Source organism: Squalius cephalus (assembly GCF_949319135.1).
Source record: "Squalius cephalus genome assembly, chromosome: 12".
NCBI classification, from domain to species: domain Eukaryota; kingdom Metazoa; phylum Chordata; class Actinopteri; order Cypriniformes; family Leuciscidae; genus Squalius; species Squalius cephalus.
In genome coordinates this window covers 8854667-8993837 of record NC_137133.1, presented here as the reverse complement: position 1 = coordinate 8993837, position 139171 = coordinate 8854667, and the positions used below count along the sequence as shown (strand labels likewise).

Sequence of the window (139171 nt, the reverse complement as noted above, 5' to 3'; positions counted from 1 at the left end):
AAAACAGAAAACTTTTAATGCGTTCTGGTCGTTCATGTACACATCAACAGCGTTTTGGTGGCATGAGAACGCAAACTTTGAAATAGGTTTCAAAGTGCAAGTTTTTGAAAATGAGTTTTGAAAACGATACCGTTATCATTTCCGTGTAAATTTCAAAAACGTGAATCTATGAAAACGGTGACGGCATGCACATAGGCATACGTGTTTGAATACTTATGTGTACGGGCATGTAGTCTTTCTTTACAAAGTGACATTGCCAATTACTTGTCTGGCATGCATAATACGGCGGTTTTAGTCGTTTCCGCAGATCCGTATGAACGGGAATCATTTTAATAACGTTTTCATCTGTACAGAGGAAAAACCTTTTTTCAAGAAAAAAATGTTTGTCGTGTCGATCAGGCCTTCGCAGGGGATAGTCGAGTTAATAAAACGTTTCCTTTAGTATTCTCTAGTATTTAGTATTTAGTATTCATTTTAGTAGTCTTTAGTAATGCCAGTATTTTTGTTGTTATTGTTAATCAGAAAGGAATGTATTTAATTTTGAGACTCACAGGGTGTTATAATTAAAGCAGCTCCTGCCAAGCAGGGCAGTGTTGTGCATTCCTCATCCAGCTGTCTTACAATGTGTGTCCATAAAACCATGATTCTTTTGCACACTCATCTGCCCTAGAAATGCATGGAATATTTAATAGACATCGGTATTCCAAGCCATTCACCCACAGCAGAGTCTGAGCCCAGGAACATCCTATCCAAATCCAGCTATCAAAATCCCAAATCATATGAGTTGTGTCCACACCAAGAGTAGTAAGTCGGGGTGTTTTGCCATTCAGACTGTGTACATATAGAAGTGTTTACCCTGTCTGATGTAAGCCGTGTGAATGTTTAAGTCGAACAGACATTCTTTACTGTTCGTACTGTAACAATATTCTCCTAAAAGTAGGTCTGCACGATACTGAAGCAAAAATGCGATAACTTGTTAAATAATGTGATGCGATTCATTCTTAAAGTGTGTCAAATCAATTCATATTATATTTAAATATATTTAAAAACTGAAAATGATAGCCAACATACATGTTTCGCATTCTTTCTGGGAAAAGAAAGCATCACTACAGCTTCTGAAAGATGATCGCCTCGCATATGTCCACCCCAAGTAACAGTCGCATGCTCAGTTTATTCCCTGCTAGCTGTGCTGTCCTAAAACTTTCGCTTTTGTATCAAAGTATTAAAATCATTCAGTTATAGCAAGGTGTTGCTATATGGATGTCATCATTTTTACATTTGCGATATTTCAGTTATTTCAATATATCATGCGGCCTTACAAGGACATAACAATGTTTTTCAAGATGTCTTTTTTTAAGACGAATGTAAGGTTTGAAATGACATGAGGTGAGTAAATTATGTCAGAATTTTCATCTTGGCATGAACTATCCGTTTAAATTAATTTCTTATTGCTGTTATTTTATGTCTCATACCGAGTTTTATATCCACTTAGCATTCTGACACCTCGGCCTCTCTCTGCAGTGCCGGGGCTTCAGCCTACTGAGGAATTCCTCTGAACTAAAGTGCCACTGAGAGTGGTAATTGTGGGAAAAGTGGGAAAAAAAGGATAAGAAAAACAATGTCTGCTTCCCTCATGTTTGCCAAGAGTCTCCTGCTCCCCTCCACGCACTCCTGTCCAGAAAAGTAGGATTACGTCTCCACCGAGGCCAGTAAATCTCTAAACCCCAATTACTGTGCTATTCTGTGATTTATGGGTTTATTTTAATGACACATTAAAATGCAATTAGTATTAGTATCCAGAACAAACTGTGTGCATCCAATGAAATTCCAGCACTGTAAATGACAGCATCTCTTTCTTTACACATCACTGAGTGGCTGCTTGGCAGGGTGGATGGTGCTGTGTTTTGCCCGTTGGCTGCAATCAAACAGCACTTAATGGCTGATCTTTTAATCCTACTGGGTAGTACTTCCATGGTGTTCCTTGTAGGAAAATATTGGTCTCTCTCTTCCTTTTTTTTTTAGTAACTATTATTATTATCGTCATCATCATCATTATAATTATCATCATTATCATCATTATTATTATAATAATTATTATTAATCTTAGATATAAGAAGAATGAATTCCCCCCAAAATTATAATTCTGTCTTGATTTACTACTCTCATGTTGTTCCAAACCTGTATAACATGTTTTCTTCTATGGAACACAAAAGGGAATATTTAAAAAAAAAAAATAGTTACACCCATCAAAAAGGACAAAAACGCACCATAAAAGTATCATACGTCTTCTGTGGTTCTTTTTTTATTTTTATTTTTTTATCTTTTTTATTTATGAAACAGACTGAAATGTTTAGTCGGTATGCCCTAACTGTCTCTTGGCACATAGATTTTTTATTTATTGATTTTTTTATAATTATAAATTGTATCATTCAGTTTACAAGACTAATTCTGATTTAGTTCTTTAGTTCAATTCACTGACTCGTTCTGGTTGCTGTGGTTAACAGCTCACTGGATAGGAACATTTTCAGTGAATAACAACATCTGGGCCATTTTTGTAATACTTTTACGATGCTTTTATGTCCTTTTTGAAGCTTAACAGCTTGTGTGTTCCATGAAATGAAAAACTCATACAGGTTTGTAACAACATGAAGGTGAATAAATCATGACAGGACTTTTGGGGTGTACTATTCCTTTATATGGGAAAACTGGATAACTCAAAAGAAAACCCATTTCAAATGACACATTACTATTTGGTAGCAATGCGCAGAGACGTCCTCCAGCATTGACCTCTGAAATGAAGGAATTAGCTCTGGTTATGTGTGAGGAAACATTTTCTGAAAATATCTCCTGTGACCTACAGATGCCAAACCAAAGGCTGTCTCCCCGCAGAATGATAGTCATCTTTACATGCAGCAACATACAGAAATAGCTCAGAGATCAGCCGATTGCATTGTGAGATGCCCCACAGCATACTGATTGCTATTCCCAAGCTCCTCTCTGAGAAATGAGTTCCCTCAGTGTAAACACAAGGCTGCAAAATTAAAGCACTGTATGTCATGCAGAATGGCTGCTATAATATCTTTTCATCTCAGTCATCTCACAATGCGAGACACGCGCACACAAAAAGCATGTAAAAGGAGGCTGGAGGGACTCATGAACGTCACAATAAAATACTTCACTGTGATGCAACAATTGGTAAATACAAATTTAATCTAAAACACAGTGCACTTTCCTGTCTTTTAGTGTACTTCTCTTATGCATTACAGGCAGTTCATGCTTTACACTCATCAGCCAGTGTGTGTAGAAATGTTCTTTTTTTTTTTTTTTATAAAATTTTATATTATTTATAACAACATTATAATAATATGTATTTTATTATAGATATATATATCTTTTCTTTTTTATTATTATTTATTTATTTATTTATTTTCATTTTATTTGCACATGATCAATGTAGGAACAGTGCAGAATGTGAAATATTCATTATTCTTTTCACATTGGAAGGTTTTTTTTTTTTTTTTTACTGACACCAAACATTTGAATGATAGGCCTATATATATATACACTGTAGGTGTCAGTATTATTATTTTAAAGAAATGTATACTTTCCTTCATCAAGGATGTTTCTTGAGCATCAAATCAGCATATTCCAATGCTTTCTGAAGGATCATGTGACACTGAATTGCAGAGAAATGGCTTTTCATAATTTTGATCTTGCTTCAAAATGTTTGTACTTTCTTCAGTCCTTTCAGGGCTGCATTTCCCAAAAGCATCGTAAGCCTAAGTTGATCGTAGAACAATTGCCACTAACGGTCTCTACGATCAAATTAGGCTTACGATGCTTTTGGGAATCGCAGCCCTGGTCAGTCATGCAATATGCCATTTGGCACAGCAATCAGTGTGCCAGCCTGATTTGCAATGCTGCTTAACCGAAGGTTAAACCTGTGGTTAAAAAAGACATTAACACAGACTTAAGCATGTAGTGTGGAATGAATGCTAGTTCACACTGCCCTAACAGACACCAACACACACCAGCAGTTGTTGGGTCAAATTGTGTCGACAATGTTTGCATTTGTCGGGGCAGTGTGAAAATCACAGTTGCGTTCAAAAATTCAGTGAGTATGCCAAATATCACTGGCTAGAGAAACAAAACCTTCTTCGAAACTGGTTATGGAAATGGCATACTAAATGCAGTCACGTCAAGGGTTTCTTATGGAGGAAAGGTGAAATCAGAACAGATAAATGAAAGAGGACAACAGAGAGTCAACTACTCAGGGTGAAGGAAGCATCAGACACTGAGCACAAAGGTTCAGCTGAACTACAATGACAGTCTGGATGTGAGAAATAACCAGCAGCCAACAGCCCTGTCAGCACAACTGACCAGTCCAGGGATAGGGTCTGAAAAAGGGCCTCAATTCCAATTATAAAACCCCACACCTGCATGTTTATGTCAGGGTGGCTTCCTGGACAGCAAATGGCTCCCTTGTAGCGATTCTCTCCCGCTGTCTCTCTCTCTCATAAACTAATTAACGCACCTAGAACATATGGCTGCAAGCACAGGGAAGTAATCATATGCAAATCTCAGAGATGTATTTTAGGGTTTTCATTTTGCCTGGGACACATGCCATGAAGCCTGTCAGGACAATGCGACGAGGAAATATCCGATTCTGCGGTATTTGTGTCCATGGAGACTGCAAAAAATATCAAATTATGCTTCTCTCTTACACGGACGGTAAGCCTAGGCCGTATTCTTTATTTATTGAGAATAGGACACTATTCCAACAGCCACTGCACTTCAGCATCATTATATATAGTCTTGTGGAAACAAAAAAAGTGCTTGGTTTATTTCAGAGTATAATGAATGTGACAGTAAGCGCGATGTTCGCGACTGTTCAATGATCTCACTGGTTTCTTTGATAGATGTGTGAGTTCTTGATAAATCTCTGCTATAAGTGCTGTGGATATGTCAAACTGACATTCCTCCCTTAAGAGCCGTCACTAAACCATTTGCATCATTTTCCAGAACATTCTTCCTTGCCATAACTCCGATGCACTTACCCAGCCTCGACAGATGTACAACACAGCTGACAGCTGCATTACTCACCAGAACAGAATTAACAGTCATAACCCAAATCAGGATTTCTCCTGAACAATTACTTCTGAATAGAGGCCAAGAGGTTAATTTACTAATCATGAAATCCGCATAAATGGGAGCTGTAATGAATTATGTTAACTGTTGCAGTTGCTCGCCACTCTGAGGGAAAAAACCCTGAATGTGTTTCGAGAGGGAATATTTATAGTTGTTTGCCCATAGGCATATACAGGCATAAATATGTCACCAAAAAACATTACACGAGTTAGAGTTGAGTTCCTTTAAACAGCGCCTATTATGCTTTGTTTGATTTGACTTTTTCTTTGGTGTGATTTAGCTTTTTGTGCATGTAAATGTCTGTAAAATTACAATGCACAAAGTCCACACCAAAGCGAGTTCATTTCTTCAACAGAAAATGCTTTCCTGAAACGCCTCGTTTGTAGTTCTGCCATTATTTCTGTGACATGATCATTATTTCTGGCACAATCTAACCACACCAAGAATGATAACTATTGTAAGTGTGCTTTGCAGTTATGTCGTCTAGCACTTTAACTTTTTCCCCGCCTGCGTTTTTTTAAAAAAAAAAGTTGCCAGCCACCGCCAGTGTTTTTGATAATTTTCACAAAAATGTATTGGCCCCCAGAATATTTTGTTTTATGGATATCTGAACATGGAATATCTCAAAATAAAGAACAGAGCCTCTGCTTTTAAACAAAACAAACATAAAAACATTTTATTCTAGCTCCATGATTTATTTTTTAATCAACACTTGAATGTGGGTGTTTCATGAAAAAAGCAACATTTTGGAGCAAAACTGGAAAAACATGTTTTTTTTCAAAAACTGCAATGTGCATAAACAATGCTTTTATCACTTGTTTCTGCTCCTTTCTTGTCTTTGTTTTGATTTTTGCGTAATGGCCCTCTATCATATAACAGTGAAAACAAAGAAAGACGAAACATTCTGTCAATAGCGGGGAAGTGTTGTCTTATAAATCACAGAGAATTCTGTCAATGGTAGGGAAAGAGTTAAATGCTTGAGCTCTTTAAAGTCAAGTGGATTCTGATTAGCTGACAATGTTTTTGTGTGTGTGTGTGTGTGTTCAACAGCTGGATAAAAACATTCTGAAAGTGATTCCAACGACTTTATTGTTATCACTCTACTGTAGTTATTGTCCTTGGTGTGAACGGGCCTTGCGAGTTTGAGAGTGTGAACTGCATTGCTTGAGAATTTATTATCTCGCATAGGTACGAGTAGTTGGTGTACTCTCTGATCTGTTGTAACTGTATTGCAGGTTTTAATGCCAGACCCAGAACATCATAAGATCTGGTCAAGGGGGACGTGGTTTCCCATGATCCTTATCACGATGCACAATGCTCCACAGGTAAAGGTGGCAGTAAGCTAACCCAGTTTACAATAAACACACTACATGAGGTGAGGAGGAGACATGTACCCCATTTATCATCAAGGCAGTTTTTCAAACGAGGACAATACACCTGAGGTCGACTGAGCACAATAGAGGAATACAAGCTTTCTATGTTGTTGTGGAAGTGTATAAACATTTCAAGGCAGAAGGATGATGTTTTAATTCAATTCAATTCAATTCACATTTATTTGTATAGTGCTTTTCATATTGTTTCAAAGCTGCTTTACAGAAAATGCATGTCTGCATTACAATTTAGAGTGATCTGTTAGTGATCTGTTTGAGATCTGCTGTTTTAGTTTTCTCAGGCTATGACATTTCTTGGGTTTGTTTTCAAAAGGATGCTGCAAATTATCAGACTAACTACAATGCTTGCAGTAACAGAAATAATGCACACTCACATTGTCATTAGTTTGGATTTCAATCATTGAGCATAAAATGATTTATATTGCACCTACTGCTGCTGCTTATCAATTAGCCGAAGCGCTTACATACTGTATCTATTAATCATGAAAACATTCATCATTGATAACAATGAGAGCTGCATTTGTAGAATGACACGCCATGTGAGAGTCATAATAGTCCTCCTTGATCTTGAAGATAGCTCAATTTAGAAGAATTTTCTGGCAAATTCCCTCGTGCTGTGGTGGGATTACACTGCCTCATACCCCTGGGAGTAATCAATACTGAATGTCTGTTGTTGTCTCTCAGAGCTCCGCTTCCCTTCTTAAAGTTCAGCTGTGTTCCCATTTAAACACATCAGTAACACACTGGGACACAATCAATGGCGTCAGTATCACCACCCCCTACAGAGGCATCAGGGCATCGACCCACTCCGCTCACCATGGTGCACAGCTCCAGTCGCATGTTCTTTTTTCTTTTCTTTTTACTTTCCTTTCCTTTCCTTTTGTTTTCTTTTATTGGATGGATGGATGGATGGATGGATGGATGGATGGATGGATGGATGGATGGATGGATGGATGGATGGAAGGAAGGAAGGAAGGAAGGAAGGAAGGAAGGAAGGAAGGAAGGAAGGAAGGAAGGAAGGAAGGAAGGAAGGAAGGAAGGAAGGAAGGAAGGAAGGAAGGTCCTTTACCATAATCATGAGCTTCAGCATCCAAGGCTTCTAAAGGAATTGTAAACACACAGTTAATTATGTCATTGTTATTATCATATCAATTCCAGCCAAAGTCAGATTCTGAATATACAGATGATCAAGCCAATCAATCGGAACCAATTTCGTAACTCTACAATTAACTGAAGCCTTGTCTTCTTTCTTTGCGTATACCTTTAGGTGGCCATTTTGCTAATGTCACACTGTGACGTAGATGTGTGATGAAGTAATATCTGGACTTCGATCAAGGTGTTTTAGCCAGGTCTAGATCAGTGTTCTCTGTTAGACAGAATAAATCGCTTTGTGGGAGACCATGAGCTTTGCAACTTTGCAGATATTATACATGTACAAACAGATACATTACACACTAAAAAAAAGGAAAACATTAAAAAGCATCATAAGACTCCTTTAAATGTGTTTTTGAATAAATCAATAGATTTATTAATTTATAAGACAAACATAATTCTTCCTTTCTGTCTAAGCACTTTCCAATCATACCGTTTTAATGCGTAGCTCTTCTTCATATGAGTGGGTGACTGTAATGTTCAGCTGTGATTATTTGCTGCAGTTGAGTTGTTATCAGCTGGGTTTTATCCGAACCTGCCATCCTACCAGAGCATCAGCCAAACATCTGTTACCACCTCTGCTATGCTACCGCCGTGCATATAAATCATTACACATTCACGACTTCCAACTTATGTCTGTCTTATTTCCTCCATGTTACTCACACAGGCTGATTGTGGTGTGGTTTTTCAGGCAATGTGTAATTACTGAGATGAATTAAACAAGGCAAATTGCATAGGGATAGGAATAGCAATATGAAATTGTCAAACAGTTCAGCGGCGGTGTACCAGATGTCTTTCTCATCGCTATTCAGAGAATTGAAGCTCATCAATTTGGGCTTTTGTCCATAGCTGAACTTGGTGAAATTCAAGAGGAAAGTTTGCCAAGCCAACTATTAGATCAAAGAATTTATTCCAAGAAAATGTGCTTTGTGCATAATTGGCATCGTGACTCGTGATTTTGTCAAGTTGTTGGGGTCAAGTACTGAATATGTTAACCATTACAGCCTTACTGCATCAGAATGCAGAATTACTTGACAGTTATGTTTTTTGTTTATAGTATTTTTTTTTTTTTTTATTGTTTGTTTTTCTGTCTTAATTTCTCGGTCTGTCTGTCTACCTTCATCAAGGTATCAACTGCATCCTGCAGTCATTTATTTCAATGGTGTTCTTCTGTGATCAGATTGGCGGATATTCTTTATTCATCTAGTATCCCAGACCATCAAAGCCTCTGGGATTCTCTGTTCTACCCATTATTATGAGTAATATCCCACATCTTTTGCAAGATGAACTGATAATGGTGTCACAATGCTGTCACACATCTCTCCCCGAGCTTCATCCACAATGGGCTATTCTCCCATCTGTTGAGTATTTCGTGCTTTGCATGTCTGGTGTCGTCTGAGTCTGAGCAGACACTCTCGTGGCCTCCATCTCTGACCCTAATTATACATTTATTACAGTGTAATAAAACATTTTTCACAGTGTAATAATATGTTTGTTACAGTTTAATCATACATTATTACAGTGTAATATACATTTGTCACAGATTAATTATTTTTTTGTGATTATAAAATTGTATTGTAATTAGTGGTGGGCATAGAATAATTTTTTAAATCTAGATTAATCTCATTGTAATCTTGGAATTAATCTAGATTAATCTAGATTAAAATGGCTCATTTGAATTCTGCGGAAGGCATTCAGAATATGTGTGTGCTACCCAAATAATGACTAAAGGGCACGTGTTTCTTAAGTACAAAGTGACATTTAAAAGAACTTGTGAAGAAATGCCAGAGATTTTTTTTTTTTTTTTTTTTAAACTAACATAATAAAATATGATTTCTTTTTTTTTTTTACTTTGAGCATATAAAACAAAACAGCTCCTTGGAAAAAATTAAATGTAGCCTAATATTGTAGTAGTTATAAACAAAGGTCTATTTTTAGTTCAGATTAACATTTGAGGGCAGCAATTTAAATAAAACCAACGTAATGTTACTTGAAAGCATTATAGCCTACTATTCCTGCCAAACTTCCATGGTTACAGTTAGTTTTACTACAGTAAATCCATGGTAAATGTTGCAGATCTGTGGACACTGGATAGTTCATTCATGGCACAATGTTTCTTCCTGGCTTACGCACTGTTTGATCCGTTAATAATGGAGAAATGTGAATGTTTCTCACTAGATCTCGCAGCGATGTTATTACTTAAGTAGCGAATTCAAATGATTTATTTACTGGATCTCTTGATCAAGATCGGCTCGCGCTGCTTTGGTCCAAACTGATAAACAACGGTCCGTCAACCACACAATAACGAGTAGCTCAGTTTTGTTCCGCTTGCATTACGTTTGCCATTTGATGTCAGACAATGTTGTGGTTGCGCCAGCGTCTCTTACATTATGAGCGCGCTTGCCACGCGCGACCCGCCTACATTTGAAATAACGAAATTTTGGTCGGCAGGAAAAATGAACCGTTCGGTTTGAAAATGTGTACCAAACACCGAACCGAATCCGCGCTAAAATATCAAGGTGAAAGTCATCATAGCTTGCTTAGTATAGACCCAGCTCCCAACCCAACTTTGAGAATAGATTAACGGCGATATTTTTTTTATTGCCCGATAAGAGTCTCACGTTAACGCAGCACATTAATGCCGATAACGGCCCACCACTAATTGTAATACATTTGTTACAGTGTAATACATTTGTTGCACTGTAATTATACATTTATGGTGTAATTATACATTTGAATATAATTATACATTTGTTACCGTGTAAAAAAAATGTTTATTACAGTGTAATAATACATTTGTTACATTGTAATAATATGTTTGTTGCAGTGTAATTATACATGTATTACAGTTTAATAATACATTTGTTACAGTGTTATTTTACATTTAATTGTAATTATACATTTGTTAGTGTCATTATGTGTTTATTAAAATATAAAAATACAGTTGTTAGTGTAATTATATGCTTATTACACATAATAAAACATTTTATTGTAATTATGCATTTTATTGTAATAATAAATTTGTTATAGTGTAATTATACATTTATAACAGTGTAATAGTACATTTGTCACAGTGTTTATTCATACGTTTATTACAGTGTAATATGTTAATTAGAGTGCAATACATTTGTTACAGCGTAATTATACGTTTATTACAGTGTAATAATACATTTGTTACAGTGTAATAATACATTTGTTGCAGTGTAATATTTTATGAAAGTGTATTATAACATTTATTATAGTGTAATTATACATTTATTACAGTTTAATAATACAATTGTCACAATGTAAATATACATTTGTTACAGTGTAATTATATATATATATATACAGAGCCCCTAAAGGGAAGTGGTGGTGGAAAAAAATTTAGGATGGGATACATTTTTTTTTTTCAAATCTTTTGCGCTCCCTCGCAAAACTTTTGCGTTCCCCCAAGAAACTTTGCGTTCCCTCGCAAAACTTTTGCGTTCCCCCGAGAAACTTTGCTTTCCCTCGCAAAACTTTGGCGTTCCCTCGCAAAACTTTGGCGTTCCCTCGCAAAGTTATTTCGATATTCCGGCTATTCGAACTTCCCTATTCTTGAGCTAAAAGTTGTTAAAACACAAACGACACCTTTACAATCACAGTAACCTAGACAACGAGCTACAACCCAATTCTCCTAAAAAACGAGCTTTATAGTATAAATAGATCCATAAGAAATTAGTCCTACATACAAGAGCGTTTTAATGACAAAAACTTGACAAACGTCTTGAAATACATCATGTGAACAATATTTTGAGATGTGGTAACTGTAGTATAAGCGGAATAATTGACTCCGGGCCATTGAATTAATAGGAAAATAATGCATTTATTTTTCTAATAATTCAACGGCCTGTCGTCAATTATTCCTTACATATATCTGCGTTCCAAATTATTATGCAAATTGGAATTAAGTGTCGTAAACATTAAATATCTAGTTTTTCAATCAAACTCATGGATGGTATTGTGTCTCTGGGCTCTTTGGATCACTGAAATCACAGACACCTGTGATAATTAGTTTAGCAGGTGAGCCCAATTAAAGGAAAACTACTTAAGAAGGATGTTCCATTTTATTAAGTAGGCCACAGGTTTCAAGCAATATGGGAAAGAAAAAAGAACTCTCTGCTGCGGAAAAGCATCAAATAGTGCAATGCCTTGGAAAAGGTATGAAAACATTAAATATTTCATGAAAACTTAAGCTTTATCATCGTACTGTGAAGAGATTTGTGGCTGATTCAGAGCACAGACGGGTTCGTGCAGATAAAGGCATAATGAGGAAGGTTGCTGTCAGACAAATTCATCGGATTAAGAGAGCAACTGCTAAAATGCCATTACAAAGCAGCAAACAGGTATTTGAAGCTGCTGCTTCCTCTGGAGTCCCGCAAACCTCAAGGTGTAGGATCCTCCAGAGGCTTGCAGTTGTGCATACTATTTGTCCACCCCTAACCAATGCTCACAAGCAGAAATGGTTGCAGTGGGCCCAGAAATACATGAAGACTTATTTTCAAACAGTCTTGTTTACTGATGAGTGCCGTGCAACCCTGGATGGTCCAGATGGATGGAGTAGTGGATGGTTGGTGGATGTCCCTACAAGGCTGCGACATCAGCAAGGAGATGGCGGAGTCATGTTTTGGGCTGGGTTCTTAGGGAGGGAGCTGGTAGGCCGCTTTAGGGTCCCTGAAGGTGTGAAAATGACCTCGGCAAAGTATATCGAGTTTCTGACTGACCAATATCTTCCATGGTACAGAAAGAAGAACCGTGCCTTCCGTAGCAAAATCATCTTCATGCATGACAATGCACCATCTCATGCTGCAAAGAATACCTCTGTGTCATTGGTTGCTATGGGCATAAAAATAGAGAAACTCATGGTGTGGCCCCCATCTTCCCCTGACCTCAACCCTACTGAGAACCTTTGGAGCATCCTCAAGCAAAAGATCTATGAGGGTGGGAGGCAGTTTGCATCAAAACAGCAGTTCTGGAAGGCTATTCTGACATCCTGCAAAGAAATTCAAGCAGAAACTCTTTATAAACTCAAAAGTTCAATGGATGCAAGAATTTTGAAGGTGATATCAAAGAAAGGTTCCTATGTTAACATGTAGCTTGCCCTGTTAAGATGTGTTTGATTGAAATAGCTTTTGATTTCAGTGTGCAAGACCTAATTCTGTAAATTCAACAAATGACCCTTTTCAGTTCTTTACAACCTATAAAATGTTTTCAAACTCTGTTGTGCATTATAATTTGGAAGTTTTTTTATTTTTGAAAAAAAAAAAACTGTTTTCATTGGGTGGTTTGGTCAATCAAATTCAACTTATACCCTAACGGTTGGTGACTTGAAAATTATACTGACTGTCAACTTGTTTGCATCGACTATTTAGGAAAATCAGTGTAAAATATTATTTTCATAATAATTTGGAACGCGGTGTGTATATATACAAATATATTACACAATTTGGATTTCATACATTCATTTCTTATTCAAACAAAATCCTGTCCTCCAGCAATCTCCTCCCTTCCTCTTTCATCCTCATCCTTTTCACCAAAAATGAGTGTTAGATGGACAGATTAATACAGTAAAAATAGCATAAAAAAATTGAGGATGTTGGAAAACAAAGTTTTTTCTGTTAACCAAATACTTCACTATTGCTTCAATGCAAATGAACAAGCACGCGCCGTTATTTGTTGTGCAGTGACGGGCATGCATGTTAAAGTAAGTCAGAAATGCGCAAATTCTGCGCAATATGCTGTATTTATTATATCATGATGCCCCACGATTTGAGTATTTGCACTAAATCTGCGCAGATTGGGCTTACACGAACTTCCCCAGCAAAGTGAGTAAACATAATAACACGGTAAATTGGATAGTGATTGACAACGTTACCTGTAACAGTTCATTTTTAGCCGCATTTGGTGGGTTGGCGGGTGTTAATTTCAAACCCTGAATGTAATTATAAATTTTTATTCAAATTATACATTTTTATTGAAATACATTTGTTACAGTGTAATTATGTTTATTACCATGTAATAATACATTTGTCATAGTGTAATAATACATTTGTCATAGTGTAATAGTGTTTGTTACAGTGTAATATGTTTATTACAGTGTAATACATTTGTTACAGTGTAATTATACATTTATTACATAGTAATAAAACATTTTGTTAAGTGTAATTATACATTTGTTACAGTGTGATTATGTTTATTACAGTGTAATAATATGATTATAATAGTGTAATTATATGTTTATTACAGTGCAATTTAACATTTATTAGTGTTATTATACATTTATTACAGTGTTATAAAACATTACAGTGTTATTATACATTTTATCGTATTTTTTATTTGTTAGTGTAAATACGTTTTGTGCAGTGTAAAATTACATTTTAATTGTATTTAATCGTTTTTATTGTAGTAATATGCTTGTTACAATGTATTTATATGTTTTATCATAATACATTTGTTGCAGTGTGTAATATGTTTATTACTGTGTAATTATAAATTGTAATTTTTAATCTACATTTGTTACAGTGTAATATAACATTTGTTAGTGTAATTATACGTTTATTACAGTGTAGTAATGCGTTTGTTACAGTGTAATATTATGTTTTTTATGGTGTATTATAACATACATTTCAGTGTAATAATACATATTGTACAGTATAATAATACTTTTGGAACAGTTTAATAATACATTTGTTACATTTGTTTTTCACTGCGTCCAGAAAAGCCCACACAGATCCAGCCACTTGACCTGTGTCATATTGTCGAGGTCAGATCCACTAGATTCCTTTTTCTCTTGAACCAATGCCATGTTGTTTAAAAATAAATAAATGAAACAAACTAACAAACTTAATTTAATGTGATATTTAATATATATATATATATATTGTATTTATCCAAATTTCATCTTTTAAATGTCTACAAGTGTTGTTATGCTATATGTCTCAAACTTGATATACAATTCACATATTTAGGGGCCTTTTACACAACAGTTTTCAACCTAAAACGGAAAACGTTTTATGCGAGTGTGGTGTGTGGTGCCTACTGTATATGATTTTCACAGCAGCTCATTTCCAATTGCTTAAACTGATGGAGTGACTGCCTCCCTTACTCTAGTTTTCTATCACAATGTGGTACAATTTGGAAGGTGAAAGGAGAGGGTGAAAATAATGCAATATTTTCAAATTAAAAGCAGTCTAAAATTCATAAGGGTCTGTTTTGTTCGCCGGTTCTGGAAATACAATGCTAATCCATTTATCTTGCTGACCTTTGAAATCTCTTCAGGCCTCAGATGCTGTAAGCGCCGTGGCAGCTCCATCCACACCTGCAGTCATTTCACCATCATAAATGAAATCTCTGTCCTTCCAAAAATGAGCTGTCCGTGCCACAGGCCGGCTAATGGCGGCACCCCTATTACTCATCCCAGTCCTGTGTGCCTTTGAGGAAACCATCATATCTGCCAGATCCATCAGAGGAGGCATCAGCCAGCCTGTGAAATTGATCATCTGCTCAGGAGATGGGAGAGGATGGAAGAGAGGGGACACATATTTTACTGGCTCCTTTAAATACTTAATGCCATAAGGTGCCATGAGCCCGGCCGTAAAAAAAAAAAAAAAAAAAAAGGGAAATGTGCAGCTCCATGGCTGTGAAAGCGCTCGGACTGAAATTGCCTTTAGGTGTAGCAGCGATATGATAAGAGCATCTAAAAGGCTTTTAATAAACAATACAATATCCCTGAGTCCAGTCACGCTATCTCTCTCCATTCACCACTAAACGTGATATATAAAAGAGCAAAAGCCATAATATTGACTTTGAATTCCACAACACATTTGCATCGGAAATGGAGATGCCGGTGATCTTGAGCCATGTGGCAACGGTCAGCGAGTGACCGAGGGGAAAAGACGTCTCCTTTTCACCATGTTGATGTGAATGGCTGATTATTAATGTTATTATAACAGGCACGCTGGATCCCCTGGCAAAGAAAGCACTCGGCTATCATTATTGCATCACAGTGCATGGGGATCGTAATTACTACCCAGAAACTTTTCTGCACCTTTCCAATTATACGGTACATCACGTTCTCATGGGTATTGTATAACCAGCAAGGAATGAGTATATTAAAAAGGAAAAAAATAATAAAGGAAGAACAGACAAAACACACACACATGTGCACAATACATACACACATATATCAGACTGTATGAGTGTACAGTAGCTGGATGTGGTTACACCAGCATTGAATTAAAATAATATTCTAAGCTCAATTGAAAGCATTATAATATTGATTATAATATTCATTGATTTTGTGGCTCAAATCAATTCATTTGACACAAAAGTTTGTGTGTGTATATATACAAACTTTTGTAAAATGAATGGATTTGACAGCACTATTTAAAATACTGTCCATGTGATTATTATGTTTCTAGCATGTTACAGTCGAACCACAATTTATTCAGGCACCGTCAACATGTATCACATTATCACAGTTTATTCACTTTAGAAAATGTAATAAAATATGATAAGAACTCTGAATTATCAAATCAGTTGATATTTCACTGCTATCCTTCTGTTAGACTGTCTCACAAATGAATTAGGTTGAATAGCTGTCAGCTGTCAGTTGTTAAATTTAAGTACACAATTAGATAATACCAATTTAGGTCAACCAATTACCAAGCAATGCTTAATTTTGTTCAGTCTGTGGTGTAAAAAGTTCGCATTAGCAATTAAAGAAAAAACACTTAAGCACAACATGGTCAAAGTCTCTGAATAATTTTTGGTCCCATATTTATTTATTTTTTTATCAATTTTACTGGTAGTCCACTGTATGAAGAATTTGTGGGTATAAAATGTCACAGTATACTTTATTTTGCTATCCTCGCTTATATAAATGAACTATAGTATCCTGCACCCACTAGTAAAAATATATAAAAAATGATATCTGGTGTCTGAATAATTTTTAGTTTGACTGTATATGTTTTACAACTGTTCTTCTAACCCTATTTGACTCCATCAAGCTTTTCATTTCCTAAACAACCATGTAGGAAGAAGTATCATGGCCATATTCCAGGATGACAATGTCAAGATTCATCCGGCTCAAATTATGAAAGAATGGTTGGGAGGGAGTCCAGACCTTAAATTCATTGAAAATCTTTGGGATGTGCTGGAGGACACTTTACAGAGTGTTTGACTCTTGAATTGTAAATTCAAAATCTTGACCAAAAAGTTATGCACCTCTTGATGGAAATAACATCACAGAAATTTCTATCAAGAGGTGCATTACTGTTAATCAGCTGCCTTGAGTACAGTATATTCTAACTTTCAATGTCTTAGTGTAGTGTTGTAGAGAGCGTTGGATTGAATCTCTTGGGAACCTTTGAGCAGGTTTCACGCTGAGGTGTTTTCATTAGTGAAAGCTGACACCTGAATGCGTTCAAGTCATGTTGCGCTTGTACACCTGACAGAATGAACGCTTTACGACAGCTCCTTCGTTCATTAATGTCAAACACACAAATGTCTGCGCTCCAACACAGTAAGCAGTGTCTAATGTTTCTCCTCTCTCTCTCACCTTTAGATGGCTGGCCACTAAAATATTGCATATAGCCAGAAACCCACAGAACAATCTGTGGAAGACACAGACTGTGGTGTTTGATGTTTGTGAGGGAATATAGCATGGATGAGTCTTCGGTCTCTGGTAAATTGCATCAGTTAGGCACCTGGCAAATCCAAATGGAAAAATAATGGTAGGAGCAAAAGAATACAGGAATGTAACTCATAGGGCCAGATTTACTAATAGCTTGGTCCTCTTTTGGCGTTAAAAAACTACTGTCAGGATTTATTAAAGACGCAGTGAAAAATTAGCACTGAAAAGGAGTGGATAGACCTTATTGCATATGCAGAGTTTCCCTTTCAGACGCAAAATTTATGGGAAGAGAGTATTTCAATGAATCATGCAAGGTGTTTTACTAGGGTTCGCGCTAGTTAATTTACTAGCACCAGAGCCATTGTTTACTGCACCCAAAAAAAGCATGTCTTAAACCACTCTAATTTGCACTCCTCTTGGTACATTGCATTGGTCATTATGGAAATGATCCGAAATGATCTCTTACGCTAATTTGCCCTGTTTAGTCAATCTGGCCCTAAAAGGTATTAAGGAAAAAGACATTTTCAATTATGCAGTTAACTTATGCATTTAGAAGTCAAATCTAATTCAACATTTTTATATTTATATCATCAGGCCCGGGGTGGGTAATCGGGAGAATCGGGAGAATTCCCGGTGGGCCGCTTCACTTTTGGGCCAATTTTTTTTGCACATTTGTCACGTTAGTTACATTAGGCTACACACGTTCCGCATTCTGACACCGCAGCGCGCAGCCTCTGCATGTGTTGTACTATGTGAGGGAGTTCTCCCCTCCCCTCCCCTCCTATAGAGTTGGTTGGGTCCATAGTTTTCTCAGGTAGGCTACCGCGGCACCACCTACCGATACCTGGGCCGGCCCTACCGTAACGGTACGCGTCAGGGAGGATGGATGGGAGGAAGAGGCCAGGAGGTATGGAAGCTTGTTTCCGCCACAGAATAAAACATTTTAAAAGATAATTGCAACTTTTTATCTCACAATTGCGAGTTTACATCTCGCAATTCTGACTTTATTTCTCAGAATTGCGAGATATAAAGTCAGAATTGCGTGAAATAAAGTCGCAATTGCGTGTTATAATGTCAGAATTGCAAGATATAAAGTCAGAATTGCGTGAAATAAAGTCGCAATTGCTTCTTATAAAGTCTAAGTGAATTATTATTTAACCTTTGCTTTATTTGTTGAACCATGGTATTAATACAAACTACACAATAGTAAGAGCTGAACTGTTGCTTCATTTATCCAATTTGGATAAAGTGCTAATTTGGAATTCCACCATGGAAAAAGTGGCCCCACTCCGGCGCTGTATATCATTATATATAATTTATTATATTATTATATCAAAAATAATTGTAAATTGTCCAATTTTGAATACACAATAAAAACTATACTACCGTTCGAAAGTTTTGAGTTGGTAAGATTTTTTTGATAGAAGTCTATTATGCTCGCCAGAGCTGCATTTAATTGATCACAAAGACAGAAAAAAACTGTAATATTGTGGAATTTTTTATTACAATTTAAAATAAATGTTTTCTATTTGAATATATTTTAAAATGTAATTTATTCTTGTGATGGAACAGCTGAATTTTCAGCAGCCATTAAAAACAGTGGTGCTACTTAATGTTTTTTTTTTTTTTTTTAGATTCTTTGATGAATAAAAAGTTTGAAAGAACAGCATTAACTTGAAATAAAAATATTTTGTAACATAATAAATGTCTTTACAGTCAATCTTTGCTGAATAAAAGTATTAAATTCTTTAAAAAAAAAAATTTGTTTTCAAATTCCTCAAATTCATTGTTATTTAAACCTCTGGCTGACTTTAAAGAGCTTCATTAAAATAAAATAAAAACTGTTCAAGCATAGTCTATTAGTGCACAGGACAAAGAAACTTGAGACAAACTAGTGCACTTTGGAGAATGTGAAATTAGACAGAACACACAAACAACATCCGGCTTAAAACAACAGCTGGGCAGCATCTTGATTTGGCTCTCACTCAACTTGCTATCAAAAATATTCTATCAAGTCTCTTTCTTGCGGCAAATGTGTTTTTTCATTATGTGCAGATTTATAGTTTCTGGAATAACCTAATAAACAGAGCGATGTCTACATTAGTTACCTAAACGAGCCGGTCAGAAAGAGAAAAGAATGGATCAATTATTTACCAGGCTATTTTATCTTGTGGAATTATGATTATCAAGGGTTTTAATGTAAATTGCAGGATAAGGAATTGATTATTGAAGCTTGAGCTTATCGTGCAACTGTTTTCCCAATTTTCCAATGGTGTTCTACTGTGTTACTTAAGAAAAAGCTTGTCGTTTGCTGAATCTTGATCCCTTTCATTTTGTTCTTTGCAAGTAGAATCTCAAATGAACTCTAAACTGGAAATGTCATGGAATCAGATGCACTGTTGTGTTTACATCAAAAGAGCAAAACAGCCTTGTAATTCTTGATGGAAGCAAGATTAGCAGGGATTAGGAATGTGTTGTCATCAGAGAAACAGCTCCGCTCGTCCTCCCTCTGCTGAGAGCCTATGAACTTCTGCCAGAGTCTTTTAGTAACCATATATACAGCTTTGGAGACACGATGAGGTTAAGATCCCCCCTGAGTTTATAAAATAAATATCAGAGTATATGCAGAGATATAATCTTTATAAATCCATTAGGGCCTCTTTGTTTAACTCCCAAAGGGGCTGTGGCTTAATTTTCCCATGTCGGAGGCTTTGGGTAATGTCTTTTTAATGACACTATCCAGGATCCTGTCATGAGCAGGGTCATCAAACAAATCTCCCACCCTCTCTTCCTCTCGCTCTCTGTCTTGTCAATACATAATGTTAATATTCAAGTCAAAGAGCTTTAGCAGGGAAACGTATAACTCCCAAGGGTCATATTAGCTCATGTACTTCCAGTGTGTACGCTGAATCGCACAAGTAACCGTTTGGAGAACAAAAGTTACAGAATCACCAGGGCTGAGCAAAAATCTCCCTTTCAAGTGTGAATTTGAATTGGCCACGTCCCACAGGAAGCACAATTGGAATAACAGGAAGATAATTTTATCTTCATCAGAGTTCAAATTTGAGGTATTTATTTTTCAAAGTCTACAACTTCACATTCAAATTCAAATTGCAATTAGGTATCTGGTTTGCTACTTTAATCAAAGATTGTATGTACAGTATACCAAGATGGTTTAATCATAATACTATGAATGGGAGAAAGTGCAACGTGCATTACGGAGGAATAAGTCCCACCTTCCAATTATAAGAGCCAATCGGCAATTGGTAAAGTCTTCACATCATTGCAGCTGCTGTTAAAAGCTCCGGTTCTCATATAAACATTAAGTGTCCTGAGATGCTTGGAACTACACATGTAAGAAATGTATGTGTCATTTCATGCTGATTTGAAATATGTTTATATGTTATTCAAATGTGTTAGTAATAATGTGGAAATATGTTAAATAAACGTGAGTTTGGCATTTCCCCATTCAAGTAGATAGGAGCAGGTCTTGCATGCCTGAAATAGTTGCCAAATACGGTCGCTGAGTGAACGGATTTTCCTTGAAAGGTACTTTGCTTCAATTCAAGCTGAATTCCTGTATTTGAAAGGCAAAGGCATTCTCAATTCAATTCAGAATGGCGCATGAACCCATAAACTATAGAGTCAAGGCTCATAATTGAGAAAAACAGAAATCGAAGGCACAGACACCACTATAGAGATTGCATTATATTTCCAAAAATATATGTACAGTCTATTACAAAGGTTACAAAGCAACAAAAAAAAAAAAAAAAAAAGGGACAAAAATGGTCTATGTAACAAGAAATTGTCTAGGTAAATGACAATAGTTTTTCAGCTAGGGAAAATACTTCTTTTTTTGACCAATGAATACTCCATACTCTTGTCACAAAAAATAAATAATAAATCAACAATTCGTTTGTACTGTACATTTTTTCCAACCTAGAAGAGAAAAGAAAAAAAAAATCATCTTTTAAAATGGAAACCTATTAGCTCTCTTTGGTCCTAAATGAGAAATTATGTACAACTAAAAGAGTGAGGGTGAAGATAATCAGCTGCATGTGAGATAGAAAAATATAGTGCATTTTCAATGAGCTAACTACAGACTACTTAAGTGAAAAATAAAGAAAAAAGAAAAACAATCATAAATAAAATATACAAGTTTTACAGCTGGAACATATACAAATTGCCATCTGGCTTGTGATTACTCTGACACAATCAACAGTGCTGAACTCTTTGGAATATTCCACTTCACTTTTGTCTAGGTGGGCTCTTGACCGTCTTTCAAGAAGTCTTTAATACCCTGCTGCACCGTGAACTCAATCAATCCACAGCACAAACTGTCTTGAACGGAAAAACTCCGCTACTATCAAACCAGAAAAGTTAGAAATGGCACAAAGCAGAAAAATCGACAGATTTGTCATTGACCCGTACGGTGGCCTCAATGTGGGATTGATTGAATCCAGGCGTTAATCTCAAATTGGCTCAAATTGCTGTCTCTACAGGGGCCCCGGATCCGAACGGAGAGGGTAAGGGACTGCGAGGGGCCCCCGGGAGGCCGGAGTGTGAGATCAGAGTGCTCGGGGAGGCTGATCTGAGTGACTGCAGCTACTGCTGAAGCTCAGGAGGTTTGTGCTGACCGAGAGCCTTTCCGCTTGCATTCAATTCAAAGGCCTGGCGTGGGCTCAATGCTGAGGTTAGCGAGATGGAAGGATAGCGGATCGGAGTTGGGCCTCAAACCAGGGCACAATATGATCCATGAGAGACGCACACACAAACCATCTGGGTTCACAATGGAGACGGCACAGTCGATGGCTTTTTTGAAGCGCCAAACGTTAGGCTAAATCCTCCAGTGATGCTTCGCTCCAACAGCTCCGTCTTCGCTTTCTTTCTAATCAAGAAAAATGCCACATGTTGGCACGGCTTTTGTGGTGAAAATGGCATTGGCTCCCGAAAATGCTGAAAAAAATGTTTTGTATGTTTGAAATGTGTCACATTAAGGTTTTACAGTAAAAAAAAAAAAAAAAACATACTTCAGCCCAAAAATGGTAGAATTTTATGGCAGCCCAACAAATCAAGCCTAAAAATGTACACAGTACTCCTTAAAGTATTTAACACTATTACGCATAACATTTAATTGTCAACGAAACATTCAGTTGAGAGTGGAAGGCTGTTATGGCACTAAAACTTTAGCGTAAGCATCAACTTTGAGCTCAGCATAACAAAAGAGCGGAAGAAACAAACCGAAACGTTGCAGTCTAGGTGATGAGATCCTAGTATATAAATTCAACAACTCTCTTTGATCAAATTTGACAGAACTGCTGCTGATTTCCAAGCAGTATATGAGTAAAAGTCTATACAGCACCTCAAATTATTGCTCATATTTGTCAGTCTCTCCCCAAAACAGCTGTGATCTCACCAATAATCTGAAAACCTAAAATTAAGAGCAATAGTTGACTTGTTTTAAGGCAGTATTACTCCTTTACACCACAACATTGTATGATTTTAAAGTCAGTCACCTGCTAGGAAACTGATACTAAACACAAATGAAACTGTTGCTGAAACTTGCTGAAATTTGTTTCTAAATTAAAAAAGCCTAACTTTTTTTTTTTTTTTTTCATTTTTGTGTTTCTTTATGGAAACATGTATTTATGGTAAATAATATCAATATTAAAAAGGACACATTCAACAACAGCACTGATAAATCCATTCATGTGGTAAATATAAACTTATAAAGAATATTGCCACCGAAGTAGTTGTTCTTACATTAAAAAAACTCCATCACCAATTCTCTTTGTACTAATTCACATCTGAATTGTCATGTAGGATCATAAAATATACCTAACTGTCTGTTCGGGCTGGTATAAAACACAACCAGCCGTCCTCAGGAGCTTCATGTATCCAAGCGATGGGATATTTCTGCTTGATATAAAAGGGCAGGTCGGCCCAACTCTCTGCCAATGCTTCAGTCTGCTGAGAGCTTCATGTAATAGTGCTGGCTGGAGAAGACAAACCTCCTCTTGTCTATTTTCAGCCTCTGAATCTGTCTCTTTCCCTCCAGATGAGACGTTTTACCCTGTTGTCAGTTCCGTAACACAATCCGAGAAAACAAACAAGCTAACACAAATCAATCGAGAAGAAGAGTAACGTACCACATTGTCTTAATGTGGATATTACAAACCAAAGGAAAAGAAATCTCTCCAAATTCACTCCTTATGAGCTGGATTTGCTTATTTTTATATTCACCCATGATTTAAAAAAAAGAAACCAGTGAAATCTATAGCAACTATGAGCAAATCAACCTTTTGTGACGATAAAGTCCGTACAAAGCATAAAAAGCCTCTCAAACGCTCCAACTCAATGACGTGAGGAGTTCTTTAGAGCATCCAGAGGAGCGTCCATGTAGGATTCTCTCTCTCTCTCTCGCATGTTTGCTTTTTCATTGTCTCTCCGTCTCTTGGTTTCCAGCACCTGTGCCAAAATCCTTCGCCAATAACAAAGGAATGATTCTGTTCTGCCAGTTCTGGAAGGTTAATCTCACCGGAAGGGTGTGGAACGTTTTTTTTTTCTTTGTTGTTGATTTATTTTTTCATATTTTTTGCCGTGTCACACACTTTACGGTGTTTCCTGGAGAGTTCTGGTTCATCCGACCGGGAAGGGCTTTGGACCTCCATCACACTTGAATACCCGTCCCGTGAAGATGCAGCATCTGGGCTCTCATAGTCTGTATACTGCTCATGATCTTCTTCTGATGGCCCACCAAGGAGATTCCCAAACTCATTACATCCCTAAAGCAGAAACACAACGTTCATAAATCACAGCAATGGAGCATGAAGTGCCTGAGAGGTATTTCATTACCAAAGCAAAAGGAAACTGAGAAAAGGCCATATTAACTACAACACGATGAGTCAGAGTATGAGTCAAAGAGGTCTGATTAAAATTCAGTGCAATGTCAGGATCGTATTGTGAATGAGAGCTGAGGGCTGAAATTACTCCTAGAAAGATCATGCATTTCTATAGAGCGTGACAGTGTGTAGGAAAGATCACAGCAAAGCGCTCTTACTCGATAGTCATTCTAGCGACAGATTCGAGCGTGCTGTAGCCGGCAGCTGTGAAGTTGTCCACGTATCTCTCCATCTTGATAGCTTCCAACCACTCACTGACCAATCGGAAAGAGGTGAAATCTGGAGTGTTCTGGTCAAGCAGTGGGCTTATGGGTCTGAGGAAAAGGAAGAGATATAGATGAGTGTTATAATGGCACAGTAACATTATTTCTTAGTACTGGTATACTCTACTGAGGAGAGATGGGGGGTAACTTGACTGTACGTGAAGTTTCCCACTATTTGTAAATTTTTTAATCTAACATCCGCAACATGAAAATGATTGTAAGTAGTCAATTTTTTTTATTGTATTGGTATTGAGAATAATGAAATCTCAATGATATTCAGCCATCAGCTCTTAATCACAGTACAATATTGTGCCAATCCTAACTAACATGGATTTTTGTATTCACATTGTACTATTGTTTTGCATTACTTTGTAACAGGCATGATAAAGGACGGTTACATGGGTATCTTCCCAAAGTTTTAAAGGTCATATCTTCAATGTGAGATGCAGATCCTGTTGTGATTGTAAACACACTTCCTCTGACTAATACCACACTGGAGGCTGGAGTTCCCACAAGGCTTTAAAGTTTCAAACACTCATTATGACAATTGATTTAAAGTCCTTGTTATCGAACATAAAAGCATGGAGGCTGTTTTGCTTTATTGATTCCCTGGGATTTATCTTTCATCAGTAAGCCCTAGCAGATAAATCAAATGCTGGACAGATGGAATTGTTCGCAAATTTACTTGCGAACCTATAAAAGGGCTGAAAGAAATTGCAGTGAGGTGCAGGAGTATAAAACATAACAACCAACTTCCACGCATCGTAAAAACAAAGCTGGTCTGTGAATGGCATCACTTTCTTTGAGCAGAAATAGATAAAGCTGGGCAGTAAAAAAAAAAAAAAAAATTGAATGGGTGTCCTCACCGCGTACACGTTCCCATCGGCGTTTTTAAGGTGTTAGGGTTGCGGATCATTTTGTCCAAGATGCCGACGATCTGGTCAAATTTGGGTCGGTCTGCTCGGTCTTTCTGCCAGCAGTCCAACATGAGCTGATGGAGGCCAGGAGGGCAGTCCATGGGGGCGGGAAGACGATAACCCTCCTCTATAGCCTTTATGACCTGCAAGATCAAAATGAGAGATGGAAAATTAGAAAAGGTGCAAAAGAAAACCAAGTGGTTGAGAGACAGAGGTCAAAACGAGTAGCTTAGCTATTAGCATCCAGAACAGAAAGTACACAAAGCCCTGCCTGCACCTCCAGCTCCCTATTTGTATCCCTCTTTCCACTTGCTCATCCTTTAATCAGGACTCTGTAAACAGCCGCTTTGCTGGATAAATCTGTTGTGGTTTACCTCCAGCATTACAAACTACAACAGAGGAAAAGCAGGCTAACCAGATGTGATTATTCTTGCACTGGTTATTGGAGGGTGCCTGAGCGCATGGAAAGAGTACCACATGAACTGGATGTGAATGAAGCAAGCGCACTGAAAGCTGTTTGTTCAACAGCTGCTTGTGACAGTCATACTATCATACTATCACAAGGTTACAGTTTAAACCAAGGATGAACACATTGTTGCCTAGGTGTCTGTGCACGTCATGGTTTATGAATTGAACAATAGAGCAATAAAACCACCTGTTGTCCTACTCACTCGGCATGCTAAGAAATGATAATAATAAGAAATGTTTCTTGAGCACCAAATCAGCATCTTAGAATGATTTCAGTCAGATCAAGTGATATTGAAGTTTAACTTTGCCATCACGGGAATAAATGGCATTTTAAAACATATTATTACAATTTAAAATAACTGAATATATCACAATATTACTGTTTTTACTTTTCGCTGTAAATGAGGCTTCTTTCAAAAACATGTAAATAATTGCACCAACCCAACACTTTTGAACATTAGTGTGTCTGTGTCTGTATGTATTCGTCAGTAAAAAATGTGGAAATACGATTATCGTACAAAACATGGGCTCACAACTAGCACCTAAATTGATCAAATTATTTAAATCTGAGTCGACTAAACTAAACATAGATTTGGCTTGTCCAGAACTATGTTTTTCCCCCTCGTCTACTCCCAAGGAACAGTAAAAGCAGACTGTATATTTTCCCCAAATCCTCATCTGCTATTCTCGTCGTGTCTCTCCAAACCAGGCTTGAGCTACGGAAAGAAAAGTGTCAAAACAGAAAGAGTTGAAGAAATGTAAATATTTCTTTCTTTTTTTAGCAGCCCTCAAGGAGTTGTTCGCCTCCTTCTCAAAAGGGTATAAAAACATCTGACGTTGAGGCCTGACAAGTATCAAGACTCCACTGAGGCAAATGTTCGAACGCAAAAAATAATAACATTAAAGACTGATACTAGCTATTCACTTCCATGGAGAGCTAACGTTTGCTAGGGAGCAGAGAATTATAAGTCATCATTAGTTTCACTGATAAGGGTTGTTTACCTTCTCTCAAGCTTGTGTAATTTTGACAAAGAATCTGCCTAACAGAGCATTGTACACAAGACAAGTGCCTACATACAGTGGCGGATTAACAACACTTTCCCTCATACATATCATTAGCCGTGACCATATCTGAATTTCCATCCGGTTCAACTTGAAAACCCTGCACGCATGTGATCAGAATGATGAACGGCACTTTGCTGTCCCAATTTCTTTGAGACAAAAGCTCAGCGCGCAGATCGTTCCGGAGGTTTTGCATGGCTAAGCAGATATCTTTGAATTGATTGAACTCTGCTAATGATGAATTTGGCACGCATTATCATTTCTCATTATAAAGGTTGAAAGTGTAGCAGAATACAAAAAGGAATTCTACAAGCAAAACACTCCATTCCTTTCCGCAGATCCATTAAACCTTTTTATCCTCAAAATGTATCATTAAAACAAGGTCACTCCTGACACCTGTGTTGATATCCAGCTAGAAAATTCAAAGTGTCAGGCGTGCTTAACTGTCCTGATGCTTGAATACCTACAGATTATGTTCACGTTGTAACTAAGGACTTTTAATGCGAGCCGTGGTTTTACAAGACTATAAAGTAAGCTGAACTAATACGAGACTTCTATTTTCTGCTAAAAGTGCCTTGATGAAGTACAAAGGACATTGAAAAACTTTTAGTTTTCCAACAGCATGAAAGATGCTTGAAGGTTATCAAATATGTATAATGTTGGCATTTATCATCATTTTCTCACCAGTGTGACAACACCTGTAATACCGGTATCAACGGTATCACGTTTACGTTCACCTTCGAATTGGCGCCAATTCGGAGGCAGCATTTGCTTGAATGGTGGGTTCATTATTTTTCTTGAAAATAATTCTAAATGACAACTAACCCTATGCAGGGTCCCTATTAGCATTGGTTTAAATCCAAAATATAGCCAACCTTTTACATTTTGCTTTGAAACCAAATCTTCCACCATTGTCAGTCAGCTCGCCTCACTCTCGTCACGTGATAAATGAATTCTGACTCCTGCTGCTGATCTGTGCTGTGACTCTCATTTGGCTCATTTTATCTGTAGTGTCTATTCTCTAACTGAACTAAAAGATTTTTATTAATATAAAAAATCAAAACGACGGTGGGGTACAGTGCCGCGGTGGGCGAGTGAGGTATCCGGAGTGTGGTTGAACACTGTGTAACACTGGTAAAACTGACTGTTGCAGCAAGCCTAGCGGCATTAATAAATACAAATTATTGTAGAAGGAATTTAAATCACGATGATCACAGAACCTACATATGCCTTCAGTGCAGTGATGACTGGTGAATTGATATTGTGATGATGACTGGCTGATTGACTGATGATCTGTTCAACTTATATAGGCATGATTTGAATGAATAAAACTAAAAAGTTTACTGATTGCTAAACTGCATGAATAAGTAAACTTTTGTACACTACAATACTGTGCAAAAGTCTTAGGCATGTTAATATCCCCACCCCAAAAATGTCCCCAAAAATGGTTTTAAGTCAGTTATTTATATCTTTTGCTGTAGTGTGTCAGTAGGAAATATCAGTTTACATTTCCAAACATTCTTTTTGCCATTAATTGTAATAATCCAGTGAGATTTGTGTATGCACAAGGAGTCTGACAACAGCCGGTATGATCTGATCTCACCATCATCGAGTCCATCTGTGATTACATGAAGAAACAGAAGAAACTGAGACAGACTAAATCCAGAAGAACTGAGGGAACGTCTCCGAGATGCCTGAAGAAACCTTCCTGCAAAGCTACAGTACTGTGAAAAGTACTGGCACTTGTGTTAAAATGCTGTAAAGTGAGAATGCTTTCAAAAATAAAATCACAAATTGAATTTCTTTATGATTTAACTTCTATTAACTTATTCAAATCAATATATGGTGTAACAACACTTTGCGTTTAAAACGGCTTTTGTCCAGGTAAACTTGCGCATAGTTTTTCAGGTAGCTTTGCAGGAAGGTTTCTTCAAGCATCTTGGAGACGGTCCCTCAGTTCTTCTGGATTTAGTCTGTCTCAGTTTCTTCTGTTTCTTCATGTAATCACAGACTGACTCGATGATGGTGAGATCAGATCATACCGGCTGCTGTCAGACTCCTTGTGCATACACAAATCTCACTGGATTATTACAATTAATGGCAAAAAGAATGTTTGGAAATGTAAACTGATATTTCCTACTGACACACTACAGCAAAAGATATAAATAACTGACTTCCAACCATTTTTGGGGTGGGGATATTAACATGCCTAAGACTTTTGCACAGTACTGTATATAATACAGTTTATTACTGTAGTATATTGTTAAATAAAATATAATACAAATTGTAAGTAATTGTAGAAATTTCATATAATACTATAATATAATTTGTACATTTATCATTTTTATTTTTTATAATTTTATGTGTAATAATTGTATAAGTATTTTTTATTATATTATATTATATTATATTATATTATATTATATTATATTATATTATATTATATTATATTATATTATATTATATTATACTGTAATATGTTACATTATATTCCCATTTCCAGAACCATTTGGTTAAATGTGTCTGTACAAAAACAGTAACTTACATCTTGATTGGACATGTCCCAGTAAGGTCGTTCACCGTAGGACATGACCTCCCACATGACAATCCCGTAGCTCCACACATCACTAGCTGATGTGAATTTACGGTACTGGATGGCTTCCATTGCTGTCCACCGAACTGGGATCTTGCCACCCTGTTTAATAATGTGTAGTACATTCAGTAATGTGTAGTACATTCAGTTTCATGCTGTTAGTACATTCAGTACACTCTGCATCAACCAGAGAAGAGTTAGAAAATATTGTATTGATGTTCTGTAAGATTCTTCCATCACAATGCACCACAAACAGTATCTATATTTGTACAGCATGGATTGATTTGTTTATTCTGAGAGAGCCGTGGGCTTCCAAGGCAGGTACAATGAGACAGCAGCTTAATTGACTCACCGTTGTTGTGTAGACAGCTTCGGGATCGTCGTCAATCACTCTGGACAGGCCAAAGTCGGACACTTTACATACTAGATTGCTGTTGACAAGAATGTTTCGCGCCGCCAGATCGCGATGGACGTAGCCCATGTCTGAGAGGTATCTCATCCCGGCTGCGATGCCACGCAGCATTCCCACCAACTGAATCACAGTGAACTGCCCATCATGTTTCTGTGCAAACGAAAACAGAAAAACGTTGTCTATCCATCACCACCGCACAACAGACACATGCTCCATCCACCACGTGGGGGGGATGCTGACAGTAACACGGCCCAAGAATGAGCAATGGAATGGTAAATCGCAGTGGGTGTAATGAACAGAACAGAAAAGATATTGTATTCACTGACCAGATTGTCTAGGGTGGTTTATACGTACCCTGAGGAATGCATCTAATGAGCCATTTTCCATGTATTCAATTACTATCATGACTGGTTTTCCTGAAAGAGCAAAGAACAGACTCCATTAAAGTGAAGTGCGGCCAACGCACACTGTACGAAAGCAGTAATGAGAAACAATTTGCAGACAATTCTACAACACTGGATTCACTTTAGACTGACGACAGGGCTTTTCATAAACACTTTTGGAATGTACACCCGCCAAAAAAAATAATAAACGACCCTGAGCCACAAATAATTTTATCCAAAATTACAAGATCAAATCATAACAATATGACTTCACAACTGAGCTTACGGTAAGTCATAACTCTTCAGAATTTAGAAGATTAATAGTGCACCATTAAAGTTCAATTTCTGCCAAACTAAGCAATACTTTGTCTTGTTTAAATGTCACGTAACTGCTTTAGTCTAACTGATTTTGCAAAGTCGGACTAACAGACCTACATAATAGGATTGTAGCTTTGCTTCATCGGACTACAATTGGCCTTGTCATTTTGTTTGATGTGTATTTAAGATTTAAAAATATATAAAATGTCAAACATATCGAATAACATGCACTACAGTTCAAATTATGATCAAATACTTTGCATGCACTTTAGTATGTTAGTCAGCACGTCAAAATAAGGGCTTCTTTAAAAAAACATTTAATAATCTTGTCATGCTTTAAAGTAAAACTTTTAATTGACATTACTACAAAGTGCACTTCTTAAAAGTGTATTTAAGGATATTTAGAAACAGTCATGAAAGAGTACTCTCTTTAAGTACACTTCTTTTTTACAAGGTAAGGACGTCTTGCTAGTTAAGAAGCCACATCCAGTATTCAAAGCATATATGCACGTGATGAACTTCCCACCTCTTGTGACGACACCCTCCAGATGGACCACATTCGGGTGATCAAACTGGCCCATTATGCTGGCCTCGCACAGGAAGTCCCGCCTTTGTTTTTCAGTGTAGCCTACTTTCAGCGTTTTTATGGCCACCGACACGTCCCTCTTTCCCGGCAGCTTCAGTCGTCCACTGCACACCTCTCCAAACTCTCCTGTGAAACACGCAACCACCCGCAAGCTGAGTTCGAGAGATCCGGGTCAAGTTTAACACCGTAACCTGTTCCGATGGTGCTTAATACATATCAGTCATGCAGGAAGCAGGATTCAGCATTACAGTATATGATGCTATGCATCGGTACACAGGGGAGTGCAACCAAGAGAGCAGATAATTGGATATGCTATATAGAGGACACGCTTACACACTTATTTGGTTTGTAACTAAAAGGGATGTGGCAGCAATTCATCAATGGCGATGCATTTATGTGCATCCTGGCCTTAAGAGAAGACATATTAATTATAAACCAATCCTACAGCAGCGCTATCAATAACAGGAGGCCAGAGAGATGCTCTGGCCGCTATCGAGAGTGTAAATATTTGGTTGTCATTGTGATAAATGAGAGAGGTGTGTGACTAAAGCGAGGCAGTGGAGAAGACAAGAGAAGAGCTCACCTGCGCCGATAACCCTCTCAATCTTAATGCAAGAGGCATCCAGCTCCTTCGCGAACTGATGGACAGCCCTGTTCGGGTCCTCGTAGGTTTCAGGGTCAATGTACGTTTTGGTGCCTGGAAATTTAACTGTAGAAGGGTAAGAGGATTACTGTTACGATTAAATATGCATGCCGCACACACACAGAGCCCTTGATGGACGGATGCGATTACTGGAGGGTAGAGACACGGGGCTGTGGGCTAAACAGCACACTGTGATGGAAGATAGCATGTCAAAAGGTCTCTTTCATCAAATAATAAAACCTATGCTTTTATTTTTCCACACATATTTCATAAAAAACGCTATTACATTTTCTTGTTAACCTTCTCACAATGGAGCCGAAAGGGTATTAGCCATACAGCATGGCAGCAGCATACATAGCTGTCACTCATTGGATAATGGCTTTCATAAAACTGAGCTATTGTTTGAATGCCGAGAAAGAATGTTCCACTGCATTGAGAAACAAACATGAGAGATTTATTATTACTATTAATAAATATTTAAATATATAAAAGACAATATCTAAAAAACAACATACAGTATATGAATTATTTGTAATAATATTAATAATAAAACAATATTAGTATTAATTATTTTATTAATACCATGGATGGAATTGATTATTCATTGTAACAATTATTAAAACATTATTATGTTAATAATAATTTGTATTAATCATATTAATAAAACACTAATTATATTAATAAATTATAATGCCCAATTGGCAATTTTTGACTTTATTTTATCTATACACAACACTTTTTATTTAAAGGCCAATTAATGTGTTCGCCCAGTCTTACTATCTAATCAAATCCTATAATTACATTGCTACCTGTCAACTTCAACATTAAGCTCCACTTAATGAGATGCAAAAAGTAATAGGCTACATCATGCTGAGATGAAAACGACTAAAATGGACTGTTGCTAACGAGTAATTAAATTACTAATTTGCAACAAAAGCAATGCCGAGCAACAGGGAGAGAGCTTTTTCCTGATAGCACCCAGTTCCTTCAAGGCAGTGTCGGCCTACACGATGGCATGAGCAAACGGGCATTGTGCTCCAGTCATATGCAACGGCAGCAGATATTTCCCTTCTTCTTGCCTGCTATAATTGCTTCGTCCATCTAAGTTGTCAGTAAATCTGATAGAACGTGTTTATCACTGCTGCCCGCACAACACGAGCAACAAATTGGGCGTACGAGTACGATGCACGCCTTATCTGCCTTTTGTCAAACCAGCTAGCATCTTGTGGTTTTGCGTAGCTGAGCAGGTTCTCTTTAAAAGCAGATGTTGTCTGTAGTGTCTGGTGCTGTTTTTGGCAGGGTTGCATGACGGCGAGAATATGGCAAGCTGTAAGCCTCAGCGTGTGGGCAAGAACGCTAGTGAGATTGAGCTGCCCCTGAACAAGCAAGCTGTGCCACCTTGAACCTTTGTTTCCAAATCAGCAGTTTGCCTACAGCACTGATCATTAGCAGAGCAAGTCTAGGGAGGCCGTTGCCAGTGCTATCTCCAGGGGCTTCATTAGGGACTGCTGAGAGAAAACATCTTACTGGCCGAGAGGCCTGGGCGCAGGGGTTCAGAATGCAGAAGTCAAACACCTAGAGGAACATCTTAACGCTAAGAGGTCTGTAAGCTCTTTTTAGATGAAGATCTGTTGATGAGGGCATGTTTCTGTAGGGTTATGGCCTAGCTTTACACCATAGGCAATGCTAGACATGTAATCTGTGATCATAGAGCATTGAATGTAGCTCTATACAGTTATTGGCAGAATTTGCACACATTTAAATTCTGTGGAATAGATTTAAATATGGCAATGTGCACAATATATCTGATCATATCTGGATGTTAAACTGTTTAAACATCTCCAAAGCCCATGATATTTTCTCTCCTTCTGATTGATGAAACTTGTTCAAGCATTTTTTTTTTTACATCTGGACTTGACTACTGCAATAGTGTTTTTTGCTGGGCTACCAAAGAGCTCTTTTAAACATTTACAAAGAGTTCAGAATGCAGTTTCAACACTCAGATCCCTTCCTTGCCTGTATCATTCAGAACTGAATTCAAGATCCTCTCATTAGTTTGTTAAATGTCTTCCTGGTACTGCCTCAATATACCTTTCTAATTGGTTGAATAAAAATACTCCTGTAAGATTGCTCTGAACATCCAATGGTAAGTAGCAGGTTGTACTAAAACACAGCTAAACATTGGTGAGTCAGGCTTTAGTCATTTTGGTCCCAAGCTATGAAACTAACTTCCTGACAACCTACGAGCAATTGACTCACTATGCCCTTTTTAAAAGTATCTCAAAACACATTTGTTCACTAGGGCCTTTCCTTGATTTTTCTGCAATACTTTTTTGTTGCAGTTTTATTATCTTATTTCTATTATGTGAGTACATGTGTTTTTCTCTTCCGTGAATGCACACATGCATTTATCTTCTGTAAAGCACTTTGTAAACACTGTTTTTAAAAAGTGCTATAAATAAAGCTTTACTTACATTTAGTTGTTTAGATCATCATCTAGCATTAATTTAAAGAGATGGCCACAGATTAGTATTACAAAGTAGTACTACAAAGTAGCATAGATCAGAGTTATTATCACTAAAGGAGTAATTCATCACTGTATAATTGGGCTTACAATAAAACCTCTTCAATAAAAAGTCATTAATCAGTAAATGACTAGAGAAAACAGAGAAAAGGGGCTGTGACGTGCCCGATTGCCAAAAACTTAACACAAAATGCACTTTTGATTTTGGCACTGATCTCGCTGTCCGTGGGGGCAGATACAAAAATGTGAAAGTTTGATCTGTAGTTTAAACGAAAGCCCTAGAGCTGTCAAAATTTAGCCGTATGACACAAAACGTGTTATTTTGTGCCATCCAGCAAACTTTTGACAACTCTAAGTTTTTTTCTGACTGGGTGTAGGTAACATGGAGAAAGAGTACAGATTGTTCATTTACACATAATCATTGAAAACTGGTGAACTTATCCTTTAACCAAAACTAATAAAAATAAAATATAAATATTCGATAAAAAACTTGATAAAAAAAATGCTGCCTTGGCAACTAATTGAAATAAGTTTAAGTTGAAGCACTAAAATCACTAACTGGAAATTATATAAAAACTAAAACAGGAAATTACTCTAAAAACTAAAACTGAAAAAAAGTTCTAAAAAAAACAACATTAAAATAGCACATAATAACATTACAAAAAAAAAAAAAAAAATTATAAAATAGTATAAAACTATAAAAATGGTTTACCATCATTTTAATATCTCTTTTTGCTAGCTAAACGCATTAAACTAAAATGATCTCTGTATTTGAGTATTTAAAGGAAAGGTTCTAGATATTTCATAAAAACTGGAACATATGAGAGGGTGCAGCTGTTATGGTTGACCAGAACGTGATCAATGATGTACAGCATGGTTCTTGCTCCTCTCCTCCTGCAAAGTTTAGTTCCCATCCTGCTTTAACACACCTGCCTGTAATTTTCAAGCATGAGCCCAAAGACCTTGATTAGCTGGTTCAGGTGTTTGATGAGAGTTGGAACGAAACTCAGCAGGATGGTTCTCCAGGAGCGTGGCTGAGCACCACTGATGAGCATGTGTATAATGAGCTGGTGAAAGCTGCCACTCACATTGAAAGTAGAGCTCCTCGTCCCCTTCCTGATCGGCCTTACTGTAGCCACAGTGTCTACACAGGGGAAAAAAGATACTAATTAATGGCCTGCAGTCTCCAGACATATCATTTCAAACATAACAGGGCTATGGAATGTTAATCGAAATGTTTTTCTGGACACGGAATAGAAATGCCATGTATTCCTGTTCCGTGCTATGAGCTTCGACATAAACTAATTGATTTAGATTTTTTTTTGTCTTTCAGAATGATTGGAATTTAAAAAAATATGTATACAAATAAATTATCTGCAATTTCTGGAAATTATATTTCCAGTTGATGATTGAGAATAACTCCATAAAGAATTGAATACCAAAGCATTCAGAGCATTCAGTGTCGATGGACATGCAGGAGAGCAATACGTGTTTGTGAAGGGACATGGGAATCAGTGACTAACATCATGAGTGAAGTTTTCAGATGGAAAAACACTGGCATTCTTGGTTCAACAATGACAAACAGGTACAAAAGTAAGAAGGAAGGATTCGCAGTTGTGAATCCCATCCTGGGTGTATGCTAACAGCAAGAGCTAGTGAGGGGAAAATGCATCAGAGGTCACATTCCCACAGTGTACAACATGATGGTGGGTGGGTGAGTGTGATCACACGCAAGTGGGCGAGGGTGTGAACTCCACAGCTATGGTGGCCTTTGAGGGACAGAAAGGCAAACTGAGAGAGCGTATGAGACTCACAGTAGCGGAGAGTCAATGGGGGCCGCGAGAGCGTACCTTCTCCCTATGATGAAACCAAACACCATGAAAACCAGGATGATGGTACCGGCTACCGCCACCACCGCAATGATGATGACTGGATTCTGCTCACTCGATATGACTGTAGCTGCAATTAAAACACAAATGAATAATAAAAGTAATGCTATAAGCTTAGTTTATCAAATATAGGGATTAAAAATAAATCTGTACCATACTGGATTTTTTTTAAGTTGATTTTATCGAATTAATTGTTTATGCTCATTTCTCCTATTTTTACACTCAGGTTACATTTTCTGTCATCTAACTCTAATAACACTGTTAAATGTAATCTTTATCAAATCTCAAAATAAGTATCCATTTTCATACTGTACATTATTATGTTATAATGCCTACATTTACTTGCAGCATTTAAAATGACTGGTTTTAGTGTTTTATTTTAAATTTATTTAAAGAAAATAGTTTAGAATTTTAATATCAGTGATTTACAGCTTATTGGAATTGGCTAGAATTTTACTATTGGTGCATCGCTAATAAACTATTTGGCAAAAGGAGAAAGCAGGATAGCTTAAAGCAAAGCTCCATTGAAAAATCATGGGACGGTTGTAACCCCCTTTTCATCCTCTCTCTGCTGCAGGGAGGGGCTGGCTCTATTTTAGGGTCTCGCTGAGTGCACGGTTCTACTGTTTCTGAAAGTGGGCTTAATAGTCCCAGATGGTAATACAGTGGCCTGCATTTGAAACAATGACACATTCAGGTTGGATTGTTCACGTTAGGTTTGTTTCTCCGAATCAAAAACACTGCGCTCATTGACAAACTGCTGAGGGAACCGAAACATCTTATCTAAAATACACAATGTCTTAGGAACAGTCTGGGTCAGAGATTTTATCTGGAAGAAGCTGGACCTTGCCTTCGGGTATAATCGGATGGATCATAATGCAAAGCCTTGCTAAACTAGAGCTAAACTAGCAGGCCAATTAGCATAACAATAGCTCAAGATAGCGGTTTCACATCTTGTTTTGCTCACCAGATCCAGTGGATTCTTCCTTGGTGGTGACCTCTAGTCTTGGTCCGAAGGTGCCATATCCCGCAGCGGTGAATGCTCGAATCTGAAAGACGTATGCTGTGCTTGGCTTCAGATTATTGACTGTGGCTGAAGTGGACTTCGACTTCACGGTGGAGTAAATGCGATCCTTCTGGTCCTTCAGGTTCAAAAGAAGAAAACAAAATAACAATCTTGTCACAGGGTATCAAAAGCACAAAATTGTACAAATTCTTTATAGAGAGGGGGGTTACACTGAAGTGTTTGGCATCGAATACTGGAGCATTTGGCCCTTTTCACACGTAAAGAGTTCAAGCAGAGGCAATATCACAGTTTTTCATCCGTAACCTAGGTAACCAGAAGCAAGCTGTTTGCGAGGAGCTGGTGCTTCATTTACAATTGGAATGTCAAAGAGAGATTTAGGAAACACAAACACATGCACACCCACACAGAGTGTACTATATCCCAATTTGCATGCTATCTGTCCTATGTAGTAGGCGAGATTAAGACTAGTGTGTCACAGTGTGTTGACACTGGTATGCAAAAGATGTCTGAAGATGTTCTATTTTTAAGTAAAATAAATTTCCACGTTTCTTCTTCTTTTTTTCTTTTTTTTGGTTAATATTGCCCACTTGTACAACAAAAAGGAAGCAGTTCGTACTTGTTCTACTACCACAGTAATATTCAAATGTTTGAAATGAATTTAACCGAAACAAATTCAGAGATATTCGAACATAATATCCATCTACCATAATACGTCCATTTCAACTTCATAATAAATCAGATAAGGTAATTGTCAGATAACATTAAAAAATAGTAATACATTTAGAGGTAAATAAAGTTGCAATTGTGGCAATTATGGGTAAAGTGACAATAGTGATATGTACATTATGAGAAGTAGCCTAATTACAATACAAAAGAAAGAAACATGTATTTTAAATTGTAATATAATATTATTACACAATATGTGACCCTGGACCACAAAACCAGTCATATGGGTACATTTTCTGAAATTGAGAGTTATACATCACCTGAAAGCTGAATAAATAAGCTTTCCATTGATGCATGGTTTGTTAGGATAGGACAATATTTGGTCGAGATACAACAGTTTGAAAATCTGGAATCTGAGGGTGCAGAAAAATGTAAACATTGAGAAAATCGCCTTTAAAGTTGACCATTTATGTTCGTGATTGTGCTGCATTCACTCACAAAAATAAATGTTTTATATATTTACGGTAGGAAATTTACAAAATATCTTCATGGAACGCGATCTTTACTTAATATTCTTGATTTTTGGCATAAAAAAAAATCCATGATTTTGACCCATACAATGTATTTTTGGCTATTGCCACAAATATACCCGTGCGACATGTGACTGGTTTTGTGATCCAGGGTCACATATTATGTTTTTACTGAATTTTTGATCAAATAAATGTAGCATTGGTGAGCATAATATACATGTAGACATATTCACCTGTGTGAATGCCATAGCTGCAACATATGAAAAGCATGCTATTGCTATACATAGTATTTTTCTGCTGATCTTTAAACTCTCTCCTGGACTCCTGGACAAAAAAAAAAAAAAAAAAAAAACATACAAAAAAAACTTGATTGGAATGCCACAGGCTGTTAGGAGTGAAGTCAAGCTTGCTTCTAATTTTCAAACAGGACGGACAACAGCCAGGGAGCGCTGCTCAGGAGGCTAGCTCTGCTTTCACATTGCCTAAGAGACCGGAAACCCTACAGGCTGAGCACCGAGCGAACGCGCTAGAACTTTCTGCTCATGCTTGACTAGCTTACATATGAGTTTGATGGTAGACACTATAAAGCTGTGCTTTATAATGGATGGGAGGAGGGATTGAGCAGGAGAGTGAGCTGAGGTGAAAGAAATTAAGTGTGGTATGTGTTTGTGTTCATGTTTTTTGGGACTACGGTACTGATTAATGTTTTAGTGGCAGCGTGAGCAAACCTGCAAGGAGTTGTGGGTTGTTTTTCATCGAACAGATGCTCAGGTACAATTCCAGACATTACGAGGTATGTGTGCTGCTCTTGTGTGTGCATTTCTGAAGTGGTCTTAGACGTGCACGAGTGTGGCGGTGGTAAACTGAGACGGTCTTGTGTATGTTTGTGTGGGATTGGTGAAGGACCTCAGTCTAATTAAAATCTTATGAGTGTCTCATTCATTATAGCAATTAGATGGGAAGGATCCACTCAGACCGAAGCATTTGACTACGAGCTATGTGCACAGAGAATGCAAAACATGAAAAAGATGAAAACACGCAGGATAGGGCAGGTTGCATGGGAATAGGGATGCTGACGGACAGGTAGACACTGTCTCTCTCTGTCTGTTATTTTCTGAAACAAATACATATATTCATTAATAGCTTGTGCTCTGGAGCAGGTGGTGTGGACTCACTTTCTCATAGTACTTGATCTCATATTCGGTGATGACGCCATTGGGCTGCTCTGGTTCCTGCCAGGAGAGCTGAACGCTGTGCTGCTGAACTCGCTCCTTTATCACCTCACTCACCTGAGATGGGGCTGAAAGAAAGAAAAAAAGAAGGAAAGATTTTTGAGTTTTAGTAATTCAGTACATGTTAAAATGGTACAATAAAAAATATACATGCCTTATTACAAAATGAACAAAACACAGTAGTTTAATCGTATCTGTAAAACTGAAAGTTGCTTGATTGTCATATCACACAATTGATGTTTGTGTATCTCTGTAAAGCTTTACAATTAATTGCACAATTTTTTATTTTAATGTAACGCACAGAAACAATTCCAAGATATAAAGTACAGACAGACAGACTGGGAAAAATATGACTTATCATTTGAGATCTGTTTGCATGAAAGAACATACTGAGCCAACAGCACCTTAATATATTCACATACGCATGAAAAAACGATTCCCTTGCTTTAATGCAAATTCAGTACTTGGTTGGCACAAATACACACAGACAGAATCTTGTGTCACTACTGCTGCTCTGATGAATATTCACTTGGTGGCTGCTAAATGTTTACACCTCATAATGGAAATTTCAATTACTGAGCAAACAGCAGAAGACAGCCTTATCCCTGTCAGAGTAAAACTGCAACGTTTGGCTTATGAATGTCAATTAAGTCAAATTAATTCTGCCGACACATGCGGAAGTGCTTTTAAGAGAAATGCACCCAACCCCGTTGGGCGTCTCATTTATTCCCTCCCTTTAGCGCCACTTCCAGATCTGTGTGCGCCTTCCATACTCTTTCTTCGCCAGAGTGCTATAATTGTCTTTAAATTACAAAGTTATTGCACACTTTGTACGTTGACTTGGATTACTATTTCCAAATGCTGTGTGAATTTAAAACGAGAAAGCTTGTGGGTAACCCAAATGAAATTCCTTGTTTTTAATAACCTCAGAAATAAGATCCATTCAAATCTCAAAAGGTAACCTTCGGATGAGGACATTCTGGAAGAAGTGCATGGAAAAGTAGCGCTCATGCACACAGCATTAATGAGTGTCCACTCTCAACGGACGTCTGTTAAAGTAAGAAAATACAGAATTACCTCAAGTAGAGGGGAAGGAAAAAGAGAATTAGGCTTCGAGAGGAATTTAACTGATCTGTGTGTGCAGTGAGACAGAGTGAGAGAAGTAGTGACATCTCCGTATCGGTGCTCGGTGATCCGTTGAGGGCAAGAATCCAGGGTCACGACCTCATTTGACCCGGGATTTTTTTTTCTCGCTGATCTTGTGATAATGAGCGATTCAGGATTAAAACCTCATTACGGGCTATCTGGTACCACGGATGGCAGCGCAGATCTAAAACCGCAGCAGTCAGATTGTGTTTTGACATATGTATTATAATCCAACTAAAACAATCTAATTTCCCATCCAGATCTGAAGGTTGGCCAGACCAACTCACACAGACAGACACTCACACTACACTGTGCCAGCCTGCATGGTAGTTCGTAAACCAGCCAAATTCCTTGTTCTCCTTAAGAGGCTATTCAGTCTAAACCACACTAGCTTTAATTTAACACCACAGCAATCGTACTGATGCATTTACGGATGTTGTTACATACTCAAGGTGTTTTTAACTCCCTCAGCTGGAAACTGTGCTGATGAAGAGGACTTAAACAAGACTGATTTCCTACTTTTTTTTAGCTTAGTCAAAGCAGTCCGAGCGTCTCAGAATCTGTGTTTGTTTTTCGCCTATGTCCACATTCATTGTATGCAGAGAGTGTCAATTACCCATGAGGAGTGGGGCGATGGCAGGCAGGACACGCCAATTTAAAGAGCACACTTGTACAGCACAGAACCAGTTGTACTGGAGTAATTGGATCTTTTGACTGCTCCTTCTGTAGTGTTTCGTATGAGGTGCTCGACTGTCTTTCGGAGTAATAGCCTCGGTCCTTTTAACCTGATCTGGGAAATAAAAGTTGTTACTGTTTCTCTGGAGCTACTTCTCCCACATGAAGTGCTTTCTTTTTATTCTTGTATATGAATTTCCATATCCAGCACACCCTCTGACTTCTGAATCTAGTTACACTATACAAACATGTGTACGCTGCTTTTTCCATTGACAGGTCAATCTGTTAGAGACTTGTATTTACTTGTAAAAGCACTAAACTTTGGCCCTAAGGCAACAGATGTTTGCTAGTTTTGACAAGCCACTTATCAAGATAGTAATAAAACCAAATAATATTAAGTAAATGTAACCTAAAATGTGTTAAAGTGTAAACGGATGTCTTTAGAGAGAGACTTGAACAGAAATAAGTTCAATAAAAAAAATTCAAAAGGAGTTTTAAGGCTTTTAGTTCAAGTCTGTTAGATTCGAGATTATCGATGTGCTTTATAGGGATGCACTGATATAAAAATCTGGCCAATAATGATAATTATATTAATGTTATGTCTGATAACCGCCCTCATCAAGCCATTTAACTGGGTCTGAGACATCTAGAACTTCCATAAGAACAACCTTACCACTACCTTCAAAAACTTAAATGTGGAAAAACCTAGATATACCCACAGATATACTTATTTGCTCCACAACTTTCACTACATCATGAAAGCTAAAACACAACTATCTAACTCCTGTTCAAACTTTTTATATATATATATATATATATATATATATATATATATATATATATATATATATATATTAGAGGTGGGCATAGATTAATTTTTTTAATCTAGATTAATCTAGATTAATTTTGAAATTAATCTAGATTAATCTAGATTAAAATGGCTCATTTGAATTCTGCCGAAGGCATTCAGAATATGTGTGCTACCCAAATAATGACTATAAAAGTAAGTCTTTGTGAACGGGTTTCTCAAGCCAGGTGGCGCATTAGACCAGGGGCTCATCTCCTGTTTCCAAAATGCATCACAGACTGCTTGAGAAAGCTGTTCTACTCATAGACTGTAAAGGTTACTACTGTACTGTTACCGTCCATAGGCAACATTAGGTAGGCCTATGTTATTATCAACTACTAGGCTATCAATTAGGGATGGGCGATATGGCCTAAAATCCATATTGTGATATACATTGCAGCCTCTTGCGATAACGATATACAGTATATTATAATAAAACCATTTCAGAACAGGTTACACAGACCCTGCTAAACAACTGCTAAATGTATTTTTTTTAAAGGGTATATGTAGTTTTGAGAACATATATTGTGCAAAACTGTAAGTATACAACATAATTTTGCAGATAAATAAAATTTAAGTACACTAGCTGCAGAGACTTACGTAGGTCTAATGTTTATTATAGCTTTGAGCATATGAAACCCCAAATTTAAAGTGATAATATTGTCTAACTGATGTCTTTTCAGTTAAAAAGAAACACAACAACGAATCTTAAAATCGGGCATAGACAGAGATTATGTGTTAACGTTACACCACTAAGATATATTGGAATGAGAATAATACGCGCGCGCTGGTATTCAGTGATATCATGTTTCGTTTTGAATTTGAGTTGGTAGAACGGATTAGTCGTGTGTTAACTTACCGAACCGTTACCCCACACACTCTGTCTATAGTTTGCTGCTGTTTGTCGGACGGCTTAAATCCGAACCAAGTCCAAATAATGGATGTTGCAGCTTTCACTTTCAGCCGTGTTTACTTAAGATGACGACGAATATGCGTTGCAGCCGGGTTTACCTCGCGGCCGCGGGTAGATTGCGTCATCATCTCCCAACCCAATTTGGGGAATAGATTAACGGCGATATTTTTTTTATCGCGCGATAAGAGTCTCGCGTTAACGCGCGATAACGGCCCACCACTAATATATATATATATATATATATATATATATATATATATATATATATATATATATATATATATATATATATATATAATTATATTTATATTTGTATAAATATATATATATTTTTGACATAATTTAAGGCAGGGCCCAAACTTTCATCATAAACAGCAGCCTCCTGTTCCAGCAATGCAGGACAGGCCGCCATCCCCTCTCCGCTGAGAACCAGCCGAGTAATTGAGAATCGAGCGTGATGACAGCCCTCATATCGACTCGAATCTGCGAGCTGGAAGAGAGACCCTGAGTTCAGTGTTAATATGGAGGAAATGTGTCCCTCACTCCCTCTCCGTGGCACTTTCCCCATGGTATGTTTAACCACTGCCCTATAACAACCATTAATGACATGCTTACCTCAGAGCGAGTCAACCCACTCCCACTTTTATCGCACGTAAGGGGCCTAGCGCAGCAGAAAATCGGATAATTGTTCCGTCTGTCCTAAAGAGGCAGTGTGAGGGGGGGACGTTTTGTGTGCAGTGGCTGGGTGACATAAAAGCAGATATTAGTGACCTTCTCAAGCCTCCTAATGCATAAGTTAATTCAAGCAGAAGCAAGCGTCTATCATGCTCTGCATTAGAATACATTAGGGATACATTATGCATGGATGTTTTTATATACTCTCAGCTTCTTTCTCTCTCTCCCTCTGTTGGCTGGCTGTGGCGTTCAGTATCTGAAAGTGCAGAAGCACTAGAATGCCATTATTTTACAGAAATAATTTTCTCTTTCTGCTTTGCTTGTGCAGTATTAACTTTGAAGTATTTTAATTATCCAGCCACTTAAGTCAAGACTGACACTCTCACGTCCATGAATTCTTTTCATCCACCTAAAAACTATTGAATAACTCTGAGCGCTTACCAAGAGATGCCAAATGAAACGGCTCCACAAACACATTCTTAAGTGCTGCATTGCAGCTCCTATTCTTTGACAAAGGCCAGGAGACGGAAGAATAGAGGTTTTGCTTTAACCAAGGGCATAGGAATGATCTGAGAAGCATGTTAAAAAACCTTATCAGCCTGGCTCATGAATATTAATGAGGCGATGTTAATGTCCGCCCAGTAGTTCTAACTGGTTTGCTGAAAAGCAGGTGGGTTTGTTTGATCGACCGCTGATACTATCATCCGGCAGAGGCTTCTTCTTGGTTGTAAGCTGTCGTTTTATGCGGCCAACTAAATGTTTTTCTGTAAAAACACTAAATACAATTACTACTGCAAAAAGCAAAAAAAAACAAAAACAAACAAAAAAAACATTACAATAGTCAATACAGCTTTAAGTGTGGGGCAGTTTGACGCATCACTAGTGGGGGGGTTAGGCAGGTATGTGGGACGTCCTATCTACAGATTTCTGTCATTTGCTGGATATTTTTTATATTTATGGTCGTCCCTCGGCTGGAGCACAGGACTTTAATAGAGCTGGGCCTCCCACAGACGGCTTTTCCAGAGCCCTATGAAAACATCGAGATCGGTGACAGAGCTCTCGTCGGACAGACACTAACGAGGGTTGGCGCAATCAACATTACTTAGCTTGACATTTTGACTCTACGCAGGAAAAGAAAAAAGGCCTGCGAAAGAGACGGAGCAGCATAAAAAAAAAAAACCCTCAAGGAGAGGCTGCACCGGTGTGTGAGAGTGTGTAAATGAATATGAGAACGGAGAAAGCGTGGGTGTTAGATCTGCCTCATTATTGCCCCTGGCTACCACAAAATGTGTGTGAGTGTGTGAAGGAGCATGTCCTCTTGTTTCTCCAGTCTGCCACTACTTCACAAGCCCAGGGAGATGGTGTGTGTATGTGTGAGTGTGTGAATACTTATTTAGACTAACCTGCATAATGAGTTGAGACATGAGATTTTGTATTTGTGAATAATGGTGCTTCATGACCCAAAAATGATGGACAGCAAAGGAAAAAAACAATGCTTAATGTAAATAATAAAATGCTACAGATAAATGTATAAATTAAATAGGACCAACAACTTTTTTAAATGTTTCCCATTCAGAATATTGTTGGGCCTATGCATTTTATAGTCATAATCAAATCAAGTTTATTTATTTAGCTCATTTTAAAGTCACAGAAGTTGACCCAAAGTGCAGCACAATTTTAAATAAATAAATTGAGCAAAAATATGATGTTTACTATTATAAAAATATGAAATTATATTATATTATAATAAATCATAACAAATAATAAATTATAATACTTTTGTAAAGTCAAAATGTACATCATCATTCACTCGTGGCTGTGTATGCTTGGACCGGCCTCACGCCGAAGGTTATTCACTCAGGCAGTTGATAGTGCACATAGTTGAGTGCAAACATTAGAAAGACTGAGTGGGAAAAAAGAAAGAGAGGACAAAATCCAGAGAAATAAAGAGACAGAAGCCAGAAAGGGAGAGAAAGTAAGGAGAGGAGAATTCACTCCGTCAGTAGAGGCTCAGTGATTCAGAAAATAAAGTAGGTAGAAGATGATGGCCCCCCGTTTTGATGAATGTTGAGGGAACCGGCAGAATTGCAGTGACAAGGTTTTCTCTTTTGCTGTCTTGTGCTGTCTCTCCCTTTCTCGCTTGCTGTCTGTCCCTCGACCCCCAGCCCCGGCGTCCTCCCGCTGCACACTACCAAACAGAAATGTGCTTTCCCAACCACCGTTACCAAGAGCTTTGTCACTTTCAGTTAGAGCGGGGCCAGGGGGACGCTCCGATTTGGTGCTGCACACAGGAACCGCTCAAGCTGCTAAGTAACGCTTTCATTTCTCTCAGGGATCAAAGCTCGAGCTTTTCGGCAAACCGTGAGATGCTTTAGAAGTGAAAAGGCCATTGAAACTCACACTTGCAGCTGAATCTGAAAGTAAAAAGTACAGTTCTGGGTCTAGTCACGTCTAGTTTGCTTGGTGTTTTCTATAAATGATGTAAATGTAAGTAAGCGAAACGAAACATATCACAACCTGTAATATTTTGCCTTAATATTTGAGAAGCTAAAAGCTTTTTTCCACGTCTCCATCCTCACTATCAGTCTTTCTTGAATAGTAATGGTAAGAATTCCATATGAGAGTTCTTGATGACACACCCTGTGCTTTAGAGGGGTGCTATTACGATAGCTGTCTCTCACAATTCGGAACCATCCTATTAGGCTGTAGAGAGAAGTGGAATCCAATTCAAAAGCAGATCCAGGCAGCAAAGGCTGTTCATTCCGGAGTCTGTCATTGGCAGAGCTGATTAATAAAGATTACAATTTGAAAACACAGATTTGGAAAAACTCTAAAACATACAAATTACAGCTAGGGCTGTGGCGGTGAAGGATTTTCCCTTGCGGTAATTATGAGTGGCTCAATAGCGCGATATGCGGTTTTACCGCATTTATTAATTTATTTTGATTTATTTGTTGCTATATAAATAAGTGATACGATGTGGTCAGCATGCACAAAAACGAGTACATTTTCAGTAACCAATAAACCGAAACTAAACAGTGTATCTGCGCATTGAAAGCCTGTCACTCAGCGCGCAGTTGTTACGGCAACGGACTGTCTTTGAGTGAGTCATAAACCATTCATTCAACAACACTTTCAAAAACGCTGATTGATTCATTAAAAGATAGTAATGAAACAAGGTTAATTATTTTTAACTTTGAGCTCCACTTTTCAAGGCTCAGCTGACCAGCAATGCGTTGCATAGGTAATGCTGAAGCTTCACTTAATAGAGACAAATGGCATTGATTCAATGCGTGACTCACTGAGTTTTGTTTCCCGCGACCGCGAGTTCCTCGCGCTGTGGATGCTGACCAGCGCTGTCGCTGATGCCATTCATGGTAAATACCCTTTATTTTAAACGTTAAAAGGATGACAGGACAAATATTTAACTTTCCTTGTACACGGCAACCTTTTCACGAATATGACTTGACCTCAAAGACAGATGCAGTTAATCGCACTCGCTCAGTCGATCTCTCTCATTCACTGTCTGTTTAGGCTTACGTGCAAATCCACGAAGCCTCTGTACAAATCACCATGATAAAACCACGATCACCACGTCTTATTATCATTAACTTATTTAACATTCAATACACATGCACGAAGTTCAAAACAAGAAGGGTATAGCCTTATGAAAAAAGAAAACACGCGAATATCGCGGTTGCTGCGGTTACTTGAATTCCTCTGCGGTTGGCTTGTCAGTAGCGCGGTACTGCGATATTGCGGTTATCGCGACAGCCCTAATTACAGCTTCACACTGTGAAAAATAATGTTTATCCAGAACAAAAAAATAAATTATTGGAAGTTGTTTCTGCCTCAGAGCAAAAAGGAAGGAAGGAAGGAAGGAAGGAAGGAAGGAAGGAAGGAAGGAAGGAAGGAAGGAAGGAAGGAAGGAAGGAAGGAAGGAAGGAAGGAAGGAAGGAAGGAAGTCAAAACAAAACGGCAACAAAACGGCAACAAATCAGAGCCACTAATATCTCTGAAGGATGTTTGATCTGAAAATCTAGCTTCCTTCAATATTGTGAGCCCCTTGATCACACGTCATGGATTCTTACTCTAAACAACCCAGCTGTCCTATGCGACGAGCATGCCATGAGTTTGGAATGGCATTTAATCGTGTAGTAGACGCCAGAATGCCTGATACCTAAAGCGGAGCTGGTGTTCATCCCCACACTTCCTCTCACAAATTAGAGTCCAGCGGTGGCAGCCTATTATCAGCCATCACTGTTCCCACTGCACCATCTGACCCCCAGACACCTGACCTGCATTAGAAACATTCATTTACAGACGTATAATCATAGAGTAATCATGTAGTCTCACTGACCCAAGGTTGCCACTGTCCACATACTGTGAGGTTCAAATGTCAAAGGACACTAATGAAAATGCTTCTATCATGCATTATATTATGAGCATAGCAATTTGACTGAAGATTTTAATTGAAAAATGAAAATACATTTCAAAATACCCTAGTATTAAGTTAGTCCTTCTTCTGTTTTAATTACAGCAGCACATAATTTGTGTCGAATCTGATCACCATATCCATCATGATTTGAGATGATCCAAAGAGCATCTTGTGCCTCAGTGGAAACAAGAACATCTGACAGTCCTTACAAATTATCACATGATAAATGTCCCAAATTATTTACTTGATTAGTCACCTAGAAATAGAGCAGAATCTGAAATATTTCTTATTCATTTTAAATGATAATGTTTTGTTTCCAAAATGTTGAATGTCAGATTTTCAGAGTATCCTAAGATTTTTGGGCCTAAATGTATCATTCAATTGGATTCGTACAGCACAGCAAAAAAAAAAAAAAAAAAAAAAAAAAAAAATTCTCATCTAGATTAACATTTTTGGTCTTTGTGATGCATTGCTGTTATTTCTTATTTCCATAACACCCAAATATCTGGCCAATAAGACATAATAAGAAAGCAAAAAAGATTTGAAAGGTAACATGCATAAACACAATGAGAAATCTTTATCAACACAGCACAGAGACGTTACAAAACAAGCAATAGCGGAATTATGTTGTCATTTCCAAAGATGAGTAATAGTTAAGGGAGAGAGAATGAGAGACATCCGTGTATATCTCTGAGTCTCTGCTGTGGGTGAAGAGAGAAGAAATAGAAATCATGTGATTATGACTTTACTCCCATGTGCTAGAAAAGACAGCACTCTGGATTTTATCAGGCTACCCAGCATCCCCTCCACTCAAGCGTGATGGCCTCAGCCATAAGCACCTCATCATCTCCACAATACACACATCAGCGCTCCACGTTCAATTCCCAACTCCACCACAGTTTCCGTAGGAGAAACCCTCAGACCGCTCCTGACATTACACACCCCATCTGCTGCCACGAGCCGCCCATGTGAATTAGCACCAAATCAAAATCAAACGGCTGAGGCTGCATAAATTGCTCTAGATTTGATCTTGAATTCTCTGGAAATGACAACTTTGAAAATATGCTATTGAGTTTGGGAGAATTTTTTTTCTTTTTCATATGTACTTCTTTTTGCCTTATTTCACTGGAAGTTCACTCATGCTGAGACTGGCCTCTGGTTTAAGCACACACACACACACACACACACACACACACACACACACACACACACACACACACACACACACACACACACACACACACACACACACACAACCAAACAAACAAACAAACAATCATGCTTCACTCTAATTATAGACTTTTCAGGAACACAGACTGCAGTGTTGGGGTGAAAGGTTGCTATGTAATCATAAAAATATGCCACAGACCCTTCTCTCACTGGGCGTTTCAAACAGTGATCCTGACCGCACAGACCATCGGAGCAAATACCCGACCCTGAAAGCGACGCAATTCAAATGAGGGATGAACGTCCTGGGACAGAGGCCAATTTTGGCCCACTCTTCCAGTTTATCTGCTGCCAGCCTGACCTTTGGCTATACAAGCAGCTACATGACTACAAGACACGCGTCATGCTTTTTATAGTTTGTCTTAATAAAACAGAGGTTGCATGACGATTCGCATTTGAAGGGCTCACTAAACAGGCAGAAGGACCTCAACCCTCTCATCTCAGCGAAATGTCAAAGTAATGCCTCAGGCTTGCGCAACACATTCACACACGCACGCCATGCTGATTGCATATCTGAGCTCCGGCGGAACCGAAAAGCTAAGATTATTCACCCAAACAAGCTGTGCTTTAAACTGATGGGCTTTTCAGGGTCAGAGGCACATAGCAAAAACTATTATTTTAGATTTTACATGCATTCAAGGCCACTTATCTTAGTTTTACCATCAATTCCGTTCCTCTGACAATCTTTTAAAGGAACAGTTCACCCATAAATGAAAATCCTTTCATTTACTCACTCTTGTGTCATTTCAAACCTGTATGAATTTCTTTCTTCACATATGGAGGCTTTGGATGAGAAACAGACCACTTTTATGAGACTTTTATCGTGCACATTTTAGAGTGGCCTTTTATTGTGGCCAGCCTAAGGCACACCTGTGCAATAATCATGCTGTCTAATCAGCATCTTGATATGCCACACCTGTGAGGTGGGTGGATTATCTCGGCAAAGGAGAAGTGCTCACTAACACAGATTTAGACAGATTTGTGAACAATATTTGAGAGAAATAGGCCTTTTGTGTACATAGAAAAAGTCTTAGATCTTTGAGTTCAGCTCATGAAAAATGGGGGCAAAGTGTTGCGTTTATAATTTTGTTCAGTGTATTTATTGGTAAACTATTGGTTATTGTTCACTGGTAAATTAACCAAAGGATTAATCAACTATTCGTAAAATAATCAAAAGATTAACAGGGAGGAAAAAATAATCATTAGGATTATTCAATTAATCGAAAAAATGAATAAATAATAATAACCGATAGATTAACCGGGAGGAAAATCATGATTGTTCGAGTAATCGAAAAATAAAATAATCTATAGATTAATCGATTGCAAAAATAATAGTTATTTCCAGCTCAAGACACAAGTAAATGATTTTTAGTTGAACTCTTCTTTTTTTTTCTTTACTGAATAAATCTTTCATTTACCACCTGATTGATGAATTTTAAAATCTCAAATTAAATTTAAAAATTGCACGAGCGCTTTGAAAAATGATGGCATCATAAATAGCCATTTATTATCCCAAAGCCTCTGTCATCAGCAATATGATTGTATTAATCAGACCTCATATGCTCTTTAATCACAGGTTTGGATGCTGTCCACATGGGTGGAACCAAATCCAGTACCGCTCCGTTTTTTCCTATTTTCACTGGTTAAATGCATGGCTCTGATTAAAGCTTGTGTGAGCGCCAAAAGGGTTAGTCATTCACCAAGAGCTGGCTAAACTGAAAATCAGAGTCATTGATCTTTCTTAAAAAGAACATAAAGAAAGACTTGGGTCACATGAGAAAAAAAAAAATCACACTCACCCATATGATCATGTTAGACCCACATACAGAGATGCTCAAACCCCATATCTATATATATATATATATATATATATATATATATATAAATAATCCGATTCTGATGATGCGCATTCTTTTTTGCATGCCTGCTTTCTAAGATGGTGAGTGACGAGGAGAAAGAGAAGAAAGGCACAGAGAGAGAGAGAGAGAGAGAGAGAGAGAGAGAGAGAGAGAGAGAGAGAGAGAGAGGCATGTATGTGATGTTTTATTTGGCCTGAACGCTGCAATCAGAGGCAGGGAGAGGGACACATCTGCAAAAGCCTGGACATGCTCCGCTCCAGCCAAATTGGCATCAAAGCGAGAGAGAGAGGTAGAGAAAATGAGAGAGAGACAGATGAGAGATTGAAGGGTAAGAGAGAACTGCTCTTGTTCAACAAACACTCCAATTCCGCTTGTAGCCAGAGAAAATATGAAATGAAAAACAGAGGAGGCTGCCTGGGCCTAAAAACCAAACAAAGAAAATATTTTTTCCTTTTACAAAGAAGCCAAATTTATTTTCCAGCCTACAGTGTCGACCCACACTTGCCCCTCTCTCTCTTTTTAATGACCTCTTGTTATCCTGCAAGTGATGGAGAGAACATTTGCTCAGGTTGTTGTCACCGTTACTCCACACAGATATGCGGTGACATATCTGCACACTGACATGCCATTTAGGCACTCGTTCAGCCAAACACACCTGGCAACAAACAGATACATACCATACAATGTGTACGCACATGTGCGTGTTTCCGCTTAGTGTGTGTGTGTGGGTGTGTGCTCAGCTGGATTCGAACAAATCTGCAATAGCCATAAATAAACCTTGTTAATATTATATCCGTTTAACCCTTTAAACAGAGGGTTACATCTTCAACAAAGTCCACCTGGTGGTTTTTTTTTTTCTTTGTCAAAGAAACATATTAATATTCAAATTACAGAAACATATTAAAAGAATCTGATAGTAAAATAGGATCTTTATATACTATTTTAAACGGATGGCATGAAGAAAAAGACAGAGATAACAAATCCATCAAATTCCACAGGGAAAGCCATAAAAAGCATCCCGTCTGGTGTGTGTTCTTCAGTTGTGTGAGACAGATCAAACAGACAGAAGAGAACTGTTCTGATCGGCTATGTTTTGTGATTGACGGTGTAGTGGCACGCCCCACTTTCATGTTCGGTGTGAACAGACAAATTGCTTGCGACTGCAATCCTTGTTATTACAGTCGGACAAAACGAATGACTCAACGTTACAATTGGCTTGTTTTGAGATGCGTCTGGTTTTGTTCATCTGCGCTGCAGTGAACAGACTTTAATGGAGGTCATCTTAACTAACACTAAACTAATTCCAGACACGCTCGCACACCAGCACCAGCTGTTCGTCTGCCACTGCGGCGAACGTTGCGCAAGACTTCTGAGTCATGCCATTACGGATCGTGTTTGTTTGCATGTATCTGTCATCGCAGGTGAGCAGCCCTATCATTTGTATGTCTCATCTGGTCTTGACGTCTTCTTTACAGACGCACAGAACCCAGCGTGAAGGAATCCCTTCTACGGCACGCAGCTGCGTATGAATAGCCGCCACATCTTTCTTTTTTAGCGTGTTTAGACAAAGTCCTTGTCGGTACTTACAGATGTATTGCCTCACGAAATTTATTCCAAGTGGTCTTGCTTCTGTTGGCCTGCGATATTACTGTGCGGTGACGTCCATCGGATTACAAATAATGAGGCCCAGAAAGAACCACTGCTCTGTTCTGCTAGCGAACAGAAACTTGTGTTGATTGTGATTAATGTCGAGTTGAAATGGAACCAGAAACAAACAGATTTGTTAATGAGAATTTTGTATTTAAAAAAAAAAAGACTGAATTTTCAGTGGTTGGGCAGTAGATCTGTTTTGATCACACCTGTAATGATGATTTGTTATCAATTACCAGGATGTTTACATTAGTCTCAATGAGATGATTCATGCCCCAATTAACTCTGGCTCTGGGAAACAGACGTTTCAGGGAACCGGACTATGCAACGAGGGCTGAAAGTTCAAGCTGATTTCAGTGCTTTTATTCTTCTCTTTGGTTTTGTTCTCTCGGGCCTGAGAATAGGGTGATCAGAGTGAGAAAGAGCTGATTATTCTCCCTGTCTGAAGAGAAGAGGATTCTAGTATCCATCTGGCTCGCTTTAGTGTGAGAACCTGAGCGCTGCTGACGGATCCTCTACAAGCTACAACAAAGCTCTCTCTTACTCAGCCGTGGTTTACCAAAGCTCTCCTCTTACACCCTTTCCCACTAAATGAGTCAAATCGAAAACACGAGAGGCAAGCGTTTTTGTTTTTAACTCATAGGCAACCTTGAGAATACAACAGAGTAAAAAAGTCTAAGATCACTAGTGGATATTATTTTTTTAAATAAATACACAAATATTTTCATGATATATGTTTAACATTGAAATCATTTATATGCATATGTTACAATATTATAATAATAGACAATGTTAGTACAGTAAAGTTTATTTATATAAAAAAAAAAAAAAAAAAAAAATTATATATATATATATATATATATATATATATATATATATATATATATATATATATATATATATATATATATATATATTGCTATAAATATATTCAATTTAAACAACTATTCATTTAAAAAACAGGCAACCTTGAATGTAAAAATGTAAATAAACAAGATTGGTGAATGCAGTCCAAAAGTCTAAGACTATTAGTGAAAATGATTTTACTTTTTTATTTGATTCTACTCTTATTTAATAAAGAATCTTATATATTACAAAATATTTTACTTAATCAGTATAAATAAATAGCACACACACACACACACACACACACACACACATATATATATATATATATATATATATATATATATATATATATATATATATATATATATATATATAATTAAATAATGAATACTTGATCAATATAATATTCTAATTATAATTTTGATCTAATTTAATTAATAACAAAAAAATTGCGTACAAAAGTTTATATATTTCTTATTTAATCTCCAAATATTGTTTTAAAATAGCCTACATTTTGAATGCCATCTTTTCAATGTATTCTCAGACATTTTCGACCCCGTTATATAAACCTAGGTCTTTTATCCTTCTGTCTTTTTACGCCTCTTTATTCTTGGCTTTCTAGGCCAAAACGTTATGCTAGGAAACTCAAACATGGCTTTTAGATGACAGACGGCAAAGCATATTCCCCTGTCTCTTCCCTGCGTCCCTTCATATCTCCATATCTCGCTCTGTACATTGCAGAATCAGCCGACTTAATCGCTCCAATTGAAAGTGCCTGTGAGCAGTCCAAGCGCCCAACGCACAGTGCAGAGATAAAAGAGAGGGCCAGTTGACTCTCATCCCCCAGGATAGCTGGCCCCTAATCCTATTTTCTGTACTTTTATGAAATGAGAATAACAATATTCTGATGGAAAAAGCGGTGGCGACATTCATCTTGTTGCTGGAAGGGTTCTCTTTTAAGCCGGGCTCGTCCGGGTGGCTTGAACTCTGACCTGTGTGTGGAAGAAAGCTATTCCTGAGGAAAACATGTCTGCTATCACTGCTATAAATTAGTATACATTGTGTGCATGCTATCGCTATCGTTTCACCCATCTTCAACTCGCAAAACTGTATTTTCCCCATGCTGCTGTTTTTAGCACAGTCGTCGTACCAGTTTTTCGTAAAGCAGTGCCGTTTTTAATAGGTCTAGGACGTGAAAGCCTTTAGTGTCAAATTTCACTAGCGTCATTACTCCATAATACCTCAGCATCATATTAACATAGTAGTCAGAGTCAGTGAAGACAATAAAAGTGAGCTTTTAAGGCCCGTCACCCCTAATGGACTAGATACTGACTCCACGTTTTAAGTACATTAATGTAATTCATTATTTTTAGTAGTGGTATTTTTTTATGAGAAACACAGCAATAAGCTTCTATTAAACAGATTTCACAAGACACATACAATAACGTATGATCAATTGCAATATAAACAACAACAAAAAATGTAGGCCTACATTTTAAGATTTTTGTATTTGAACTACATATACAATTTTCTTACATTTAGATTACACAGTTTTAACATAAACTAATAAACTTATTGTGATGCATATTTGTTAATCATACATACATGAAATAGTTAAGAAACAGGTTAATATTCTGTAATAGTGCTAATAAACTGAAATCCCATTTCTTTCAGTCTCATACGTTTGAATTAACTGAATATTAGCCTACTTGTTCCACAGCTAGCCATATATGTACATATATGTATGGCTTGTAAATGTATCTGTTTTATAAATAAACAGATTTATGCAGATTCGAAGCAATTTCATTAAAAAATGCATTTAAATACAATCAAATACATGGAAATATTATCATTATTATTTAGTGTACTGTGAAACTGTAGAAAACCGTTAAAAAGTTAGCATTATCACATCAGGAAACGACTGTCTATCTGAAGCACAAAGTGCAGCTCAGGTCGGCTTAGAGCTACTTCACTTGAAGAACTCCACAAATAGTCCTATAAATATGGTGGTCTCTAGATAACATACCTTTTGTCATTGAGTAATTATTGAGGGTACTTGCTGAAATTGCTCCATTAAATGGATAATGTTTTCTAATTTAGGATCAAAGCCAGACTCTTTCGCCAGCCGACGGAGGACGTTATTGCGGGTTCCTTAAAATGACAAAACCATAGAAGATTCAAATAAAATGCTGCTCTGCGTGCAAGATAAAACATCACCCCTCTCGCTCTCTTTGTTTCCCTCTGTAGATCTATAAGTTGGAAAGAACAGCAAGTGGAAAGTATTGAGAATGTGAGGGGGGGAATAGAGAGGTCTTGTGGATCCTTTGAAGTCTGATTAAAGTTTGGAGAAGAGCCAGATTCAAAAACTCCAGCTTAGATTAAAAATGCACCCTTTTCCCCTGGAAAAGATGGACAATACATAAAAACGCAGAAGTGCAGAACAACACACACATAACAAAGATGTCTCCACATTTCCGGTCAACTGAACTTTCCATCCATATGGAACTAATCAGTATCCAATGCAGTGAATCACTCTTAATGGCACTGTCTCTAAAAGTGGTCCGCCTAACACAAGCATCATTAATCAAAGTACACATCTTTAAAAAAGAAGCTGCTCTTGTCTAGTCTTTGTTTATTGGCTTAAATTACTGTAATCCCTCACTATTAAACTAGACCAATAGCCTTTCAAATCTATAATCCCTCCCCCTGTGTCAGACTGGGCCAATCAGGACACGAAGACCACCATAACTGTAGCTCCTGTGGCTTTTGAACATACAGGATCCTCGTGACAATGAACACAGCCTAGATAAAGGACCAAGAGAAAAATAGACCTGACAAGCCATAGATCAGGCCACTCTACTGGGTAACAACTTAACAGGTGCTACTATTTTCTCTGCGACTATGTGGGGACTGAATAGCTTTACTGTAATTGGTGATTTTGCATGAGCCTGGTTATAAGTGGGAGACCAGGACCAGAGTTTGCTGAATAAATTGTGACCAAGCCTGTCCCCAACTTTTCAGAGCACAATGATGGCTTTGGCCTTTCTTTGTGCTCTCGACTTGTTTTCTTAAGGGAATTAAATGCACTTTGTCAGCAGTTAATTGGAGGATTCTGCTTTTCTATTATGCAAATGGAAAAGTTTTCACTTCATTTAAACAAGAGCCACCTCTTCTGTTATTTAGGGGTAAAAGAGTAAGAAAAGCCCTTCAATACCCCTTCTCTGTTCCCACACCTGCACAAAGAGGCAATGTGGTAGACATTACTAACAATGTTATTCAGACTGGGTGGTCATAATGTGCTGTCAGGTTCATGAAAACATGGAATCAGATTAATGAGAGGTTGATAAGTTGTATGAAAACTGTATCTCCCCATACTATCCATTTTCAATGGAACGGAGGATGTTTATGACATTTTGGGAGCCTGAGAGACAATTCCCAGATTGTAGTCCTGCTTTTGGAGTGCCATTTAAAGGTTGTATCAGTGATTTCAGGCCCAAAAAAAAATCATCACATTCATCTAATCTTTCCTAACGATCCGGTAGCTGCCCGCCCCATAAGCATGCCATCAAAAAAACGCGTCTCTGTAGGCAGCCTAGGCTCTGAAATCTGCACACAAAAACAGTTGGTTTCACCAACCACTCAAAACCAAAACAAATAGTGTTCCAACCAATCACTGACAGAGGGAGGGTGTTGTGAGGTTTTGTGCTCGTGCACGGCTGCATGCGAAGTCGGAGCTGAAGAAGAAGCTGGCTCAAAACCTCACAACACCCTCCCCCTGTCGGTGATTGGTTGGAACCAAACCGGGATTTGGTTTTGAGTGGTTGGTGAAACCAATTGTTTTTGTGTGCAGATCTCAGAGCCTAGGCTGCCTACAGAGACGCGTTTTTTGACGGCATACTTATGGGGCGGGCAGCTAGCGGATCGTTAGGAAAGATTAGATGAATGTGATACATTTTTTGGGGGGCCTGAAATCACTGATACAACCTTTAAATAAATATTTTGAAATAATTATAGTTAAATTATTGTATGCAAAACTTCAATTAAATGTATAATTGATGATTAAATAAACATTAATGAAAATATTTGTTCATTAACTAGTTAATACATCTTATATTCATGTCTGTCACTGATGATTGGGGTAAGGGGCTTAACCTGTTTACAGTCTGTGATCTTTCTGAAAGAGGAAACACACCTGTCTAGACCACACCGAATCCCCCGTTCTTTCTTTATGGAGAGGAAAGGTCAGCAAAAACAGACAAAGCAACACAAAGGCGGTGGTTTGTGTTTTGTTTTGTTTTAACAGCACGTGAAAGTGGGCACCCATTCTTCTCTAAAGCAGGGAGGGGGATGCTCTACATTTTCGCAATTTCTGGTTTTTCCTCTGTTCTGTCAGAGAAGAAAAATCACATTCCTCTCCGCAAAGGAAAGTATAAAAGGAAAGAGTTCTATAAATAAATCAGAAGAAAACGTAGGAAAGCAACAAAAGAGCAAACAACTGAGCATTCCCTCGAGTCTGAAATCTGCACAGGTACATTCCACATGGTTGTTAGCACAATATGGTTATGTCAAATGTCCTTGTTTGGTACCATTTACAAATTCAAGCATGAGGCTAAATATTTAACTACATGAAAACCCGAGTTCAACATTAAGGGATTTTATATCTGTCGTAGTTCAGATTGTACTTGCCCTGGCAATATTTTCACAGGTCTCACTGCATTAATAAATAAATAAATATTTTTGTTCTATATTAAATTCTTTTTGTTTTTGGTATTTTTAAAATAAAGGTTTAAATTCTTTCTATATCAAAAAGTAATGAATGAATGAATGAATAAATAAATAATGTTTAATAAAGAGTTACAATTCTATATCAAAACATTAAATAAATAATTAAATTCATATTAATTTGCTTGTTTATGTAGAATATTTTAATATATAAGCAATAAATAAATAAACAAAATGCATACATATTTGGATGGGTGCGTGACAATTTCATCAACTGGCCCGAAACAGTCTGACACTGGCTCCGGGCTATCAGGCCTTCCTTTCTGCTGACCCATGATAACTAATCCAAAAGGACGCAAATGGACACAAAAAGATAAAGAAAAGCCTTCTGGCCCATATCATATGTGACAGAGATGGTTTTAATTGTGGCAAAACAAAGCTCGTCCTAAACAAAAAGCAGCAAGCCGTTCCTGTCCTCTGCAATGACAGTACACCTGCTGTTGGATAAGACAGAAATACATTTTTCAAAGCTGATGGTCACTATCTGCCATCCCAGCATCCTCTCTGCCTCCTGTTACCCTTTTTTATGGTGTCCAGTCCAGCTGTGTTCCCCATCTGTCTGCTGAATAGATTCCTCTCACTCAGTCTATGGATGCTGTAATCTTTTTATTGTTGTTTTATACTATAAACATTAAATGCCCGGAGAGCAGATGGCCCTCATATCGTCCTGCAGCTTTGATGAAAAGGCACCAGAGCAATATGACCGAGAAGCAGAGTGTGTGTGTCTGTGTGTGTTAGCGTCACATATAGCTTACAGAAACCAGCAGGTGTGAGAGATGAATAAAATCAAGTTACACTTAGACAACAGCTAAAAGTTGTCAAAGAGTTGACAATTCTGTGCAGGTGCCATTGTGGAACAAATGTTTTGTTTTTTTTTCTTTCATTCTATTGAACGTTAACTCTCATGCACTTATTCCGATGCCAAAAGTATTAAGACTAAAACTCATTAGAATTTCTTTGGCTAATGGAGAGAATAGGAGGAGGTGTGAACAGGAAGGGATGAAGACATAATTAGTTTCCTTCTCCACAGGAGATGGTGCGTTGATGAGACAATGAACAACAGAATAATGAGGAAAAGGAGAACTTTTCCATCATCTTCTGGCCTTTAATCATGTAAAAAAAAGACCAGTCCCTAAAAAAAGAGATGTTACGATGTTTCATAACATTATGATGAGTCTGCTTTAAATCAATTTGCAAAAAACAGCTCGGCTACATAAAAATGGAACATTTTCATAATGTATCATCTAAATATCATTGACTTTTCATTTATTTAGACAGAATTTTACCAAATCGCCGTAACATGAAAATAATTATCAGCTTTTCGGTACAAGACAGATTTTTAATATTGGTGTATCCCTACCATAAGTAAAGAAATTTGTATAAAATAGTGATTTAAGCTGAATTTAATTTGTTTGAACAAAGAAACGCAGAGTGATTCAAGAGACGTGAAACTAGCACACTCAATGTTGCCAGTGGTCAAAAACGGTACAAAAAAAAAAAAGTACACTTTCTTCCGAATGCTGTAGAATTTACAGACAACATAATAATTTAAGGATCTTTTTCTTACTTTACCACCAACATGTGTGTATATGTCTGATTCCTTTACTTTGAGTGTTTGACAAGCTTGACAAGGCTGCTATGAAGTAGTTGAATCAGATGTGCCAGTCCCCTGTTCATTTTGGCACATAGATTTGTTCTTGTCACACAGGTAACAGACAGGGTAAAAGGATTTGGCGCTTACAGCTGTATTTCACATCCAAACACACACACAAACTTTAACTGCACATGCACGCCATTTCTCTCTCACACATTTTAAGTGTGAGTTGTTAAGGCGATGAGTTCGCTCTGGAGTGTGGTAGGTTGTGGCAGCTGGTCTCGGGCACCGCTGACACGCATCTCAATTCAGTCGCACACTACCACAGTACCTCCCCTCTGTTTCAGCCCTTCTGCAGCAGGAAATGAAACACTCTAACCCCAGAACAGCATGTAGGAACACATGTTGCATGTAAACAGTAGGACAGAGGGCCACAGGTGCATTTGTTTGCATGACTTTGTGTGTGTGTGTGAACATTTTCAGAAATGTTTGGCTAGATAATGTCTCAGGCTGGAGCTGTGTCTGCATTTGAACAAAAAAAAAAAAAAAAAAAAAAATTATATATACATACATGCTCTGAAATGTTGGGTTGTGTCCAAAAGCATAATAACTAAATGAAAAAAGTAGAAATGGAGTCACAAGTAAGAAAAAGCATATGTGCTGCTGTGGACCCTATACAAGTGCCTGATGCAATTAACTAGGTTTAAAATATCCTCATAACCTCTATTTCAGACTCATTGTGAGCTGAAACAGTTTCCTCAAAACCTCTATGAATTATCCAGTCAGAGTGTTCAATTAACGCCTGTCAGTTAGACCTGCCAGTTAAGAAGCGCCCGCAGTGATGGCCACCAGCATTATGTGACGCTTCCATTTTTGTTCCAATTTATATTTCTCTGCTGACTGCAAATCTGAGGACATTCAGGTGAAAAGCCTCAGAGAATTCAGAAGGTGGTGACAATTACAAGGAGACTAAAGCATCCGACTTTAATGCGTGGTAGGCACCTGGAGCTCGAAAAAGATTGATGGTAATTTGGAAAGCATCTAATACTCGTTTGCTAAGAGAGAGACGATGCATTTGATGGCAAAAGCAGGGGAGAGACGAGGTGAAGGGGGGGAGAACTTTGTCTGAAAACTTTGTTGCTGCCTCACAGGAATCTAAATAATTGAGCGAGTTGGTATCAGCTTTTCTGACAGAGAGAAAAGAGGGGGGGTTGAATAAGAGACAGAATGGAATGAACCTGAATACATACAAGTGAGACTTTTCATATCTGTTGAGTTTGATATCATTATTACAACAGTTACTCCTTTCTGCAATAAATCTGACAGCAAAATACCATATTACAGTATTTTCCTAATGTACATTACAGTCTAAAAATGGCTGGGAAAAACTAATCCTTAAATATGTAATGTACCACAAAAATAAACATTTTCTGTGCAATTATTTAATACTTAACTATAAAAGTGGTACAGCAAAAATATATTTACCACATTTTTTAAATATCGAATTATTTCTTCTGACCCCAGAATGTAATTTGAGGCAATAATAATAAAATATGTGATTAAAAAACAATATAATTGATCAAATTCATCAAAATAATGAATTTAATTAAAAAAAAAGAATACAATTATTTATTTAAATTGAATTGAAATGGCTTTAAAGCCCTAACTAAAGATGATGCGACAGTAGAAGTACTTCAGAAGGTTCATCTGGCAAATCTCTGAACACCCAACTGTGCTCGATTCCACTTGCTGGAGACTGAAAGTCCGGCTCACTCTCAATCCAACAGGTCCCTTTAAGGTGGTTGGCAAACTTCCTCTCCATCCCCTCGCTCATGCTGAGAGACGAGTGTAGATCTCTCTTTCTTTTTCTGTCTGTCTCTCTCGCTTCCGTGACACAACGGCCAGTTCAGAAGGACACACTGGAGCGGTGGCTGCTGGGAGTCTGCAGTCAGTCAAGCAGAGAAGATTCTGGGGGATTTGGGGGGCTTCGTTTGCCAGCAATAAAAGGCTTGCAACAGGATCCTCACTAAGATTAATGACCTAGATAGGCCACCGCAATGCCATTTAAATGGGAAAGTAATTAAAGTGCACCTTCCATGAAAATTATGCATTGCTGACGGATTGGGTGACGGACGAATCGCGAGGCATTCCGCACAATGCCACAGGTTAAGTGCCCAGAGTAAGGCCGTCGAGGCCAGTGTGAGCCAGACCACCAGCGATTTAACCACAGCTGTTGAATTGTAGCGACTGGTCCAGCTCTTATCAAATTACCACAGATGGAATTACCAAAAGAGGGAAGACAGAAAGAGAGAGAGAGGCAAGGGAGAGAGAGGGAGAGAGAGAAAGGCCTCTCAGGTAACATAAAACGGCATACAAATGCTACAAAAGAGGCTTGAGGGATCCGCTTAACTAGAAAATTACACCACCTAGCACTGGCCAACTGGGAATCCCGGGAATCAATCAATCCATTCTGTTTAACGTCCCTGCCACAGATTAGGATTTTGCAGAGATCAATCAATGGCCTTATTGTTCCCCAAAGTGTGATTCTTCTCAGGGGTATTGAACGGGATCCATTTTGAGGTGATAACATGTCGAAAAAGTGGCCCTATTAATTACAGGAGAAATGCCGCGAGGATTGTCTTTCGGTCTGGGGCATGAGAATGCTTTCTCGCACTTTATAATGCTTGGTGCAACACATTTAGACATTGCTTGAAACATTTTGCAGAACAAAAGAGGAGCATTAGGATCCTCTGAGCTCAGCTTCATTTGAAGTCACCATGAAATTTGATGGAATATTGCAGTGTTATTATTTATCTGTGCGCATCGTTATTTGCAATTTCCATTTCATGCCACCTTAAAAAAACACAAAGGATGACAAAACAGCTCCAGCTAATGCGACCAGACTGCCCTGAACACGAGAGCACATCTTTTGTCTCGCAGCTCAAAACAAAGGCTCTTTAGATCAAAGTACGCCGCTCATTCTACAGAGCGATTCTCCTCGAGAGATGAGAAGAAATAGCACAAGTAGAATCTCGATGCATTGGAAAAACTAGGCTATGTATGGAATCCATGCGCCTCAAAGAAAACAATTTCTTATTTAAGCCATTTCCTCTCGAAAGCAGAAGATAAGAGCAGTGTGGCGGAGTACAGGGTTAATGTGCTTCCCTATCAAACACTTAAACAACTTTGCAACATCCTAGACAGAGTGGGCCGCAGTCAGAGGCAGCTATCAGCGGGCAACATGCACATCATGCTCCTCTGACATGTAACCTAAGCATTAAAAATCCATTTCCACAGCTTCTCGCCCTCCCTCGCTTTGATTCTGTTTACCGCACATGCTGTTTGCATCTAAAATGTGCGTCTCACATCTGGTTGCTGAATTCTACGGCGTGGAAAGGGCTGTTTGGTGCCTGATTCCACACTGTTCTCCTCAGAAGGACTCTCCTGAATAAATATTAATGGTTATTCTTTGAGCTATTAACGCTCAAGAGCATTGGGAAGAACAATGGGTGTTGTTTAGACAGACACAGAGAGAGATGGAGCGAAAGAGGGAAAGAGCAAGAGAGAGAGAGAGACGCATCCGAGGGCATCTCGTCTGAGATGTTAAGTGACAATAGAATGCTGATTGAAATGCTCTTCACCAAATTTCCCATGCAGTCCTCTAGGAAGAGGGAAAAAAAGAATTGCCATTAAAGAGAGAGAAAATTCACAATTGTCTGCAGGGGGGATGGCAAGAGGCATCAATGGAGGAAAAAAAGAAAGAAAAAAAGAGAAATGATGATGATGAACCTGCCGATACAGAAGCAATCGCTATTTAAATCCATTTCATGGAGAGCAGGGAAGTAATTAGGCTTTGGAGGAACAATGAGTACTTTGAGTAGCCCCTCTCTCATCCGGACACATCCCTTCTTTTGCTCTCTTTTTGTTGCTTATTGTGTCACTCAGTAGTGGAAGGATAATTAAAGAGAGGATTCCTGAATTCCTCATCAGATGTGTAGCCATCTGGATTTGGGATCCGCACCTTTGCTTTCTGCTCTCTTTACAGTTTCTACTCCTACGCTTGGTGCCTGAAGCGCCAACTTATTCTCGTGCAGATGGAGACCAGCAGTGAGAGTGTCTAATTCCCCCTCACCCGAAAATGAAAGTGCTGTCATCATTTACTCACCCTGATGTTGTTACAAACTCGTATGACTTTCTTGAAAACAGTTAGATGGTGACTAGGGTCTGTAAAGCTAAAACATTAGTTGACATTAATGTAAATATGACATGACATGACATGATATATGACATGATGTATGTACTAATAAAAAGTTCAGGGTCTTTAAAAAAATGTGTAATTACTTTGAAAGATGTCTGTACACTCACCAAGGCTGCATTTATTTGATCAAAATACTGTAAAAACAGTAATTATTAATACAATTAAAAACAGTAAAATTATTGCAATTTAAAATAACTTTTGTAATTTAATGTGTTTAAAATGCAATTTATACCTGTGATATTCCTGTTATTAAAACTGTTTGCAGCTAAACTTTTTTTTTTTTTTGGAAACTGTGATACATTTTTTCATGATTCGTTGATGAATAGAGAGTTAAAAAAGAAAAGCATTTATAAGAAATAGAAATATTTTGTAAAATTACAAATACTACAAATACTTATATCAATTTAATGTGTCCTTGTTGAATAGAAAAGTATTCATTTCTTTAGAAAAACTGTACGGACCCCAAACTTTTGAACAGAGTGTAATATATTTTTTATGTATTTTTATTATATTCATCAAAAAAATAAGAAGTCATTTCAGAGGTGGGGAGGCTGATTATATTTTGATGGTTCTTGCACAAAGACATTTATTTAAATTTAGGTTACATTAGATCCATTTTAATTCTTGCTCTCTTCTTATACTCTTGCAGGTATCCCCAAGCAGGTTAACAAGTCTTGAACAGAGCTTTAAAAAAATGGCATTTTTTTCTACTCTAAATTCCTAGATAAAGTCATCAGTGTTAATGAGTGTACTGCTCTGTCTGACTGGCCGGCAGCTTATTGTTTCAGGAAGCTCCATTCTCGCCCATTATGAGGTAGTCATCCATTGCCGTGGTAACCCAGGGGTAAAATTGCACCAGTAAGGCTCTGGCGAGCAGAGAATTGAGCATGCTCAGATAGGGTTAAATTTTTTCGATCTTGGCTCTAAACAAGGGGCTGATTGTCCGGGGGTCCTATCAGTTTGCCATCACAGAGAGCCTGTTGTATTCAAATTGAGCTTGAGCTTAATTATCAAAGGTGAATCATTAAATCTATTAGTAATTGAGTGGGCAACCATTTCATTTGAATTCAAATGTAGATATCTCCAAAGCTATAATCAAGGATGTGCAGTCCTGTATAATTAGGCAGGTTTAAGATCCACCTGACAACAATAAGATGCATTTCTTAGAGATCATTTATAGAAGATGGGCACTTGTGTTCAAAAACAGCTGGACAGAGCACAAAAAAATATATATATTTAAATTTGGTTGCTAAAAAATATCAAAATGAAAGAAAAAAAGGAGAAAATCTAAAACTAGTCAACCGCACTAAATGACTAACCTGTCATTGAAAGACAAGTAGAATTGCCGACAGAGACCCCATTCCTAGCTAGAATCTATTCATACTCAGATTTATTCTGTTCTCCTTTTTTTCAGTCTCCACGGCCTACTCTGTAGTTTGAAAGACATGAAAAATGAAACCGGTAATACTGGCACTACAGAAAACAGGGCTTTACTAATATATTTTCTCAATCTGACAATAACTAATGACTAAATATTGCCCAGGGTGGCTGGTGTAATTGTCTGTTGTCAGTATGCCAGACATAATTACGCACAGCTCTCACTTTGAGACAAGGGTCTTTTCCCTCTCTCTCTGTCCCTTATCTCTCGTTCTCTCTCTCTCTCTCGCTCCTAACCTACCAAGGTGTCCGTGTGTCCTTGTGGCTCCTAACTCCAGCGAGTGTCTCTGTCACGATCCCTGTCATGAAACATACATCATCCCCTCTCCCCTTCCTCCTCGCCTCTGTTCCTCCCTCATTTTACTGCCTGCCGGTCATTATCGCCTCTCCCTCTGTGTATCTTTCCTCATCTCTCTGTGAACACGTGCATGCGTGAGCTGCTCGTATTATCCTGTCACTGACCTTGTTTTGTTTGCAAACCATAAAAACAACACAAATGCAAATGAGAACTTGAGTTTTGAATGCAGGTGAGGAAACACTAGGGATGTACAAAACTGCACACTGTCTGAATCAACGAGTCTGTGAGTTGCCTGAATGACTACTTGACTAATTGGTCTAGATTAAAAGGAACTTTTTTGCATCTCTTAGACAGTGTTTACATAAAACACATTCTTGCATTCGAAAACAGCTAAACTAAGTGAAACAGAATGGAAGAAGAAGCAGGAGTCTTGACATGCAATGCAACAGCCAAAAATGTCTGTTAGCTGTGGTGCTTTACTAAGTAATGTGTCTAGATAAAGAAAAGAAAATGAAGAGAAAAATAGACAACATATGTCTAGATAAAAATATTATATATTATGTAGATAACAAAGTGATAAACCAGTCAACATATTTGTCTATACATTTTCTAGATAAAACATCTAGATAAACTAGTCAACATGTCTAGATCAACTATAAATAATCTTTTTTTTTAAATCGATATAAAATAAACAACATTAATGATAGATAAAAATATAAATTATTAATGATAATGATTAATTATTTTACAATGTCAGCTTCAATAACAGACTAGTCAGTTATTGGATTACTAGTCGATTAGTCAACCATTGTGACCATCCCTAGACATCCGATATAGAGGAATCTCTTTTCCAAACAACTTTACACTCAAATACTGAAAGTGTGTTTTTGTGTGTGCGCACGTACAACAACACTGCAGTATATGTGCTAGTTGCTGAAGCATGGTGCTAAGCTATCACTGTCTACTAACCTCTTATTAATGACCAGAACCACTATGCATTTGAAGGCAAATTGTTTTTCATGGATGCTTGGGCATGAAAGAGAAATCTTGTTTTGCAGACCCATAAAAAATAGTTCATTAAAACATGCATTTCTCTAGCATGTGTAGTCTCAGAAACAGCTCTTAAATTATGGCCAACTCCCGAGAGAGAGAGAGCGTGAGAGAGAGAGAGACAGAGGGAGAGCCAAAGACAGGCAACCACTCGTCGAGCTAATAATGTTTGCGGCCATGACTTCAGCACCAATGCAAGCATTTGCCACCCATTTAATTTCAGGGGATAAAGTGAAAGCTCATATCATTTATCAGGAATTCAACAAAGACTCTTGTGGAAATGTCAACCATGGCGACTGTAAGTGATATTTAAAGGTGGCGGTTCTCTTGGCAGACAATAAAAAGCAAAGGGGAAATGAGAGAGGTATTCTTGTGCGTGACTTCTATTATTTATCATCTGTTGCTGTTCACCGCTATTTCGCCACCACAAAACCACAAATTATGAATTGCAGGAAAATGGTTGGCAGATAATTTGTTCAATTATCCCAACGGCGGTAAGTACAATAACGTGTATGCACGCATTAGAAACTATACAGGCTTGAGATGAGAGTCCACCCAAGCAACACAAAAAAAAAACACCGGAACTCCCTTGTATCTTAAAATACACATCAGAACGGTGGCAAAAATACATATTTAAAATGCAGATTTTGTTGTATACTTCTAGAACCTGTAAGATCTGCGATCAAATAGCCATTGAAGTCCAAACCTCTTACCTGCTTGGCTGGTTGCGATGCTGACGGCAGCAAACAGTCGCTGGGTACGGCTGAGGTCGGAAACGCCATTCACGGCCTCAACCTCAAAGGTGTAGTTCGCGTGAGCCAACAGGTCAGTGATGGTGACATAGGTGTCAGTTAATCCACTCTGCTGTGGCGAGAAGCCAACGTTGCTCCCGCAAGGAAAGCACTCTTCTGGCTCCCAGGTGCAGCGGCGGCATATAATCCGGTACGTCACGTCGTTACGCCCGCCCGTGTCGGCCGGCGGGGTCCACTCCAGGCTGACGGTGGTGTGGTTGATGTTGTAAAGCAGGTTCTGAGGAGCTGATGGTGGCCCTGTAGTAAGAGAAGATTCTTAGATAAACAAAAAACGTATTATTTATCTTAAAGAAGATATTTTAATTTACTCAAGAAAAATAAAAAACACCATGGAAAAACGAGGAATCCGTGCCCTTGGCAAATCCTGGCATGCAATTATACTGTAACCTAGATACATAGAGATGTTATGCTCAAGAATGCTGGGAAGTTGAACTTGAGCGCTGCCAAGGTCGATGTAGACCAGGGATGTGACGGAAAAACAATAAAATGGAGAACAACGGGATACCGTTTTGAGGTAAAAAAAAAAAACTTAAAAGATAAGACCGTCTTCCTCCTACTTGGTATCTTTGCAGTAGCATGTCATTACCGAGCCAGGGAGTTATGAGATTCCTGTGAAAAGAAAAAAGGTGATACAATTGGCAAAACCCTTTGTTTCTTGACTGCCAGGGGGACAAGGAGTCTAAGCCATGGAAGACAAGGAGTCTGAGTCACTTCCAGAATTTAAGAGTCAGATCATGAGCGAGTTATCGCCCCGACAATAGCAGCAGTGCAGGATTCCACTCAGCCTACAATAACCAGCTCACAGACGGATGACCACAGTGGAAAACAACCCATCATCCCCTAATCCCCGCCAGTGCCAAGGAATCTGGCGTGTCTCATAAAGCAATGATTTATACTTTGCTACTTTTATCCAACCACCAAGCCCTTGCTTTTATCACCCTAATGTTTTCATAACAGCACCACTGTCTGTTCAATATCTCTTTTATTAGAACTTGTCTTTGTGGTGGTCTTGCATCATAGGTTTGTCGTTTTGGAGAGGTTCGATTTTTGTACCTCAAAATGAAACAGTGACCCGTATGTGTCCACTGGTGTGGAGCTAAATGGGCGTTTGCAATCCGTTCTCTAGGGGAGCTGTACAATAGGCTCATAAAAGGGGAGCAGGTTGGTAAACGTAATGGAATGTAAAAAATGTGGAAATGAGCATAAACAATTAAATAACAGGACTTTTTTATTTATCGTTATTGGACAATGTTGTATATGTATTATTATGTCTACTTTAGGCATACTAAAATAAAGTTTGCATTTTTACATGAGTAACGTCTGGTCGCTTTGTAGCTACAAAACACTGTCAGTGTGAAAGCCCCCTTGGGTCGTGTGTCACCAGTGCCGCCCGTCTGCAAAACTGGGGACATTTAATAACAAAACACTTGTTTCATATGCATGAGGGGAAAGAGCAGGCATTAGAATTGTGCGAATGGTTAATATGACACTTAAATTTTGCTCCTCATTAAAGCTAATGGCACACACATCCATCCATATTCATCAAAGTAGGAGGGGAACGAGTGAACGGAGGAGATGAAAGGGCCACCTGTGGCAGGTGAAGAGATGTGGTCTGTCTCTCCATCTCTATCTTCTCTGTATCTCTCTCTCAAGTTCGAAGCACAACTTCACCTACAGATGCTAATGATGTCCCTCCTACTCTATTCCCCTTGGGGAGAGCCGCTCACACACTCACTCACTCTCATCCTCCTGGGGCTTTAGCATTTTATTTCTATGGTTACCTGTAAGAATAATAATAATACCACTAATGGCTCCATTTGGCAGGGCCTTCTCATTCTGCTCTTGAGTGGCAGAGATCAAGGGATTGTTTATCTTTAAATGGCCAGCTGAGACAGGAAGGGACTCAAGTCAAGCTGTCATTGAGCATATCTATTCGAACGAAAAGGTAGCAATGAATCACCTACTGATTTGATCATTTAAAACATCAAATAAAAGCATGTATATAATAGCAAGCCATGATTTTGTTCTAATTTCATAATTTGAGGCTTTGTACAAAAACGTGAATCACTTAACGGACAGCATTTTTGCATGAAAGTACGGCACAAAGTGAGTTTGACATATCCAAGAAAATATTTAATGAATGCAATAGACACTTCTATATTGCAAATGCAAATTAAAAGAAATGTAAATGTAATAAAAAATAAAAAAAACATTTAAAATAGTCAAATTTATAAATGGGATCATCATTTGAATAAAAAGGAATATGTGACAATTATAAAAGTTTTATTCAAATTTTTTTTTGTTGATAACACTGAAATTGGCTAAAACAAGACTTTCCTGTCAAGCGTGCATCTGGCGTCTGGAGAGTCCCGCAGTCGTCTTTCATTTTAATGCATTGTTGTGAGCGTCATAGTCTGCTGGTTAACAACAAAATGCCCTCTGAGTTTACCGTACTCATTTGCTCTTTCACACACGAGTGCATATGTGTTTCTATATATGTAATCTGTCACCTCCTCTGCAGTCTGCTTTGAGACGGATTCTGCAGGGACGCTGAAGGAAGTCTGGGGGAAACTGGGACAAATATCTGCCACAGACAGCTTCATTCTCTACACCACAAACCAAACTATTCTTTTAATGGATATGGAGTTTGCTTAAAGCCCGGGCACACTCTTTCACACTCGACCTTTTTTGCTTTCCTTTTCAACCTTCTTATAAAACAGTTTTCTTTTCTTTTTTTACCCACACTTTATAGATTGTATAGCCTCAATCCGCCCACAGTCTGTTCAAAGTCTCTGATGAAGATTGCACTCAAAACGGCAAACATTCCTGCTATTTTTCTATGTTTTCTGTACAGACGTTCACAGCAAGGGCTGAGTGATTGTGAATCTGAATGATTTTTCCCACAACGGTCTATTGTGGTATAATCTATTTCAGATAACTCTACCCTTAAATATAAAAGCAAAAACTGTGATTGATTGTTTTATATGCCAGCATTTCATTGTCTATGTGTGCAGTTCTTGACCAGAATGACCTACATTGTGGACCAAATTTAAGCCTTTAGTCAAAAGTCTGGCTATGTGAGCTACGCGTGACATGTTTTCTAACAGTGATTTTCAAGTGACTGAGCTGAATATCCTTCCAAACCAAAGAGTGAGTTAATGCATGTGGAAAAAAAAGATATTAAAATCATCTTTGAAATCAGTAAAGATGTGGTCACGATTCTTACCATTGCAGTTTTCCTGTGAGAAAACATTAATTAGGTCAACCTGCTGATCGTGTATGTGTGTGTGTGCGTGCACGCGCGTGTGTGAGAGAGAAGCCTGAAGTCTCGGGCCAAGCAGTACAGGAGCTTAACTCAGGAATCCAGTTGTTATCTGCACTTTGAGCAGCTCTTGACTGTCTTAGTGCTACTCCTCCTAGTAAAGGATAATTCACGCTAAAAATCCTGCCATTTACTCACCCTCAAGTCATTCCAATTCTTTTATTTTTTATTTGAAACACAAAAGGGAATTTTTTAAATATGAAATTAAAGTTAATGGGACTTTGTAGTTAATTTCGTAGTGAATAATGACTTTAATTTTGGCACGCTTGTCACACAATGGCTAAAAAAAAAAGCTAACATTACAATACATGTAATGCTTTGAAAGACGTCTATTATGCTCACCAAGGCTGCATTTATTTGATCAAAAATACAGAAAACGCCTCGGTTACGACTGTAACCTCGGTTCCCTGAAGAGGGAACGAGCGTTGCGTCGAAAATGACGCTATGGGGAACGCTTTGCGTGATGACGTCTTGAAGCACATGTAAAATCAGTCCAATGGTGTGGCGGAACGTCAGAGGCGGGTGACGTCACGTACCAGGAAGCTATAAAAGCCGGCCCGAAACAGAAAACGAAAGCTTCGTAAAAGTCTGAAGTCGAGCTGACAGGCATGAAGGAGATATGGCAAGGCGACGCAACGCTCGTTCCCTCTTCAGGGAACCGAGGTTACAGTCGTAACCGAGGCGTTCCCTTTCAAGGGAACTCCCGTTGCGTCGAAAATGACGCTATGGGGAACGTCTATACCAACGCCTCCATAGCTACGAATGTCTGTCCTGTGTGAAATCTGATGAGCAGCACTAGGAAGACAAAACATGAGACCCTGGAGCAGAGTCTAGATCCAGAGAGTAAAACCTGACGAAAGTGTGCGGTGAGGACCAGCCTGCCGCATCACAAACGTCCTGTAAAGAAACTCCTGAAATAAGGGCCTTAGAGGCCGCCATACTCCTCGTCGAGTGCGACCGGACAGCCAAAGGAGAAGGCTGCCCAGCCGCCTCATAAGCAAGTGAGATAGCCTCGACCACCCACTTACTCATCCTTTGCTTAGACACTGGACCTCCTTTATTAGGGGACCCAAAGCACACAAATAATTGATCACTTTTTCGCCACAGGGCAGCTCTGTGGACATATGCGTCTAACGCCCGCACAGGGCAAAGCAAATTATTAGCCTCCTGGTCAGCATTTTGATAGGGAGGAGGACAGAAGGCCTGCAGAACAATAGGTCTGACCACATTAGTGGGGACCTTGGGGATATAGCCCGGTCTCGGATGAAGAAATGCTTTGATCATACCCGGAGCAAACTCCAAGCATGACGGAGCAACCGACAACGCTTGGAGATCCCCTATTCTCTTGAGAGAGGAAATAGCAAGAAGAAAAAGAGCTTTCAGCGTTAAAAATTTCTCAGGAACCTCCTCAATTGGCTCAAAGGGGGCCAGGGACAAGCCTTGTAACGCAATGGACAAGTCCCAAGGTGGCACCCTAGAGCGAACTGCAGGCCTCAGCCTCCAAGTGCCACGAAGGAAACGAGATATCAAAGGGTCTTTCCCCACAGACATTCCACCCAAAGGAATGTGGTAAGCACCTATGGCCGCCACATAAACCTTTAAAGTGGACGGGGTTAGACCTGCTGTGAACCGGTCCTGCAGGAACTCCAGCACTGTACCAATTGGGCAGTTAACTGGGTCCAACCGACGGTCACTACACCAAGAAGTGAAGACTCTCCACTTCAGGGCATAAAGTTTCCTCGTGGAGGGAGCTCTGGACTGTAGAATGGTCTCAACAACCTCAGTTGAGAGACCTGACTCTATGAGCTGGGCCCCCTCAGAGGCCAAGCCCACAGGTTCCACAGTTCTGGGCGGGGGTGAAATATTGAGCCCCCTGCCTGGGACAGAAGGTCTCTCCTGACGGGTAACTCCAGAGGATGCCCGTCGAGGAGGGAGACCAGATCGGGAAACCATACTCTGCCCGGCCAACGCGGGGCTATAAGAAGCAGGCAAACCCGGTCCCTGCGAACTCTCTCCAGAACTCCCGGGAGCAGAGCAACTGGGGGAAAGGCGTACAGACGTAGCCTCGGCCACGTCTGAACCATAGCATCCAGTCCCAGAGGAGCTGGATGCGTGAGGGAGAACCAAAGTGGACAGTGAGACGTCTCTCGAGACGCAAACAGATCCACTTGTGCTTGGCCGAACTCCCTCCATATAAGCTCCACCACCTCGGGGTGGAGCCTCCATTCCCCGGGCCTCGGCCCCTGCCTCGACAGAGTGTCTGCTCCTATATTCTGGACCCCGGGGATGTAAGCTGCCCTGAGTGACAGTAACTTCCCCTGGGACCACAAGAGGATATGGCGTGCCAAGTTGGATAACGGGCGCGAGCGCAAACCCCCTTGGTGGTTGATATAGGCGACTACCGACGTGTTGTCCGTATGTACTAGCACATGGTGTCCCCTGAGATCTGTGATAAAGCTCCTCAGAGCCCGGAAGACAGCTAACATCTCTAGGCGATTGATATGCCAGGAACGATGATGGTCTTCCCACAGACCTTGAGCTGAGCGACCCTCCAGGATCGCTCCCCAACCCGTGAGGGAAGCATCCGTCGTTAGCAGTTTGCGACGACAAGGAGCTCCCAACACTGGGCCCTGGGACAGGAACCAAGGTTTCTTCCACATAACCAGGGCACGTAAGCATCGCCGCGTGACCCTGATTGTGCGAAATGGGTTGCCCCTCGGGGAAAACCCCCTGGTCCTGAGCCACCACTGCAGGGGCCTCATGTGTAGCAGTCCAAAAGGTATCACGTTGGAAGCTGCTGCCATGAGACCCAACAGTCTCTGGAACTGTTTGACAGTGAGTAGCTGGCCTAGCTTTACACTTTTCACAGCTGCAAGGATGGACTCTATACGTGGCGGTGACAGGCGCGCCTGCATCGACACTGAATCCCAAACTACGCCTAAAAAAGTGGTCCTCTGGAGTGGAGAAAGCACACTCTTCTTGGCGTTCAGCCGTAACCCCAACTCTTTCATGTGGGCGAGAACAACATCTCGATGTTGAACCGCCAACTGATGCGACTGAGCTAAAATCAACCAATCGTCGATGTAGTTCATGATGCGAATACCCTGGAGGCGCAGCGGCGCCAGAGCTGCATCCATGCATTTGGTGAAAGTGCGGGGAGATAAAGCTAGGCCGAATGGAAGAACACGATATTGGTATGCTTTGCCCCCGAAAGCAAACCTCAGGAACTTCCAATGACACGGACGGATGGAAATATGGAAATACGCGTCCTTGAGGTCTATCGTGACAAACCAGTCCTCGGACCTGATCTGTGGCACGATCTGTCTCAATGTTAACATTTTGAACTTGAGCTGCATGACTGACTCGTTCAGAACTCGAAGATCTAAAATGGGACGCAATCCCCCGTCCTTTTTCGGAACTATGAAATACCGGCTGTAAAACCCGGTTTCCCTGTTGGAGGGAGGTACATATTCTATGGCCCCTTTCTCTAACAGAGTGTTTACTTCCTGTTCCATAACCAGAACCTGCTCGGGGCCCACCACTGTGGGCAGGACCCCCATAAACCGAGGTGGGCGTTTTTTGAATTGTATCTGATACCCTTTTTCCACGGTCTGCAGGACCCAACGAGAAACATTCGACAGTAGCTTCCACGCTGTCAAAGATTCTACTAGAGGTACCAGCCTCTCGAGACTGGTTTCTGGATTTCGTTGTTGTTGAGTAGTCAATTCGTCGCCCTGTAACGGCGCACCGGCAGGGAACGACCGAACAGACTGCTCTAACACCCTCCTCGGAGGGGGCGGGCATCCCGAGGCCACTACGTTTCCGGGTGGTCCTTGAGATATGTGCTCGCCGGAGACCGCTGCGCCCTGTAACACCTGAGGCGGCAGGGTTGGCAGAACGGTCCCCTGAGGGTACCGAAGAGAGACGGGCACCGTAAAAAGAGGTGTTAACCGCTCTGCTTCGGGGGGGACTACCCTCATTTGTCCTGAGCCCTCGGACGTCAGGATTTCTTCCCAGCAGCCTTCTTGGCGGTAATAACGGTCCGCAGATCCGTTTTACCCCTCGAGTGCTGCTGGGTTTGAGAGCGCCCTCCGTGTCCCCGAGATTTTTGTGGGGGAGCACGAGAGGACACACTCTGTTTTTGAGTGGCACGATGGTCAGCGCTCTTTTTAGAGGAGTGAGGCTGCTCCCGCTCAGCAGCCTCATAGAATGAACGGCGGGGGAGAAGTTTTTGGAGTGCAACTGCCTGTTTAGAGGCCTCTTGTGATTTAGCTATCGCACTGTTCACAACATCACCAAATAGACCAACAGTGGAGACCGGAGCATCTAAGAGAACATGTTTTTCCTTGTCTTTTATGTCGCTCAGATTGAGCCACAGATGCCTCTCAGTGGCCACCAGGGCTGCCATAGACCGCCCGATTGATTTAGCGGTCTCCTTGGTGGCCCTGAGAGACAGATCCGTGGCTCTGCGTAGTTCAGCCACTGTGTCTGGACCAATACCCCCGCCCTCCTCTAAATCCCCCAATAATTCAGCCTGATAGGCCTGCATAATAGACATCGTATGCAGACACGCCGCAGCTTGACCAGCGGCTGCATACGATTTATGAACCAGCGATGATGTAAATTTTACTGGTTTAGAGGGAAGAGAGGGAGCCTTCAAGGAAGATGCCGTCGCTGGAGAGAGATAGCTCGCGAGCGTCTCTTCCACTTTCGGCATCTCCCCATAACCATACTCTTTATAATTGTGAATGGAAGAGTAGTGAGAAGTTTGTGTTGTGTAAACTCTGTATGACATAGGTTTCCCCCACGATCTCGACACCTCGGTGTGGAGATCGGGGAAAAACGGAAGGCTTCTTCTCTGAGGCTGTGCACGAGATGGCAGGAAGCGTTCGTCGAGCTTACTTTTCGAGCGAACGTCCTGCCTATCCTCTGGCCACTCAATAGATAATCTTTCCACTGCTCTAGTAACAACATCGAGAAGCTCTTCAAACGCATGAGACTGAGGTGGCGAATCCTCAGACCCAGCGTCAATACTAACAACATCCACCTCCTCGGAGCTGGATAATTGTAGTACTGGTGCCTCTCTCGGGGGGGAAGAAACCGCAGCGCGTGCTTCCACACCCTGATGAGAGGCACTGGATCTATCAGAAGGTTGCTGAGATAAGGCAGAGCCCGTCTCAACATCCACTGATAGATCCATTTGCGAACCCCAGGTCTGAGATCGACGCTGTGCCTCGGCAGCAGCGGGACCAGAGCCCTGGGGAACGTGATCGGGATTGAACCGTGTCAACCGGGATCGGAGCGTACGCAATGGAAGCGCACAGCAATGCACACAGTCACCACCCTCGAGTGCTGACTGGGCATGCTCCTCTCCCAAACAAACAACACAAAGAGTGTGTGTGTCACCTCCCGTTATATAACGCGGGCAGGGATGGACACACACTCTAAACTGCTGCTTGCTCGCCATACTGAATAATATATAAATATATAGACAGACAACACCAAATAACACGGACAGATTCACACAGAGCGCAACTGAAGACTCAGAAAGCTTTCGTTTTCTGTTTCGGGCCGGCTTTTATAGCTTCCTGGTACGTGACGTCACCCGCCTCTGACGTTCCGCCACACCATTGGACTGATTTTACATGTGCTTCAAGACGTCATCACGCAAAGCGTTCCCCATAGCGTCATTTTCGACGCAACGGGAGTTCCCTTGAAAGGGAACTGTAATATTGTAAAATATTATTTCAATTTTTCAAGTTTTCTATTTGAATATATTATAAAATGTCATTTATTCGTGTGATGTAAAGCTGAATTTTCAGCATCATTACTCCAGTCTTCAGTGTCACACGATCCTTCAGAAACCATTATTAAATGCTTGATTTGATGCTCAAGAAACATTTCTTATTATTATCACCAATGCTGAAAATAGTTGAGCTGCTTAATTTTTTAGTGGATTCTATGATGAATAGAAAGTTCAAAAGAACAGCATTTATTAGATTTTTTTTTTTTTTTTTAACAATGTAAAACTTTGCACTGTCACTTTTGATCAAATTAATTCATCCTTACAGAATAAAAGTATTAATTTATATGCCACAGAAGAAAGAAAGTCATAGGGTTTTGGCATGGCATGAGGGTGAGTAAAGGAGAATTTTCATTTTTGGTGATTATCCCTTTAAGACTCACCCCAATAATGAGGCCGCTACTTGTGAACCGTGTTTAAACAGTCCAGCCACTAATCCTTAATCTACAAACATGGTACCTGAACTTTGACCTCACTTGTACCATGCGCCAATTATAGATAGAGGGCCGGAGCCAGAGAGGTGCGCAAGAGAGGCCGGTTTACTACTGTACATCTGTGCCTTGGCAACTGTGGGAAAAAAGGAAAGTCTCACCCTCAGGGACACGTCAATGAAAGGAGGTGATGATTCCAGGGGGTTGAAGGGAGCTGAAAAGATACTATGTAGGTTATGCTCTCTCACTTTCTCTCTTTCTATTTCCCATACTTTCTTTCTCGCTTTTTCAATGTCTCCCGCTTTCCCTTTTCCTCTTTTTCTCTCTGTCACAAAGTCCCATCCTCCTCCCGCCCCTTCCAGACCTTCGCTAGTGCTGACACCATGCGCAGCTGTCGAATGATCGATGTCATCTCTGAAAGCTGTCAAGAACTCCCTACTTTCATTCTATCTAAAAAGAAAAAAATACACAGCAGGCTTTTGCCTAAGTATTGCCTATTTATCTTTACAGGTAAACCGGGAGAATTTATGCCATGCAATTGGGATTAATAAATAAGTTAATATTTCTGTACAACTTTGTGCTACATTTCTTTTTTTCTCTCTGAAAGTGAATATTAATTCCTTTCACTCAGGAAATCTGAATTTCATTAAGGCCGCTCTTAATCCGTGTTCTGAAGAGCTGAGAGCGTATTGACAGAGCTTAAGATTCGGTAGGTTTACACCTTGCTCATTTAAAAAGCTGTCCATCAGGGTGTTTATTCAGCGAATGTAAATTCACCCCCAATTACCATTCAGCTCCACGCTGCTTTAAATCCCCCCCCATAAAAAGAAATCTTCATCCCAGACAATTCAGATGGTCACAATAACTTAATCCCGAGATAATTAAGACAAGTCTGGTGAGAAGAGTATTTTGAATGCACAACACTTCAAAAGAGGCGGGATTTATGTTTGTTAAAAGTTTTTTGTTTTACCCTTGATTTGCATTTTTTTCCCTCTTGTCACATCCTTATTATCCCAAACTCCTGCCACATCCTCTGTGACTCACAGTGATTTAGACCAACTCCCCTCCCCCCGCCAATTATTTGTGTATCTGAGTTGTATAACTTATTTAGCGATGCATGGTGTCTGTACTGTTGTTCAACACTAAAGTAGTAACTGCTTTACATTCTACTTGATGTTTTTTATATGTATTAAAAGTAGTATCTTATGCTCAACAATCCTGCATTTGATTAAAAAACTCACTAATTTTGAGAAATAATATTATTAAAATGTCAAATGTTTTCTATTTTAATATGTTTTAAAGTGTAATTTACTCCTGTGATGATAAAGCTGAATATTCAGCAGTCATTAGTCTTCAGTGTCACATGATCCTTCAGAAATCATTCTAATATGCTGATTTGGTGCTCAAGATGAATAGAAAGTTCAAAGTACAGCTTTTATTTAAAATATAACTATTTTGGAACATTAAAAAATGTTACTTTTGATCAATTTAGTGTTTTCTTTCTTTAAGGGCCTTTAAGGCCCTAAGATAACTCTTAATTCCTATATTCTGTGTGCATTTTGCAGTAAAGTAAACGTTTTTATGCCCAGACAGAGTAACAACAGCCAAACTGTGGTCAGGGTAGAAAAAGATCTGATGTGTACTTGGAGAGGAGACGAGAGTAATTGTGTGGTGAATTTCAGGCCTGTTTCTCCTTTGTTCTCTTATTGGGGGGCAATGGGCAACAATTAGACTAAATTGCTTCTTGTGTGATCATCTCTTTTGTAAGGCAGTGGTGAGACAAATTTGGGGGAGTTACTGTAATGGAATAAAGAAGAAAGCTGGAATGAGGGTGGGAGAGGTAAATCGTAGTGAATGATTAATGCATGACATATGTGTCATCATTGGATAGGCTGCACATTTGGCCTGTTCCACAACAGCACAGCTAGGGTCTAATATGTTTCTCTCATCTACTCAAATTCATTTGTCATTCTCTGTTGTCTATTGCAGCATCATAGCTGCACAAATAACCAAATTAAGATCATCGCCATATGGCCTTGTGCGCATCTTAAAAACAAAAAAGGCTGTGATTTAATTCAGCACTCTGTTTTGTCATCTACTATACTGAGCATGCATGTGATTTAGGATCAGGGCCGGTGAGGGGGCATAAGGGGGCATTGCCCCTTCAGATCTGAATTTGTGCCCCCTCCGTTTTAATTTGTTTAAGTTTTAACCCCCGAAACGCGATTGATTTTAACCCTTTGACACATACGATCACACTGGTGCGATTAGAACGCTCAGTGCGTCACTAATAAAACACAAAATACAGTCAATTACACGTACCATGAACTATATGATATTCTGATTGTCAATTATAATTAAAAAAAATTGTGTATATATATTATTACAGAATTTAACTGTAACATAGTTACTATTACTACTACAATTAATAATAATTACAACATTAAATTAAAACGTTTATTCAATTTAGTAGTAGTAATCATAATAATAATAATAATAATTAGACAATATTAAAATTAAAAAATATAAAATGCATTAAAAAATACATTATTAGCCTTGATGCCAGCCGAACGTAGCCCCGCCCACAACATTTGAGGTCGGGAAGTTCGGTCTGGACTTGATCTGTTGTGGAGCAACTATGCTCGAACCAGAGCTGTTCGGACCAATCAGATTGTCAGGACGGGCTTTATTCGATGATGGACAGATGATCAACAGTAACGTAATCATCCACGTCACTAAAGAGCACTTGGGTTGAATTAGTGATTAATTACGACAAAGATGGCTGCCGCTGGAGAATTGCGATGTGTAGAATCCGCCATCGTGTCTGTTATAGAAGATATCGACAGCACATTGATTTTAAAAGAGGAACAGAGAACTGCGATTAAGGCGTTTGTCGATCAGAAAGATGAATGAAGAACATATGTCTTTTACTCGTTGCTCTGATTGGTTGTAGGTCTATCCAATTGAGTGTAGAGGAATTTTCTGTCCTGGTTCGTTTGAAACACGCCCCACAATCACAGCCCAAGGGAGCAGTATCAGGCTCATATTCTGACTAGAATCTGAGTATAACGACGTCAGGCTATTACATTATTGTAAAAAAGTAACTCTATTGGCAAGATTAATTTCTATGGACAGCAGAGCATGGGCAACACATAACTTAACTCTGCGTCAAAGGCTCTTGTTAGTTTGTCATTTTTAATTCAATGTGATTGTATATATCTCTTTGTTCTTTAGCCTTGATATCTAAGCAGCATCATTACTGCAGCTTAAATTACAACATTTGTTAAAATGTTAAACAAATTGTTACAATTTGTTTTTAACAAACTGTACAGCCTTAATCCTTACTTGAATGCACTTTCTCCATCTCTTTGTCTTCAGGAAGTTAAGCACATCCTGGGATTCTACCTGATTGGACCTGTCCTTGAGCATATTTCCACGCAGATCGACTCGCCCTGAACTCCCTCCCCGCCTCTTTTCACCCTTGTCTGGCCTCTGTAAATAAGTCATCAATGGCTGAGGAATAGCTGTGCTTTTCATAAAGAGAGATGGCCGAGGAGAGGAAAGGAAAGGACAGGTGGTTATTAGAAGGGAGTGGAGGAAAACATAAAAAAGAGACAGAGAGAAAAGAACTGTTGAGACCTGCTTCCATTACTTCTGACTGAAATTACCAGAAATGTTATGCCTATTCAAACCAAACTGAATCCAAACACATGCACATATGCATATACATACACACACTCGTGCGCCAAATGAGCCAGGACTACCACAGTTCCCCTTCAAAAAACATAGGGGCCTGACGCCCCTGGTAATTATAATCTCACCTGACAGGAAGCAGACAATTGCTTGTCTGATCATGACCTGCTAGTGAGTGGGAATGAGATGTGCCAGTTTGCAGTCATAAAGACATAGAGAAGGGAGAGAACAAAAAGAAAGAAGACCAGAGATTCACAAACAGCTCACTCACTGGTGCAAGCGACAGAAGCGGGGTCGGAGAGGGCTCTGTAGTAGCCGTCCTCGCAGTCACATCTCCACGAGCCCTCTCTGTCGTTATAACTGTGTGCGGGACAACGGGAACACTGAAGATCCTGAGATGAAGACTTGTAGAATCCACGACCGCAGGCTGGATGGTGATGGAGAGAAAAAGAGAAATAATTAGCATGTGTTCACATTTTGTATCATCAAGTGTTTGGATCATACTGCCCCTTTAACACCATCATAAGAAGAAGAGAAAAAAAAAAAAAAAAAAAGTTCCTGTTGCTATATGTCCAACAAGCCACGTTGCTCTCACGCCACATCATGTTCTCACGCAGTGAAAAATACATCGTGGAGCAGAGAGGACACTGACAACACACTGACAGACAAGACAGACCAGGTTATTTTTGATATGAAACAAAATCTCACTTTTCAAATTTGGTAATTTTTTAAAGAAAATTAAACAATAAATAACGTTTTGTGGCTCTTTAATGTGTCTGACAGATCGCTGTAGAGCCTCAGTTAAAGCTGCTCGTGAACCGATCATCTCTTCCTTCTAGTTAATTTATAGCATCAAATAAACCGCGGAAAGAAGTCGGTACACGCCGTTTTAGCTTCTCAGATTTTCAGACCACCTTATATGTTCTCTAGGGTTTCAGAAGACATCTCAAAATATCAAACTGTGCTTAAACTCGAAATTTTTAATTTGAGATATGCTAACAATATGAATTTCAAAGTATTTATAGCTAGTGTTGTTATATTGAAATAAATCTTAATTAAAACAAACTATAAATATTAGATAAAACGCTTAAACTTAAAAAAAGTACAAGTTAAAGTACTAAAATTAGTAAAACTAAAACTGAAATCAAATTAAAGCTATTGAAATATTTTTTTAAATAATAAAACTAAACAAATAATAAAAAACTGACAGCAACACTTTTAAATAAAAATGACAACACTTTTACAACTAAATTAATTACAAAAGATTAAAAAGAAAATATGAAAATAAAAGCTAATTCAAAATACTAATACATACTATATATTAATAATACTATAATAGTATATAAATAATCCTAAAATAACACTGTTTATAGCATGAATGTTGTCAAAAATTGACTCAGTAGACATTTTAAGACACAAATCGATACATAAAATAACTGAGAACTATGAAAAGATCAGCCTCTGAGCAATAACGTTTTCTGCTGGGTTATTACAACACACATTTAGTCACTCATATGATGCATCAACCAGAGGCCTTATATTCCTGATCGCCCCAAAAGATCTAGCATGCCTGCCTTTGCACCACCTCTAGCAGTCAGAAATGTCCTAGAGGCAAGGTTACTTTGGAAAATAGGAAACTTAAATGGATTATTTCAGTATTTCACCTTTTATGAGGGGAAAAAAGGACATCCCACAGGCAGCCAGGGATCAGAGACAAAGCCGAAATTAGGGCCAGAACGCTTTAGGCTATGCACAAGAATCACCCTAACACGTTCCAATGACAATGAGTCATTTACTCCCATACTTTATTTCATATGGCCATATGGGCTGAATTTCCAATGAAGCACCATCATCATATATTACTATTTGCATTATAATTAGACAACATTAAATACCTAATAAAATGATCCCTCCACCCCCCCACCCCCCACATATATTTTTAAGAATTTACAACGTAAACTTTGTGTTAATTAACCTTGTGAAAAGAGAAGAAAAAAACTGCAAAGAGAACAAATCAGGGGTGTTTCCACAGGCTGGGGTATTTTCCTGGTTCACATCAGTAAGCAAAAAGAAATAAGCTATTTTCGGTTTGGCCTTTTGGTCGGCACTGCTGAGAGACGCTAATCCACACTTAGCAGCTGTTTGCTTAAAACCCCCTTCAGCCTAAAGAGGGAATCGGGCCCACATGATTTTTCTTAAACCCCAACCACGCCCGCATCCACAGGATAAATATTACTTTGTTCACAGCTATGCATTTTAATGATTGTTACCAGGGACACAACACTACTGATTTTCAATTCCAAACCCAGTTTTTATATCTCAAGTAGTTGCATTATTGTTTCAGGGCCTTCCAAAAGTGGGGAAAATACTGCAGCTTTCCGTGACAAGACTAAAATGGTGATCGCACAGGAGGTCGGCTGATTTCCTCATTTTAAACAACACCTTGTTGAGATGGGGGGTGGCTGAGGGATACGGTATCCCCATTTCAGCTACATGAAAGCCTTGTCACAGTGTATTTTGCTCAGAACCATAGCATGGTGTGGCCGTGCAACATAAAGAACAAGGGCCTTCAGAGGCTGAGAAGAGGAGGAAAAGGATGTGATTTTATCTGTAATCTTTCTCAACTAGTGAGGACTTGTAATTGAAAGCAGCAAATCTACTTCTTGGTTGTAAGGAGGTGGTGCTAGCAAAGCATACCGTGAAAATAGTCATGGTTAAAAGAGAAAGGTATTCAGGGTTTTTTTTTTTTTTAGGAATCCTTAAAAAAAAATACTAATTTTCATTGTGTAAATTAGGTAATTACACCCAAAAAAAAAAACAGAACAAGTGATTTTAAACTATTTAAAATGAGAGGAAAGAAGAAGGAAAAGGAAAAAGAACAGAGGGAAAAGAGAAAGAAAACAAGTAGGGAAAATTACAAATCCTAAAAGGGAAAGGGAAAAGGAACTGGAAAGGCCAGCAAAAGGAACAAGAAAAGTAACAGAAAAAAGTAACAGGAAAAGAAAAGAAAAGAAAAGAAAAGAAAAGAAAAGAAAAGAAAAGAAAAGAAAAGAAAAGAAAAGAAAAGAAAAGAAAAGAAAAGAAAAGAAATGAAACGGGAAAAGTAACGAGAAAAGAAAACGCAAGCAAAAGGAACAAAAGGAAAAGGTACAAAATGAAAAGGAAAGGAAAATAAGATAAACAGAAAGAACAGGAAAAGGAAGGAAAAGGACAGGAAAAGCAAGGTGAGAAAGAGCAACAGGAATTGGAATAGGAAACACAAGCAAAAGCAACAAGGAAAAGAAACAATGATAAGGAAAATGACAAAACAGAAAAGAAAAAGCACAGGAAAGATAAGGCAAGGGAAAAGGAAAAGAAAAGGGAAATGGAAATGGAAGGAATGAAAAAAAGAAAAGAAAAGAAAAGAAAAGAAAAGAAAAGAAAAGAAAAGAAAAGAAAAGAAAAGAAAAGAAAAGAAAATGAAATGAAACGGGAAAAGTAACGAGAAAAGAAAACGCAAGCAAAAGGAACAAAAGGAAAAGGTACAAAATGAAAAGGAAAGGAAAATAAGATAAACAGTAGAAAGAACAGGAAAAGGAAGGAAAAGGACAGGAAAAGCAAGGTGAGAAAGAGCAACAGGAATTGGAATAGGAAACACAAGCAAAAGCAACAAGGAAAAGAAACGATGATAAGGAAAATGACAAAACAGAAAAGAAAAAGCACAGGAAAGATAAGGCAAGGGAAAAGGAAAAGGAAAAGAAAAGGGAAATGGAAATGGAAGGAATGAAAAAAAGAAGAAGAAGAAAGTAACAGGCCAAAAAACAATTTCCCTGGTAAGCTGGTGTGTCTGTTAGTTTTAGTTTTCAGCTCTGAGCCGCAAAGATTCCGTCTGAGCCCGAGAGCTCAAGACCGGCCCACGGGCACTCAACGGCTCTCTCGTGAACACACTAAGATTAGCACCATCACAAATCACCAAAACAGGAGGACTCTCGACTGCCTTTTTACGTCTCTGAAGCGGGGAGGGTTTATTTTTACATCCGTGCGATCAGGATTTGTTTATCACGCCGTCTGAGATGCCCAAGTATCCCTGAGTTGTTTACACAAGCAACCAACCAGCAAATTAGGCCTCAAATCAAATGTAGCGCTGTCACGGGGGCCCGCCTGAGAACCTGTCTCCACTCCACCTCTCTGGTTTTACTATGAGTGACATGCACAAACACGGCATTTCTGAGGCCCAAATTCCTGCCCTCCCAACGCTGACGTGCAAATAGTGTCACTGAACTAGTCGAAAAACACGCTACCATTGTGCTAACGCAGTAACCCGCCACCGCAGAGATAAATGATAGCTTTGTTTTCCCCTTCCTGACAGCTTTATTTCAGTGGAAGAAAAAGATGAGGCTTGCCCAATTATGCCTCCTTCTGCCATGCTGCATAATGTCTGCTAGCATGTAATCATGACTGAATTAGCGCTACATGACCCCGTGTGCCAGGGACTCTTGAGAGCATGGTAACCAATCTCTGAAACTGACATTGAGACGATATCCCCCACTTAACTGCCCATTTCTGCTCTGAATTGAAAACATGTCCTGCCAACATAACCGCTTGGCTGCTAAATTGCGAAACGGAAAGGAAAAACACTAGCTTAGGCGGGTTTAAAAAGTTAGCAGAAGGACTTGGTAAGCATGAGCTTTATTAGAGCTGCCACGAGCATGAAGGCGAGCTAATGGGATGTGCTTGTTGACATGGGTACGCAGAGCAGGCAACAGCAACCTCATTTACTGCACAAAGAAATTAGTCGGCCCCTTAGAAACACAGGTTGAGGTTAAACAGAACAACAGAGAAAGAGATTAAAACAGCCTGACACTCCTCCCAGAGTCTTTAGCAGGCGGCGGGTGCCAGCGTCAGTAATTTACCTTTCAGTGGTCAAGCTGAAGGGGAAAAAATGGTCTCTCAGCGTTTCTAACACGGTACATATAACGCAGGAAGACTTTGCCACTAAAATACCTCAATTTCTAATAAAAGCCAATCACACAAAAAGCATGCATGTATAGATGATCACAACAAGACAGCAGAATCTTTTATAGGGTTTGGATACTGGTTAAGTAATAGCCTATTTCTTCAAAATCAGCTTCAACGCTGTTTTTGCCTTTGCAACGGTGAATCACTTCTCATTTTTAAAGACTTATTAGAGAGATTTAACAACAACCCAGAGGTAAAATTCAAGACAATGTCCAGTTGAACTGCACAAACTGCTGACTTGTCTAAAATTAGCGTACTGACTACAAAATTCTCTAACAGTCTTCCCTCTAGGGAGAGTGAGGAAATGTCCTAATCACAGGCTTTCCTAAAGCAAGTGCTGGTTTTTCTCTTGGTCTTGTGCTGTCAGTTGTTTTCTCTTGTTGGCTTTCTTTCAATGAATTTCCTATAAACTTCTGGGCTGCCCTTTTTAGAACTTTGTATATTATTTTCTGATCTCGGGCTAGGTTCAGAATGGAATAGTACTTTGCTATAATACTGAATACTGCACAGTTGTACTCCCTTGTGAAGTGTGCATAATTGTATTGAATGTGCTGTTGTAGTGTACTTCAAATCTTAATAGTATGTTTAAAAACTGTACTTGCAGATAATATGAATGAAATAAAAGGCCACTTAAGTGTACTTAAAGCTACACTGTGTAATTTTTTTAGTTGATTCTTAGCAAAAAACACTTAGTTCTTTCAAAAATACATGTGCTCATTAATGTATATTTACTTCTTTCAAGTAATAAAGTATTCTCGTAAGTTAATAATCTGCCATTGGAAGTACATACGGGTGAGGGGTTCGAATGCCGGTCGCCATGTTGCCCCTCCATCTTGAAACTACATTAGCCAAAGAGGGACATACCTGTAAATTCAAGCTTCGCCTTTCGCGCTTTACACTCAGTGACACAGAGACGAATGCGAGGGGGAGATTACTCGCGACTGCCGGCAGATTTGAAAGATTGCTGATGGAGGATCACGCCTATTTTCGAGGACATGTAGCAGAGTCACCAAGGAAGCGAAAGAGAGAATTAAAACGTCAACGCGACAGGCAAATCAGCAAGACCAAAGTCAATATTGGAGTAACTTTTCCCAGATGGAAAGAGCTCATGAGGAGCAAAGATTTTAAAACGGACGCCGAAGTTGCCTGCTTTCTTCTTGACAGGTAATTCAGCCTATTTGTGTAAATTCGAAGTTTTATAGTTGCTTGTCTAACCATAGCATGGTTGTGCATAACGCCAGAACGACCTCTAGTATAACTTGCGTTACTTTTCCTCGCGTCAATGGTGAAAAAGTATTGTTTACCTTGTAACATAAATCTGTGCTGCGACGGATCACAGGTGATAGTTTTAAAGGCGCAATTGGACGAAGTCGAACTGGAAGCCATGTTAATCTTGGAATAATACGGCCACCGTAGGAGTTAAAACACCCTCGAAATTTAAAGGAACAGAAACTAATATTCACTGGGTAGTCATATACAATTTCACCACTAGATGGGGGAAAATATCACACAGTGTAGCTTTAAAGAGAGTACATTTTTATGACTATTTCTTAACACACTTTTTTTAAATCAAGTTTTATATTAAATTTATATTATATTAATTGTTTTAATAATATTTTGTCATGATTTAAAGCAATTAGCCTAACATGCAATTTAGTGTACATTCCTTTAAAAGTCCTTTAAAAGTAAATTATTTCTGTTACTTTTCTTTTTTCATAATAGATGCCAAGGATTTATTTTTTATAGTAAATAAAAATAGTACCCATTATTTCACTATAAATGTTTCAAACTGTAGTATTTCACATGACCTCATAGTATTGCATGTGAGTGACATCCTGGAAATGCAACATTATTAACAAATTTAATTTTGAGTAAAAAAACGAATCTAAACATTTGACATCCAAATCAAATAATGATTTAAATAAATACTAATTAAATCATTGCATTGTGGGATACAGTATCGCATGCAGTGTGCTCTGTTGTATAGGCTACTGCACAATTTTGGCATAATAGTAGATAATCTGCATATTTCATACATACAGTACATTTTCATACTGTGAATAGAACATATTTATATCAATGATATTATATCATTTAATTTACTTTGAAATTAAATTACACTGTGAGGCAAGAGAAAAGTATATAAACAAGATCAGCATTAGATATTTACTCTTGAATTACATGTAGTACACTTTCTGGCTATGATAAGAAGTAGATATCAATAGACACCATTATTTCCAGTCCCGATGGAAGCAGTCTGAGAGAACCTAAAACCTTTCAAACTCACAAAAAGCCTGTTTCCATGCTGTCAGCCCTTGTGTGGCAAGCATTTTAATCTTTCTTCCTAAGAGGGCGAGAAATCTACCCAACTCCAGGAAACAGACCGAGGGTACAAAGGAAAGGGGAAGAATCAAAAGGCATCAAGAAAGCAACACACCAGGATGGGGTCCAATTTTGGCCCTGTACCCTTTGCATTTCTGCTACAACTGCTAGACTGAGACGAAGAGACTAGCGGTTACAGAAAAAAGAAAGAAAGTTGGATTAGAGGGTTGTGAAAATGTCAGATTAAAATGTTAAAAGATGGATCTTATTCCGAGCTATTCGCGCAGTGCCCCACGCATTACTCAGAGCGAACAGGTTGGATTAGGGGTGTGTTCCTGATGCAGACAAGAATCTCATTCATGGCTGCTACCTGTGTGGAGGAGAGATAAGTAGCTTTCCGTCAGAAACAAAGAGAAGATTAGCATTCTCTTACACTGTGCTGAAGGACACACCAGGATGCCCTCTGAAGCCCTCAGAGAGGAACAAGAAAGACTTGTGAAGAAAGAACAGATCAAAGCCTATCAGAGCCCTCTCCTAAATATAGTTAAAATGTTAACATCATGAATTGTGCCAAAACACAGCTGTTCATTTGAAATAGTCTCTTAAGTGCCAGTTATACTCATTTTATAAAAATAGGTTACATGTTTTCTGGAAAATTAGGCCTATACATTAAATAATTGTGAAGGTATATAAAGAAAAAAGATGAATAACAAACACTGAGGAAAAGTCTGTGGCACAAACCTTCACGAATAGCAGCTGCTGAATTCATCTGCATGCCACTAAGTTAAATACATTTTACAGTAAATTCAGCAAATACGTAATGGCCTTTTTTGAGTACATAATGGTACAACAATTCTACTCTTTTGCATGTACATTTTAAACAGAAGAGGATAGTAAGGATATATCTCTGCAATTACTGCTGAATGCATTATGCTTTGACAGTCACATTTGTGTTGGCTAGAAGTGGTCATCGTCGTGCCAAGAACAGATCTTTCAACTCGCTCCTCATTTCTCATGTGAGGCAGACTGCAAATAAATGCGATTACACTCAAAATACTCTCTGGACGGTCATGAAATTGTGGCAAAATACTGAAAGGATCTGTAAAATGTTATTGCTGTTAAACAGACCAAAAAAAAAAAAGAAAAAAAGATCCATTACAGTTACATACAACAGCTCAACTCATCCCTATAGCATCTGCCCAGATGGCTTTCCTGGCATATGATATGTTCTGTGATAGCGGAAAAGAAGGAAACATGAAATGTCACTTTTACAGTGAAAAGGAACACTTTTAGAACAAAGCAGCCTTTTAGGAAAAAAGGATTTGGGCTTTCACCAGAATTTAAAATGCCTTTGAAATGCTTCCTTCCAAGTGTAAATGCTAGTCTTGTTTGCAGCTGATTGCAAAACAGAAAATATAAGCATATCCCGAGACACCTGCACTTCCTCTTCCACGTCATTCGCATTGATTTGCAAATGAAAAACAAAGATTTTAACATTAAAGAAATGAAACCACACATTATTAGCACATTTACATGCACCAAAATATTCAGTTACTAATCAGATTGATGGCTCTCCAGTTCTGAAAATTTGAATTGGATTCCACAGTTTAAGTTTCATTTAAACAGAACTTTCAGAATTTGAAATCAGATTGGATGCATTCCGTATTAATGTAAATTAATGCATGTAAACATACTTACAGCATTCCTTTAATTCCAGAAATTAGCCTATACAGACATCTCGAGTTAGCCCCTCCCCCTTAAAACATGTTTTTTTTTTTACCCATATTTTTTCCTTTTTTTGTGTGTGCATGTGTGTTACGAAGTCCTGAAGTGAAGCACGGCTGTTAGAAAACTAAGATTTGGTCTTTTCTTGGAAGATAAAAAGTGAAAAATCTCCTTAAGACACTATAACCACAGCTAATCAGATCTAAATCAAACCTCCACCATCAGCAAGTTATACCTCACACACACACACTGAGACACACAGTCTGGATGACTTTGCAGCTTTGACAGAGGAGACTGAATGAACGCACAATGGCGAACCGGCAGAGGTCCCTCATTATAAAGCCAAACACAGTCGTGACCTGTCCAAACGTGCACGGACGCACACCTATTTGGACAAACGCACAGCCATGCACACCCAAAGCCACACACACACACTCTAATACCCGTCTCTATCCCTGCCTAGAGACTAAATGATACAGCACTCCATCAAATCCCAGCATCACCGCTGGTGATCCATGAAAAACGAACATGTGGCACACATTTCTATCTTCCAATAATCATCTCCTCAGACAAATGATCATTTCATATAGTCTTGATTACTGTGCCGCTCATAGCTGTCCCCACAAAAGCAGAGAACGGTAACTCTTTCTAATTTTATTGATTCTTTTTTGGCACAATGTGTTCACTTCGAGTTACATTCAGTAATAACTTGGCTGAGAGACAGTGCTCTGTGTGTGTGACATTTCTTCTCCTTAATCTCATTTTATGAGCAGAGAGAATTTAGTCTGCTTCTCATTAGCAAACAGCATCTCAGCCCCAGCAGAGCACCGCAAATGTAGAAAAATTTTGAATGTGAATTTGGAAAGCTTCAAAAAGCATTCAATTCGTTTAAATGTGGGATCTCAGAGTATTTGATTGTAAAAGTACACTGTGACTTCCGAAAAACATAAAAATTAATAATGCCTTGTACACAAAACTGCCTATTATTCAAACACAGTTTCAAATTTCTCATTAATTTTATATTTTTCCATGAGGGGTTCTGTTAATCACATTGTAATCATGTCCTAAAATAGATAATTATATGACTACAAATAAAAATGTCTAATTATTTACAATACATATAAACAATTTATTCTGCCATGTAGGCCTATACAAACTTTCCCCTAGGAAATTGGATTCTTCCAAAATCTTTCAAATGCTGTAACTTACTGATAAAACATCTGATAACAAATAACCAGCCACTTTCTGGTTTAAGATACACAATCTTTTTTTTCAAAAGCTTTTGAATGGAAAAGTGCAAAGCATGAGCTTCCTCAATCCAACAGCGTTCGAAGCATGTTATTTCTGTCACGTGTAATGCAAAACTAAAGTTCAGCAATCTACTAAAACTCAATGAAGCTGAACATGACTCAGCAGAAAAATGTGTCGTTCCATCAAACGCACATATTTTGACAGCGCGAACAAAAATACCGCAGCGATGTGAAATAAATAGTCCATGTGAATAGCCAGGAATCTTTGTCGTTTAGCTAGCAACGTTGTGATTTCCGTGGTGTCACCAGGGTCGCTCACGGGCTGGGCGCGGGGTCAGTGAATATTAACTTCATTTACACATGGTTGCAAACAGAGCAGCTTGCACAATGCAGGCCTGCCTGCTCTGCTTAGTAACGTGAGCAGCCGAGCTGACAGGTCACTGCCAGGCTGGAAGATGGATGAGCGGAGCAGTTGACCCTTGGCTTGCCTGAGGAGCCAGCTCTATGGCTTCTTTCCCCTCCAAACAAAGACCCCCTACTAGCAACCGCCCTGCTCACAACTCCAGCAGCACTAACAGGTCCCGACATCTCCATCAACCCTTGCATGCACACAAACACACAAGCAGATTTTGATAGGCTTAGTCTTTTCAGCCCGACACACCCGGCGAAACACTCTTTTATGCATGCATTCACACACATGCGGCCCACACTATGGGCAGCTTACCCCCTTTAGCTGCCTAAACGCTGGCACACACACTTCTCTTTTCGAATTGCTCTCTGCTCATCCGTACTAATGGATGCAATTGGACAAGCGGACACTGTGTTAAAAGCAACAAAGCAGCCGTGTGTATGTGTGTGTGTGTGTTCGGAGCAGCTCTGGCCCGAGGCGACCGGGTGAAAGTGATATGTGACCAGGTTGAAGGCCTTAACACTCAGTGAGCATCAGGGAGGGTCTGTTGTCAGAGGGACTCTCCTCTGGGAGAGCGGCAGAGCAGGAGACTCAGCAGCTCAATCTCTCCCTAAGAGCAAAATCAATAACTTATTACATAACTGCACACTTTTCTCCTTTACAGAGTGAGAGAGAAGGAAGGAAGAAGTCTTAGGAGGCTTGTTCTAGTATGAAAATGTCTTGCTAATATCACAGCTAGGACTTCAGAAAATGACATGGGAGCCATTGGCGCTTTAATTAATCATTTAAGAGCCAAATAACTTTTAGTTGACAAATTACAGAATCACTCGATTGTTCAGAAGTGCTGATGTTCATTTTTGTCAACTGCTGTGGTGTAGATCCACAGGGATGTGTATTAAACGCTAAGAATGTATTCTCACAACTGTTAGAAGATCAGTTAGTGTGTGGAAAAAGGATGTGTAGTAAACATAGGCTAACTGATTCGATTCAACCTTACTTGGATTCAGTACGCTAGACAATAACCGATATTTTGTGTAACATGTCTGAATTCTTTAGAATAATATTTTACAACAAAACTCTTTTGTGAAAAAGTATCTTTAAAATCATTCAGTAATTAGACAGAGAATGTATACGATTCTCTGCACATTTTGAATCAGATAAATCTGAAGAATGACTTTAGTCAGTGAACCCCATAGCTGCTCTGAACGATTCACTGTGTGAGTGAGCGATTCTAACTGCTAAGTTGCCTGTTAGCTCAAGACTGATTCATTAAAAAGAACCAGTTCAAACGGCACATTTGTACATGAATCAAAAAAAATTCGATTTTTTTTTCTTTATTTAATTATGAATGACAGTATGTTAACCATTTGTCATTTAACCTAAGAACTTTTTTTTTGATCCAGTGAAACAACAGGAAATGTGATTGTGAACATGAAGCAACTACAACACATCAATAACTGAACTACAGCCAACTGACAGCCTTGACAACACAGCACAATGACAGCTCCCCTCGTGTTCAAAGCCACTTTCCATCTGACAAAACCAAGGGGGAAAAACAAACAGTGCTCCGAGAGCATGCCGCTGTTCTCCAAGACCCTGACTGGCCGAGAAGGCCATTATCCATCAGCAGATGATTCTAACCCTGACAGCCTCGGACCCAACGGGCTTCCCTGAGGAACTCGCCTCCATTTGAATAATTAAGCCCATTTACAGTTCTCTAACGGATGACCGTTTGTAGCCTTTACTTTCACACCTTATCAATCACTTGCATGTCAAGCCTTTATACAATCCACCCACCCCCAACTCCTGGTGGCATCATTTGAAATGCAAAGCACGGCCTTCACTGAGCCTGGGTCTTGCTCTTGCGTCCCTCCACCTCTGCTACTTCTGCAGCTTGTCTCCACAGCTATTGCCCTCCTTCTGTGTTCTGGCAATCCATCAGGCTTTGACTAACTTCTGTCCAACTATTTGACATCTGGGAGATGGATGGTGTCAGCGCCTGCCTTTGCCAGTACCTCCTCCTGTTAGCATGTTAGCCAACGCTAGCTTGTTTTTCCCCTTAGAATAATAAACAGAGGCTCGCCTTGTAAATAACGCAAACTGGAAGAGCGGGTCAACTATCGGTTAATATTATGCATTTCGTTAGACAAGATACAGTTATTAATGTGATGTGATTGAGCAACATACATTCCACGGATTGTTCGCAAAAGCTTAACAGAAACAAAGAGATCAATGTTGGTCTACAAGGACTCCTTTTTTTTTGCCTCCAAAGGACTTAGTGTCTCCATTTTCTCTGAGTAGACACTGTTAAACAGAGCTTCGCAAATGAATAGCCGCTATTTTTACTTGAGCTCTATGCAAATAAACTCTGGCATGCTGCAGAACACTTCAGATTCCTTTTTTTTTTTCCCAACACCCATAACACTGATTCTTGTAACTGCAATGAGTAGATCTCTAGAAAAGCAGGAAGGAGTGAAGCCTTGCATTGAGATTGCATGAGTACCATGAAATTATTTGACAAGAGCGAGGGATGGAGCCTGTATGACTTTTTCTTCTGTGAGATGATATTTTGAAGGTTTTGGCCGTAAAATAGAAGTCAATATGGTCCAAAACAATATTGGAGCCCATTTACTTTCGTTGTATAAAAATTACTTATTTTATGTTCCACAGAAGAAAGAAACAACATAAATTATTTTACATATTTGTTTTTTGTGTTAACTATTCCTATCAAAGGACAGTTTTAGAGTTCGAAATTTTATAAGTTTGTGCCATCTCAAACACGTCACAACAGCTAAAGTCATCCGCCTACCGCAAGTATGTAGAAAAGCAATTAAAATACTGTGCCAACGGATGTGTGTCCTGTGCGAACGGCTGTTTAGAGGAAGAGGGGGAGAATGGAGGAAGAAATGAAAGACACACAATCCTCCATCAGGCATCTGATGAATGAGATGGTCAAAACATGCATTTTCATGGCCCTCCTTAGGTTTCCCCACTCAATTTTTAATGCAAGACATTTTAGACTTTGTTCTGTATGCATGAACGTCTGCTTGTGTGCTTGTTCTTATTTAAATAGTGTGGATTTTATAACAGAACACTGTGAGATGGCGTAAAAACAGGAGCTTTCGAAAGCTTCAGGGTCACAGTGCCTTGGCCGAGCCCCTGAGGGGAGGAAGAGAAAGAGAAGATAAAGAAAAAGAGAGAGCTGCAACATGAGCTGTATACTCCTGGAAAGATCAGTCCTCCCATATTAAAAAGACCCCTGTCACTCACAGGCCTTCAGCCCCAGATACCGTGCACTGCATTACTGTTTCCCTGAAAGAGGGGGAAAACACACCAGTATTTTTCAGTCTGGTTGCTGCTCGGGGGGAACTCTGAACAGGCAATTTAATATCGGGAAGATCGCTAAGAGGAAGTGCTGATGCGGCAGTCTCATGCTCATTTTATTTAGATTAACTACAGTGGTAATAACACAGCCACTCATGCCAGGAGCGACGCACAACTCATAAAGTGACAATGGAAGGGGGCAGGAATCTAAATGGGTGACAGGGTTCGTTTGTCGCCAGCTCTGAGAGAAACACGCAACATTGTTTTTGAGGAATGCAAGATGGCTTCGTGAACAGCGATTAATTCACAGGAAAAGCAATCGAGATTTTCTGAGAGTTTGGCGTTGCTTCACTATTTAATTTTTTATTTAATTTCTTTTTCATAAAATTTTTTGCTTTGAGTGAGTAAAAATTCCCAAATTTTTAATAGGTTAAAAAGGGTGGAATTGTAAAAAAAGACATAAAAGGCATCCTTTTATTATGCTTAATGTGTGCCAAATAGCCCATATTACATAGAAGCACCATCAACTTTCTCCTTTGCTCCCTTTCTGGCTTTTGAAATAGCTTTCAGCTTTGCAGCAACCTCTCAGCGTGAAACAGCCTTGCCCATTTTAGCTTTTGATAACATAATAGTGTTCTGAAGCACCCTTTACGTGATAACTTAATGATGTAGACGTGTATGTGCAGCGCATAAAAGCTATCCAAGCCTTCCGGAGATATCTGATTAATCATTACTGGTCTGCACACTTGATAATCTATAGGTGGAGGAGGTGACCGATTGGCAGAAAAAAGGCTGGACGGCCACTTAAACCACACAAAACCAAGAGGTCCTCTACCGAAGATCCTAATCATGTGTCATGTGACTGCCAAAAAAACAACGCTTAGCACCATTAGTGACAGTGATGGCACTGGGAGTGTTTTAGTCTTAATTGCAGAGTATATCAGAGGCAACTGTAATTGTGATTTTCTGTTCGGACACTTCTTAAATAACCCCGGGTCTCCACTGTTTATTTTCTCTTTCTGTCAGGGTCATTTCAAAGGTCCGGAGAAGGACCCGGCGTCAGGGCTGAACCTCCTCCGGACGCGGTGTCATTTGCGAGCGATTGGTTTGGCTCGGTGCCAAATGGAAAGAGAAGAAAAGAGATGAAGAAAGAGAGCATGGCTGTTTCTGAGAGCTAAGCTGGAGTGCTAGTTATCATTTAATTCCAGTGTCAATGTGCATAAGGCTATAAATTAAGAGCCCACAAATCAAACTACTAACAGGGATTCCAATTATTGTTCCAAGGATTTTGCACCCACATTTAATCCATCATTATTATCTCTGCCCAATAAGCATGTTCTTTTTTTTTCTGTCCTATTTTTTTTTTATTAATCGTTCTTCTTTTTCATCATGTTTTGTTTTGTTATTGCATTGCTTTGCTGTAATTCTGAATAATTACCTCACATTGGGATAATTCTATGCTTGGGCGCTCAGTCAACCAATTAGAACAAGGATTGTCTTGGTAAATGGACACATAAGCAAGTCTTGCACATAATAATAACTTATTAATTGCTCCATTGTCCTCTCTACTGTTGCATGCAAGGTTAATCAGTGTCACTCTAAAGCATGCCAACAGATGTGTGCAAATGAAAATAAAGTACTCACGTTCACACGCATCTCCCTTCTGGTGAAATCCAGCTTTGCATATACATTTCCCAATGGGAACCAGCCATTCTCCTTCTGCACTGCAGTGCATTTTGGGAGAGTTGTCGGCCTCCTCCTCTGCGTCGTTGACGCACACACCCTCCACTTCCACCAGCGACGAAAACTCTGACCCCGTCACCGTATCTGGGAACGTGGCCAGGTTCTCAATAATCGACCAACACTTCTTGTAATACACTTTGACGGAGACCAAAGCGATGCAGGCACCTACATCCTGGAAGGCCAGGTAGAAGCCTCGGCGGGAGAGGGGCCCGATTATACGCACCTCCGTGTTGAGCTTCATCTTTCTTTCCCCCAGGTCACCCTGAGTGAAACTCTCGTCCGCAGCTATAGTGTCAATTTTCACATACTGACTCTCCCTTATATTCCTGCCCACCTCCACGTCGGTTTCCTGGTAGTACAAGTTGAACGTCTCCTTGCAAGAGCCAACCACCCCTGGAAGGCTGTTACAATCCCTCAAGGTAAACTTCAGCTCCACAAAAATCCTCTGGGCATCGCCCTTCTCAATCCAGTTAGTCCGTAGCCAATTGTTCTGATTTGGCTCCATGACCTGGCAGACCTGATATGTGCGAATGGGTGTGTAGTTTTCATCCAAGCCGCTGATCTCTTCCCACTGAGAAAAAGGAAAACGCAGTTAATCATCATTATACTGTGAGCTGAACTAAAATGTTCAGGAATAACCTCAAGGGAGAATGTTTCAGCGTGTTAAAACTGGCCTCTGTGTGAACAAATGCACAACTCCTTGATATAAAATGATCTGCAAGAATTCATCTGTAGCCAGGTGCTTCGTTTTTTTTTTTTTTTAAATCCTTTGCATACATTGAGAATTTAAAATATCTGTATTGTATTAATCTAAAATATTTATTTTTAGTGTCTGCGATTTTATGCGCATTCCTGATCATTGTTGGTATCAGTCAATCAATGCAAACACTAATAAGCACATTAGAATGATTTAAAATATTTGTTTAAATAATATTATAAATGTTTTGTTGCACAAAAAATGCATACAATAGTAATAATGTACAATACCATTCAAAATGTTTCCACATTTTAGAATAAAAGTGAAGTCATAAAATCCCACTACAAAGTTTTGTCAAGTATCCGAACGTTGTGCTTCTTGCGTTAACATCAAAAATAAACTGGTTTTAATTTCTAAAAACTATTAAATATATGACTCAAACCGACTACTTTAATTTTCTGGGTTTCTCTTGAACAACTTCCACCTGGAAGGCTTAAATTCCATGTAGGCTGGACACTTGTTGGCTGTGTTTCTTTCACTATTTGGTTTAACTAAAACTAAAAATTACAATGCTGTATTTTCTAATTTCTCTAAATAACTCTAAATAAGAAATATAGCAATCAAACCACCTGATAAACAATCTGATAAAATCTGAATCCTAAACGTTTAAATTGCTGTTACTTTTTTAGTTGAGTTTTCAGTATGCTGTGTTCAAATCAATTGTTTAAAAACCTACACGACTTTTAAAAACACCAACAGCAGCATAATAAAGAATTTAACACATTAATTTACAAAGTTCAGCAAAAGATCACTTAGTTGACCTTAGTTGCACTACTCTAAAACAAATGCGTTTGTATTTTACACGCCTTCCTTAAACCTTTATAAACTAACGCTAGTTGAGGATCAACAACGACAAACAACTTTTAAAAGTAACAAAACCACCTTCATATAAAGTAAAACCAAATTACCATTGTTTAGCGTTTTAGAAACATTGTGATGTGGTGCAAAGACTCATAATAGAAAAAAAAAACACCACATAATTCTAGGTTGCACTTAAAATACTACAAGCAGTAAGCGCATTACAGAGGTGAAAATCATAAATGTTTGTGTGTAAAGACAAAGTTGTAAAGTTTCCAGCTTACCCCGCTTGGAGGAGACGATATCCATTCCAGCTCTGTCTGCTGCGCCTTTGAATCCAGCAGGATCACTGCCGACGACACAGAAAGCGCACACTTAGGCTACAATAATGCATCTTTAATTGTGATAAATGTTTGGCACACATCTCGCGCATATTCCAGAAGCATTTTACATCGCGATCAAGCGGAGAGACTGACTAAAAGTGAGAGAGTGCGCGAGTTTGACCCATTTTCAGCAAACAGCGGTGGAGATTTATGACAATAAGCACCTTACACCTCTGAAACCTGTGCGACACCTGTTCGTGTGTCAATATTACCGACTTTCTCTCTTGGTGTGCGATACAGAAATCGTTAAAGTTCCTTCGTTTGGACCGTTGAGGAGATTACGCGGATCCGCGCGCGCAGGGTTAAGAACGCGTCGAAATTAGCCGCTATTTTGTTATTTAAATACATTTCATTGAGGCGATATCTGTTTTTTGTGTGATCATATGATTAAATAAATCTGATTAAATAATAAAATAATTAATCCAATGAAATATTGTCATTAAAAAACTCTCAAAAGGACATTAGCTGAGATCAGAACCTTAATTAAAAAATAAATAAAAATAATTTAATAAATAAATTCGTCACTGAGTATGTTGAGTAATCAATACACATCTAATTGAACAACAGCAAACAGCCATAAGCTCAACTGGACGTATTTATAGCCTACCATTGCTATTTGAATGATCCTTTAATTTCATATTTCGGTAAGGAGCCACGATACCTTCGGCTTAGGCTATGCTATGTAATATAGTCGATGTAGATGTGTGATATAGCCTACTTATTTGCAGTACAGACATGTATGCTAGAAACCTGCTAAATCTGTCTACTCGATAACTTGGTAATACAGAAGCAGATCGATTATTGCTTGATGATTGCAGGAGGTTTTCATCTCAGACAATTCCTTTACTCTAACTGAAGATGATCCCATGAGTGTTTTAAAATAATAACGTGGTATGTTGCATTCCAGTTGCAGAATTAACTGTATACTGCCTGGTTGGTTAACATTAAGGCACATCAAGCAGATCTTTTCAAGTTTGTTATCGCTTTTGTTTGCAGTAAATGGAAATCACGTAGTGTTTCCTGATGATATGAGACCGTGATAACGAGGCGATACAGAGCTGTGAGGTTTCATCTTAACCAGATAAGTAGGCTATAATTTGTCTATCACGTTTTTATGTCAAGTTGCGATGTGCAGTTGTAAATTACACGTCTTCGTGTCTGATTAGCGAAAGTCTGTGCGTCAAGGAAATAAATACTCATGAAATCAGACACAGTCAAGCGTATATCGTTGTCTAATGTGTGATAAAATAAAACTATTGTCTGACAGACTGTCGATTCTGTATTGTAACTGCTGGTTTGCTCGGTGCTTGCGCTCGCGCTGTCAGGATGCAATAAAGGAAACTTTAGCACTCACCCTCTCTCGTGTTCTGTGCTATTCCAGTGTTCACATAAAAACATAAATGAAGGCAAAATATAGTCCACAAACACGAAACTGAGGTGCAAACCATGGTGCAATTGAAAGTTGGCTAAACAGTGTGCGCTTTTTCCAACGCGGCGTTCCCTTCCCATTGACGACGCTCCAGCACCAGCTCTGTGTGAATAAACCAGCCGTCTCTCACTCAAATAGCATCGGCAGCTGAGGGGCGGGGCTTAGAACATTCAGCGTGTCACTCACTTTGACTGACAGAGAGCACACCCACATTAGGCGCGCGAAAGGCTTTCGGTGTAAAAACGCGGACGAATCACTTTAAAGCGAAGGCGGATCCTCAATTTTAGTCTAAAACAGACTATGTGGATTCACAAACTTTAAGATTAGTCGGGCAATGTAAGTCGTTGTTAGGCTACTAAAAGAAGAACATTTTAATATTCTAATGTAAGATTTGAAATGATGTAGGCTACTTGAAGCTAATACTTTAAACGCTGTTTTTAAAGGAAAAGTAAATACTGTAGATAGGCCTATATCAAAACAAACTTTGAGCGAGAGAGAGAGAGAGAACTTTCGCTTCTCAGAATCCTACTCTATCAAGATAAGACTTGAACCTTGGGTAGGGCACTCAAGCATGTCACGACATCAGAGGAAACGTTTATATTTTTACCAAGTCATTGAAGAGCATTACATCATAAGCAGGTAATCCCTTAGCAAATCTCATCATGGTGGCTGTCTTGTCTGAGCTGTTTTTGAAAAGCATAGCCTACTCATAGTTTGCAATGTCAAAACATTTTGGCAAAAATCTGCCACCATACTGTTTGAGTTATAATAGCTTATCTATCTATCTATCTATCTATCTATCTATCTATCTATCTATCTATCTATCTATCTATCTATCTATCTATCTATCTATCTATCTATCTATCTATCTATCAATTTTACAGCGAATAGTGACATTTTTCCCGATTTTTAGAATAGTCTATTTGTGCACCTGAAAATGTTTGAAAATCTTTTATGTTTGCTTGTATATCTAGACACCAGAGGGATATTAAGAGACTATTCTAGGACACTCTAGAACTATTAAGAATTTATCTTTAGTTGGCAAATCACAACAACCAGGCCTTTTGTACACATGTACTCCAAAGGGACAAATATTAAGTTAAACAATTTTATACAAATTTAGCACAATTTTAAACTTGTTTTACATATCTGTGTATTCCATTATGGAGTCCCATGCCTGCAGAAAATATGTAACAATAACAATACAATTAAAAATAAATACAGGCAATGATAAATAAAAGAAAAAAAAGTAACATATACAATCAATTATATTTGTTTTATGGAGTAGCCTGATTGATTCCTTTATTTATTTATTTTTCTATTGTGTACACATTAATCTATTTATGTTTAATTTCTGCAGGTTTGGTCCTCCATATCCCATGACACTTGGGATTGATAGACAACAAGGATTTTTCACGTTATTTCGTTGAAAAATATACACAGTTATATAAGGCAGAAGCCCTTGTTGACTGACTGGTGAAGGGCAGAAGGTCTGTTGTGTAGGTATAAAGACACAGAGACTGACAAACACAGATAAACATTGACTGCTGTGTTTTTTAGAAGGTCACCTAATGAGGAAAGTGCCCTGCTGATTCTGGGCAATGGGTGTGGATGCATCGATTCATTATATGCGTTACTGCTCAAGAAACGTTAGAAGATTGAGCTGCTGGGGTTTTAAGCGGCGCCAATGAATTGAGATAAACACAAAACACAATTAAAAAGTATAAAGTTAATTTCCTGCTGCTCAGATGACTTGCCAAATCACTGATAAATGAATGCATGAAAGGGACCTCATTACCCCACAAACGTATAATGCATTTGTTACAGGTCACTTATGAATCTCCATTTCCTAGAATGAGTAAAACAACTTTAATTATGCACCATAAATATTGATTAATAAACTCTGTGCATCACAAATGGATGGAGGTTGACAAGGACTCATTTCAAGGTTTATTTACCTCTTTTCTTATTTGTTTTTTGTTGTTTGGCCTGTTTATTATGCAAATGATTTCTAATCCTCTTTACCCTTGATGCCCGCACCTGTGTTGCATATTTCCATTTTTGTGTATTAAACTAGCTTCAATGTAAAAGTAATGTTTGTGGATGGACATATTTTATATCTTAGTTTCTGATCGACTGGCATAAGTGTGAAAATGACACGATATTCAGTATTTGTTTTGCACATATGAATAGCATTGTCTGAGCTGGATTAAACACAGCCATGTAAGCATGTATGAATTCATGTTTGAATATTTATAATCAACAAAATGTTCATTAACATTCTCATTCAGCTGAGTCTCGTGTGATAGTGCCAGGCTTTCCAGGTTTCCTCTTGTGGTTGTTAACATACTAATTGCAGATTTCTTCTTGGTAATTCAAGAAAGAAAAAAAAAAAAAATCCCCAAATCTTCATATTGAAACTCAGAATACACATTTAGCAGCCACATTAGTGAGTCCTCATCAGCTTAATGTTGCCATGGCATCAGTTAATTGAATTCCTTTGTTTGAATTGGGATTATACCATAGTAGTCATGTGGAGATGACAGTTTGTGTAACGACGTTATACCTGACTCCACATAGAGCTCTAAGCTGAGCTCCCACAAAAAGCTAATCATTTTAGAGGATACTTCATTCTGAGTAGGTCTTTAGTGTGTCTTCCCTGAGTAGAATTACCATCCTTCAGTAAAAACACTAAACGTTATTGTCATTTTACCAAAATTCATATTAAATGAAATGGCAGAAGTTGAGTGAAGTGTACTAGACTACTAAAGCAATATTTTAGAGATTAGCTAGTTTGTTGAAGTGGTGATCCTGCAGTAGAGGTCATACAAAAGTTTATTTTGGACTAAAAAACAATATTTTTTATTTTTGTAATTTTTTTAAATGTGGCAAACACTGCAGCCCTCAAGGGAAACCACTTCAAGTGAGCGAAATGACCACATTTATAAATGTCTGCCTACACTCAAGTGCTAGTAACCAACAAAGAAGGCATGAAAAAACTAGGACATGACTTGTTCAAGGTGTTCTTATTATGTCTGATCTTTTTGGCAGTTATTTGCGGCATGCTTCACAGCACAAAGTGACTAGATCTCTTCATCAGCAGGCAATAACATGCTGTTCTATTCTGATGTTATTTTCCTTAAGGACTGCTTTTTTTTTTTTTTTTCATACTTTCTCAAGTCTATCCCAAAAAAAAAGAGCTGAAATGAATAGAGGGCAAGGCCAAAATTACTATTAAATACTTCAATATATATTTTCCACTTTCACCCGAGCTTGTTGGAGTGGAACACCATCAGAGCAGCAGGCTGTCGGCCTGATCCCTTCGCTGAGGCTGGGTGGAGCACAGCCGGGCTGTCTGGATTCTTTGAGGGCTTGAAGGAAAAACCACCCAGAGATTTAATATCCAGAGGGACTGAAAGCCTGGTGGACGGCTGGGCTTGAGCACCCGTGGGCAAGTTTTACTACTTTTTATAGGTTAGTAATATAATGTCCCAATAGACCCAGACAAAATCGGGAGTGTTTAATATTACTCAGGAATTGTTGCGTCTGACTAACATTTACCTAACGCTGTGTGTTGGTGTAATAACGGATCTAGACCTGTACTGGTTATGTGTTGTAAGACATGTTCTAAATTGTAAAATGATTAGGAAACTTTTTGTTTGTTTGTTTGCTTTTTAAAGCTGCAGTCGTTAACTTTTTGGGTTAAAAATGATCCAAAATAAATTTGTGAAAAGTACATAACCAGCCAGTGTTCAAAACTATCTGCTTGCCTTAGCTCGATTCAAAACGGTAAGCTTATAACAATGTTTTTAATTCCAGTGCTGGTGGATTTCCGCGAGAAATTCGAGCATGACTTTGCGTCATTACATCACATCTGTACACATAAGGAAGTTGTCTCGGCTAGTAGGCTATATTGCGTGTGAGGATGTTGGAGGTGAAAATTTATAGCCTTTTCTCACAGCACTTGATATAATTAAACGTATCAATTTGATGGCGTATCCAGAAAGGTTCAAACGACAATCACCAGTGACAACTGGAGATTCACCCGTTGTAAAATGCAAAAGACTTCGGACTTCGGATCGGCTACAGAAAAAAAGAGACTGCAGCCGGGCCCATGCGAAAACAAGGATAAATATCGGAAGGGCTTTTGAAAGGTAAAAATTAGATTATATTCCAGTTTTAAATATGCATTGTGTGTTTGTATTTCAAAGAGAACCAGTTCTAAGGAACATTCATTTGTAGGTATGACAATTAGAAATTAGACTGCACAGAAATGGAAACTGAACTACAGGTAGCCCTAATAAACATTAAATGTAGTCACACAATGCTGATGTTGTTAACATTAACAATTTGAGAACAAAGTATAATTTGCACAGTTTGACGTGATATGCTAAATCGATCATTAGATTTAATCAGCGCGATTTACTGCAATGCTTTTTTTCCCTTAGTTGGTCAGAACAAAAGTGGATGTTACTTACTTGTTCAGATTACATTTTCCGGTGAAAATTCTTATGTTGGTCATACTTCCAAAAAGTAGAATCTGTGATTCCGAATGATAGTATCCACACCGCCGCGGCGACTGACAGCCGCACATTCTCCTCAAAACATTGGATTCATCCGTGCTGTGCCGTGCAGAGGCACAACCCACGTGAAGTTGATAATTCCACGAATAACTGCAATTGCAGATTTCGAACAGAGATGGCGACAAAGATGAAAAACTACGGACTGCAGCTTTTACAAGTCTGACCGTGTAAATTAATGTAAAGTCTTGATAGTTATGCCTTACATGATATATCAAGTTTTTCACAGATTTTTTGATTAAATAAATGCAGCCTTGTTGAGCATAAGAGACTTCTTCCAAAAACATTATAAAATCTTGCACAGTAATATATATTTATAAATATTTTGTTATGAAAAAAATATACTTATAAATTGTATATAAGTTTAATACTCATTCATAAATAAATGAATGAAAAAAAACATAGTGTAAATAAATAAATTATAATTTGTGAAATCTTTTGAGCTTACAACCACAAATGGCCTACCAACTTTTGCAATTATGGTTTGCCCTTTAGACTGAACACACTTTCAAAAAGCAGCCATTACTTCTCAGGCAGAAGCGAACTGGAGGGATTTATTCATATCTCCTTTTACCCTTTTCAAAAACAACAATTAATGAAACTTAACATGTGCATCAATTTCAAACGTCTATTGTGGCAGGTCACTCCCACTCGTGTTTGTCTAGAGGAAAGACAAAGACACCTCATTTGTGTCGGTGAAAGCATGTTGCAGTGATCTGTCAGTTTAGACAGCAAGGCTGTTTAACTCCACTAATTGTCAGAGTAACATGAAAAACAAAGCTCTTTTTATCTATAATTGAATTATGTACAGAGCAACAGTCGCCATGCAGTACAAATCAGAGACAGAAGAGGGACTGCCTGAACCTTGAGCTATGTGAGTCTGTCACCAGAGGCGGCAATAAACTCCATGCATTGATTGATCTGCGCTCATTAAAGTGAAGAACCAAAGCCTACTTGTGTCTCTTATGTGAGCATTATTATTAGTCAAACAAAACCGATTTAAGCTTTTATCCACAGATTGTATTCTACTCAAAATGTGTGTGAACGAGTGAAATCTAAGTTTTTTATAAAACATGGGGAGGATATCTGTCATTTAGAAAGTAAAGCATTCTCTATTTGACTTTAAATACTTATATTTGTCAGACGAAGCTTCCCTAGATGACTCTAAGACTCATGTCCTGCCTCAGCTTTACTGTGGATTCACGTCACAGGCATGTATAAGTGCTATGTATAACTGTGTCTTTAAATAAGCTCTTTATGGGGAGCTGTTCAGTTTACCCTGAAATGAAATACGTGTTTATGAAAAGATTAAAAATGAAGAGAAAAAAAGAAGTCTGAGTTATATAATTCCACAGGCACCGCTCTCATGATTATCATGTCAACAACATGACTATCTCTATTTCCCTATGTGTCAGTTTCCTGGTCTGTACGGACTACAGGGACACTTGTGTAGTTGTACACCGATTTTGTAGTTGACAGATGAAGACATCCAGATGGCCGCGTGGAGTTAGTCACACTAGCTTGCTACGCTAGCCCAGCATGTAGACCTAAGCAGGGTTATGACCATTTGATGATGGTGTGTTTTGGCCTTTCATGTCATTCTACAAGCTTAGCGAGCTACGTTACCACTTAGTCCCAGGATAAACAGACAAATCACATCTTGAAACGCAAGTGTGGAGGCGCCTGACACGCACATCTGGAGATGAATAGTGCTCAGGCTTTCAAAATCACTAACAGAAATCTGGACTTTCATCAAGGTGACTGTACAAAAAGACTTTACTCCCACCCATGTGTCTTGTCTTGCTCCCTTCACGATCGATGGAGATGAAAGCGAGGAATGAAAAGTAAAATTGCCTGAGTGATTTACAGTTGATCAGATATGAGACCTCTTTCTTATATATCACTCCATGCAGATCTACACAAATTCCTTTAAGGTTAAAGGTAACACCTAGCGCTGATGCTAAAGGAAGAATGTAGCCAAAGACTGTATATATACCAAGACGGTCCATTCATATTACTCTGAATGGGAGAAAGTGCAACGCACAATATGGTGGAATAAATCCTGCCTTATAAGTAAAAGAGCCAATTAGTAAAGTCATCACATCACTGCAAAAATCAGTGTCCTGAGACGCGTTAGGGACTGTACATCCGTATTGGCTGGACCAACCTAAAAAAAATACACTTTCCTAACTCTAATTGAGAGTAATATATATTGATTATATTGATGATTTGAAATTTTATTTAAATGTGAGTTTGGCAAGCAGTTTTAGAGATTTCGGCATTCAAGTACTGTACGAGTTGGTCTTGCATGCCAAAAATAGCTGCCCAGAGGTGTTGCAAATATGGCTGCCGTGTGAACTGACTTTCCTTGAAAGGGACTTTTATGTAGCTGCATGTTTACATGCACCCTGAAAGTTCAATTTCAGTTGCAATAATTTGTTTTCTTTAAAATGTCCCATAGTCCAAAAGAAATGATAACAGTCTGTTTTTTGCAAAGTCGAACTATCCAGCCTGGTCTTAGTTTATACGTGGCTATTAATATTTACTGGTACAAAAATATACTTCTTTGTACATTTGGATTGATATGCAAAAGCAAAATATGGATATATAGATAGCATCTAAAATGTAAACATTATTACATATTTATAGCTATTGAAATGCATAAAATAATGTCCCCTCCCCAACTAAACATAACCTATTTAATTGAGTGTATAAAGACAGCATTGTTTTGTTATTAATGCAAACATAAGTACATTTACAGTGGTATACACTTAATAAAAATCAGACCTAGATAATGTGATTGCATCTTGACATCGTCCAGCATGTACGCATGTTAATTGGACTATGGTTGGCCTCTGCATTGTGCGTGTGAATTTATTTAATCCTTCAAAAACTTGACTACGCATTTTGTTATGTATACTCAGACAGACAAATAAAGACTGTTTAATGCTTATGTTTTATACCCTTAGAATGGTAAACCACTCCATGACAACACGTTTCAAAAAGGTGATGTATTATGTTTTTTTTAAGCAGCAAAATACCTCATCATAACTGTTGAACTTACATTAGAATGAATTACACAATTAAATGTTGTCACAAAGGTCCATTTGCATCAATTAAATCTTCAATTGATGTTCTTCAGATCTTTAACATGGTGCAGCTGTTCTGCCAAAAAAAAATATGGCTCTTAGCTTACCTTTCAAATAAACCTCCTGCCCAGGTACAGCAGACAGGCATGGACCAAATGTAGCAACGGTCTAACATTACTCAGCCGACTCTTATAAATCAACCAGCCGTGAGAGAAAGAGAGAGAGAAAACAGCCCGTGTGGGTTTTCCATGGTGTGAAATAGTAGACGGTGGCCCCTGTTTGAATGTGAAGGATGGCTAGCAGAAAGGTGTATAATTTCAGTGTTACCCCAGCTGCCTCAGGCAGCCCTTAAATGCTGACGGTACTCAATTTGCTGATCCGTGACCCACCAGCCACGTTGCATCACCTCGCTATGCTGCCATCCGCATGCGTGTGTTATCCAGACATCACTCCCTTGGAATTAATATTCATTTGTATGTGCAAATATGCCGCATGATAAGACGTTAAAGGCTTTGTATAATCTCCCCCATGACTTACAAACCAGCACAATATGTTTCACTTTATGACTACAATTATTATCTAAATCTATTATGTATGAACATAATACCTTCAAATCATGCAATAACAACAGCTGTCATTATCAGGCTGAGCGAGAAAACATAGGTGTGAATTTGCTGTCCTTGAGGCGTATAACAAATATGGAGCATATTGATTTTTAATTTCACAAAAGCACAACCAATAGTGATCCAGAAACCTTCAGCAATTATTGTTCAATCAGGAAGCTAATGACATAAAACACAGGCCCAAATGAGCTCACTTTAGGGAAAGTCATTGAACACACACACATACACACAAACATAATTTAATGACATGCACTCAAGCATCTGTGGTGATGAAAGCAAACAAAATTGGTTCCCAGCAATCTAGGTTTTCAAGAGTGTCGTTATGTTCGCATGGGCCCATTAATGCATTGCTTTGGTCATATCTAGAGTAATAGTAGGAGATGTTTCACTCATATAAAAAAAATGAATGGGAGAAGTCGAAACACTCAAAATGGAGGATATAGTTCCTAGTTAAGAGCCAATCTGAAGTAAGTTAGCATTGACGAACAGGTTTGAAGATTTCAGTCTTTCTTCATTCAGATAGGAGACTACATACCTGACTGGAAATGCTGCCCAGGGCTTTCACTAAGATGGCTGCCGAATGAGCTTACTTTGTGGACATTGGCAGACAGGTGATTGAAGCTCATACAGAATTTAACACGAAATCATAAAGACATGAGGATATACAAACCTTGATGTCAGTTCGCCTGAGAAGCACCATCAGTTGAATGTTCAGCTGAAAGGGAAAAAAGACAATTTGTAGTCATTATATGGATCCCACTGGCAGTTATGGCAATTAAATGAGACATATAATCGTAAATATGTCGATTTGTGGCGTGTCTTGAGATTTCATGTCATTTTTGCAACAGTAAGGAGGACAGGCACTAATAAACTTGCAATTCCAACTTCCACTCCCCATCTAGATTTAATAATATACTATTTCACAATTCCATTGTATTATAAAAATGTATTATGATTAAGTTTGCCTAATACTAATTTATTAACTTTTCCCCCACATAAACATTGTTGATATCTTCCTTTCTGTTTTTCAGGGCTGAATGTACAGTATAGTACAACTAAACTGTAATATACTGTATTTCTGTATTTAAATTGTAATTTCATCAGAATATTGAGTGCATGTTAAAAAGAAGTAAATTGATATTTGATAAGATCAAGTCATTAACATTTTACAACATCAAGTCACCTGAAATGTATTCATTGTGTACTTGTGTCACTATTTGGGCTGTTGCTTATTTGTAATGGAAAATATGCCAAAAAGTAAACAAGCCAATAATCAATCAAGTGATTTCAAAAATACCCAAGGAGCATTGGCTTAAAGTGTCAGATCCTTGGCACATGCCACTCATTGGTTTCAATTTCAGATTTTGTAGCTGCGTTAAAAGAAAATCCAGGATATGACGGGAACGGATGTTTCTACAGCTTTTGTGGTGCTGAGGTATTGGGGCACCCCTCTTGATGCAAGATGTAATGTCCAAAGAACAAGAAATTATATATTGCTAGATCTAAATCAGCATTCTGGAAATTCTCAAAACCAAAAAAAGAGGCGATAATGTACTACAACTAGTATAGAATAGAACATCAAAGCTGCCATGAGATGTTCAGAAGGCCCTGCAAGGGCTTTGTTTATTTCACACTGTGCCAACTTCATTAACTTCACATTGTGACAATCTAAGCTTGAGGCCCCTAGCAGTCATTTGCCCTGGGGCAATGGCCCTCATCTGTAATCCGTCTTCGCGTATAGTTTAATCTGCATTGTTTTTGTTTTATAAATTAATTGTTTTTCATAGAAAACATTTGAAGAAAACTGTCATAGTTACAACATGGCTAAAATTCCATTTGTTGCTTTTCTTCTTACCACTGTAGAAAGGAAGCAGTGACATTTGTTATTTTTTTATTTTGATCTTCTTGGTTAAAAAAATGAACACATACGAAGGCAGGAAGGGGAGGGAAAGGGGAGGAGAACTGCCTTAGTCCTTATTGATAGTCTGAGTACCCATAATGAGATGCCAGCAGCTCTCAGCAAAGTTTGGAGTCATCTCCATCATTAAGGCGCCCACATGGACTTTTGACTTTAAGCATAGGTAAAATTTCCTTGAGGGAAAGAAAAGAGGGATTATGTAAGCTTTGAGGGGATTGGAGCACGTACATCCCAGTTCCTCTGCCTTGTTTCATCTTTTGATTCAGTTAATTCTTTGTAGGGTAAAGGAGGAGGTGAAAGCGCTGACTGCCGGCTGAATATACTCTCTCTCTCTTTCATGTGTGCTCTTCCGCGGCGTCCTTCTCCTTCACTTTTCTCTCACCCTTTCTTCCTCTCCATCTCACCGCTTTTCATTCACACTTTCTCTCTCATTTCCAAACGCAGAGCTCTTTTACTCTTTCTCCTGTTTTTGTTGCTCCTGTCACCTCACAAGTTGTTTTCACTGTTTGCTCTTCTCTGCACCCCACTTTCCATCACAGTGGGGCATAACATACTGATGCTGACAGGAAGACTCCAAAGTCACATCCGAGTTAGCTGGCAGCTCATTTTCCCAAGCTTATTCCAAACACACTGCTGTGTACAAATAGGCAGGGCTGACCCCACTCTGTGCCACATACAGTAAGTGTCCATGCCTACAAAAATACACTCAGAAATTGTTCAACCAAACGGAAGAGCACAAATAACCACTTGTTTCCATTTCAGAAGCGCTGGTGTTGGGGGTTTAGGGAATGGCAGCTCTAATTCCTGAATTTGATTTGAGGAAATAAACTGAATATGCATATATGTAAATTATGATTTTGAGGAAAAAAAAAGAAAAAAAAAAGAAAAAAAAGACTCTTATGCACATTTACTTGATCAAAAATACAATAAAAACAGTAATATTGTAAAATATTATTACTTAAACTAATTGTTTTCTATTTGAATATATTTTAAAATGTAATTTATTCCTGTGATGGCAAAGCTGACTTTTCAGCATCATTACTCCAGTCTTCAGTGTCACATGATCCTTCAGAAATGATTCTAATATGATGATTTGGTGCTCAAGAAACATTTCTTATTATTATCTATGTTGGGGGAAAAAACAGTTGTTCTACTTAATACTTTTGTGAAAACAGAATTCTTTGATCAAAAGAACAAGAATAATATGAACTTAAAAATAAAATATAATATGAACTTTTTTTGCAAGACTTGTTTAAATTATTTGAATTGTTTTCATCAAATTCTTCTTTAATTGCATTTCAGATTCAGTATCCTGTGGGATGCTGCTACTTCAATTCATATTTCAAATCAGGATTGAACAAATTTGAATGGTGCTGAGTTTCTTTAAACAATGTATTCAGCAGGAGTGTGTGTTGATTCAAAATGACAGGTCAGACTTAGTACAGTATGATGTTAAATGAGGAAAGACAGTCTTTTGGTCAATAAAAACATTATTGAAACCTCATGTTAACCCTCACATCATTCAAACTTGTTGTAATCTTAAGAGAGTATGTTATGATGAGTCATAAAAGATGTAGCAAGTGCAGTATGCTTAGCAGCTAAATTATTAATAGAGTATATTTGTCCTTGCAGCAATGCAGGCAAACATTGACTATTTACATAGATGAGGGAGCTTCAGGTAATGGACTGGCACACATGTATATTATGTTATCATTTTAAAGAACATGCCAACAATTACATTCAAATTGCACAAATGTACAAAGCTCAGCCTTCGGGTGTGATTCTGATCTAAGTTGAAGAATATTCAAGAAATGTGTCAGTGATGACAGGCACTGCAAAGTAATAATCTGCTGGACCTTGAGGACGGAAGAGATTTATAGGGATGGGGGGGGGGGGGGGGCGAGTGGTTGCTTCGAAATTTAATTGAAGAAGCATCGGCCGCACAATGATATCAGATAATTAAATCAAGAAACAATTGTGCTTTATGTCTTCTTAAAATCTCTGACTTAACACCTGAAATCTGAAACCACCACTCGGGAGACACAAAGCTTCCCAAAAAAAGGGGAAAAAAATCATTTTAATTCCCAAGGATAACTTGGCATCAGAGGAACCGGAGAGCTTGTCGTCATGGAGGGCAAGATTAGCAATTATTCTTCATTCCGAGAGCACTTCACCATCGCCGGTTATGTATAACAAAGGCTCTCAAAGTTTGCACTTTGCCTCTGAATAAGTATTAAATCCCTTTTTTTCTATTACATTGAAATCTTCTCCCCTGACATAACAGATATGGTATCTGAAAACTTAATAAGTCATTTTCACAGCTCATCAGCCATTCCCATTCCAGAAGCTTCGTCCTGGCGCCGTGGACATCACAAGCCTCAGAGGCCAGGAGGATAATGTACTTTCCGTCAAATCGTGACACTTGATTGACATGCCGAGACAGGTATTAGGCCTCATTTTCTACCCGTACATCCCTGAGTTAATATCTCTAGATGGCTGTGAGGAAAAAGAGGATGAAAATAGATTTGTTTGGATGAGTGTTTACTCCCCTGGATGCTTTAGAAACAAAGATCTTAACAACATCCTATCAATGCCGAATCTGTAAGCGCATGATACATTTGATGGCATGAAGTGGAATATCTGACCTCAATCTCAGCGATAGTCACACTTCTACCGAATGAATAAAGAATTTTATGAATAAAACGCTCCATAAATAACATTAGATACTCATATGGTCATGATCGTATTTGCTAATGTTAATGTGGATCCTTGGGTTCTTTATTTTTAATATAAAAACAAGCCATTTTAGAACATTCCTAATGTTTTCCGTGTCTATGTGCAGCTATGCAAAATTAAAACATAAAACAATCTTGTTTCTTTCAGATCCTCAGAAATCTCTTTCAACATTCATTATTTTCTCTACTCTGCCTGTGCTTTTGGAAAGGCAAAGGCTGACAAGAGGGCACGTCATTCTTTCCCATGATGCACTGCAGTCACATACTTGCACTAGCAACTGTAAAGCTGTGTGACAGTACGGATCATGTGTTGAGAACAGACATGCTTGATCATTCAAACTAGAGAGCTGATCATCGTTTTCGCTTTTGAAAGGTATGTTCAACCAAAAATAAAAATTAGGTCATCATTTACTCGCCCTCACATTGTTCCAAACATTTATGACTTTTTTTTTTCTCTGTGAAACAAAAAGATATATTTAAAAAAAATAAAAATAATCTGGGTTTATACACTCTTAGAAAAAAAGGAGTAACAGTTTTTGATAGTCCATTTTAGACATTCTACTAAGTATAAGAAAAGCAGTCATTGGAGTATTAGTAGATTGTCTGCTTAATATCTGCTAACACTTTATTTTGATGCTCCCCAACAGACATTCTACTGAATATGAGTAACTTTGGAACTACATGTCAACTTATTATACTAACCTTGACCCCAATCCTAACCCTAACCCTAAGTTTACTAATAATGTAATGAGAGTTACAGTATAGTTGACATGTAGTTGCAAATGAATGACAGTCAGCTGACATTAGTTGCAAAGTTACTTATAGTTAGTGGAATGTCTAAAGCCCAATTTATACTTCTGCATCGAACTCCCGCTGTAGCTACATTGTTAGCACGCGTACCCTTCGGCGTACCCTGATGTGCACCTCTCTTCCTGTTCACATTTTTGTCACATTCCCGCAAAAACAATAAAAAACACTGTATTATTCATGCCAGGCCAGTAGTTGGCGATGTCACTTTGTAAAGAAACAAAGTTTGAACTGAACACATAATATGCATGCGCATGTGTCACCGTTTACACAAATTCGTGTTTTTGTAGTTTACAATAGTTTACATGCAGTTGACAAGTAAATGAATGGCCAAAAAAAAAACCCAAAGTGTAACCAAAAAAGGTTCAGTGGGGCTCTATATAGATAAAAAATGTATGTAAACTAAATGAATTAATTAAAACGAGATCCATAAAATTATCCCCTAAAAGGTTATATATATATATATGAAGCACCTGACAGAACCATTTAAGGTTCTAAACTCAGCAAAAAAAAAAAAAAAAAAATTAACGTTTCTTTTATACCTTATTATATATAATAAGAGATATTTATATAGATATTTATGTAAAATTGATTGGAAAAGGTTTAAACAATGCTTGTTCAATGAACCATTATGTAAGACGCCTAAGACAGTACCACAAGGAGACAGGAAGGACAGCTGAGAGAAAACTGCTGAGAGTCACCACATTCTGACTGCTACTTACTGACTACAACTTCTGTTCAAGGACATTCCATTTCTGTTCATCAAATGTCAGTGGAATTTATGTCATTTAACAGAGTTTATGTCTCTGTTGTTAAATCTTTTCATGTTCATACACATATTAACAAATAATAAGACATTTGCTGGAAAAAAAAAGCAGTTGAAAGTGTGAACACATTTCTTTTTTTTTTTCTTTTTTTTTTTATATATATGTGTATAGAACTTTTTCTTCTAAGAGTGTACATTGAAAGTCTGTGTGGTCCAGTGTTGTTCGGACTCCAACAACATTTTTCAAAATATCTGCTTTTGAGCTCTGCAGAAAAAAGATAGTCGTAAAAGTTTGGAATGACGTGAGGGTGAGTAAATTATGACAGAATTTTCCTTTTTTAGGGAACCATCCCTTTAACATCAAATCATCACCACTGTCTTTGCTGTCATTGCAGGAATCTGGATTTTGATGTTGATACTGGAGACATGCTATGAGCAAGTACAATTGGATATATTGTGAAGAGAGAGGTGAAAGCAGGGAATGTGTGACATCAACATAAACAGTAAAAAGATGCTTTTCAACCAGCATTGATCCACAAAACAGTGAAGGACGTTAGAAATCAGACTGGCGTGGGATTGATATTAAGATTCAAAGGCTATATCACTGCACCTCAAAAATTCACTTTTATCACAATTTGTTCTGACCATCTGAGAAAAAATCTATTAGATTTAAAATTGATTTGCTGTCAGGTTTTAAATTAGGACTATTTAAAGGGTTAGTTCACCCAAAGTGACAAATCTTTCATCACTCATTCCAAAACCCGTAAGACTTTTGTTTATCTTCGAAACACAAATGAAGATTTCTGAAGAGACATGATTGCTTTATATGATGAACAGATTTCATTTAGGCTTTTGCTCACATATTCACATCAGTTGTGGTAAATGGTAGCTCAAGCATGTTTGCTTGATGTGCAAGAACCAATGAAGTTCATTCTCGTGTGTTATGCGGCACTTTTGAGCTTCCACAATCAACTGGTTCTTTAAAATCAGATTTGTTTTATTAGTTACACACAAACACATTGGGTTTTTATGTTTTAAAGTGTTTTATGTTTGAAAATGACCTTTCATGTAGCTCTAAGTGAATGAAAACATCCTGCAAAGTTTTAAATCTGAAAGTGCACCGTAAGTTATTGTCTTTCAAACGTAAGAGTCGATTCTGAGTCAATGAAATGAATAGTTTTTCAAACGAAGTGTCGTTGTGTCGTCAAGACGAAACAGTAGCATATTGTCCGCCCACTTATTGCACATGCAGACACCAGGGAAAACTTGAACCTCAAACACTGCAGCTGATTCCTGTGGATACTGGTCTGGTTAGCATCATGTCTAGAAGATGCTGTGCTCAACAATGTGAACGTGAAGCCAGTTTTTTTTTTTTTTTTTTTTTTATGAAAACTGATGTGAAGAATCAGTGGTTAAAATTCAGCAGTATAATCCTATACTTTTGCTGTGTTCCCTTTATTTTACTGACGACTGCTTCTCAAATCTCGGAGTTCAATGTAGGATTCGCAAACCGCTTGCTCTTGAAAGATGGTGTACAAAATACTTAGTTTTGAGTTTTATATTGTGTAGGTCTCCTGCAAACTGGTTAACTCACAGTATTACTGTCTTACTGAAATACTTCTGCTAATCAGTTGTGGGCCACTATTACCTAAAATTGTGTCTACTACAATGTTTATGTTTTACCAACGTTTATGTTTCATCAGTCATTCAAGCTAGAGCTCGGCTAATGTAGGCTATGCACTGTTATTGATATACAGTTTCCACATGTTCACGCAATAAACTAGAAAAATACTATTGTACATGTAAATAAATAAGTACAAGTAAAATAATCGGTTTGTTGATGGACATGCACTTGTTAATGCTGATGGTGAGGAATTACAGTTGCAACATCTCATAATGTACCTCAAACTGAGTAGAGTATCACTGAAACGTCCTGCGAGTTGTCCTTGCGATGGAGGTTCGGGTTGAATGAATAGTTCTTTCAGTGTTTCATCATCGGACTCACGCTCAGATTGATATGGTAAAATCGACGTCATTGTTCGTTACTGTGTTTAGTTTACGGTGTAGGAAGCCTCAGGACAGCTGATGTTGTTATGGCAATGGGCGTTTTTGTTTTCGACGTGTGCTGTACGTGGTAGACCAATCACAACAGACTGAGCCATCTGGCCAATCAGAGCAGAGTAGCTGGCAGAAAGGAGGGATTTAGAGAGATTGATTCATCTGACGAGTCGTTTGTTTGAGAATAATTGAAAATGTGGGGATATGCAAATGTATATTATGAGAACCTATATATTTTTTGTCCTTTGATGCATGTAAACCTGTTGTAGCAGACTCCAAAACAACATTAGGAAACTTTAAAATAGCATAATGGGGCACTTTAATAAAAAAACTGTTTGTTCTGTCCCCAAACCCTAAACCTGCACAGCACAGAAAACTTTCAGCATTTATTCCTTTTTTTCTTTTCTTTTTTTTTTAACTCACTTTTTATGATTTATAAGCTGTTTTCATCATGGGGACCAAAAGAAATTCCCCACAAGGACAAGAATTTCAGATATTGCCATCTTTGTAGAGACATTTTGTCTAGGTTTGACCTGAACCACACACAAAGAGACACACCACTAAATTCTCACCAAGTGCATTTCATATGATGACAGGATCTGTACCATTAGAATAAAATTTTATTTTTTATTATAAACAAACTATTGCCCTTATCTCCAGACCTGTCATTAAGGTGTTCAAAACATTATGACTTGCTTGGTTTATTTGCTACCAAAAAAAGAAAAAGAAAAGCATACTAACTACTAAACGGCCATCTATATCTACTAAAATGTAATGCATATAGCAGTCAGGAAAAGTCTCATTTATAATCACACTCCCTTGTGTCTTTATTACAGACCACTGAGGAAAGGTTCGAACAATCCAACAGACATGAGATAATTCACAGATTTATAAATTCATACGGTCTAATCTGCTCATTCCTAGCCCACCTATTAACGCTCCATTAGTTTAATGCCCTGAAAACTCTGAAGAACATGGCTATAGCATAACAAATGAAAACGGTAAATAACATGCAGCGCTCTTGGCAAATATGATAATTCAGACTTGGCAGAAACACTGTCCTGTTGGAAAGTGGCCACGGTTTTTCAGGTTGTGAATAGTGTAGAAGCTGATAAGGTTTTAAAAAGAAGGAGGGAAGGTATTTAGCTGGTAATAAAGCCAGAAAAGCCTGGTAAGTATCAGCTCAGTTGCAAAAAGTGTATGGGATAAATCAATTTTTTTCTATAATTGTTTATTACCAAAGGTATTTAAAAAGCCATTCATATATGCTCTAACTTCAATATGAACACCTTTTCAATGATAGTCATTTAATTTAATTAAAAACATGAAAAATAAAATTTTGTCATAGAGAGGACCCCTGCAGACCATCATAAATGTGTGTAAAAGTCAATAAAATAGCAGGTAATTTGACCTCTTTATGACATGGCAAAGTTAGACATGGTTGTAAAACATCATGTGGTGTGAATCCCCCCCCCCCCCCCCCCCCAAATATATATATATTTATGAATGAATTATTCAGTTTTAATAATAAATAATATATATTTCATGTTATCACAGTCTTGATCAGTTTGTTTTAGTTTTTATGGACTTTCTGTTTGTTTTCATGAGTCACATGTGCTCCTATGTTCTAGTCAACATGGACACTATAGCACTATTCATCACAGCTGTTCTCTTTTAGTTAATCATCACTGTGTATTTAAGTTCCCTCCTGTGTTCTGTTCAGTAGCCGGTATTGTTCGTCTTTATGTTTATCTTGCATGTTGGCTATCTATTTGCATTATCTATTAAACCTTGTGTTATTTCGTCTTTGTCGTCATTGGATCTAAGCGTTACACACACAGCACACACACATCGTAGATTCACAGACAGTGCGCCAGTACAGATGTAACTCTTTTTTGCATCTTTTCGTGCTTGAATGGTTCAATAGCAGTTGAATGAATGATAGCTTGATAATATAGCCTACTGTAGTGAAGCCAAAGGGGTACGGACGAAACGGATGCTGCGTTAATCAGTATTAATATTTTTAATGTTTTAGAAGGTATTATTTTGTTCAAAATTATAATTTCCTATGTTTTTTTGTTGTTTGTTTGTTTGTTTGTTTTTTTGGAAGAATTTGGATTTGGGATTTAATTTTCTCTTATCAATGTTGAAAATGGTTGTGCTGTTTAATATTTTTTGTGGAAACCATGATACATTTTGCTTTAGGGATTAGAACAATATATATTGGAAAGAGAATGTCTTCACTGTCACTTTTTATCAATTTACTGCATCCTTGCTGACTAAAAGTATTAATTTCTTTTTTTTTTAATTACTTTTGAATGGTAGTGTGTATTATCGTATATATGTATTCAGATTGGCACCGTGTTTTTTAAGATAGTTTTTTAATCAGCGTTTATATATATACATATGTGTGTGTCATTTACCAATCTTCTAGCTCTCCTGCTACATAAGGCCATATAGTAGGCAAGGCCACACAGCACCAGGGCTACATGCTCTATCTGTGCTGTGGTAGTTTAGAGAGTCCTTCTGCTCTAGTCGTGTTGAGGAAACGGACTGGATAAACAGAACTTCTCCTGCCTGCTGACCCAGCAGGTAGAAATCGCTAAGGTACATTCTCCCATTCAGTGGTCTACATCCATCTCCAAACCCCAGGGTTCCTATCTTGCGCTCTTACTCCAGCTCAAACCCCGGCTAATGCTCCGAGCTTTGAATTTTTATTCTCATTTTCCAGCTTATTTGTCGTGTCAATTTATGAGGGATGTTGGCGAATGGAGCCTGTCATTTCCTTTGGCTCATACAAGTGCGGTTGTGAAACTGTGCCAGTATTCGAGTTCCGCTCATGGTTGCCCAAATCCGACTGCTCTTTGCTGACATTTCACGAAGGAAAATCAATTTCTGAGCATTACCAAATTCAAAAATTAGCATTCTCTCTACCTTTCCTGCGTTTTCCTCTCCCTCTCTCTCTCCTTCTTTCTGTGCCGTGTTGATTATGTCAAGACACTGAGCCCCACTGTTGCTTGTTCTATCTGGACTCTGATGTGCATGTTTACAGGTAGAAAAGTGGATGGCTGTCAGCAAAGCTTGATTGTTATTTCAGGCACAAGTCCTCTCTCACTCAAAATGTATCAATGCACTTTATTTTCCTGTCGACACAACCGAGAAGTTCCTGCTTGGAGGATTTAGAGTTGCAGAATCTTACACGTTCCTCCTTTCTGTTTCCTACTTTCATCATTCTTTTTTATCCTGTGACTTTTATCTCATCTCACAAAAAGCATCAGACAGTCATAAACAGGATGTCAGGATGCGTTATACCCCTCATGGAGCGAAATCTCTTGTGAACATAAACGCACCTAAATTTAGAGTTGATAATGACAAAGAACATGTTTATATCAAGCTAGTTGTGGATAGTTTGTTTGTTTGATAAGATATTTGGATTCAGCAAGAGAACTTACATTAGTTGTGAGAGGGTATTGAAGTTCTCCTTGCCTCAGGTGATTAGTGATCTCATTATAGTGTTGGAGAAGATAATCATTAACCTTTGCGTGCTCTGCAACCCTCTCCCAACCTGACTATCCCATTGTAGCAATGCAATAATCACCTCCTTTAATTAGCCCATAGTAGCACCTTTCCCAGAAGAGCAGTGAGTCATTAAGAAAATCACCCACATGAATCAATTATCGGCCACTACAAGCCCGGTGGACAATGAACTGTTTGCACAAATGAAGTATATTGTTTGTGCAATAAAACAGTTACAGGAGCCCAATATTGTGTTTGTGTCTGAGAGGCTTTGTAATTACTGGAAGCTTTTACCCAGGTAGAAAATAATTTTGTAATATTGAGGATCACTTTCCTACTTTCACAAGAATTCTGATGAATTAATATCTCTACTAAATGTACGTCCCAGACACCAACATAGCAATATGATATTTAGTATCATCCCAGACAGCGATATAGTGTCGGCCCAGATCCGGCCCACATCTGGGCCGACACTATATTGCTGTCTGGGATGATACTAAATATCATATTGCTGTCTGGGATGATAGCAAACACACTGGGTAGAACTGTCCTCATGAAGGGGTCTGATGGAGTCTTGTTTCCATTCAAACTGTTTCATTGTGTAAATATGGCGTATATCCTGCTGAAAAGTCTGTGCTCGGATGTCAATGAATTCCCAGATATCGCGCTGTCATTCTGCCAACCTGGAAATTTGCTCCTTGCGTAGTCACTCATACAGCCAGGTGGAAAACGGCAGTGATGATAATTATTCTGTAAAATGTTGCATACATATGAATTTGATTTATTTATTTACACTAGCATTCAAAAGTTTGGGCTCTGTAAGACTATTTTAAATGGTTTTTGAAAGAAATCTCTTATCCTCGCTAAGGCTGCATTTATTTGATCGAAAATAAAAACACTAATGTTGTGAAGTAAAACAATTTAAAATAACAGTTTTCTATTTAAATATTTTAAAATGTAATTTATGCCTGTAATGTTAAAGCGGAATTTTTAGCAGTCATTACTCCAGACTTCGGTGTCACATGATCCTTCAGAAATCATTCTCATAATATGCTGATTTAGTGCTTATGATCAATGTTCAAAACATAGTGCTACTTAATATTTTTGTCGAGTCTCTGATATTTTTTTTTTTTTTTTTCAGGATTCTCTCATGAATAGAAGGTTCAAACAAACAGTATTTGTTTGAAACTGAATAGTTTTTTACCATTATAATGGTCTTTACTTTTAAAAACTTTTAATGCACCAAAGCTGAATAAAAGTCTTAAATAGAAATCTTACTTTTTTTTTATTCAGGAATTATGGTGGCTTCAGTCACCAATTAAATTACTACATGACCCCGTTGTTTATAAAAAGCAGTAGGTAATTTGGCCGATAAATTTTCTCACCAGTGGTTATTAAAACAACGCAGACATTTCCACTGCAATAAAGTCACTGGCTTGTCCCATTACATCTTCATGTAAAACAAATACCCTCCAAGGGCTTAAGATGGATTTTCAGCATATATAATTAAACTGCAAAAAAAAAAAAAAAAACTCTTAAAGGGATATTTATCTTCTGTGGAACACAAAAATAACATGTTCACGCTGCTCTTTTCCATACAATGAATTTAAATAGCTCTAAGTACAGTTGTAGTCATTATATTAAAAAACAGGAGCTGGGACATTCTGCTTAATATCTTCTTTTTTTATGTTTGAGTGAACTAAAACACCCCAGGTGTTTTTCAGTGTTCCACCAACTGCCTTGATCTTGTTGTGTTCTCCGTTGGTTGCATAAGTCAGTAAGCTGAATGGGAATTCTCTCGGTCTCTCCCTTCAGTTTTCGCTCTGTGTCTCGCTCTGTGCTTGTGTGGAGGGTTTGGTGTTAAAGTGAACAGCATGAGACTGGCATGCGTTGAGTCTCTGTATCTGACCGTAGATTGATTCTGACACATTCTTTACCAACTATCTCCCTGTGATAGAAACCAATGAATAAAAATCAGAAGCTATTTGTTGGCTGGTGGAGAGCCATATGTGAGATGGAGGGTCTCCTTTAATCCATGTAATAGGTTATTGACTTTGACCCTTTGAGAGCTGGGTATGAGCTGTTAGGTCGGATTTAACTTACATTACCGTTTAGCCTGTGGGATTATCAAACTTCTCTTTATTTCTGCTCTCGCTTACTGTGCTTCACCCCCAGAAAGCTCAAAGATGCTGTTTCACACTTGGACTACATTTGTAGCCTGCAGTTGAGAGCCAAGAAAGTTCATGGGGTTACTGGCTAAAATGCCGTTCTTTTGGGTCTCTTTGCATGCCACATTAAATGGCATTTTCGAGCAGCGTTTAGCTGCTGCGGTTCATTAAAGGGACATTTAATCAGGCATTTCCCTAACTGTTTACAAAATCAAGTGATTCATACAGATTAGAATATAATCCCTGATCATATTTCTCACTCTGTTCAAGCTGACAAAAAGATTATTAGAATGCATTGGCATTACAAAGTAATGAAGACAGATGCCGGATGATAATAAAAGGCATGTGGCATTAGATGATTAACTCATGTTAGGAAAATCTGATTTAAACTTCTAACAACTTTTTCACTTTTTTTTGTTTTGTTTGATGATGATAATACATTTAGTCAATGTTACAGCATGTCATATTCATTAGTTCTAGTCAGTTTTGCTCCTCTAAAATTGCATCTCATTTTAGTAGATGAAAATGACTAAGTGCATCGTATATAATAAAACATCTCAACATTTAACAAAACAAAATGTCAGCCTCATTGTGAAAAGCCGATCACCTGAAATAACAATATAATGATGACTAGTGTAATACTGTACAATATTGTATATTCCCAACATTCTGTCTAGCATGTAATGGTTTTTAGCTAGTTTCTGATTTGCTGACTTATTTTGGATTCCTAACATATACCCACTGATTATTCAGAGAATGACCTGAAAAGGCCAAAAAGATGAATCACAATAGATTAGCTTTAAAAACAACATAATCCAACAATTTCACAGTGACTCATTGTCTAAGACTGCTTAGTTTGTGTAGCCTGCTGCCTCATGTAAAAGAAAGACTTAATCATTAAACTAGAGCGAAGCTGTGTGAATTGTTCTACAGCTTATTCTCTCGCTCTGTAAGGCAGAAGCTTTGTAGAGGCTTGAAAATGCATGTTTGGAAATTCATCTTTGGGCAGTCATTACACCATCATTATCGAGTTTTGAGAGCGCTTTAAGATTGTGTTGATTGCCACAGTCAAAATCCCATGTCAAAGTTTGTTTTAATTACACTTAAACAGGTGTTGCTAAGCTAGAGACAGATAACGGAATCATCAGCCGCATTTGCAAAACAATGAGCGTGAAGCAACAGACTTGGCTGTCATTTAAAATGACTTTGCATAATTATGCATCTATTGAATAACTTTGCATAATAATTTATGTGTTAATGCTCCCCATGAGAATCTAAAGCATGGATCATAAACCTGAAAAACGTGTGGGTTTGCGTGTAATTGCTGTCTATTCTCTTTAACCTGTTCCAGTGACAGGTCAAATGTATTCCGACTGTAAAAGACACCCATGCACAATATTAGCTCAATACACTCAATTTGACTGGGGAAAATTATAAGAAACTATATGATTAAATGAAACATAAAAAAAAAAAAAAAAAAAAGTGTATGTGGCAACATTATGCTAATGCACACATCTGCTATTTTGACACAAATTCAATATTTTTTTCTCGTCTGTTTACATTTTTTCTATGTCAAACGTTTATTTGTCCTATTTCCCTATATATTTGCCTTACAAAAGACAAAATGTATTCTTTTTAAAATGCAGTTTGAATGCAAGTCTGAATCTTCAATCCCCATATTTCTGACAGACCATGTAAAAATGAATATTTCACATAATATTTGCACCTTTGTTTGGGCCTTCAGCTGTCTTTTCCCTTTCTCTACTCATCTACTGAAACTGAAATCTCATATACTGTCTGAATAGATTCTACATTTAATAAAACTTCATGACTGTTACATGCATATGTGTATAGTATGAATATTATCAAGCATGAATGTGTGTAGTATGAATGCAGTATGAATGTACATCTGCCATCATTTTGGCATTGCCACGACTCCCCTGCATGGTCTATGGATAGTAAAGTGTAATTGGATGTGAACTTCAGAATCATGGCGTAAGTACCGCCTTTTTTTGCCTATACTGTTTTATGAATACTGTGAATTCAGACATACTAATCATTTCACATACTGCTTTCACCTATACTATATAGAATGGAGATATGCGTATTCAAATACAGGCTTTTTATGTACAGTATATTTCACAATGCATTTTTTTCTTTTTTTTTGTATCACAATATGACTTTATTTTTTAATTACTTACTTTATCTCACAGTTACCTGCTTTGTTGTTTACTCCGAGGCTTCCATATAGTGATCTGTGCCAAAAAGATCTGAATTGGTTGACAATGTAAATGCAGCCGGTGAGACTAACTCAGCAGGCTCTGTTCATTGTGAAGGATCTAATTAGTGAAAACGTGCATCAGCTCAAAGTCAAACGAAACATATTTTCTCCTATTCTCAAATGCAGCGCAGCAGTGAGTCTGTGATGACCCTGTGGTCAGTAGGTCTGCACTTCTCTCCTCTAGTTTTTGGCAGACCCAGGGGGACCCGTGGGCTGAAGCGAGGTGTTCCATCCCCCTTCTGCCATGTCAATTCCAGCCTCTAGCCCTGGCCAACCAGTCAGAGCCCCGCGTTTGTCCGGGTGCCAACTTCTGAAGGTAAACAACATGCACAAGGGCGCAGAGGTCAGGCTGCCGGACCGTCTGGACAGAGGCGGCTTTTCCCCTAAAGACAGATCCTGTCAGGGGCTGAGGCTGGCCTGTCTGTAGCCCGCTGAGCTTCGAAACCCGCCTGTCACTGTGGCTGACATCACGTCAAGCTCTGGGCCTGCGGTTGTCATGGCGTAGTGCTGCTTCCTGTCTCAGACACGCATCTTAGAATTCAGTAGTCGTATCCTTGTGTGTGTGAGAATGGAGGATCTCGCTACAATTTAAAGGCGTGCTGTCAGTGAACACCGGCGTAAATGCTGAACAGGCCGAGGCTTGAATACTGAGGCTGCCTACATAAGAATATGTGTATAAACAACGACAAGAGGGTGTAAATTAATAACGCCTGACCTTCGGTGAGGCGTTACTGGTGACGCCTGACCTTCTGCGAAATATAGCATTAAGCATGTAGCTGTCTTTTTAAGCATGATAGCTGGTTTCTAGCAGGCCTAAACCGGTTATTAGCTGTCAACAAGATGGCTAAGGTAGTCAAGCTAGTTTTTAAAACATAATGGATGATCGACCAGCAAATGCCCTGAAAACCAAAACACTGCTACCTGTTCCAAAGTGAGATCTGATTTGAAGATGTAAATGTTTCAGACTCCAGACTGTAATCTTATCTGCTACACGATAAGTAGCCCCGTCCCCGGATATAACTGATTGTGGGAAGAAAAAGAGGAAATGAGAAAGCTGTGGGCTCCCAGTCAAGGTTGCAAGTGAAGGAGTTTGTATAATGTGAAGCAGGTAGCTATAATTATAGTAGAGGAATAAATAGAAAGCGACTGTTTTGTAAAGGCCAGTTTTGCCAGACAACAACAAGGAAGCCTCATTAAAAAGCTGCGTGATTTTAATATTTAGTGACCACACTGGTTCAACATTGCAGTTTCCTCTTATCATTTACAGTTATAGTGATTACTTCACAATCACATATTTTGGTTAAAAAAGTTAGGTTATATATTGCATTTAAAAAATTAACATGTTTTTCAGCCTGTTCAATTTCAATTTCTGATTTTGTGTTTTTGAGAAACATCCAGCATGTATTGTACATTAGCTAGAGTAGCCTATATGTGCACAGATAATACACACCAATTACGTTTGTTATAGGTTTAAATTAGTCGTTTTTATTGGTTTAAAGGAGCTTTTAGAAAGTAACTTCAAAAGTAACCTTTCCATGACATAATCTTGACAACTGTGGAGAATCATTGACGTGAATTATTTTTGAGTGACTTCCCCAACACTAATCAAGTCTGTATTGTGATAATAACACTCTGTAATGTGCTTTTTTTTTTTTTTTTTTTGACTCCAAGAATGCTTTGATATGGAGGCCACAAGATATTCACCGCAATGCAAATGTCACCAGATGAGATAATAAACTCTTGTGAGTGAAATGCACTGCTGTGGTAACAGTTCTCCATTCACAGAGTATCAAGAATTGGATTTTTCATGCTCGAGGTCACACTCGAGCACTATTTTACTGTGGGCTCTGTGGAAATATGTCTGCAGTGCAGTGAGTCATAGTATAATTCACCCTCTTTGACTCTCACCCCTTTGTGACTCCTCTTAGCTTATCAATTAAACCGCCACCAACGCACGGCGCTCTTCAAAGTGCTGCAGAGAGACATTTGGACCAGCCGTGTAACTTGACATGACACCTGACGACCTGAGTGCAGACGGCAGATATACTCTCGAGTGCTCGTGCACACACTTTTGCGGGTTTACGTCTCAATCAAACCAGGCGGAACTGAGAGCGTTTTCGTCTGAAAGGAGATGCTGGGAATCTAAGGAGCCTGCCAGGTTCTCAAAGGTTCGAGAGAAGTCTGAGGCCTTAAGCTCATTAGAATGCTTGTGAATCAGCTTAAAACAGAAGGAGAACAAGACAAGCACTCAGGCCCGACCTCTGCTGCTCCCTCTAGCTCTGCCTTTGTCCTGAAAACCTCCGACATGGCGAGGCGCATGTTTGTGCAAGAGCTCACGGGCTCAAGCAGGCAGCTGGGTCACAATTGATAACTTATTAAAAAAAGACTCCAAACAAGGTGGAGATATATCAAGATAGAGGGAATTCTCATTTCGTTATTAAAGCAATACAAGGGGGTAGATGTTTCTGCGTAGCCATGGAAGTTATTATGATGGGATTCCAGAGGAACATATATATTTTTCATCTTTCATTGCTCAGGAAATTTCAGATATGCGTTTTATTTATCAGTATTAACTTTGTCTCAGACGTTTCTGATCAAATTCATAGAAAAGTCAAGAAATAAGATCATCTGGAAGAATTTTTTAGTTCATATTGTAGTTCATATAGTTCATGGTAACCATGATTTTGCCAAGTAAAGGTCCTTGCACACTGAATCCGAAATTTTCGCATGCGTTTTTTCATATCCGTCATTCTGTGGCTCTAAACTGTCAAAACACCATTCAAACCCTTGTTACGGATGCGAAAAACGCAGAAAATCGAACCCGATTCGTTTTTTTTTTTTTTTGACGGACGAAAGTTTCGGAGGCAGTGTACAAGTGTGATTGACATAACGTGAGGTCGTATTTATTTTTTAACGTGCGAAAATTTCGGACGCGAATTTCGGACTCAGTGTGCAAGGGCCTTACGACATATTTTGTTGATCCTGGAACAACATTCCTTTACAAAAATTTTGTCTGAACCCCATCCCTACCCCTAAAGCTAACCCTATAACTTATCCCTAAAATCAGAGGGAAATGACCCTGTACCTAACCCTGGTTGTACGCCAAAACTTGACATAAACTGTAAACTTGTCTCTCAAAGCTGATTGGTTGATTGGAATGTTGTTCCAGGATCAACAAAGATGTTTGCTATGCTATGATATTCACCATAGTTCATAATCTCAGAATTTTGATTGCAGAATTTAGGGTCCATTTCTCACTATTAACTAGTTGCTTATTATCATGCATATTACTAGAGTAGGCCTATTGGCTGTTTATTAGTACTTATAAAGCACATATTAATGCCTTTTTCTACATTCCTAATGTTACCCAATACCTAATCTGTTCATCTGTTTTCAGAATAGTGTAGTTTCTGGCTTTTCTCTCGGAGTCAAGGTATTGCGACTGAATAATATTTTGTAATCTGTGTTAAGGAAATAATAACATGCTCACCAGTATAGTGCTGAAAAGTTCGCTTTGTTCATTGTAGTGAATTAATTAGGGAACTAAGTGTCCGAATCATTCATTCATACAAAAAAATAAAAATTGTGTAGTGTTGCTACATTTTAATATTACATGCACAAAAAAGTCTCTGCACACTCGTTTATGTGATTAGATTGAACTGTTCCACTTCTTTAATTCATCCTCTGTGTTTTTCATTATGTGTTTTGATAGCCAACAACATCACGACTGTCACCAGAGACCATCGCCCATCTGCAGGTGGTCACATTTGCAGTGGCACTCTGGGAGCTGGAGCTGAGCTGAGCATCTCTCTCCAGAACTGAAGCATTGCTGCTTTTCCTGTAGGTGGTGGACCACTTGGCAGAGGATGAGAAGTGGGTTTATTTCGCCTGCAGAGGGGGATAATTAAAATGCAGACAAGCTGCGCCTGTTTCTCTTCTTAATTTAACCATAACGCTAGATACTAAATAATAGCCCACCTTTAAAGGAGGATACATGTAGCACGTTCATGGCAGATTGAATGTGTTTGAAACGTGTTTGTGGGTTGTTTTATGGCCTCAAGGGGTTTCGTGCACTTTGGCCGAACCTGATAAATTCAAAGTTTTGTACTTTGAGTGTAAGTTATCAGGTGAGGAGTATTTGAGCTGTTGACATTTTTCTGCTGAAGTGTGACTCATACAAGCTAAGAACAGGAGGTGGCAAAAATTGCTAAAAATTGCTTTGATGATTGTTGTACCAAAGACAAGAATCATCTGAGGCATTTACACTTGGGTGGGTCACATCTTTTACCTGCCTCCAATAGGGATGCAAAAATGGTGAAATTACGTCTGATACAGGTGATAAGCTGATAAGCATATTTTTGTTATGGTTATACTTGGCTATGGCTATAATTCTATATTATTTTGTCTAAATCATTTAAAAACTAAAATCAGTTATTTAAAATGCTACAAGTGAATGTAGGCATCCCAACATTTTGATCGTTATACTGACAGATGGTGGCAGTCTAAATGTGGAAATGAGCATGAACACAATTGCATTTCCAATATCAGCTGATTTCAATGAATGAAACAATCTCTCTAATATCAGCTGATAACCAATGTGCTACCACTACCTTTCAAAAGTGTGGGGTCTGTAAGATTTTTGCTCTACAAGGCTGCATTGTTTGATTGAAAATACAGTAAAAATAGTAAATATAATCACAATTTAAAATAACTGTTTTCCATTTTAATATACTGTAAAATGTCATTTATTCCCGTTATGGTATAACTCAGCCATTACTTCAGTGTCACATGATCTTTCATAAATCATTCATGCTGATTTGCTGCTCAAGAAACATGTTGAAAACAGTTGTGCTGCTTAATATCTTTGTGGAAACCGTGATACATTTTTTCAGGGATTCTTTGGTGAATAGAAAGCTCACAAGAATTTGAAATGGAATTTTTTTGTGACACGATTAATGTCTTTACTGTCACTTTTGATCAATTTAATTCATCCTTGCTGAATAAAAGTATTTAAAAAAAGTATTCTTTTAAATCGTACTGACCCCGTACTTTTGAACAGTGTTGTATGTTGTGCGGCTCCTGAGGTCCTATCCATCTCAAATGCGTGGACGGCTTTTACACTTGGTCTTTTTTATGACCTGATAGCTGTCCCTTCTGTAAAAACGCATGAACTAGCCAAGTGTAAACACTCCCATTGATGTTCTGAGACAACATAGGGTCAAACAGTTGTTAACACAACAAAAGACAAGAAAAACTTAAAAGAAACTGCATGTTGTAAATGAACACATCAAAGTTCTCTGCTGTGTGCGTTGGTCTTTCAGCTAAGTTTAATGATTAGCATATTTGAACGTGCTCAAGTAGCCCCTTTGTACTTCCCACGTAAATTCAGATTTGCAGTTGAAAGTTATCTTTGAAAAGAAAGAACGAGGGGAAAAAAAAGGAGAAAAATAGCCATTACATTTTTGAGTGACATCCATGTGCAGCGAACCTGAATATCTGCCAAGAGACTTAAAGAAGAGCCATTCAGTGTGGGATTTGGAAAAGAGCAACATAAAGTAGAAACATGTCCAGAGGTGCTGTGCTGTTTTGCATGTCACCTGTCCAGATTAGCTTTGGGATGAGGCCTTCCCGCTGTGCCAGCTGCACATTCAGAGGCTTTAGGGGACTTCAGTGTCAGTATCGCTGGTGAGAGAGAGTGTGAGGGTGTTTTTCGGAGGACGTCGAGGCTGGCGGTTGAGTTTGTTAGTATAAGGCATCTGTTCTGGATGTTAGGAAGAGACAAGCCTCTGGCACCTCATCCGATCCCCAAGGCCACTGTACTGCAGCAGGTCTCCACAGAAAGAAAGACAAGAAAGAAAACATATGAAGGGGGTTAGAGAGAGAAGTGTACACTCAGAGTAAGAGACACTGGAATGCTGTATTGATCGTTGAAAGATTAGTATGTTTACTTACCTGCCCTGTCAATATTACACTTCCCCTGAGCCACTGTGGAATCAAATAAGGTGTTAGGAATGTTTGCACAAAAATAGGAACCAGATCACTAAAGGAGTTATGCTAATCAGTAGGGATGCACAATATACTGGTACATCAGTCTGCCTAGAAAGGTGTCTAGGCGGAGGGATCGTTCAAGGTACTGCAGTTGAAGTGGTTTGGCCAACTTTGAGCAAGCGGTGTCTCCCACCCCATCCTGCTTTGAGGCCATAGGCAGAGGTTAAAAGAGCCTGAAACGCCGACCGCTGCATAGACGATACAGAACGTTTGTTGGTTAACTCTGAATGAGATTATGAAGATCACATGAACGCTTTGAGAGCTCTGAAGGTGAAAACATTACTGTGACCAAACAGCAGTACAGCACCTTTGGAGGGTAAGACTTTGGTTATCAGCTGATTTTTTTTATTTATTGGTATCAAACAATATTGGATATTTAATTGCACATGCACGTTTACCTTACATTTAGGCTCAATCCCAATTCACCCCTTGCCCCTACCCCTCCGTTTTGCGCGTTCCCGTGAAGGGGTAGGGTTGTCTCGATTCTCTTTTGGTTGGAGGGGTAGGGGTAAGGGGAAGGGCCAGATAGCCCTTGAAACGAAGATTTTTCGGGACCACACTTCAAATGAAGGGGTATGAGAAATGTACCTGCATACACCGGCTACAGAGGAAACATGACTGCCATAATCATTTTCTTTATGTCACATTCAATCTTGTGTTCATATTTACGGTCATGTTCTTCAAAGAAACGGTTACAAAAAAATCGTTAAAGTTCGTTAACAATATGACGCGTGTAAAAAGCAAAAGTTTGAGGCGAAGTGGACGCGCAAATGAGGCGAATTCGCGCCCACCGCGCCGCGCTAAACGCCTCATTCGCGCCGCAAGACCTCCAGATGCGCGTAAACGCGTCTTAACATTGAAATCACTCGCGCCAGACGCTCTATTCGCGTTTGGTGTGAACGCAGCTTTAGGCGTCGAAGATATCGTCATCTCCGTTGTTTTCTGCGAACTTCAGAAGAAAAATGCAAAAAAAATAGCTGCACGCAAGACTACAGCTGACGACGGCATCTTGGAAGTTTGTGATAAACATTGGCGCATCTCCTGTGACGTAGGCGCTAGCAACGACGTATAATGACGTGTAACGGAGTAGTAGTGGTGTCCCATTTCTTAGGGGAATATTTTCACCTCTACGCCTTGCCACTCTGTTTCAAGGGCAAGGGTTAGGGGTAGGCGAAGGGTTAGGGGTAGGCGAAGGCCGAAGGGGTATAAAATAGAATTGGGATTGGGCCTTAGATTACCTTTGCCATCATCTAATGCTCACTTAAAGGGATAGAACAGTTTCCGTGACCACTGACTTCAAATGAATTGACAAAAAAGAAAAAACACTTGTCTGAATATCTTCATTTATGTTCCACAGAAAAAAAAATAACGTTTTGGAACAACATGAGGGTAAATAATGAAAATAATGACAAATGATGAATTTCTTTAAAAAAAAAAAAAAATCTTTTAAAAAATGTAATTGCACTGTAAAATGTTTTGATTTTTGATTTTAGTTTTCAATGTTTTTATTATTATTATTAGACTTTTAATAGCTTTTATCAGCCATAACATTAAATTATTTATCAGCTAATTGGTATCAGCTAGAATTGTAATAATTTGATGAATATTTTCCGAATCAAATTTTGCAGTAATGACCTCAAATAAGCGTAATAGATTGCATGTTTGTGCTGAGAAGAATGATAATGACTTAAATACTCAGTGCACCAATATTATATTTAGCATCTGGTTAAACTGGATTGTGGGTGTTTAGTGAATAAGACACATTTCTTTTGTGCCAAACTATCGTACACAAAAGTGATGCAAGAGTTTAGTGAATTTGCCCTGTAGTCGCCAAATCTCCAATAAATGATATAAAGTCTTTCCCATTTTTTGTCATTCTGCTGAATGTTGGCCAACTGTGTAACATTCTCCCCAGAGCAGAAACCGTTTCCTCTGTTTTTTTTTACGATTACCTTTCCTCTTGATTGAGAATAGCTGAAGGGAGAAGAGCGTATGTGACGTGTGTCTGTTACTAAACCAGGCCACAGGAAACATGAAAATCTCAGTTTAGCCTGGAAGACACGTTCATGTTTCACACCAGATACTGTTGATCTCCCGTGCAACAATTTTACTGCTTCCCCTCTCGCAGTTAGCCAGGCCCTGGGGCACACCACACACCACACACACACACACACACACACACACACACACACACACAAAACTATTCAACAATTGTTCTCACTGCACACTGTCAGCTCAACAAACTAAAGACGAGCTGGAATCTCATTTTTAGCTTTTGTTGTCCACACAGAATAACTGTCAAAACTGTCAATCTCAGTGTTCTCATAAAAATGGTTTAGTTTCAAAAATGGCCAGCGGTTTTTGGAATTAATCGGTGACTGTATGAAAGGAGAAGCCTTTGAATTATTATCTATATATATATATATATATATCTTGATGGAAAGAAGAAAAAGGGCAAATATAATTTTGTTTGCAATTTACACTAGTTCCTCAATTACCAGCATAGGGAACAAAGCGCTGGGTTGGCGGGTAAGCATTGTGAATGAAATTGAAGCTGACTGCTCCAGGTTGGCTCACGGTGTGAGAGAGATTGATTCGCTCACGAGGACGCCTTCCTGGAAATGTTCTCCAAGTCATTTCTATAAGGCACAACGTTTTAGCGATCAATGGCAATCCACAAAACTTTCCGTACGCTACAGTAAGTTTGAGGAAGCCCCGTCGAGTTCTTTCCTGTCATTCCTGCTGTTTCTTCGGTCTGCAACAATGGATGTTAGAGACACGTTGTGACCGAGAAAAACACAAACCGTTTCTCTGGCATGAGAGTGGCATCTCCAGTCGTTTCGAGTTCTCGGGCTCGTCTGCAGGGTAGGTGGATGACCTGCTAAGAAAAAAAAGATGTGCATGGTATTTTCTGTCAGGTAGTGGTGCCTGTGGTCACCAGAGACCAATCTCGGGTGTCCTTTACCTTGTCAAATGTCAGAGATAAAATCTGCTGTGGCATAGAGTTTAAATCTGCTGGGAAACACATGCACATAACATGCATAATCACACACCGTATCTTTGCCTGTCTTGTTAGTTTGTTGTGATTTATGTGTTGTAGAGTATTTTATGTTTGGAGAGTTACAACGGCCCATTTACTTGGTTTTGAGTCTGATAAACCTCAGTAGCTTTGAAAATATTAACAGAATATATATATATATATATATATATATATATATATATATATATTAGGGCTGTCAAAAGATTAATCGCAATTAATCGCATCCAAAATAAAAGTTTGTTTTTAATAGTGTGTACTGTGTATAATTAAATTTGTATATATAAATACACACACATGCATGTATATATTTAAGAAAAATGTGTTATTTATATATAAAAAAAATTATATTTATATATAATATAAACTATATAAATATATATACAGTATATGTATGCAAATATTTCTTAAATATATACATGCATGTGTGTGTATTTATATATACAAAAGAATTATACACAGTACACACACATATATTATGTAAACACAAACTTTTATTTTGGATGCGATTAATCGCGATTAATCTTTTGACAGCCCTAATATATATATATATATATATATATATATATATATATATATATATATATGAATATTATTATTTTTTAAGTTGAATAAATAGTTCAAACAATTATGCCAAAGTCACTGATGAAAATATCTTTTAATGTCATATAATTATGTTTTGTGTACATCATTTTAGGAGTACTTCATATTTCTTCATTATACCCTCATTGCGTAAATTGTGTAGTATTGTTAAGTGGCCTGTTCTGGTGCTTGAATACTAATTATATTATAATATACAAATTACTGCCATAATAACCAGGTTTAAGTAATACTAGATGGGATGTTTGTTGACTTAAAATGTATTCTCAGGTGGATAAATCTCCACATGTGCTTTTAATAATGTAATATAATGGCAGAGTATTCTAGCTTGACGACTTGCTCTAACGAAGTGTTTATTATTGGTCAGATATTTATGGTTGAATGTTTACAGCTCAGCGGCCTGTACCTTTTAAATCAACGGCGTGCGCAATATCAAATTTCTGACCCCCGCAAATGACATCAAATTAACGGCCTCCATACGATCTTCGAGGAAATGATGCGTTATTATGATGCGTCGGTGACAGCTTGCCTATAAACACATAAATCTCTCCCCTCTCACTTCCTCTGTCATCCTACAGTCACGCTGCCCTAACAATCGCATGTGCAAAAAAAAAAGCCGTGCCCTTTGTTGTTTCAGAAGGGAGTAACTACAGGCTCTGATTTCAGCCTGATAGGCACACACTCCCCCTCAGACAATTAATATTTCACCTGATAGGCTAAAGGGACAGGCTTTGAAAACAGATTAGAATGGAGGCAATTTAAAAATGCAAAATGAAACCATTTTACTTCAGCGCAAGTGTAAGTCATCTCGGGCCAGCTGTAAAGGCCAGACGGCGAGGCTCATTTCTCAATTATAATAAAAGCGCCTCTTTTTGCAGCCTACCGTTTGTTCTCTTCCAGCCTCAGCCCTTTGTGAACTTGGCCTGATCGTATTCATCCCCCAAAAGAATAGCGCTCGTGGTGTGCTATTTCATATCAGCGCTCAGGTTTACCCAGAGTTGCCACCTTCACTTTAGACACCCTTGTTGTTTGTAAATATGTGAGATATGAGTGATGTGGGCACTAATGGATTATTACCCTTCAAACAGCCCTTTGACCTGAACCTCCCATGATTCCACTGCAGTGAAACTCAACCGCAAGGCCAAATTATTCTTGGAAGGACCCCTGGAGAGTGTGACTTTCTGCCCTCATCGTATACAGACAGAACTGGCCTCCGAGATTCCTGAGTGTGACAGTGCAGCGTTCCACAGCGGCTGTCACAGCAAAACAGGCTTCGGAAGGACGCCGTTTTTGGCAAGTCAAGGTATATGACACTAATGACAGTTCATCTCGTCAATGAAATTACTGAAGAAAAAAAAAAAAACGTAACTTTTTTTCTAGTCAACGATTACAAAGATGAGACGAAAAAGACGCATCATGCGATTTTCATGTTGTTGTTGTTTTTTTAATGTTGATATTCGTACATATCCAATACCGTTCAAAAATTTGGGGTCAGTTACAATGTTTTGAAATTGCTAGTGCTACTTTTAGTCAACAAGGATACACTGTATAAAATATCCTGTTAAATTTACAGTAAAAAATTCACCATAAAAAATACTGGGACAATTTTTCCAGTTATATTTAATTCAAGTCCCCTTGTAGTCAATAATTGTATCCCTTAAAACACATCTTTGATCACCAAAATGACATATTTAAAAGTTTTTTCCTTGAAAAAAAAAAAGCCTTCATGTCTTAAAATAGCTTGAATATAACTCTACACCCTTGCCTCATTTGGTGTACGCGGTTCTATGAATATGCAAATTAGCCCCGCCTCCACTCACTCACACCAGCTCAGAGATCCACTCGTTGACGATCACACATTGGTTACAAGGTGACGTCAGAAACACCAGCGATTTCAAACCGTGATTTTGAGACTGTCTTTGGTTCACTGCAGTTTTAAGGAGAAAATACTGGTGTTGACTTATGAATTTGTACATGGTTTGTCTTAAAGCATATTAAAAACCCCACATAGATTAACATTAAAAACTTGATTTTCACCACAGGGGGACTTTAAGTGATATAGTGTTAATATACCTACTTTAACTACCAAAATCTGCCTTTTTACCTTAAAATGTACCAATAACCACCACAATAATAGGTGGCACAACAGAAAGCCACATAATGAATCAGAGCTCATCGTAAGCGACAAGTTCATAAAACATGGTCAATACTTGTATATAGACGGTGCACATGGTCATACACAAAGACTAAACACCATCAGGGAAACACATTACACTAAAACAATGCAATTAACTTTAACTAAACGTAACACACTAATGAAAACACACTAATGCATATTACTGATAACAAAAATATGAAGAAACAAAATTATTTATAAAAATGTAATGACCAAAATGATTTAAAATGACAATGAAATATTTACTAAATTTATATTAAAGGATATTTTCATCAAAAGACAAAAAATAGGAGAAAACAAACACTGGTTGAGGAAAATTTGTTCAAATTGAGATGGATCAAGCTGGCTTATTTTATTCAATTTTACATTAAATTTCACTTATGAGCCAATTTTTGATAAATAATATCCAATTAGTGACCTGTTGTGTGACACCCAGATCTACTTTTGAATCAGAACGTTCCCATGCTAAGTCTTAATCTGTCGTGGTGTGTGGCAGAGGGTTAAATACTTTGGATATTGTAATCAGGGGATTTACATACAAATGAGGAAAAGGTCATCCAAATGACAGACCCTAAATGAGCGTTTTTTTAGACTGAGGGTGAATGGTTTTGCTAATGTGTCTCAAAGTCAATATTTGAGTCTGCTGATATAGTCCTTCGCCTCTCTGCTTCCATTGTGGTCCTGTCAGACAACGTCGCTTTGTTTATGATGTCTCAATTGAACACCATTTGAAAAGCAATGGCGCTATAGCAGCCGTTTACCTCTGAAAGGAGACGTTTAAACATTACAATGGGGTCTTCGGTTTCACCATTGATGGAAAATTAATCACCTTCTGCTGGGTTTTTTTTTTTGGTTTGTTTTTTTTAAGCAATGTCCGGACATTTTTTGCTTACAAATGCAATTTTGAAAGAAGTGATCCCGGGTTAAGGATACCATATAGATCTACACAGAAAATCCATTTCTCCCCAATGAAATCTGAAATATTAATGCCATCTGTCCCCAGAGTGCGCTTTATACGCTCAAAGTGTGAAAATCTTCTGAAACAGTCTGGGGTTTCTGGCTTTGTGAGGGATTATTTCTTTATTTATTCTGACTCGCTACATGGCCACGTCCTGTCGTTCTTGCCAAATTGCTCGAGAAATTTATAAACATTTTCTGAAAGCCTGTGCACACATTCAAACTGTCAAGTCTCTGGTGCTGAGGAGTATTTCTGGTGCTGAGGCTCTAAAAATACACCCAGGCAGACTGGAGAGACCTCAGCCCCTCGCAGAGCCGTCTGCCTTGACTAGAAGCTCCGGAAACCGAAAGAAAGATGTGAAAGAGACAGATGAATACTACAGTCCGACTGTGAGTGAGACGCCCGTCTGTTTGTGTGTGATTGTGTACGTGTGTGACGTAACAGTGTCGAGATATCCAAATATCAAGGAGGTGTTTGGAAGGGGCTGTCAGCACTTGAGGATGCAGACTGAGCCGAGGGGTGAAACATTTCAGAGATGGTGAGATCTGTGTGTGTGCCATGTAGTATGTGGGTGGTTATTTGTTCCTAACAATGCATATGCAATCGAAAATAAAACCTTGGAGCTGTGGCCTTAAGTTTTGTGCTCATGTGGAAAATGTGAGATTTAAATCGGATTTTTTTCCCCTCCTCTTCTCTCTAAAAGTGACACAACGGGAAGATGAATGCAATGCATATGTAATCAAAAAACAAAACCTTAGAGCTGCGGCTTAGTGGCTTGAGCTGTTATAGTGTATTTTATAGTATATTGAGCTCATGTGGGAAATGTGAGTTTGAATGTGACTTTTCTTCCTCATAATTTCCTCTCGTCTCTTTTAAAAGGGACAATGGCCCAAAAACAAAAACAAAAACAAAAAGGAGGGTGGCAAGATGAATACACTGGCTGCGTCCAAAATCGCATATTCTCTTGAGTAGGTACTTATTTTGAATAAGTAATTACTTCAGGACCATTAAAAAAGCATGTTCTATAGTATGAATGTGTGTAGGATGAATGTAATCTGGATGTATAACATTCGCTTTATCACGTGACCTACCAGCGTCAGTTGCGTCGCTTCAATGCCATTCACAAATCATCTCCCGTGGCCTCTTGGGATAG

At 38.5% G+C, this 139171-nt stretch overlaps 1 protein-coding gene across 2 annotated transcripts; it reads right to left on the bottom strand.

Annotated features, from left to right (window-relative positions):
• Positions 1-21045: 21045 nt before the first annotated feature.
• Positions 21046-100786, bottom strand: epha7 (eph receptor A7). 2 transcript variants are annotated; one of them, XM_079888318.1, is made up of 17 exons: positions 100584-100786; positions 99131-99195; positions 97193-97862; positions 81792-81947; positions 68173-68508; positions 39705-39829; positions 37274-37448; positions 36268-36376; positions 35506-35561; positions 31834-31959; positions 31191-31376; positions 30318-30379; positions 29904-30113; positions 29504-29653; positions 25378-25571; positions 24407-24562; positions 21046-24131 (listed from the first exon to the last, which is right to left on the bottom strand). In XM_079888318.1, the coding sequence occupies exons 1-17, from the start codon at positions 100675-100677 to the stop codon at positions 24017-24019; spliced, it is 2985 nt and encodes a 994-aa protein (XP_079744444.1). In that variant the 5' UTR covers positions 100678-100786; the 3' UTR covers positions 21046-24016. The 2 variants fall into 2 exon arrangements, with proteins under 2 accessions (XP_079744444.1, XP_079744445.1); XM_079888319.1 differs by having other exon boundaries at positions 31834-31947.
• Between the last annotated feature and the right edge of the window lie 38385 nt (positions 100787-139171).

Bases quoted from the DNA above. Each gene is read 5' to 3' on its own strand.
- epha7 (XM_079888318.1), bottom strand. From the start codon at position 100,677: ATGGTTTGCACCTCAGTTTCGTGTTTGTGGACTATATTTTGCCTTCAT. The intron at 39,830-68,172 runs GTAAGAGGTTTG...TCTTTCTTTCAG, and splicing joins CATCGCAACCAGCCAAGCAG to CCCCATCTCAGGTGAGTGAG. The intron at 30,380-31,190 runs GTGGGAAGTTCA...TTGCTCTTTCAG, and splicing joins GGAGGGTGTCGTCACAAGAG to GAAAACCAGTCATGATAGTA.